Source organism: Lygodium microphyllum, chromosome 9, assembly GCF_053477565.2.
Source record: "Lygodium microphyllum isolate KBCC chromosome 9, Lygodium_microphyllum_v1.1.10, whole genome shotgun sequence".
In the NCBI taxonomy this organism is placed as follows: Eukaryota; Viridiplantae; Streptophyta; class Polypodiopsida; order Schizaeales; family Lygodiaceae; genus Lygodium; species Lygodium microphyllum.
In genome coordinates, this window is record NC_141143.1 from 2,857,493 (window position 1) to 3,001,671 (window position 144,179).

The 144,179-nt window shown below is 42.2% G+C and overlaps 1 protein-coding gene and 1 non-coding gene across 4 annotated transcripts; both read left to right on the forward strand.

The window, feature by feature from the left end:
* The first annotated feature begins 49,393 nt into the window (after positions 1–49,393).
* LOC148030757 (ultraviolet-B receptor UVR8-like) lies at positions 49,394–109,216 on the forward strand. Of its 3 annotated transcripts, XM_087684265.1 has the most exons (14): positions 49,394–49,814; positions 50,247–50,391; positions 50,478–50,555; positions 50,654–50,686; positions 50,770–50,830; positions 50,937–51,052; positions 51,325–51,410; positions 51,505–51,706; positions 51,983–52,036; positions 107,118–107,228; positions 107,435–107,545; positions 107,631–107,687; positions 107,770–107,835; positions 108,663–109,216. In XM_087684265.1, exons 1-14 carry the CDS (start codon positions 49,789–49,791, stop codon positions 108,669–108,671), a joined length of 1,155 nt encoding a protein of 384 aa, XP_087540391.1. In that variant the 5' UTR covers positions 49,394–49,788; the 3' UTR covers positions 108,672–109,216. The 3 variants fall into 3 exon arrangements, with proteins under 3 accessions (XP_087540391.1, XP_087540389.1, XP_087540390.1); XM_087684263.1 differs by lacking the exon at positions 108,663–109,216 and having other exon boundaries at positions 49,398–49,814; positions 107,770–108,193; XM_087684264.1 differs by lacking the exons at positions 107,118–107,228; positions 108,663–109,216 and having other exon boundaries at positions 49,403–49,814; positions 107,770–108,193.
* A 370-nt stretch (positions 109,217–109,586) lies between these two features.
* Positions 109,587–109,821, forward strand: LOC148030758 (small nucleolar RNA U3). The gene has a single exon (XR_015692055.1). It is a non-coding gene; the product is annotated as a small nucleolar RNA U3 (small nucleolar RNA).
* The last annotated feature ends 34,358 nt before the right edge of the window (positions 109,822–144,179 follow it).

Below are 144,179 nucleotides of genomic sequence, written 5' to 3' on the forward strand. Positions count from 1 at the left end.
AAAAGATCAAGAGCAAGTTGCAAACCAACTGGTCCACTAGCCAAATGAACTATCAAAGAAGTCATCCAAAGTGGTGGTCTGTGACGGGCCAACCTAACCTAAGACAACTAGACTAGGAACTCCTACTAGGTGAGGACTCCTATAGCATGGTCCACTTAAATTCATATATTTTTTCATGTTTTTGTACTTGTTATTATTTAGTACTTAATACCCAGATGTGTAAAAAGGAAGGAGCTAAGCATATTGTGACCTAAGGAGAACAGGGCATCGGCATCAGGTTTAGTCTTGATACCCAAGAACCTACCAAGATCTCATGAGGCGATACTAAATCCTTTTTTCCTGCTCACTTTAATTATTGCTCCAACCATCCTTATTTTATTTTGGCAAGAGGTTACTCCCCTAGGAAGGGCAAGGCATTGGCCCTAGGTCCCCTAGGTCAGCAGACCCGTCCCCAAGAACCTACCAGGGCCTCTGCAAGGCGATGAATATCTATTTTGTTAGAATGAGAGTTTCCATTAACTTTTTGGCTTATATACATGCCATTTTTCCCTTGGGCGATCATCCCCTTTTAACATGGCCGCCTAGGCCCTTTTTCCCTTTGCCCTAACTTCCTAGCTTAGTCCTACCACCCATTCATGGTTACAAATTGTGCAGGAGGGAGCCTGGCACTCATTTACAAATATTTTGGCTACATCTTTATATTTAAAGGTGCACCTTCTTGCTTTTGGCTTTTTTGCAGCTTCCATGGTTGTGCCTTGGACTCTTGGTGGTTGTTCTGCTGCTTTTAGATTTTTTTCCGCCTGCTCTCTTGTGAGATGCATTTTTCTTTTTTTCGCCTTGCGCTTTTCCTTTTAATGTCTCTTTCTCTACTTCCTCCACTCTGCATTAAACATTATCCCCCTCCTAGCCAAGTGCCAGCCCCATGGAACTACTGGGTGGTGAGTTGGATGGTGGTGATGGGGTAGCCTGGTGGATTTTTGAGTTTGTATACAAGCCATGGTTGAGGATGTGTTGGAGGGATTTATGCTTGGAGTTAAAGATAGTATTAGAGTGAGTCCCTCTATTAAAGGAGTTGGTTGTGGGGGAGGTCTACCTTTAAAATTGAAAATGGTGTTGGGCGGATCCTCCTTGGAGAAGCCGAAGATGGTGAACCTATCCTCGAGGTTGAGGATACTATTGGACAAGTTTCCTTCGTTGTACCCTCTCCTTGATACGACACGATCTTAACCTATAGGACAAAGTTGTGCACTTCTTAAGGGGTGTGTCTGCCTTACCGTGTAGCGTATGTGGTGCACGTGCTTGTGGAACTGGAAGATGGATCTAAGCCCTCGATGGTGTCCCACACTTGAGGACCCAGTTTGTGCGTCATTGTATGTGCAGTATATCACTCAGGGAGACATGTCTAGGAGAATGTCCTACCCTTGATGTTCTCTAAGCATGTGCAGTGGTGGATGGGGCTAGGTATAAAACCCTGTGCAGTGATTGTGGCACTCAAGATGTTTTTGGAGGATCCAATGTTTCCATTTTTTCTTTCTTTGTCTTTGTCTTTTTCCTTTTTCTTTTTTTCTTCTCTCTCTCTTTTTCTTGGGATTATATGGTTACAGCCGGCATTCTAACACAGGGGTGTGCTTAGGCTGTGCCCTGATTTGGACGATTTGCGAGGTGGTCTTAGGGACTTAGTCAAAAAGGCGCGGCTCTATAGGTATTCCTTGATACTAGCCTTTGCATTAAGAGGTGTGGTTGACAAGAAAGGATGATTGTACCTCGTAAAGTGACTATCGCTCATGTCCTCAAGGATCTTTATACAAAAAGAGGGAAGCAGGGTTGCCCTCATATGAGCCTAGCCATAGCGCATCTATCTATTTCTAAGTTAATGTAAAAAAAGAGTGGGGGAAGGTGGGCTTTCTCACGTGTTGGCTTTTGCTTAAGCAAAAACCTAATGGTCATAAGGTAATTACAAGTAGTTATGAAGGCTAGGTTTGAGCAAGAAGAGAAATCCTCGATGGATAGGTGCAAGTCCCCTTCTTTAAAGGTCATGCATTCCTCGAGAGTTTCTCCATTGACGTTGTAGATCTTTGGGAAGTCGTATTTGCCATGCACTCCCCACTCCATGTCTGCGAGGGTAGGGCATGTAGATATGATCATTTCCTTCTTCCAATAGAGTATCGAAGAAGGCCATCCATGCATCAAAATTGGTTTCCCAAATCCTCCTCTGCCACTTTGGTTGCATCTCATAATCTTAGACGGGTTTTGGGAACCTAATAGACCTTATCCTGCTAGTAGTCCATGGGTTCCTGCCTCCATTGTGTGATTACGATGCTTCGCTCTTCGACCCACCAATTCGCCACAGTATTGCCCAAATGAATGATCCTTTCCACTACCTCCAGGGGTAAGACTCAGTCCAAGGGTCATGGGTAGAGGAAGGAGAACTCGAAGGGTCGAGATTGGAGCTTTTGCTATTGCCAGATAGTCAGCTCCTTCAGCCAGTTGATGGGATGGTGATCCTCGCAGAGTGGCATGGCCTTGTTAGGAAGCTGTTATGGCCATACTTGTGCTCTTTTTTGGGCTTGCTCCATGAGTTCTCATCTTCTTCTTCTTGTAGCAATAATGCACTCAGGAACCTGGGAACCCTTTGGCTCTTTTGGGGGTAGATCAAACAAGGGCATACCGGGCTCTCTTGTTTGTGGTTCTCCTCCGAATTCCTGCTCGAAGTCCGGCCCTTCCTCGATGTCTTATTCTATCATGGGTTAAATTGGGGGTGGATGGGGCTGCTCTTGTTCTTTGAATCCAAGTTCCCTAAGCTCAGGCTGGCTTGTCGTAAGTAGCTGTGTTGCTACTCCTAGGTTATGCCTATGCCGGTGCGGAGTGTGTGTTCTTGTAGGCCATACATTAAGGCTCTAGTCATCAACTCCAGCTTCCTTTTCATTCTCTCCACTGAATTCTTGCCTTCAATTTGTGTGAGATGAAGTAGTGTGCTAAAAAAGGCTTGCCTCTGCAAATCGGAGCACGCTTCAACGGCCTCAGCTCTGGATTCTACGAGCACCCTCTCACACTCCACCACTGTCAGGCACTCTGTCAATCCTCACACTCTTTCAAAATTGCGCCTCTCCCACTGCTGTGCCTTCTCTTCCATATCTTCCTTACCCCTTTCCATCTCCTGAGACAACATCATTACCACCTGTTGCTCTCATTCCACACTTCTAACATTTGGGTCTTCTCTTTATCCCGGCGGTTCTATTCTTCTACCTTGATCAGACACCAAGAACTGTTGGTGGGCTTCTACAAGCCTTTCTGATAGATATTCATTGACTTGCGCTTGGCTTTGCAGTTCTGCTCGGTGTAGCATTCTTTTGGTCATGGCCATGGCCATCAGTCCCTCCACTTCCTTTTGGGCATTTTGCAGGTTGTCCTACAGGCTCCTGGTGGCTTCTTCTATGGCCTCTTCCTTCTCCTTCGACATGACTTCTATCTCTCTCTCTAGTCTTCCTTGCTCCTCCATTGATAACCATATCCTGAATACCATGGCATCCTCTTGTTCTTGGCATTGTTCTTCTGATGCCTGGTCCCCTTCCTATTGGCTCTCCCGTAATTCTGCATTCATCTCTTCCACCCATGCCATTCATTGCTAAAGCTCAGCGTATTGTTGGATGAGCAACTTGTGGCCCCGCTGCTCCACCACTAGGTCTTGGGCTTCATCCTCTAGCCTTTTCCTTAGGCAATCTTCATTCTTGTGTGCCTCCTTTTCTTTGGCACTGAGCAGTTCTTTCAGGTTTTGAATTTCTTTCGGATGTTCCGAGGCTTGCCATGTTATCTCTAGCCTTAGTGTTGTAGAAACTTCTCTTTCGGCATATAGTTTTGTAGCCATGGCCTTCTTCTCTTCCTTAGCCTTCTCTAGCTGGGCTAGGAGTTCAACTACATAGGCATCATAGTCCGCAACTGAGGGCATTGTTGGCCTTGCTGTGGTGGTGGATGCTTCCAACCTTTGCCACTTCGGGTCTTGCCTTGACTCGGCATCTGCTGCAATTGGCATTTTGGCTCTTGCCCCTAGCGCTATCTTTTGTGCTTTCATGACCAGTAATCATGGACATGAGCTGAGTGGTGTCCATGGCAAGAGCTAGCTCATGTGTTGTGGCGGTGGTGGTGGTGGTTTGAGGCATGAAAGCCAAAGGGAGGGGATGTAGTAGGGCCTTGCCCTTTCCTGCAACAACACGGGCCACTCCTGCGCTACCGCTGAGCTCACCTTCCTATCATGGGCTCAGGGAGTTCATCTCTTCAGCACCATGGGTCTCTTTGATAGGACATGTGCATGGCCTCCGCCATGTCTTCATCCTCCTTTCTCCTTAGCTCCTCGGCCTCTTCTTCTGCTCTTCTTCTTCTCTCCTCCTCGATTCTCCGTGACTCTTCTCTCACTTTCTTTATTTCTTCCTCCTCTTTTCTCCTTTGTCCTGCTTCCACCCTTTTGGATCTTTTTGGGCTCTTTTCAGCTCCACACATTCTTCCTTCATCATCTCCTCTCTCCTTTGTTGCTAAGGCTTTATGGCCTTCTTCTTCTCTTGTGTCATGGCCTCCTTCTGGGTAGTTTGCACTTCCTGCTCTCCTCGGTCGCTAATGGTTCTCTCATTAGATTGCTCCATGTTAGGGCGCGACGACTGCTGGGGTGTCTCTCCTACCTCCTCTTCAAATCCTTCCTCCTTTATGGCCTCTTGGATGATGGCCATTAATACTCCACCAAATCTAATCATAGATGCCTTAGAAGTGGGATTCTTTCATGTTGATCTGGCCGTTGAGGATGGGGATTCCCCTCCTACTGGTGCTGCACTTGTGGCTAGGACGGCAATCGAGTTCTTGATGGTTTTGAGGACAAACCCGTTCTAGTCCACTTCTTCAGGGGACCTTGCAGCTATGCTCTCTAGCAGCGGTACAACAATTCTATTCATCAATGTGTTGCACCTCTGTCCTGAGAAGAGGGCATGGGCCATCTTCCCTTGCATCCTTACTTTTGGATTGGGGATGTCTGTTAGACTTATCTCGTCCACCATGTACACATCATGCTTATTCACTCCTAGCATGACATATACATCTCTCCGAGGGTGTCTTTTTGTCTTGACAGCCAAGCCTAGGGCCTTCTCGATCATTACTCAGTGGTACCTCCACTTGAAGTTCTTCTTCTCTTGTCTTGACTGTTACTATGCCGTAGTTCCTTACTATTGAGAAACACATATCTAGAGCTATGCTAGCTATGGCAGACGAATGTTATAAACATAAAACATGATTGAGATAAAGAATTGTAACTCAAGTGAATTAGGTTCCAAGATAGATTAACGTGGACTCATAAACACAATCTTGAGTGGCACAGAATGATAGTACTATATATTCAAATGAGTGTCAAGTACATGCCTTTATAGCATTTTTGGATAGTACCACTGTAACTCACTATGCATATGGGATTTTGAGCATCTCTTCCTAGAGCATACATCATTTGTCTCTCTTCTAGCCTCTTCAGGGCATATATCTAGCCTCTATGGGCAAGCATCTTTTGCTATTCTCAACACCCCCCTCAAATGATGAGTCTCTACCCTTGCTAGCTTTTGCCCCCCCTACATGATGACATGGCCCGGAAAACTAGCTCTCAAGCAGCCTAGTCAAGTTAAGGCTTGAAACTTTACATTTTTGGTAGGGTTTGTTACATCCACTGTGGGAAGTAGATCCATTAAGGGAATACAAGATCCACTATGGGATAGATCCACATGATCCATGATGGGAAAATTTTCAAGACATTTTGTTTGTTGTAGCATCGGAGTATTTTATCTTCTTCATTTCCTTCATGCTTCTTTGGCATTCTTTGATCTTCTTGATCTTCTGGGTGTTACATTTTTGGTAGGGTTTGTTACATCCACTATGGGAAGTAAATCCATTAAGGGAATACAAGATCCACTATGGGATAGATCCACATGATCCATGATAGGAAAATTTTCAAGACATTTTGTTTGTTGTAGCATCGGAGTATTTTATCTTCTTCATTTCCTTCATGCTTCTTTGGCATTCCTTGATCTTCTCGATCTTCTGGGTGTCTTTGATCTTCTTTCTCAGTGAGTTTGAGATGGATACAAATAGGTACATTAATGTAGCTTGACATGACATAAACTTTGCGATACATAGATTTTTGGAATTTCATGTGATTTTGGCTCATGGCTTGACATTATATTTTGCATTGGACTTTGATCAAGGGAATGCTTATGAGGATCTGCACAATGAACTCAGCTTTGGAAATTAAACCAATTTGAGTGAAATAGGTGTGTGGAAGGGTTCATAAGATAGAGAAGCAATGTGAGAGGGGATATTTTAGTAGAGGCTTACTAAAACCTTAGTAACAAGGTTTATTAGTTAACTAATTGTGAATTCCCTGTTAAAATTTGGGAAGGCATGGAGATGCATGCAATCCTGCTAGTCCTAGCTTTGGGGGATGTCACAAGAAAGGGAATCGTAGACACGAGGACAGGAGTGAGTGTGCTAAGCCATGCAGTACTCCAAACTTGGGATAAACCCCTGGTCGAGACTACTAGGTTCAATGTCACATTGGCTAACGGAATGAAGGTGAAACCATTCGAAGTATTGAAAAATTGGCTAGTGAAGATTGTAGGAATCCAATTCTTTGTTGACTTTATAGTCATGAAGGGAGTGGACTACGACATCCTACTAGGCCAACCCTAGATCTGCAATGCGAGAGTCGTAGAAGAATGAGGCAATGGTCTCATCTTCTTAGGAAATCAAATGGAGGCTGTAAGAGTAGAGATGGACAATTGAAAAACTATGCATGCTGACCTAGATGCCATCTCCACCATGTTGAAGGGTGACAATCAAATTAGGAGATCCTATGGGGCTCTTACGAAGTATATCCCATGCCCTGAGGACGAATGAGACTAGATGCATGTTCTTGCTACCATCGACCTCCCGTTCTCGAACACAAAGGAGTATGAACAAGCCATCAATGCAACTAGCAAGCCCAAGGACACACCCTCAGTGCCAGTCTACATGATGACTCAAAGCCTACATGGAAGACCCAACCCTGTTACATTCCGAGTCCTGAACAATAGATGAGAGCTCCTGGAGATTCTAGGGCACTTGACCAGCAAGTTGGCTAGCAATCCAACAACGAATCTTAAGCCACTCCAAGATCTCTTAGACAAGCCTAAATGGTGATGGTCCAAGGTACATGATTTAAACTTGAGGTACGATTGGGCTTTAATCCTAGACCAGCAAGAAGAGATATATCAAAACTTGGAGAATGATGCGCAATTGGATAGAGATAGCTTTGACGACAAATATGAGGACTACTATTCCTTCAGTGATGAGAGTGAAAGGGAAATCAATACTATAGAATACGACACTAGGAGACGTATGATCAAACAAATATGAGTGGACCCCAGACCATGCTAGCAATGCAACCTTAGAGTAGAGAAAGGAGTTATGCACAAGGACTGTGATCAAACTTGGTTGGAGCACACAGGCGCAATCGACTATGAGAAAGGAGTTATGCACAAGGACTGCGATCAAACTTGGTTGGAGCACACAGGTGCAATCGACTATGAGAAAGGAGTTATGCACAAGGACCCCAGACCATGCTAGCAATGCAACCTTAGAGTAGAGAAAGGAGTTATGCACAAGGACTGCGATCAAACTTGGTTGGAGCACACAGGCGCAATCGACTATGAGAAAGGAGTTATGCACAAGGACTATGATCAAACTTGGTTGGAGCACACAGGCGCAATCGACTATGAGCAAGTAGGGCTAACCCAATTGAGTGATGCACCATTGCTACAAATGAACTCACCATTGCTGCAAATGAGCAAGTAGGGCTAACCCAATTTGGGCTAAACAGCAACAGTTGAAATGATACATTGTTGCTACTAAAAATATATGGAAATTTTCACCTCTTCTGGGTGCTTTTAGAATTGGTGCTTTTTCTAGTTCTTGATTCACATCTTCAAAGGATACTTAACAAGCTTTGCTCCAAATAAATAGACAGTTAAAAGATAAAAAGTTCATCAATGGCAACATTCTTTCTGCCAATGTGTTGATAATCTCCAATAATGCCCCATTGTAACCTTTATCTTTTCTGGGTTAGTCGTAATACGAGCTGAGCTAACCACATGGCCTAATAACAACCTATAGGGCACCCCAAAGACACACTTTCATGGATTGAGAACAATGCATGAATATCTCCAATGCTCAAAATGTTTCCTTAAAATGATCAATTGTCTTTTCCTTGTGGTGGCTACCCCTAGATCATCAATGAAAACTTTTAACTCTTCTACGAAGATGTCACCAAAAGTCTTATCAGTTGTGCATTGCCAAGAACCAAGTGCATTGCATAACCCAAAGGCCATCACATGATATGCAAAGGTATCGAAGTCAGTGGATAAACATCGTTTTCAGCTTATCTTCCTCCGCAATAGCCATTTTTTTGTGTCCAAAAAAGCAATCCATAAATGAATAGATTTTTGTTCCCACTAATTTATCTAAAATGTAATCAATAAATAATAATGGATAGTAATCCTTAATTATCTACATATTAAGATTTTTGAAATCTACACAATTCTTCTTCTTCTTCTTGATAACGATTGGTGAATACCACTCTGTGTATTGTACTGAAAATATCACGGTAGCTTTTTGTAGTTTTGTCAATTCTTCGAATAGCCCATCCCTTAGTTAGGCATAAGCCTTACTTTTTGTCACACAGGGCAGTTACCTTCCTTTAGGGGAATGGTATGAACAACCAGATGCTGGGAGGAATACCTCTCAACTCATCATAACTCTAAGAAAATATATCACGGAATTCTTGAATCATGGACACATAATCCTTCCTTTCTTCCAAACTGAGCATGGATCCTAATTTAATTGGCCATGAATCATTCAACTACCAAGGTCCAACTCAATTATGTCTACATATCTTATTCTATCTTGAGCCTCTATCGGCTCATTCAAAGTTAGTTGATAGATATCCTCTGTAGTGGACCCCTCATTGGATTCATCACTTGATGATATCACACTACTAGCTGCACCCTTCAATGTATCTATCTTTGTAGAGGATAAAGGAACTCTCTCACTTCAAGGAGATTCGGGGTTGTAGGCAAAGCTATGGTCACTCCATGAACCTGATCACCCTAAAGTCCAAAATGCATTCCACATTGGCAATAGTCACATGGACTTTAGTAATGCACCCTTTGCATTGTCTTAAACTATCATCAGCCATTTGAAGAATAATGGAGGCATATTTTTTTATTTCTAACCCTAGCCTCTCCATCAATTCTAAAATCATAATGTTAATGGAGAATCCTATATCTACAATAGCATGATCCACTAATATTCCATCAATATATACTACTACCCTTGGACAATGCTTTTCAGCATGCTCAAACCAATCATCTCCTACCCATGCTATGCACAAGGGCTCCATGATATACCCGTGCATAGAATCTCCTTAAACTCTTTACACACTCCTAGAGATAGCTTAATTAATTGCAAGAGGTTTACGTCCGACTTAACTTCGCAAAGAGAACTCGCTAAATCAAATTCATGATAGATCTCTCTTTTTCTACCAAATCATTCTCTCCTTTGGTCTTTGCATAGGCTTTGGTGCCTCTTTCTTAGCTTTTGCCTTCTTCTTTTGGTAATTCCTTATGCTTCTTTGGCATCATCTTTACTATCAATGGCTTTTAGAGGTCCACCTTCCATGTCAGGATTAAGGACTTGCCTCCCCTTATCATCTTACTTAAGATTTTCTCAACAGGTTTTACCTTGTCTTTGTCACCTTCTCTACCCTTTTGACCTCTTGTAATGACCCATAAATTAGAAGCTTCAGTGCCTTTGACACAAACACCTTCAATAAGGCTAACTCCACTACCACCAGGCAAGTCCTCTATAATAGCTCTCCCTCTTTGCATTATTTATTTCAGTACCTCATCTTGCTGGAGATTATTTCCTTGTGCTCAAACAATGATTAACTGGACTTGGTTGTTTACTTCCTTGTTGGAGAGAACTAATCTTGCTCTAACAGGTACTAGCTAAGTGGTTGGACTTCCCACATATGTCATATTTAACATTTGGATAATTCCTAGGGAAATGTTGGCCACACACCACTTACAACTGAATCTTAAGAGGGCACTCTCTTCAAGGCATAGGCTCCCTATCAAATTCTATTGCTTCTTAAGGAAATTGACATCAACATCTATTTGCCTATATTGTTCGGTGATCATGTCAGTATAGTGCTTCATCATATCCTTAACTTTGCCAAGGATATTGGAGGCACTTGACTCATAGCAGCAATCCACATCTACATGTCATTTCATTGGTCTAACCACTTAATTAGGAATTGGCTGTTGATTCCCTGGAACAACATTAGGATTTACTGTTTGGTCTCCAACACTTGGTGGAGCCATCTAATGAGCCATGGGCATGGTCACAGTGGGAGGAGCTGGTAGCATAGGCACATTCAAAATCATGCTTTCTCTCCCATTAGAAGTACTTATGGGCATCCCTTGACCTCCATTTGTCAGTGCGAAAGTATTTCCAATACCTAAACTTGGATTCCAGTTTGCCCTCGAGGTATAGGCCGCTTGTAATCGTGACTCTACCTCCTTTGCTCGTATAATAGTTGTATCAATGTCGACAAGAACAACACTATTCGACTGCACCTAAATATTAAAGTCCATCCCATGCAAAAAGTATTGCAATTGAGCAACAACTAGAATGGGAAAATAGGTCTGCAACTTATGAAATACTTTCTTTAATTTCTTGGCGTAGCCTTGAACATTCTTGTGAGGTCCTTACTACTTGCTACATCTAGAACACGTAGCCAGTATTGACCCTTTTAGGGGTAAACTCTCTTCAAAAGGCCGCAAAGAATAAATCAACCATAGTTATGGTTCCAGCCTCTAGGTTGTGATACCATACTGTAGCTTGTCGTTTCAGAGTCATGTTAAAGAACATCATCAAGTGTCCTTCATCTTGGATTCAACAGTTAAACATTATTTTTTGGAAGTCATTAATATGAAGTTTTGCATCTTCCTCTCTTAACCCATTAAAAATGGGTAGAGAAAATCTTAAGGCTGTCAAGTTTGGCATTCTTACTAGAATTGCAATGGGTTGCACCATGGTGACAACTGGATTTGCTAAAGGAGTTTGAACTATGGGAACTATAACCCCACTCAAAGTGGGCTGACTAACTGGGAGAGGGGAAGTACTAGAACTTCTTCCTCCTCATAATAACGGACTATGTGTAGTGCTAGGGTTACTAAGACCCCTCTCGTGTAGGGATATCAGACCACTCCTTTGCCGAGAATATCTCCTAATAATTTCATCCCGTCATCTAGCCCGTTTAGCTCTTTCTTGCTTAACTTGGTGGTCTTTTGGATCTATTTCATTGCCTTTTAACATACACTAATAAACTCGTCCCTATCAATTGAGATTTGAAGGTTGCCACTTATTAGCGACTCCTGGAAAACACACCACCTATATCAAGGCCTAATGGGCCCAACATTGGCTCTATGGTACTAGCCACGCCTCTACCACACACCCAAACCACCCCACAACTTTGTGGTCAGGAGTGTCTGCTAAGGGGTATACTACCCTAACCTCTAATGTAGAACATTACATTTTTATAGATTGTAATCCAATGGATAACCCTTCCCACACTCCTTAGAGAGAGTCCCTACACATATCGGTGTAAGACACCACATAAGCACAGACAAAGGGAGGAATCCTCGATTGATTGCCACAGCCCCACTATGGCTCTCCTACACCTCGGGGATTGGCCCCAAGATGCATCGCTCATACATAGAACACATTCAATACATAATCCACTCTTTTAATTAGTCATTCCAGGAGATGCAATATATTCCTAACGAAATACTCCCCAAAGGAAACAAACCACTAACCCTACAACTTAGGGTATCTCACCTTCTCAACGTAAATCATTGTTCATGAAAACAATTGTTGCACATCTAGGATAATACCATGTGTTGCATGCAATGCAATTGTGTATGATTTATAGTGCTCAAACAATTCTTCCATCGACAACCAGTATTGTGAAGGTAAAAAACATTTCTTTTCATGCCTTTATGAGAAGCCCAAGGATGCAGTGAAATCTGTCAGAGAACCAAGCCTCGAAGTGGCATCTACAATGCCCGGTCCATGAAAATTTTCCAAAGAGAGTGCTCTCAACCATCACATAAGAACACAAGCTCACAGAAAATCTCGCAATGATCTACATCTTCACTCTCATCCTCATCACAATCCATGAAAAAACTGAAGCACAGGAGGAGGTGAGAGGTCACGTTTGAGCCAAGAGAGAGAGTGAGAAAGAGAGAACGCATGCAAAGATAAAGGTGAGAGGTAGTTACACCCTCAACCACCTTCCTTCACACGGCTCTTCTAACTTCTCTTTTGTTTATTTATTTATTAAAACAATTTACATTATTAGCTAGACCTTTGAACTAGGTCTTTTAGCTCAAATGAAAAGAAGTAGAACTTCGCACACTCATCTCATGTGGAAGGTTTTTTTTTTACCATGGTTTTATAATTGCGGATTGGCTAATAACCATGGCATGATACATTATTTTGGATTTGACTTGAAGAGCAAAATATGTTTGTAAGACAAAATGTTACATTGAAGCTCAAAAATTATGTCAAAAATAACACATCTTGGGGGGTTAACATTTCTCCTCCGCTTGAATTGCGAACGTCCTCACAAGCATGTGGAAGAGAGATTTGCCTTCAAATTAGCACTTCAAACATGTTGAAAAATCCACATCACGAACACTTCACTTTACTTTGCCTTGGGACCACCTCCATCAGTACCCTTCCCAAATTTACTTCAACTGAACTCTTCAAAGCTTTACTTCTTCCTTAACTTTCCTTTGCTTTTGGATTTCAAAAGAGCAAAGCAAACTTCCTCCCATATGAACACAAGAAAGGTCACAATCTTCCATAAGGATTTATGAGAACACCCACCATTGAAGCACTAAAAACTCCATGGATTGGACCCCAATCACAAGATTAAACATTGCAAATTACCCTCGCAATAGATATGACATTCAAGTGCTCCTCCCGCTTGATTCCACAAAGGCATGAGTGTGGATGTTTTACATTGATAATTAATTAGACCTATCTAATTGCAAGTGTGAGGTGTCAAGAGTTTGGAAGAGTGGGGTCGCTTCACATTGAATATTAATCCTTAGGGTTTTTTTTTTTAAGAAGGCTTTCTTGTCTATCTTTGTCAAATGTGTTAGTATGTGGAGCATGAAGAGGAAGATGAAGGTCGATATGTAGAGATCGTCGTGTGTTTGCAGGGGCTAAGGAGGGTATTGCCATGAGTGGATTGTCTGGTGGAGGACGACAGCAAGACAACATCGCAATGTTCTTCTTCTTCTTCTTCTTCTTCTTCCTTTTCGCCCTTTGCTTCATTTTCAAGCCTCTCATCATCGAGCTTTCTCCGTTTCAACTCCATTGCTAGAACCAAGATGAAGACACCTTGTACAGAAGCTCTCTCCTCGTCCTCCTCCACATCTGGCTCTTCTTCTTCTGCTTCTTCCTCTGCTTCAAATTCTTCCTCTTCTTCTTCTTCTTCCGTGCGTGTAGATGGATCCTGAAGAGTTTCGGGGCACACCTGTTGTATATAACCGTCGTGGAAAGTCTCAAATATCTCTAAGAGGTTGACGGGTTTGGCACCACACGGCCTCCCTTAGAAACTACCCATTGCTTAAGATGTTCAGTAGCTTCTAATTGAAAGCAAGCTCGAAAAACATCCACAAGGATTTGTGGCTTCACACCCACACGTCCACTGCCAAGTCATTTCTTTGCATTCTTTCTAATCATCTTAGATCAGAGCAAGTAAGGGCGTCATGCGGACCTTGGATTCTTTTTTTTTTTTCCTTCATATGGGGATTATTGGTCTCACAGAGAAGAAGAATTTACAATATTTTTTTCTATTAAACCTTTCACAGATACATGAAACATATCCCAAACTTACAAAATTCAATTAGAGCACTTCCCCTGAAATCTTCAGAACTACTTCGAGCAAGCCCCCTGGCAAGATCGCCAAAAAATGAGAAGCCCAAGGATGCACTGAAATCTATCAGAGAACCAAGCCTCGAAGCAGCATCTACAATGCCCGGTCCATGAAAATTTTCCAAAGAGAGTGCTCTCAACCATCACACAAGAACATAAGCTCACAGAAAATCTCGCAATGATCTACATCTTCACTGTCATCCTCATCACAATCCATGAAAAAACTGAAGTACAGGAGGAGGTGAGAGGTCACGTTTGAGCCAAGAGAGAGAGTGAGAGAGAGAATGCATGCAAAGATAAAGGTGAGAGGTAGTTACACCCTCAACCACCTTCCTTCACACGGCTCTTCTAACTTCTCTTTTGTTTATTTATTTATTAAAACAATTTACATTATTAGCTAGACCTTTGAACTAGGTCTTTTAGCTCAAATGAAAAGAAGTAGAACTTCGCACACTCATCTCATGTGGAAGGTTTTTTTTTTTACCATGGTTTTATAATTGCGGATTGGCTAATAACCATGGCATGATACATTATTTTGGATTTGACTTGAAGAGAAAAATATGTAAGTAAGACAAAATGTTACATTGAAGCTCAAAAATTATGTCAAAAATAGCACATCTTGGGGGATTAACACATTTGTAAAAGAATAGGTGGGTATAGGGTTAGGGCATGAAGCAAGAAGAGGGAATTAGAAAAAGGGACCTTGCCACAATGGCCGGTCATGTAAAAAGGGATGGGTGCCCATGGGATTTTAGGGCTTTTCTATAAAGTTCAAAAAGTAAATGGAAGCTCATTCTTTGGTGTGTGGCTAACAAGAGTCCTCTCTTCTTCTTTTCACATTTCTTGTGTGTGTGCTCTTGAGAGAGGGAGTGTGAGAGTGTGAGGGAGTGTGTGAGTGTGTGGGAGTGAGGGATCAAGAGGATGAAGCTCTTCACCATCTCCTCTTCTCTCTTCTTCTCTCTTCTTCTCTCTTCTCTTCTCTTCTCTTCTCTTCTCTTTTCTCACACGTGCGGCTATGGTGGATGGAGCTTGGAGATGGAGGAGGCTTGAGGATGCTTGAGCTAGCATCTAGGATCGTGGAGCTACCAACATGTGCGAGAGAGGAGGCAACTCATTTCAGCATTAAGGTAAGCTCATTACACCCCCAGAGGATCGACGGCACATCGGCTAGGTGAGAGATAGCCATGAGAGCTCGCTTGAAACGCTTGAAACAATAAGCGGTCTGTGGGTTTGGCAGTTGAGCGTGAGCTCCCACTACAGGTGGTAACTGCTCTTCCTCTATAGTAGGCTTTTATTTTAGTAATATTCACAAGAGACGGAGATAATTACAAGTGGTGATGAAGGCACGATTTGGCCAATAAGAGAATTCCCTGAGGAAGCTTGCTATGTATGGGCGAAGGTCCCTCTTTATGAAGGTTAAGCATTCCTCTGAAGATGCAGCATTCACATTGTAGATCTTAGAAAAATCATACCTACCATGCACCTCCTGGTTGAAATGAACTCCAATTCTTTGAGAGTAGGACATGTAAGTAGGATCATTCATTTTGTATGGTAGTGTGCTACAGAATGCCATCCAGGCATCTAAGTTAGAGTCCCAAATATTTATGTGCAAGTTAGATTATGCTTCATACCCCTCGACTTTCTTGGGTACCTCCACCACTTGGTCCTCCCAATAATCTACAGGCTCCTATTGCCACATTGTGGGATATCTAATTCTCTCCTCCAACCTTGTCGAGAGCTCTATCACTTCCTCCATCACCCTTGGAGATAACACTCTATCCAATGTTTGAGGGAAGGTAAATATGAATTCAAATGGTCAGTTTGAGATCCTCCCACTGCTCCCATATAGCCAATTCCTAGTTCCAATTCAGAAGATCACACTCCTCTCCTTGAGGAATGGCTACATGAGAAAGTTGTTGCGACTTGTCTTGGAGTCTTCTTCGTGCTAGCTCTATTTGCTTCTCTACTTATGTCTCATTTCCACCATTCTCTTGGGGGGTATGGCTTCCTCACCTTGCTCTTCTGTTTGTGCTTGTGTTTGCAGTGGGAGGCTTGGTTCATGTAGTTGCTCTTTCTCAACATGGTCATGCTCAAAGTCTAGCCCCTCTTCATGTATTGGCTCTCTTAGCTCTTGAGGGGGAGACTATGTAGTGCTTGTTGCTCTAGCTCCCCAAACCCTACCAAGTCAAGTTCTTGCATGGTTAATCTAGTTGTGATCAAATGGACTCTTTGTTCCTCCACTCCTAAGCTAGTGCTAGGTTTGGGAACCTCGGCATGAAATCCATGTTTAAGTGCTCTCCACCTCTAATTTTCTTTTGAGTTTCTCAATTGTCTCTTCCTCTCTTAGCTGAGTAACATTCAGTACTATGTTTTGTAAGGCTTTTTGCTGCTTCAGCATCCCTGTCTCCACTATTGCAGCTTTGCTTTCTTCCATAAATGTGTTCAATCTCTGAATGGGCCAGGTGGTCTTTAATCCTATCCTCATTCTTAGCTGCCCATTCTTTTGCCTTCCCTTTCATTGGCTCCAGTCCTTGGTTTTGGTATTGGGATAGGGTAGTGATTACCTGCGCTTCCTTTTGCCATAATATATTCATTTGTTCCTTTTCTTGGTTTCAGCACTCTACATGTTCCCTTATGATGGCATGCTCATGGAGTGCTACTTGAAGTTGTTTATGCGGTTCTACAATCTTTCTTCTTGCTTCTTGCTCACTTTGTGCCTTTGCCTCTTGTAGCTCCTCGGATAGTCATTCTCTTTACTGCTTTAAGCTATTGACTTCTTCCTCAAGGCATTGCCTTAATCAAGATATGAGAGCGCATTGTGGCCCTAAGGTAATGCGACTCTCCCATTCTTCATCATACAAGTATTTTAGACTCTCTTCACCCTGCCTCACCTTAAAGGCCTCTTTTAATACCATCACCTCCCTGGTTACTATGGTCATCTACCTCATTTTTTCTAGGCAGTAGGTTGCGAAGGCATTCCTTTCTTCGTCCAACTCAACACAAGTGTGGCCTTTCTTTCTTCATTCATCTTGTTATGTTGGCTCTAAAGCTCTTTCACTAGCTTGTCGTACTCTTCTATGTTGCACTTGCCGAGGGCACCAAAGTAGTAGATACTTCATGGCCACCTTTGGCTCTTTTTGCATCAATTGGTTGCTATCTTGCTGGTCTTTTGGTTCCTACGAGTGGAGCTCCTTCACTTGGTGCAAGTGCAACCTCTTGCACTTTGCTTATAAGATATTGCACCCAATCCATGAATCCATGGTTCCTTGCATTGAAATGGTCGTTAAGGCCATGACTAGTGGGATTGCATGCAAGGGAGCCTTTCCCTTGCCTTCCACCATGAGTCTTTGTCCCACCTTTTCTACGGCAGTACTTGTGCTTGGCACATCCTCCCGTGTGGGACTCGTCATGGCTAACTCCTAAGATCAAGAGGTTGCTCCACTTATCTTCTAATGGCAAGAGCTATCTGCTCCTCCTTCTCTTGTCTCTTTTTGCACTCCTCTTCAAGTTTCTTAGATTCTTCTTCAACCCTTTGCAATTCTCTGTTTTCTTATGTGGTGGACTTGGTTCTCCTAATAGGAATTTTGAGCAAGATTCTTTGTCTTTACCCCTGGCTTGATGGCTCTGAGATCTGTTGTTCTTGTTGACCATGGTGGAAGGCAAGGGAGCCTTTCCCTTGCCTTCCACCATGAGTCTTTGTCCCACCTTTTCTACGGTAGTACTTGTGCTTGGCACATCCTCCCGTGTGGGGCTCATCATGGCTAACTCCTAAGATCAAGAGGTTGCTCCACTTATCTTCTAATGGCAAGAGATATCTGCTCCTCCTTCTCTTGTCTCTTTTTGCACTCCTCTTCAAGTTTCTTAGATTCTTCTTCAACCCTTTGCAATTCTCTGTTTTCTTATGTGGTGGACTTGGTTCTCCTAATAGGAATTTTGAGCAAGATTCTTTGTCTTTACCCCGGGCTTGATGGCTCTGAGATCTGTTGTTCTTGTTGACCATCCTTTCACTAGAGGTTTCTTACTACTAGTAAGTAGGGTGGTTGGCTTCTTTCTCCTTAGTGGCTTGTTCTACCTCCTCTTATTGTTGAACTCTATTGAATTCTTCCTCCCCCACATTCCCTATTGACAATGAAGCGAGAGGGCTCATTGGAGTGGGAAACGATGTTGTTCTTGGGTTGGTGATCATTCAAGGGTCTTCTCCACTACTTCTTCTCTTTCCCTCTTTACATCTCTCCCAAAACTTCTTGTATTATGGCCGTCAACACCCCTCCAAACCCTACAATTGACACCTTGGACATTGGTTTTTTCCTCTTTGACTATGTTCTTGTAGTCGGAGACTCTTCTTCTACTTCCCTTGGAGTTATTGCTAGCACCTTTGCTAACGCTTGGATTGTTCTTTGAACATAAGCATTTTAGTTTATCTCATCCAAGGCATTTGCTGCAAGGCTTTTGAGCAAGGATACTCCTATTTTGTTCATAAGGGCTTCCTCTATCCCGAACTCACCTTTATTACCACATGTAATTATCTTAAGGTACTTAGGATTTTGCTCAAACAAAAGCCCACAATGGAAGAGGCCCACCGACTCGCACCACTCTTTTTTTTATCTAAACATAGGTATGGATAGCTATGTAATGGCCTGTCTAATGATAAGGGCCACGCTCCTGCCTTCTTTTTGCATGGTCATCATGGAAGATATGTATGATAGCTGCTTCACGAGGTGTGACCACCTGTTCCTATCAACGACACTTCTAAATGTATGTGTTAACATAAAAGGCTATCATTCATTACCAAGTCCTTTAGGCCGCCTCATAGAGTAGCCCCTTTAAGAGCATAGGGATGATGCCCAGTGTACTTTCTCACCATGCATTAAGTGTCAAAAAGAAAGAAAGAAAGAAAGAAAATGAGCGAAAAGAAAAGAAAAGAAAGGAGAAAAGGACAAGAGAAGACAGAGAAGAAGCTTAAGAAAAATACAAAATGGAATTCTCATGTAATATTAGAGTGCCACAACCATTGCACCTAGGGGTTCTCAAGCTAGGTATATTTGGTGGCCTTGGTCAGTTGGCTCCGTGCCTAACCCCCTAGCCCCTCCCTGTCCTCCCACTTCACACTTAGGGCACATCAAGGGAAGGACACACCTAGGGATTTTGTGCTCGGGACAGACCTGTCTCCCTAAGTCAAACCCACAGCATCTCCCCTCATATACAAGCTGGATCCTCAAGTGTGGGACAACATCACAGGCTCCCCTATGGTTTTGACCCAACTCCTAGTCTCACTAACATGAACACCATATGCATTATATGGTGTGAAAGGTGAGAAGGATCAAAGCTTGCACACGAGAGCTATGGCGGGAGAGCAAGAACAAGAAAGAGAGAGACAAGAAATGGGAACTCCAACAGTCACAATGTGTGACCGGGTCTTCCTTTATTCAAACTGTCACTAAAAGAATAAAGAATAAAGTGACAGTGACGAGCGCCCACCACCTGTAGTGTGCAGCGGCGGTGACTGTCAGTGTAGTAATACACGGGTGGCTAGGCGGAGGCGCCTTTGCCCCCAACAACCTCCCACTTAAAGGCGAATCTGCCCTAGTGAGGAGTGAAAAGAAAAAAGAAAAAAAGACAATACATCATGTACACATGTACAACATGATAAGAAAAGACATTATCTTATCCCACGCCCATCAACCTCCTGAGAAAAGCAAAGTGCTCTATAGAGAGGCTTTTCGTGAGCAGATCTACAGGATTCTGGTAAATCGAGATCTTGACAAGGTCAACAGACTTGTCCTCAATGACCCCACGTATGAAGTGATACCTCACCTCGATGTGTTTCGTCTTCGCATGGAAGACCGGATTCTTGGGATTCTTGGCTAACTGAATAGCACTCATAGAATCCAAATGCAGTGTAGGGATGGCATCAATTCCAAGGTCAGCAACCAAACGACCCAACCAAATGGCCTCCTTGCAAGCCTCAGTGGCTGCAACATACTCGGCCTCTATAGTAGAAAGGGTCGTGCATTTCTGCACCCTAGACATCCAAGAAACAGCACCTCCAGCATAGGTGAATACATAGTCGGAAGTGGACTTCCTGTTATCTGCATGTCCTACATAATCAGAGTCGGTGTATCCCACAACTCCTGTATCCTGGCTGCCATAGCATATGCACATATCTGTAGTGCCCTTCAGGTACCTCATGATACCCTTCACGGTATCCCAATGCTTTTTGCAAGGTGTAGCCATATAGCCTGCCACAACACCAACTTCAAAGGAAATATTTGGACGAGTGGCTATAATGTCATACATAAGACTGCCCACTGCGGATGCATAGGGAATCTTGGCCATCTCGGCCCTCTGCTCATCTATCTGTGGGCAATCAACCTGTGATACCTTCATATAAGAAGGAAATGGATAGCCAATAGGCTTTATGTCCTGCATGCGGAAGCGCTCAAGGACTTTATGAATGTACTCTCTTTGTGACAAGTAGAGGAGTCCCTAATGCCTATCACATCTAATGCGCATACCAAGTATGTGAGAGGCCTGTCCCAGGTCTTTCATCTCAAAGCTCTTCTTGAGTTGAGCCTTAAGAGCATCTAGCTCATCATGAGCTTTCCCTGCTATCAGCATATCATCCACATAGAGTACCAAATTCAATAAAGAACCATCACGAGCTTTCTTCGTGTAAAGACACGGATCCATAGCACTCCTACTGTAGCCCTGTGACTGCATAAAGGCATCAAACTTATGATACCACTCCCTAGGTGCCTGCTTCAAACCATAAAGACTTTTCTTCAATTTGCACACTAGGTGCTCCCTGCTAGGTTCTGCAAAGCCCTTAGGATGCTCCATATAAATCTCATCATGCAAGTCGCCATGTAAGAAAGCCGTCTTGACATCCATCTGGTATAAATTCAAGTCAAGCTGAGCAACCAAAGCCAAGACTAAGTGTAGGGTGGTCATCTTAACCACAGGAGAAAAAACCTCATCAAAGTCCACACCATGTTCCTGTTTAAAACCCTTTGCTACCAATCTAGCCTTGTATGCCGGCTTGGGGTGTCCAGGGGTACTTTTCAGCTTATACATCCACTTGCATGGCAAAGCCTTCTTGCTCTTAGGCAAGGAAACCGAATCCCAAGTCTCATTCTTATGCAAGGAGTCTATCTCAGACTACATAGCCCTCTCCCATGAGTGATTGTCACCCCTGTGCATAGCCTCATCATAAGTGAAAGGCTCTCTTGCATCTGTAACCAAGACATAATGCATCGAGGGCTGAAATCTATCAGGCGGACGTTTATCTCTAGCAGACCGCCGTCTCACGGCAAGCTTTGTTGCCTACCCAGCTGCATGTCCAACACCCTGACCATGAGCATCTGCTGCAGCTGTAGGCTGTCCAACTGGCTGTGTGGGAGCTCTTGGCTCCTCCTAAAATATGACCATGCGGATCTCAACAACTCTCTCAGGTTGCCTATGCATCTTGTCTTCATGGAAGACTACATCATGACTGTGGATGACTTTCCGCACCTGCAAATCCTAGAGACGGTAACCCATCTTGCCTGCATCCCCATAACCAAGGATTATGCTTTTGACACTTTTAGGATCCAACTTACTTCTCTTGTTCCTAGGCACATGGCAAAATGCCTCACATCCAAAGACATGGAGATGCGCATAAGAGGGAGGTTTTCCAATCCATACCTCCTCTGTAACCTAGAAATCCAAACCACTAGAAGGTGATCTGTTTATGATATGCATAGCTATACTAACTGCCTTAGCTCAAAAGCTCTATGGTAGGCCTGCATGGCTAAGCATACTGTGTACATGCTCCTGGATGGTTCTATTCATCCGCTCAGCCAAACCATTCTGGGGAGGGGTGTAGGGGGCAGTCAACTGATGCTTAATACCCCTCTCATCACATAACTGCTCAAAAGCATGTGAGACATACTCACCCCCATTATCTGTCCTTAGGCATTTTAGCCTATACCCAGACTGGTTCTCAACCAATGCAAGCCACCTCTGAAACACAACCAAGACATCGAATTTTAGCTTAATGGGATAAGCCCAAACTTTCCGTGAAAAATCATCTATGAAAGTAACAAAATACTTTGCACCACCCATAGACTGACAAGGCATGGGCCCACAGACATCCAAATGTACCAATGCCAAGGGCTCGCTCATGCGTGGCCTACCAGACTTCTTATGCGTAGACCTAGTCTGCCTGCCATAAAGACAATGCTCACATGAATCAAAACATACATAAGGGGCGGTAAGTATTGCAAACCAGAAAGCATTTTCATTCCCTTCATAGACATATGGCCCAAATGAGCATGCCAAAGAGATACATGTGGGATAGAACCCACAGACAAAACATGATCAAGGGAAGAAGTAGATAAAATCAAGGGATAGAGGCTGCCAGCCTTGGCACCTCTCGCAATCACAAGTCTGCTACGAGTGATCTTCCATGAAGAGTCTCCAAAAGATACATGATAACCTGCGTTATCAAGCTATCTAGCTGACATGAGACTGCGTGTCAAAGCAGGTACATGACGTACATCCTGCATAACAAAACTACTGCCAGAAGGAAACTATAGCCTAAATCACCAATACCCACAATATCAAGAGAGTTGTCATCACCCAAGCGCACAGAACCTGAAACAGTATAGTATGAATGAAACCACTCTCGGCAAGGTGTCACATGAAAGGACACACTTGAGTCCAAGAGCCAACACTGTGCATACATAGAGTGTATCTCTGTCATCTGCGAAGCACTAGAAGAAGCTGCAAGGATATAATCATCATCAACATCCTCAGGCTGCATAACATTGATCTCTTCAATTTTAACACTAGACTTTGCAGGCACTATGCTGTGATCAAAAGACTTATCTTGCACTTTGTCTTTCCCATGATCTTTGTGCCTTTCATTGCACAGTTCATGGCATTGTGGCCTAATATGGTCCTTTTTCCCACAATGGTGACAAGTAACATCTACATTCCTACCACGGGATTTACTACGTGACTTCCCACGAGACTTGGATCGAGATTTCTGAGAATCCCGTCCACGGCCACTGCCACTACCATGCTTTCCATATCCATCATTCCTGCCTCTAACTGTCATAGTATGCGACACATGAGAGGCATCCAAATTCTTACGGTTAACCTCTTCCTGTAGAAGAGCACTCTCAACATCAGATAATTTCAAGTTAGCAATATAGGCACATAATGCAGTGCAGAATACATCCCATGACTCATTAAGAGTACCAAGTAAGAAAAGAGGAGTGACATCCTCTGCAAAAGTGATGTCCTGTGAAGTCAAGTTCTTGAGTATAGCATGGAACTGGCTCAAGTGAGCAGACATAGTCACATTCTCCTTCATGCGCAGATCCATAAGCTGCTTCAGCCAATACATCTGACTCACTGGACTTTTCTTGTCATAGAGATTCTTGATCTTTTCCCACAACTGCCATGCACTCTGTTCTTCCTCAAAGACATTATAGTGAACATGTTCTGCGAGAGACAATACAATAGTGGACTTGCATAACTCATCAAGCTCAAGCCATTCCTCATCTGGCATAGCAGGCAGATGCCCGCTTAACCTCAAAGATTTGATCTGCGATTTCTACACCAACACCTACCAAATCTGGCTCTTCCAATAATAGTAATTTGTACCACCAAGCTTAATGATGTTGAAAATAGCATGATCAGTGGATGAACTCGCCATAATGCAGGCTGGAAAACTGCATACAGTTCAAAACTGCTATTATTTACTGCAGAAAATGATCAAAAAATCACCAAAATGGAGAGAAAATGGAGAGAAAAGTGTAATCAACGCTACTGCCCACCAAGTACTAGTGAAAGTACATCATTTCAAAAGATTTAAGCATGAAAGATCCATGTCAGTCTGGAGTTATATGCTTGCTGTAATAAAGGACATAGGGTATTATGGGAGTCAATTGCTGACCAAATCATTGCACCAAGTCAATAAATGATAGCCAAGACATGACTAGTCATAAACGGGCATAAATCAGCACCAAACAGTCATCAAGACCTTGAGCAAACACCGAAACATGTCACCAAAGCATCCGTAGTGGGTAGGCATACCCCTTGGACAGTAGGGCAAAGTATACATAACACTGGCAAGACCTAACACCAGTATGTGTATGCTCACAAAAGTGCAAAGCCCAAGCTCAGGACAAAAGCAACTCCAAGATATCAGTGCATGAACCATGCAATATTTAAGTGTAAGAGATCCCAAAGTCTCAAACATCTGCAAAATGCTCAAATAGCATAAACCTCATGCTCAATGTCAGTCAAGCATACAAGATGCTCCCACTTGCACAAAAGGCGGATAAACAAGCTCAACAGCTCAATCAAACCAAGTCAAAGTACCAAAGACAAGTAACCAAGACAATGTCTCAAATAGCATCCCAAGAGCATGATGGCTACAAAGCAATTGTAGGTAGCATCCATGAGCAAGACATACATCCCAATAAAGATCTCTGACAACCAAAAAATGACATTTGATACAAAATTATGGAATAGCAAATGAGAATCCAAGCCAAGTCTTCAGAGAGCACTAAAGCACAATAAGTACATGGTAGACTGTGCCACAACAAATGCATCAAGCGATAGGCGTCGAGTAAGCATGTACCCAAAGAGCATATAACAGTCAAAGCACTGACCACTGTCAAGCATAGACCGATGTCAATAAGTGCGAGCTAAAATAAGCTCAAGCTTCCAAAAGCATCCAGATCCAATGACAAGCTCGAAGTCATCCCTCGATGATCAATACATCATAGCATAACCCAAGACATCCACCCGGAACCAATAGGCATATGTCAAAGCATGAAAGATAGCTTCAGCTCAAGAGTATTCAGCAAGCATTTACTATTATAAACTATGTATTTCCAGCCCCACAATCAGGCCAAAATCATAGCATGACATGTAGCTTCAATCTCCCAATCAATTAGGATGCAATAGACATAAAACTAGTTATGTAGTCATGCCCAAACAAGCATAAGCATAAACTATGAATGTAGCACTAGCATCAAATGTATGTAGACTCTTTATAACAGTCGTGAAATACTGTTTTCAGCCACCAAACCAATACCAAATCTCAAAGGATCAATGCCAAGTATCAATACATGTGCAAAGCCTGAAATGGAGCCAAAACAAGTGCTTAATGCCAAGTTGGAGCTGGAGCTGAAGTGGCTAAATGAAATTTGTCCAGAATCAGGCGCAGATTTGTGTGATGATGCTGTTGCTCCTATTGGTCCACGTGGCAGGTTTGGAGAGGTTGGAGGGCTCAAACATGAGCCAAAGAGGCCTTGGAACAAGTCTCTAGCAACCCACAACCAGTGGCAAAGAGATATGAAGATTGGAAACTTCAATGGTGGCTGCCTTGTTTACCTAGACCTGTGGACTGAAGTAAATCTCTGAAATAATGAAGCAATACCTCAATGTCAATGCCTTGATGGTGCCTCAATCGGCCGAGAAGAAGCTCGGGAAGCCGGGGAGTGACGGAAGCTCAAGAGAATGAGCTATGGCGGCCAGGAAGGAGACCCAATGCGAGTGGGGAGTCGATGGGAACTTGAGAATGCCACGAGCCAAGCTTAAGAGTTGGGAAGCCGAGCTCTGATACTAGTTGAAAGGTGAGAAGGATCGAAGCTTACATGTGAGAGCTATGGCAGGAGAGCAAGAGCAAGAAAGAGAGAGACAAGAAATGGGAACTCCAACAGTCACAATGTGTGACCGGGCCTTCCTTTATTCAAACTGTCACTAAAAGAATAAAGAATAAAGTGACGGTGATGGGCATCCGCCACCTATAGTGTGCAGTGGCAATGACTATTAGTGTAGTAATACACGGGTGGCTAGGCGGAGGCGCCTTTATCCCCAACACGGTGAGATAGACATACCCCTAAGTAGTGCACATCCTTCTTCTTTTTTTTCAAATACACTCAACAACTGTGATCAACCACCGATATCAAATACCTTCATTACCCACTTAAATCAATCCTTGACCTCTGCAATTTCTCATCCAATTTTGTGATGCTTTTTCTCCCCGTCCAATCTCCACAATGCCCCATCATCGACCCGTAGGGCGACCTTGGACCCACCCAAGCCCTCATCAACAAGTGCTCGAAAGTGCCATGGGAGTGGCACTCAGCTATAGGAGGGGGGCAATGTTAATCCTACTGATCTTAGTGCAAAGAAAGCAAAAAATAAAAATAAAAAATGCAAGGCAAAGCGGAAAAATTCGGCCAAGAAATAGAATGAAAAAAGGCCAAAAGCACAAGGACAACCTTCAAAGTTTAGGGCAAGCATACAAGAGGAAATGCATATTTTAAATGCAAAAGTGCACCCTAAATTTGGTAAGAGAGCGCCAAGCTCCCTCCTGTGCAATTTGTAAATATAGGTGGGCACAGGTGAAGGCACAATGCAAATAGGAAAGCGGAAAAAAGGACCTAGACTAAAATGATCGGGCATGTAAAAAATGGATGGGTGCCCAAAGGGGATTAGGGCTTTGTATAAAAAGCAAAAAGTGAATGAAGAAGCTCATTTTTGTGTGTGTCCAAAACTAATTCTCTTCTTCTCTTCTTCTTCTTCTTGTTCTTGCTGCTTAAGCTTGTGCTTGAGTGAGGGACTGTGGTGGAGAAGCTCTCCATATTCTCCACTTTTCTTCCTCTCTTCTATTCTCTTCTCTTTTCTTTGGTGCGGCAATGGATCATGGAGCTTGGAGCTTGAGGATCGAGCTTGCTTAAGCTTGCACCTTGGATCGCAAAGCTACCAGAGTGCTTGTGGGAGGAGACAACTCAATCGAGCATGGAGGCAAGCTCACTACACTCGTAGGAGTGAGAGGTAGCCATTGCCCTTGGCTTGAAATGCTTGAAACAATAAGTAATGCATGGCTCTTGGCAGTCGAGCAAGAAGCTCCTAAAGGCTCATATCCATTGTGATGATTGTAGGCTTTACTTTTGAGTAATCAGTCTTTCTCAATGTCAGTGTTAACTTCAACGGTCTTTTCAATTTATTTGTAGCTTTGGTGTGCTTTTGATCCCACTAGAACTTTTGTCCTTTCATCGATATAACTCATAAACATCATTAGCCACATACACAAAATGAGGGATCCACATAAGGTAAAAGACACATAGTCCCAAAAAACTTCTAACCTCTGAAACACTGGCACAAATATTGTGCATCCTCTCAATACCATCTATCTTTGATGGTAAAGGCTTCCTACCATAGAATCCACACATATGGCCCACAATCAAGACCTCCTCAACTTCATCCACAGTCTTGTCACCTGAAAGAGTCAATTGCATTTCTTTCAAGTGACCAAATATATTTTCACAATTGGCTATATATTTTGCAACAAACTCTCTACACCCATGAGAAAGAATGTTGAGCCCACCTTTTTTGAGTATATTGTTGATCATGCTCATTGGGATGTAATAATAGATAAGGAGATGGTTGCATTAGAGACCAATAAGACTTGGGATCTAGTACCATTACTTTAAGGGCAAGAAAGCTCTTGGCTGTAAGTGGATCTACAAAATTAAGCATAAGGTAAATGGTTCTATTAGTAGGTATAAGGCTAGGCTATTTACTAAAGGCTATGTTCAAACATATGGCATAGATTATGAAGAGATATTTAGTCTAGTTGCTAGAATGGCAACTATAGAATACGTTATTACTTTGGCAGCAGCTAAAGGTTGGAGTTTGTAGCAACTATTAAATACGTGATTACTTTGGAGCAGCTAGAGGTTGGAGTTTGCAGCAAATGGATGTAAAGAATGCCTTCTTACATGGTGAATTTCAAGAAGAGGTATGTATGGAACATCAAGTAAGTTATGAGGATTTAGAGCATCCCACATGTGTGTATAGCTTAAAGAAGGCACTCTATGGGCTGAAGTAAGCACCTAGAGCTTGGTCTGACAAGATCGAAGAGTATCTTGTCAACATTGGGTTCCATGTTTCTAATGCTTATTACTTACTTACTTTACGTGAGCAAGAAAGATGTAGCTTTGATCAGCATAGTCGTCTATGTGGATGACTTGATTATTATATGTGATACTGACATGAGCTAAGTGTAATATTTCCATGCAATTAAAAGTTAGTTGGTCAATTAATAAGTTAGTAAGATTACTAACTAAAAACTAACTAAAGTAAAAACTAACTAGCATTAATAATTAACGATTTTTATTTAATTAAAAATATATGTTTGAAAAAATCGAGAGTCATAATCCGATATTTTTCTCAGATTGACAAGGACCGTAGCCACCCTTCACGGAAGTACAAAGTGAATGACAGTTATGAGCCATATTAATCACTAGTGTTAATGTGTATAGTATGGATGGTTCAAAAAAATATTAGATTTTTGGGCAAAAACTAGTATATTTTAGATATTTTAAATATTATCCTAAAAAGATATGGAGATTTCTAGCACTGGATGTCATATTTAAAGAAAAAGGCAAGTGATGTTTTGGCTAGCTTTGGAGATTTTTTTTTATAAAAAAAAAGAAAAAAAGAGATTGGAAAAAGCGCACGCACCGCTATCGCAATTTACAGGCAATAGACAACACTTTGAACACTGAGAAAAAGGAGTGATCTGAAAGATTTCTAATCAAGTGTGCCTTGGGATTTTACCCCCCTTTCAGAGCCAATGGAACCATCAGATTTATAATTTGAGCATCAAATCACTGATTTTTCTAAGATCCCCTCCACAAAGAGCTCTTCCTCTCAACCACAACCCTTCTTCTCTTGTTTAGCTATAAATATGAGGCATGGGAGGCACAAGAAGGCACAAGGAGACCCCGAGAAGCTGTGAGAGAGAGGTAGAAGGATACCCCTCCAAGTTACCCTGAGAGGCTGCAAGGGAGAGAGTTAGCTCAATTCTCCCTATCTCGGTCTTTGACTAAGCCACTGTCTCTTACGCTCTTCCATCTCAAAATCCATTCCTTCTTCTTATCTCTCAAATCTATTTGCAGATATTGGCCCCAAGTAAAGAATGTTGCATGCAGATGACAATCCTACAACCAGCAACAAAGCTTCATGCGAAGGTATTACTGTCAATCCAACTGCAGTACCAATTATAAGTAATGTATTTCCAAATTGATAGATGCTTCCTGTGATTCTTGTATGAGATACATTAGGCCCCATACTATGATGCACGAGTATAGGTCATCAAAAATGATAAATTTATCTCACATATTCAAAAGATGGAGCTTGTAAAGTACACGTATCAAGGGAAGTTAATTGCACCTAGTTGCATATGACTTATTCGTTGATAGAGAAATTACAAGGAAGAATTGGTCAGGGGTTATGAATGGCATAATAGTAAAAAGAATGACATTAAAAACTATGTATACAAGTGTTAAGTAAATTTTGCATAGAATCGCTCTTTGACCCCAAGGGGGAGAGCGAATATGCGATGGAATTGTTATGGCGTCTATTCTTGTATTGTTTGGAAAAAATACAATTGGTTTTTGTTGGTTGATCGAACAACTCCCTAAATGCTTTTATAATCAACTGATTGTTGGATTGTGGTTTAGATGATTATTCCAAGTACTTGTGTTTGATGGAAAATGCATGGTAGGGGTCAGTAATGACAAGTTGCCATGGGGAATAAATGAATGTTTTCTTGGAAGATGATATTAGGCTGATTGCCTTGATTGTGCTTGATTCTTAATTGGATTAATTAAGGAATGATATTTTGTGTGGGTGGATCATCTCCAAGGTCATGCCATGCTTCAACCCGAGAGGGCACTACTCAATTCACGGGCCAAAGGTGGAGTGGTGAAAAGGCCAACTAGGGAAGTTGTGTCTCACTCCTAGGTCACTTGTGGAGCTCTGGACACCCCTTGCCTAGTTCGGAATGAAGTTGTAGACTGCCGTGAGCCAAACATCTGAGGCGTTGGAAGATCCTGTTCTAAATACTGGATAGAAATTATGGTGCCATGTGATTTGGACCAGGTATTTCTATTGGATAGAAGGGATACATAATTTCTCCTATATGGGTAGGAGACAAAGATTATCTTGAAGATAAGTTAAGAAACTTGTTTGTCAAAAAGGACTACTTGCTCTGTTTTCGTATTATTGCTTAAGTTACGCAAACAAACCTTGTTCCCTAAAAGGCCTAGTTAAGGAAGTTGATTTTAAATGTCACACATAAATGTGATAGGACCTAATTACATAACTAAAGAACACCTATTTAGGAAAGCGGGTGGATGGAACCCCAACAGGTTCATCCTACGGTAGGGTGGTCCCAGAGAATTGGGAGGCTTCTCACAAGGCTTTACTGTCATCCACCTTTAGGTAGTGCTAGGTTAGAACCCTGATTCATGCCATTTTAAGGGATCAGAATGGGACTATGCTCTACAGGCGGAGAGGTTGATCAACGTATCCCTCTCATTTTCCATTCTCTTTGAACCAAGTGTGGCATGGATTTGCTTCAACTTGGGTATCTCTGCGTAAAGTAGGATGTCTAAGACTTGACGCTAGAATGCTGTCAGGAAACCTTAACCATTAGGAACCCAGATTTCAGGTCGATCCTAGTGGGTTCGGCCACGAACGTTCGTTGCGAGGCGGACTCAAGAAACCCTAGGTGACAAACCTTGTGACATTCCATGGGAGTGTTGGGTGGTGTCGCTTAGACTCGTCTCTCAATGGACCGCTAAAAACGTGCTTGGACCGCCGATAGGCAGGCACATTACACTAAGGTACTTTCTTGCTATTGAGATGATGAAATGTGATGATAGTATATGGCTATTCCAAAGGCAATATTGCTTGGATATATTATCAAAGCATGCTATGACAGTGTGTAAGCCTCTTTCACTACCATTGGAGCAGAATGTGAGGTAGTGGTGATGTTGAGGACGAGATAGAAGACCCTGCTATGTTTAGGAGGATAGTAGGGAGGCTGATTTACATGATTATTCCAAGGCTAGACTTGAGTTATGCTAACATGTAAGAAGTTGGAAAGAGTAAGGATTTGAGGTGTAAATAATAGTGATGCCATGTCCCACTATTAGGCTTGTCAAGTATTTACGTCTTAAATCCTGCTTCTTCCCAACCTCTTACAAATTAGGCTTGTAAATCAGATTATGTAGATGCCTAGAAAGTCTCATTTGAATGCAGTTAGACACATATTGAGATATGTAAAGTTCACTTTGCATCATAGACTTTTTTTTGAGGCAACTAAGGCCATATAGGTATTTGGATACATAGATGTAGATTAGGATGGTAGCATGCTTGACAAAAGATTTACTAGTAGATTCATGTTTTCCCATGGTAGTGCAACATCTATATGGAGTAGCAAAAACAACCTACACTTGCTTTATTGAGACGGAGGTGCTGCTATAATAGTATGTGAGGTGATATGGCCACAAAAGTTATTGGGTGATTTGGATGTGTAAGGAGATGGTCCAGTTGTCATTCAGTGTGATAATATGAGCAACATATAGTTAGCTAGGAACCTAATATTCCGTACTAGGACAAAACACATTGAGGTACATTACCACTTTGTGAGAGAGAAGGTACTTGCATGAGAGATTGACTTGGTATATGTCAATACATAGGATTAGATAACTGACATTTTCACAAAGGCATTGGGTGCAGAGAAGCTTCAAAAAATTCGATGCTTACTTAGAGTTGCTGAGATATAATTGAGCTTGAGAGGGAGTGTTGAGATGGCAAGCTCAACACGTGTAGACATTGATGATGGATCACCTAGTTAGATGGGTCCGCATGTCTACACTTAACACATGGGTGGCATTATAGACTTAGGGTGGACTCTTATTGGTGCGCAGATCGGACGCTGTATGCTCGCGTAGTAAATGCCGGAAGGTCCCCAAGAACAATGAACTCTACTTTTTGCACAAGTTACAAGGTAAAAAGCATGAACAACAAGAGCAAGAGACCAATTGGGTGCAATCTCCCCCCATGCCTTGTGTGAGCGCTTCACAAAGCATGTATTTTTTGTATATTTCATCTTCATGCTCAATAATAGCCCAATTTACAAAAATATAACAAGCTTTTAGCTTTTGAGTTTGCTTGTACACAAAAATAGGAATAAAGCTAATGGATGGTGCCCAAAGAGTCTGGCACGCCCAATACAATGTCCAAATAGAAATAACATAATTGTGCGCCCATGCGCATACAAAATAATAATAAATAATCAATGCCTTAATAGGTGTGGCGCCTATCAAAATATAATCCATAGATCGAATACTCGCTATCCTCCAATGCTTTCCTCCGCCACTACTGCTATCTCTACACATCAACTGAAGCATTCACAATTGTTAGTAAAATAATACAATTAAACCGACAAAAGTGAATACCTAGCAGTCTTCAGCTACATAAATAAATCAACTGGTTAGAAATAAATCCTAACCTTAATTTATTACGAGTGCGCACTCAAAACTCATAAACGTTTATTAATTTAATATGCATTTTGCAGAATCACCCGCTATGGAATCACCCATGTACACACTAAATTAATGAAACGCCCGAAAAGAACAGGCATCCCCATCAACTTCTCGCATAAAGAATCCACTTTGTGTATGAGCCCTGGTCATCAAAGTTTACGGAATCCACCGTAAAACCTCACGGAATCCACCGTGAAATATGCCTCTTGGCATCATACCCCCGGGGTGGGATGGCAATTGACCTCAATTGCTATTAGCTCAATGTGGAGCTAATAGAGTGGGGAAAGCATTTAAGTCTCTAGCGTGCATCCATTGTGCTTCCTCTACAGGATGGTTCTTAAATTTAACTAGATATCTAGAATACCTGCGGCCAGTTCTAGTAGTCATAAAGTCAGTATCTATAATAGCTTCTGGTTCAAGTATTTCAGTCTCTTCCTCTAATAAAGGTGGGTTTTCATAAACAGGGTGTACAGGTAATTGGCCTCTAAATGGTCTCAATAAACTAATGTGAAATGTGTTGTGAATTTTCCAATGAGGTGGTAATTCTAACTTGAATGCATTGTCATTAATTTTATGAATGATCCTAAATGGTCCATAGAATCTAGGGGCTAATTTCACAACTGGATGTCTATCTACACTTTGCAGTCTACGTTTTTCTATTCTCAGCCAAACATAATCATCAACTTTGAAATTCATTGCTTGTCTTTTCTTGTTGGCCTGTTTGGTATATGATTGCTGGACTTTAGCAATCATATCTTTAACCTCATCAAAAATACTATTATGCATACTAGCAATATCATCAGCACTTTGAATTCTATTTGACAAAGATGCAACAGGTGTAGATAATCTATATCCATAAATCACTTCAAACGGTGCTTTCTTTGTAGATGTGTGTGGTGTATTGTTATATGCAAACTGTAATAAATGCAAATGTGTATCCCATGTCTGCGGTTTAGAGATAGTATATGCACGTAAAAGATCTAGAATTGTACTGTTAGTGGCTTCTGTTTGTCCATTAGTTTCTGGATGAAATGCAGATGAGAAATCAATCTTTGTGCCTAAGTTAGCAAACCGAGTAATCCAAAAGTTGTTACAAAATCTAGAATCACGATCTGAAATAATAACTTTTGGCAATCCATGGTTAGTAAAAACTGTTTTCAAAAACAATTGTGCTGCTTGTGATGCTGTTAAAGTTTTCTTACATGGAATGAGATATGCTTGTTTACTAAATCTATCTACAACTGTCCAAATCATCTCATGGTTAGATTTAGTATTAGGTAAACCAGTAATGAAATCCATAGAAATTTGTTCCCAAGGTTTAGATGGAATAGACAAAGGCATAAGTAATCCATACTGTTTACCATGATGTCTCTTAACTCTTTGACAAATCAAACATTCAGAAACAAAGTTAGATACATCAGCATCCATATGCGGCCAATAAAAATCTTCAGTTAATGTACGTAAGGTAGATATGATACCTCTATGACCTTGGTATGGGGGACAATGAATTTCATTCAAAACAAAAGATCGGAATGGAATTGTAACACACAATCTCTTTTCATAAAACATAAATCCATCATTATATGACAATGAATCAATAGGAATAAAATTATTTTGAACTAATTTATTCCAATCAGCATGAAAAGTAATATCCTGATGATATGTATATTTCATAGCAATCAAAGAATCAAAAGATATGACAGAAATATTATGAATGGCAGGTCTTCTACTCAATGCATCAGCCACTACATTTTCTTTTCCAGGTTGGTATTGAATGATAGGATGAAAACTTTGAATAAAGGAGGCCCATTTGATATGACGGTCAGAGATTTGAGGTTGGCTAAGTAAATGTCTAATACTTTGCTGATCGGTCTTAATCATAAATTCTGAACCCATTAAGTAGTGTTTCCACTGCCTTAATGCTTGTACAACGGCTAATAGTTATTTGTCAGATGTGGAATATTTCAACTCAGAAGGTTTCAGCTTAGAACTAGAATAGGCTATAGGATGATTGTCTTGCATAAGTATAGCTCCTATTCCTGATCCACTAGCATCAGTCACTACTAGAAAGAATGGCCTATTAAAATCAGGCAACTGTAGAACAGGGGCTTGGGTTAATGCATGTTTCAGTAAGTCAAAGGATTTCTGTTGATTTTCGGACCAATGATAAACAATTCCTTTCTTCAGAAGTTTGGTTAATGGTAAAGCAAGTAATGAAAAATTACGTACAAACTTCCTATAGAAACTAGCAAGACCAAGGAATGAGCGTAACTCATGCACGTTTTTAGGTACAGGCCAATTCAATATTGCATCAATTTTCTTAGGATCAACTTTAATTCCATCAGATGATACAATATGACCTAAATTGTGTATGTGGAATAATCTATATCTAGGTTATGCTGGTGACGCCAAGGCATACCTAAAATAATGTCACTCGACTGTAATGGAACAACTAGGAAATTTTTTCTTTCAGTGTATTGACCAATTTGAATCTCTAAGTCTTGCACTTCCTGTGTACCATTATACCTAGTGCCTAAGAATGCAGCTTTTATGCGATAATGCGTAGGTACAGTCTGTAACTTCAATTCTTTTACTAATTTTGCTGAAATAGAATCATGAGTACTACCGTCATCATGCAAAATAGTCTTTTCCTTTCCATGCACCAAACATTTCATAGTCAATAATGAATGTGGAGTAGGCATACCTGGTAAAGTATCGAAAGTAGTAGTAGTGTCGTCCTCATCTTCAGTGAAATCAGACATATCTTCATGTTCGTCTTCGTCCATTGCTCCAAGGTAGTTGATATGAGCAGGTGGCTTCTTTGAATGACAATTTGCTGCTAGATGTCTAGGCTGGTGGCATTTATAGCATACTATTGGCTTGGCTTTGGTTACATTGTTTGCAATGGCAGGAAGTCTATGTATATTAGGATTTGGCTGTGGAATAGGCTTAGGGTTTTGATTGAGATTGGATGGTAATGCAAGTGGTTTTTGCCCAATTTTTGCGGAAAGATGATGAAGAGAAACGACCTGGATTAAATCTTCTAAAATTGGAATTGAATTGTTTAGATCCATAGTTACCATTGGCTTGGAATTGATGTGGTCATCTGTCTCTACCTTGTAGCTTATCTTCAGTGTCGTAAGCTAGTGAAATGGCATCTTCAAGGGTAGCAGGCTTGAACATGTTAACTTTAGCGTAGTAATGCCCAAGGAGTCCAGACATATACTTACGCTTGTGTGTCGCTTCTGGTACATCTTCAAGCATGCGTAGCTGAAGTAGTGCATTCCAAAAACGCTCTGTATACTGAGGAACAGGCTCACGATCCCGTTGCTGGAGAAGATCCCATTGCTTAATAGCTTTCTCATGAAATTGTAGTGGAAAGAAATTCTGCATGAACTTCTTCTTGAAATCTTCCCAAGTAGCAGGACAATCTATGCTCTTGCGTACTACAGTCCACCAAATAGATGCTCTGTCTACTAAATGATTAGTGGCACACTTGATTTTATCTTTTTCTGCATAGGTTTCCTCATGGAAATAGTCATCAAACTGACTAATGAATGCTAGAACAATTTTTCCTTCTCGTATGCCATTGAAAGTACGGAATTTGAAACTTCTTTTACTTATCTTTGATTCCTTGCGGATGGTTTGAGCTTCAAGAGTTGCGTCGATGGTACGTCGAATAAGATCTTCAGCTTGAGATTCTTATTTGTCGGCAGACGCTCTTTGTAAATTTGCCAGTTAAGCTTGCAATGTTTGCCTAGCCCTTCGTTCTTCTTCCAATTGCATCATGATTAAGTCCACCTTTTGCTCCATCGTAGGCTCAGGTAGGTCGCCTTCAGTCATAAGATCATCCATAAGTGGTTCCGTCATCCTGCAAAACTAAAAAGACCTTTCTCACTCAAAATCAAATTAGCAGGATGAGCGTAGCTCAAGTTCGGGAATACAAGGCTTATGTGTTTTTGGGTATAGCTTTCTCAATCTTCGAAAAATCTGCGTATTATCCTTCTTCGTATGCTGAAAATGCTTCAGCAAACCTGCGTATGGGTAGAGTACCTTCCAATGAACAACTTTGCAGTTCGGAGTTTCTGCGCAGGAACAGCCCTTCTAGGAGTTTTGAGCACAAGTCAATTCTGACTCCAGTTGACTTGTCTGACTTGCAGAGTTGCACACTTATGTGACTTGCAGAGTTGCAGACTTGCAGAACTTATTCGATTTATCGAACTTGTAGAACTTGACCTGCTTTACGGGACTTGCAGAACTTCAGTTTAATGGATTCGCTGAACTTGATTGATTGATTAGCTTTAGGTGACTTAGGAGATTAAGAAGCTTTAGGCTTCTTGATCCGCCGTCGATTTTGAGGACATGAATATGTCCTCGGCGGAATTTTCGCCGCCGTGAAGATACTCACGCCGTTTTTCCAACGATTCGATTTTTTTTAAAAGCTAAAGTCAATTAACTTTGAGGTTTAAGCTTTTTAGCTATGGAAAAGATGAAGCTTATCTCTGGTTGTCCACGACTTGATGAAGGAGATTTGGAAGTGGTCCTCCACCTTTGTATCTCGGTCCTTCGTGATCTAATGACAGAAACAGGGGTTCTTGATCGCCAGAAGTCTGCCTGTATCGACGGTTCGCGACGAGATTGACCGTAGAGCCCGATCATTCCAGGAGCTCCGCCTTCGCACGAGATGGGTAGCGATTGGAAGCTCTTGATCTCAGCTCTGCTCTGATACCACTGGTGCACAGATCGGATGCTGTATGCTCGCGTAGTGATCCCAAAAACAATGAACTCTACTTTTTGCACAAGTTACAAGGTAAAAAGCATGAACGACAGGAGCAAGAGACCAATTGGGTGCAATCTTCCCCCATGCCTTGTGTGAGCGCTTCACAAAGCATGTATTTTTTGTATATTTCATCTTCATGCTCAATAATAGCCCAATTTACAAAAATATAACAAGCTTTTAGCTTTTGAGTTTGCTTTTACACAAAAATAGGAATAAAGCTAATGGACGGTGTCCAAAGAGTCTGGCACGCCCAATACAATGTCCAAATAGAAATAACATAACCGTGCGCCCATGCGCATACAAAATAATAATAAATAATCAATGCCTTAATAAATAGGCATGACAAAATATAGGTGTGGCGCCTATCAAAATATAATCCATAGATCGAATACTCGCTATCCTCCAATGCTTTCCTCTGCGGCATGACAAAATATAGGTGTGGCGCCTATCAAAATATAATCCATAGATCGAATACTCGCTATTCTCCAATGCTTTCCTCCGCCACTACTGCTATCTCTACACATCAACTGAAGCATTCACAATTGTTAGTAAAATAATACAATTAAACAGACAAAGGTGAATACCTAGCAGTCTTCAGCTACATAAATAAATCAACTGGTTAGAAATAAATCCTAACCTTAATTTATTACGAGTGCGCACTCAAAACTCATAAACGTTTATTAATTTAATATGCATTTTGCGGAATCACCCGCTATGGAATCACCCATGTACACACTAAATTAATGAAACGCCCGAAAAGGACAGGTGTCCCCATCAACTTCTCGCACAAAGAATCCACTTTGTGTATGAGCCCCAGTCATCAAAGTTTACGGAATCCACCGTAAAACCTCATGGAATCCACCGTGGCACGGAATCCATCGTGAAATATGCCTCCTGGCATCACTTATTGTTTCAAGAAATTTGGCCTACTACTATCGTATGGCAACCTCCCACATGACTATATCAAGCATTGTACTCAACACACTGATCTGTGATTTGCCATTCTGATACATTAAACAATAGAAGCAACTAATGCACAAGTTGTAAGAACAAGTACTTACCTTTGTTACCTTCATTGTAGTCACATAACAAGATAGCCACTTGTTCCACAATCCACACATGGCTCCTCAAATCATCCATATCCTTGCCTCTAACTTTGACATGTTCTGGAGAGGAGCCAATGAAGAAGAATATGAGAAGAAGAGAGCTTTGTGTTCCACATTTCTTGTTCTCACTCTCTCAATCTCACACACTCGCCTTTGACCTCACCTCTCACCAAGAAGGGATGGAAGCGGAGAAGATTGGTGAATGCTTCAGATTCCATGTCCCTCACTCTCACACTCACATAAAGTAGCAAAGAGAAGGAACAAAGTAGTAGACTTGAGTCAGCATATGCACGAATAGCTTGTTCCATTAGTTTTCATAAATTATATACATAAGATTTAGGGTTTTTCACCCTCTAGGGAATCCTATTCTTTTCCTAATTCTATAACCGGTTTCTCTCTTTGCATGGTTCAATAGGGCTTGAACTATATCCCTAGAATGTGACTTGTTACTATGCCTTGTCTTGTTACAATTTGCATGAGATAGAGCTTGGCTCTCATTAATAACATTTCAATAATGTTGTCATTTGAAAAATTTACAAGTGTCCATAAAATAATTCATGTTTCTTTGGTGGCTTTAGACACTTTCATGTTCTTTGTGATTGGATGATCTTTTGAAATTGTGGGATTTACAACCGATGAGTTAAGGGTTGTGTAAGACTACATTACCGTGATGAGTTAGATGTTTAGATTTTCCATGATTTCATCAAGTATGCTAGTAAGTGGAGAAGGTGAGATGAGAATTAAAGAAATTTAAATTTAGTTAAGGAAATCTATGTATCTTGCATAGTTGCATGGAGCACAATAGCATAAGATTGGCTAGGTATTCTCTGTCAATGGACTCACTCCTTATATGTTTCACATCTTGTCATATTAGTACAATATGTGGGTTGTGGTGATGTTGTTTTTGGGCGCATAAAGGATGTTTGTACGTGCCCCTGTTGAGATATCGAGCTCCACTCATGATATGCCAGGGTGACCGTTGTGCATTTATGTCACCGACATGCTAGTTGCAGATGCGGTTGGTACACCGCCCATGAATAATAGCTACATGATAGCTATCCTTATCTACTCTAGTTCGTGGCTCAGTTAGTATGCCACCTTAGTTAGTTGAGTTTGGTTTGAGACCCATATATAGGGTTCTTCTATTTCTTTGTAAGAGAGTTCTTTTTTGGCTTACACAACTAAGAAGAGGAAAACTGTTTTTAGCCTTCACCTTTGTGTGTATTCCCCCATTGTGCAAGCAAGAAAGCTACAAGTGAGACTCCTTCCTTCTCTCCCACAATCTTGACATGGTATCAGAGCCTTGTTCGTGGTAAGGAGCTCAAGAAAGCAAGCCAAGCTCGCGGTGTTCTGGTAAGAGGAGCAGTGTTGCTTTCATTTTCTGTTTTGGGAGCAGATCTCTGCAGGTAGCACAGCCGAAAATTGCAAGAGTGCATTGTCTCAGGTTGAGACGCCCTTCGCGGTGAAGCAAGAGGGCAGTATATGCTGTGGGATAGGGCTTTAGCCCTTGGCGACCCTGTTTTTTTTATTTGAGGCCATTTCGGGGCCTGTTTTGGAGGCGGAAGTTTTCTGCACGCACTCAGGAAAAGACCCTATTTTATGTTGTGCGACCACTGTTCTACAGGTCGGTGAAAAGTTACTGTAGAAATTGCATCGTATGCTTGTGTGCAGAGACATTGGGAGTTTCAGAATCATCCTTGGTTCATGTTTATGCAAAATCGTCACTAGGAAGTGACTGTGTGGTCAAATACCACTTTCGCCAGTTTTGCAGATTTACCCTTGTGAGGGTGAAGCTGTGTTTTTTGCAATGACAGAATTTTTTGAAGTGTTCTGTAATGGCGTCTGATTCTCTTTCACAGATTGTAACTGAAAAGCTTGACAAGAATAACTTCCAGGCATGGAAGTTTAGAATGACGAATTTCCTTATGGGAAAAGGATATTGGGAATTTGTTGCAGGAAATGAAGAAGAACCAGTTCTTCCTGATGTTCCCAATCAACAGCAAATGCAGGCATTTAAAGCATGGCATGAGAGAGCCAGGAAAGTTATGTACTGGCTATCTATCAGTATTTCAGACTCTGTGATTGTGCATATTCAGGATGCTAGTACGCCAAAGGAGGCATGGGATACTTTGTCAAAAATGTATAGCACAAATACGCAAGCCAGGAAAATGCAGCTCAAGCAAGAGTTGCATAATGTGCAAAGAGAAAATATGAGCATCAATGACTACCACATGAAGGTGAAGAAGATTGCAGATGCACTTGCTTCCATTGGGTCGCCAGTGGAAGATGATGATTTAGTTTCTGTGACCTTGAATGGTCTAGGAAAGGATTATGCACAGTTTCGGACATCCATTTCAGTTCGTGAAAGATTTCCTGATTTTGAGGAGTTGATTGCTCTTCTAATTTCTGAGGAGCAGAGAAATGGTGGTGCATCTTCTTCAGGAGGAACTTCAAAAGAAACTGTCTTCTACTCAAATGCTGGAAGAGGTAGAGGCAGAGGTAGAGGAGGCCGATTTGGAGGTCGTGGTGGTAGAAATCAGAATATGCAGCAAACTCAAGAAAACCAGTCCTATGGAGGAGGACGTGGTAACTCTAGAGGCAGGGGGAGCCAAAGAGGTCGTGGTGGATGGCAAAGAGGCCAAAATGCAAACAGTAATGTTGAATACTACTACTGTGGTAAAATCGGTCATATGGCTAAAGACTGCTATAAAAAGCAGAATGACATCGTGAATGGAAAATTGCAACAAGAGAATTATGCATCTTCTAGTAGACAGGGTGATGACAGAAATGAGCATTTGTTTATGGTGCAGCACATGAACAATTCTATGACAAGTGCAGAAGAAAGCAACGATGTATGGTATGTTGACTCAAGTGCATCAAACCACATGACAGGTCATGCAGAATGGATGGAGGATGCAAGGAAAATGGAAAAACCAGGATTCGTGGAGACTGGTGATGATACTGCACATCCTATTGTGCAGATTGGAAAAATTCCTTTGTCTATACAGGATGGGAAAAAGAAATACCTATCCAATGTATTTCATGTCCCGAATATCACCAAGAATCTAGTTTCTGTTGGTCAAATGGTTGAACAGGGCTTGCAGGTCAAATTTAATCCTCATGGATGCTTTGTTGAGGATATGAAAAATAAAGGTCGCTTGATAGCAAAAGGAAAGAAGAAGGGCATAATGTTTACATTGGATGCAGACATGTCTGAATTGAGTGCAGTAATGTTTGCACATGGGACCGGTGTAGTTGCAGATATTGATTATATGTGGCATAAACACATTGGTCATGTTAATGTACAGCGACTTAAATCAATGCAGGCCCAAAATATTGTTGCAGGATTGCCTAAATTCAAGGTTGCAGAAATGCATAAGGTATGTGAAGCCTGCCAATTTGGAAAACAGGCAAGGAAACCATTTCCTAGACATGTTCAAGAGAGTAAAAAGCCGTTGGAATTAATCCACTCTGACGTGTGGACTACTAAAGCTGCATCTCTTGGAGGCTATCATTATTTTGTCACTTTTATTGATGACTATAGCAAAAAAGTTTGGGTGTATTTCATGAAAAAGAAAAGTGAAGTTTTTGGGCATTTCAAAACTCTTAAAGCTATGGTTGAAAAAGAAACAGGTCTGTAAATAAAATGCCTAAGGTCAGATGGAGGGGGAGAGTACCTCTCAAATGAGTTTGCAAGGTTCCTGCAGGAGCATGGCATAAAGCAACAATATTCATGCAGTCATACCCCACAACAAAATGGAATTGCAGAAAGGAAAAACAGGCATATTGGAGAGGTATCTCGTGCCATGCTCAATGAAAAAGACTTGCCAGATTTTTATTGGGCTGAAGCAGTTGCTACAGCAGTCTATATAATGAACAGGACTCCCACTGCAGCAATACATGGGATGACTCCAGAGGAGAGGTATACTGGTACGAAACCAGATATTTCTCATTTGAAAATTTTTGGTTGCATTGCCTATGTACATGTGCCAGATGAGTTGAGATCCAAGTTGGATCCAAAAGCTGAGAAGTGCATCTTTATTGGTTACTCTCTGCAGCAAAAAGGGTATAGATGCTATAACCCTTCTACTCGTAAGTTTACAGTGAGCAGAGATGTTGTTTTTGATGAGATGAGTAGCTGGTATAAACCAGTAAATGTGATTGATGATGTAGATGCACAGAATGGTAATGCTGCACAGAATTCACAGCAGCAGTCACAAAATATTAGTGGCCTTGGAGCGTCCTCTAGCAGTGATTCACATTCTTCGCCATGGACATGCAGATTAAGATCAGGAGAATCTTCTCAAAGCAATGCAGATAGTGGTATGCAGGTATCATGAAAAGGAAAAGAGAAGGTTGATCAGCCCATGTTTGATGTGAATGCAGGTCACTCTTATGTGGATGGTGAATCCAGTGGCTCAGAAGAGAGCATTGATGATGAGTTGGGTATTCCTTCTATTGTTACACCTGGAGTAAGGAAGACCAGGGATGTTTTGAGAGCACCTGGGAGTGAACCTATTTTGCGCAGGTCTACGAGAGCTAGATATCCTGTGGATAGGCTGAAATATGATGGATTTACAGCCATTCACTATGCATATATGATCAAAGTGATACAGGAACCAGAACCCACTTCTTTTGAGCAAGCCATGGGAAAAGAAAAATGGGAGAAAGCCATGGATGAAGAAATGGATGCCTTGGAAGCAAATGCTACATGGGAATTGGTACCTTTGCCTAAAGGTAAGAATGCAATTAGTTGTAAGTGGGTTTATAAGGTGAAGCACAATGCAGATGGTTCTGTGAACAGATACAAGGCAAGACTAGTAGTCAAGGGGTATGCACAAACATATGGCATTGACTATGAAGAAACATTTAGTCCGGTTGCAAGGATGGCGACCGTAAGAGCAGTCATTGCTATGGCTGCATCAAAGGAATGGTCTTTACATCAGATGGATGTAAAGAATGCCTTCTTGCATGGTGATTTGCAAGAAGAGGTATATATGGAGCAGCCACCAGGTTATGTCCATGTTGTTCATCCTGAGTTTGTTTGCAGGTTGAAGAAAGCATTGTATGGCTTGAAGCAAGCACCTAGAGCATGGTCTGACAAGATAGGACAGTATCTTGTGACTATTGGCTTTCAGATTTCCAAGGTAGATTTCTCACTTTATGTGAGAAAAACAGAGAAAGGTATTATGCTACTTGTCATTTATGTTGATGATTTGATTATGACAGGTGACAGTGATGAAGATATCCTTCATGTGAAAATGCTATTGAAGCAGAAGTTTGAGATGAAGGATTTGGGAGAGCTGCGTTATTTCTTGGGCATTGAGGTGATTAGATCACCAAGTGGGATACAGCTCTTGCAGAGGCAGTATGGATTGGACATGCTGTCCAAATATGGGATGACAGGCTGTAAGCCTATTTCAGTTCCTTTGGAGCAGAATGTAAAGCTGAGCGCATATGCAGGTGAGCTTCTGGAAGACCCTACTATGTACAGACGCATAGTAGGAAGTTTGATTTATATGACTATTACCAGGCCAGATTTGAGCTATGTTGTTGGATTGGTAAGTCAGTTTATGCAGGCTCTAAGGAAACCGCATTTGGATGCGGCTAGACGCATACTCAGGTATGTGAAGTCCACATTGCAGTATGGACTACTTTATGAGACTGGGGTTCAGATACAGTTGCATGGATACACTGATGCTGATTGGGCTGGTAGTATTTCTGATAGACGATCTACCAGTGGATATGTGTTCTCTTTTGGGAGTGCTGCAGTCACTTGGAGCAGCAAGAAACAGCCTACAGTTGCCTTGTCAAGCACAGAGGCTGAGTACAGGGGCGCAGCAATGGTTGCATGTGAGGTAGCTTGGTTGCATAAGCTACTTTATGATATGCATCAGCCTACAGATGGGCCAGTTGTCATTTATTGTGACAACATGAGCAGTATACACTTAGCAAATAACCCAGTCTATTATGCTAGAATAAAGCACATTGAGGTGCATTATCACTATGTGCGAGAGAGGGTTTTACTAGGTCTTATTGATCTAGTTTATGTCAGCACAGAGGATCAGGTAGCTGACATATTCACGAAGGCATTGGGCGCAGAGAAGTTGCGCAAGTTCAGAGACCTGCTTGGTGTGCAAGAATTGGGATTGAGCTCGAGGGGGAGTGTTGAGATATCGAGCTCCACTCGTGATATGCCAGGGTGACCGTTGTGCATTTATGTCACCGACGTGTTAGTTGCAGATGCGGTTGGTACACCGCCCATGAATAATAGCTACATGATAGCTATCCTTATCTACTCTAGTTCGTGAGTAGTTGAGTTTGGTTTGAGACCCATAGATAGGGTTCTTCTATTTCTTTGTAAGAGAGTTCTTTTTTGGCTTACACAACTAAGAAGAGGAAAACTGTTTTCAGCCTCCACCTTTGTGTGTATTCCCCCATTGTGCAAGCAAGAAAGCTACAAGTGAGACTCCTTCCTTCTCTCCCACAATCTTGACAGCCCCTACCCATATCGCTTTTGTATGTCACTTATGCAATTTCATAAGAGACATAAACCACAATGATCAAAGGCATATCACTCTTATGTATGACATATAGGATGCTCTCAACTAGACTATTTTGAAAACTATGTGCAACCAAGTATGCATGTATCTTCTCACACCAAGCCCATCGTGCTTGCTTTAGTGCTACAATGTCTCTTTTGCTATGCACACTTTGTCTTCCTGCCCCTTCTTAACAAATCCACAAGGCTAAAAGAAATATACCTCCTCATGCAAATCACCATTCACAAATGTTATAGAGCCCTTTTGCGACCAATACATGACATGCCACACATCATGTAAGCTCACAATGGATAGTTTGTTCCATCAAACTTGTCCTCAATAGCCAACATATACAATATGTCATTGTTTTGAGCCATAGCCATTGATTGCACTTGATGGAGTCAATGGCCATATAGCATAATACAAATTAGACTAGAAGAGCCCTTACTTGTAGAAATGACCATATCCAATTTTTGTACAAAAGGACAAAATAACCTACATGTACCAATAATAAATGGAGCCTAATATGAACCCGAATAAAAACCCATTAAGAGGAAATCGAGCAAAGGATATTCACAACTTTGCCCAAGAGATTGAAGCTTGCTCTAATACCAATTGATTGATTTTAAGGTTGCAAGAATGCACATATATAAAGTGATAAGAAGAAACTTGAGAGCACACATCATAAACTATATTGAATTGTATAATCGAAGCAAATTTACAAGACTAAGGATGCCTTGGGGTAAAACATGCATATACTCAGGGTCAAGGGAAAAAAACCTTCTAGATAGGGAAAAAAGTGCCCCAATGGTCCTAGGTATATTTGCACACTTCATTACCAAAATGTGGTAGCAACCAATTACATTGTGCCTTCACATTTATTAGAGTTATGTGACATTGACTTGTTTCCTTAGTTGAAAAAGTGATGGACATGCATATCCAAAAGCTACAAATAGATTCAAAAATCTCCAAACTTTTTTATAGATCTTGACTCAGTGCCACTATAGATGTTAAATTGATGGATCTTGAAAAAGTTTTATGTTCTCATCACATAAAAACACATATACATGCATACGTGTATGCACACACACACACACACACACACACACACACACACACACACTCTCTCTCTCTCTCTCTCTCTCTCTCTCTCTCTCTCTCTCTCTCTCTCTAAAATTCTACAATATCATAATACCACCTTCAAGCCTCCCCTATATTGATAACTTTGGATCTTTACCAAAATACACATGTGCACACATGCACACATGCTCTCTCTCTCTCTCTCTCTCTCTCTCTCTCTCTCTTATTGAGAGGATTTGGATTATGTTTAGAAATAGCAGGAACATGCTTTCATTTGAAAAGATCATTGAATTGTACACATCACACATGCGTGCACACTCACACACTCTCTTTCAAATGACACCAATTTTGAAAACAAAATTAACAGTGGCATTTTCTTGGAGTGAATTGTCTATATGTGTTGTCTATATATACCAACACCTAAAATATCAATATATACTATTGCAAGCATGCAAACCTGCTTCTTGTACACATGGCAAAACCCATAGTTTTGCACAAGTAAACAAGTTTAGAATCAAAGACAACCACATCTTTCCACATGGGATTGAAGATAACTATGGTTGACATATTGATTGACTTATATAGTATATTTGATAATTTGACAGAACATTGCAGTTCTTGCATGTCTTCAAGTCCATGTCCACTCTAATCACAACAAAAAATTGTCAAGATGTACCTTATCAAATCTACATATGTCACTTTTTAATGCAAAAGTATATTGTATTAAGAAGGTAAATGTATGGATGCACACTTATTGAATAGGTTGATTGGTTTTGAAAATATACATTGCCATTATGTCACTGCTTGTTTTGCCACGTGTATTATTTTGTTCTCGATAACTAATGATTAAGAAGGTGGAGGAGGAGGCGTGGGGGGGTTTATGTGGTAGGAACAATCCCAAGATGACTTTAAGGTGTATCCCACATGGGAAGGGGGGTGCACACACATGTGCATACATGCACACACGCGCGTGTATGTGCACGTGCAGAGAGAGAGAGAGAGAGAGAGAGAGAGAGAGAGAGAGAGAGAGAGAGAGAGAGAGAGAGAGAGCAGTGCTCATAAACTTTATTCCCAGCTTGCAAACTAAAGGAGATGGATGGTTTTCTTTGGTTTTTTATTAGATTTATAACTAAATTGGGGAGTTTTCAATGATTTACATCTAGGCAAGTGTGACATTTTGTTGGATTTTGAAAGTTCTAGCAATGAAAAATACCACAAAGAATGATATTCTATGGCACTCTCTCTTCAAGCATGATGGTTGGCACAACATTATTATTCTTCCCTTATATCGAAGGGGAACACATTTTACTAAAGTTTATAAATTATACAACTAAACCAATTTTATAGGACATAACAGTGTCATATAAGATTAACTTGCACATGCTAAAACTCTTTTGATTTCAAATATCACACAATTTCCATTTTAGAGAGATAAGCATGCCCATACACCATTGGATGATGGCTTTGTCTAGGGATCAACCTCCTCACATTTGTTTCCTACTATTGAGATATGCTAAGGTGAGTAGCAAAAAGAGACATCATAATAACTTGTAATGATAAAGCAAATGCATTACATTGGACCAATAATTGGTGATAAAGTGTTCTTGAAACTTACCTTCATAAAATTATACTTTAATGGCATGCCCATTATTCATAGAAAACATTTTCAAAGCCGATACAAAAGCTTGCAACACTGATAATTTGCAATTTTTTTGTTATGTTATAACTAAAATGACCCTACATTTCAAATTTTAATAACCTTCTCTTCAACTTTCCAGGTTTCTCTTTTTCAAATTTAACACTTAACTTGACAGTACACCTTAGTTTTCTTGTGAACATTGGACATATCTATCAAAATCACACGAATAGAATGGTGTCCATGGCATGAAGGATCGAATTGAAAGTGATGCCTTCTTTATTGTACATCGTGCACAAAGCATTGGTTGACATAAAAACATCCATGTCAATATTAGTACCAAGTACCCAAGTAGTGTTGTCTCTATTTGTGCTAAGGATGGCTATGCTTCTTTATTGGGAGGTATTTTTACTAGCAATTATTGTACAAAATTTCAACTGCCAACATGCTACAAAAGAAAACTACATGGGGATAAAACAAGATTTAAGGCAACAAAGCACCACTCTAGGCTCGTGCTTCTATTTGTTTTCTAAAATCAAAATTTCAATACCTACACATTATCACAGTCTGAGAGAGGGATGGCTTTTGAATCACAACTTGAAGGCATGACTATAGGAATACAAAAACACTCCTTTCTTTGCAAGATACATGTTGTTTTGTTTTTCTTAGGAATAACTCACAAACAATTACTTTGTGCGACTCTTAAAGCTAGGATATAAAAAATTTATGTGTGTTGGCTTGTTTCATTGTAGTGGAGGGAGCACATTCTTTTATGTCAAGTAAATGCTTTTGTGTGTGCACGAATAACTTTTTATGGTCTGAGCAAAGTTCATAAAGGATGAGAGAAAATTGATCGTGACACGTAAGAATGAAGCCCATCGATACTTACAAGCACATCACATTGATTGAGACACGTGAGAATGAAACCCATCGATACTTACAAGCACATCACATTGATTGAGACACGTGAGAATGAAGCCCATCAATACTTACAAGCACATCACATTAATATAAATGCTCTCATTGCAATATTATGATTAGAAACACTTGCAAGTTTAATACATCAACTCCTCCTAAGGCATAAAATTTGGCAATCTTTCAACAATTATCAATTAAGGATAGCCTATCATAATTAACATCTTTCACTACTATCAATAAAAGACAACCCTAGCTTGGGAGGTGTAGGTGTATACTATCACAGTTAAAAGCCCTAATGCACCTAAAACATTATAATCCCTGAAATAAAAGTTGTGCAGCCAGTGACAACTTTGAACCACAACAAAAAGGCAATCTGTGCATGGGGTTGTAGGTTTGAGCATGTGGGTATGTACAAGCGTACACGATTTGAACCTTGGATATATCCTTGTGGCATCTTTCAAGGTTCAAGTCTTCTTTGGGATTTAAAAAAAGGAGGAGGAAGATGGCCACAACATAAGGCACTTCTCGAACGGTGCTACTCCTAGCTGGTTCCTCCTTTTCCACGCGTATGCAACTCATGATCGAACCACCACAATGCTCCTCCCTGTTTGCCACATGGGCACCAAGAAAATCTCAAGGAACTAACATGATAGTAAAGATTAATAATTAACATAACATAATTCTGAAAATAAGAATAACAATGAGAGAGATGGATGAAGGAGAAGGGCACTTTTGGGGAGGTGGTGGGCACCATGCAGGGCTCCATTGGGATAGTGTGAGATTTGGGGATATGCGCTTGATATTATGGTGGCCTATATTTTATTCTTAATATCATTGGTTAATTAATGCCAGTTATGAGTTACGATATTTTGTGCAGGAGTGTGTGTGTGCTATGGAGTATGTAGGTCTGCAATAATAAAAAGATGCACTGGAAACTGCGGGTACGCTAGAGAGTCGAGACGGTCTAGATTCCCATGTGCTTTATGCCGCTTGCCACCTCTCACCCCTCACATTCTCTCTCCCTCTCCCTCTCTCTCTCTCTCTCTGTGCCTGCAAATTCTAGGTGGAAGTCAGATAGGCACAGGATCATACCATTCTTCTCATCCCTTTCCTGCAGCGGTTTTGGATAGGGCCTCCCCTTTCCTCAAGGTATTAAAGTCCTTTTTGGCATCTTTTCTTCTCAAATGCTGTGGTGGCCATCAGCAGTAGCAGCTTCAGCAGCTTCAGCCATCGCACTCCTCGGAAAAAAATCATGCAGAGAGACGTCGTCTTAGCGTGGTAAGTGCTCAGAGCGTCTTCCCTCCATGTGGCAGCCTTCTTCTGTCTTATCTTTGTACAGATAGATGACTTTATCAGGCAGTCATATGCGTTTCATTCATGTATTCGTTACTTTATCAGATGACGAGTTCGTTTCTTATTCTTGTATGGATCATCTTATGAGCCCCTTCATTGTGTTTTCTTGTCGTATGGATCATTCCTATGTTCTGATGATAGTCACAAAGGGGCTCTCCTGTTTTGTCAATACTTTTTAAGTAAAGGGATCTTTAACGTGGAGAGTATTAAGCCTGTTGTTCTCAAAAGGAGAGCACGGGATAGGGTCTCTGTTCATCAGCAAGTTTGTTTTCTAGATGTCCATTGCTGATATTGGCATGATTAACTTGAGAGAGATTTACATCAAGGGAATCCTGTCATTGTGAATGCTTTACATAGGGGAGCAGGAGAGGATGGACAGCTCGGCCTTGGAGATCTCGAGGACAAGGCCTGGGTTTGCGAAGTTGAAGCCTTGCAAGATGAAAAAGTAACATCTGTGGTTGCTGGCAGCAGAAACTCCTTAGCCATCTGCGAGGATGGCCGGGTACAGCAATCTACCATGCTTATTTGCATCAGTTTTATTAGTTATTGCCTAGAGTGCATATTTGTTGATACAAGGAATCCAAACAGCTGTTTACTTGGGGCTGGAATCAACGGGGTACTCTCGGTCATCCGCAAGAAAGCAAAACTGAATGCTCACCGAGCCAGGTGTGGGAGTGATTGATGAACTATGTTAATGAACGAGCATAAATTTTCTATTTTTTCCTTGTTCTTTGTGTGACAAGTTACAATTACAACTTCAACAGGTGGAAGCTTTGGCACATGTTAAAATAGTTCAGGTATGCTATGATTTACATGCAAGAAGACCTTGAATTGAATTTTGCATGTTTTAAACCATGACAAGTGCTACGATGTGTTTTAGGCAGCTATTGGTGGTTGGCATTGCCTTGCTGTTGACACAGATGGCCGTGCCTATGCTTGGGGTAGGTGCATGTATGCACATTGTCCTATAGGACTATTGAATGGTCAAATCAAGGCATGATCTGATGTATTTACACCCTGCAATTGCAAGGGTGTTTGGTTGAACAGGTGGGAATGAATACGGTCAGTGTGCAGAAGAACCTGAACAAAAAGGAGATTGCAAAGTTTTAAGGCGAGACATAGTCATTCCTCAGCGTTGTGCTCCACATTTGCGTGTCCACCAGGTCTGAATGTCACCCTCATAATGCCAATTGATAAATCTCATTTGCTTTAGGAATAATAGAGAATTAGAATGTGTGGTAGTGTCGTTTTATACGAAGGTTGTGAATGTGAAATTTGAAAACTTTTTACAATGGGGAGGGTAGCAAATTAAAGTGTTTTGCAAGTGGCTTTTCTATTTGTGCACTTTGTTTATGTCCTTGTAGTTATGCTTTAGGACTTTGTCGTAGGGTTGCTTGTTGAAGTAGCATGCAAAACAATAATGTCCTTGTTACAGGTGGCAGCAGGTGGTACACACTCGGTCGTGCTTACAGATGATGGACATGTTTGGACTTGGGGGCAGCCTTGGCCTCCTGGTGATATGTGAGTACATTTTACATATGTTGATATGTAGTTTAGTACTAGTAGCCATTGTTTGAAGGAAGCTGATGAGAAGTGTGTGCTATGACATTTTCAGCAAGCAAATCTCTACTCCTGTGCGGGTCCAGGGGCTTGAAAGTGTGAAGTTGATTGCAGTTGGTGCATTTCACAATTTGGCACTTTTGAGTCTAGGTGAGGTTTGGGCATGGGGAAACAACGAATATGGACAATTAGGGACAGGAGATACCCAACCACGAGCTTTGCCAGTTCCAGTCAAGGGGTTGGATGGCCTTGTCATGGTGCTTATCTTTTTTCTTATAGATATTTGCACTATGATTTTCTTGCGTAGGAACATGTCATAGATTTTAGATTTTTCTAGCTTTTTGACGTTTCTCTTGTTTTTACTAGTATTTATTTTCTTTTGTGTGTGTTTTTGCAAAATGTGGATCTTTCTATTTTGAATTTTCTTTACTGAATGTTGTGTATAGTAGTATGCGTATGGACATTTTTTAAAACCACGAATGGTCTATTTTTACTCACATCTTCTTTACTTAAATATTGTATATATAGTGCAGGTTGACATTGCAGCTGGTGGATGGCATTCGATGGCTTTGACACCTAATGGGGAGGTGAGGGAGATTCTCTCTTACATTCACATCATACTATTCATGAGTTTATACTTTATCTTGAATTAAAATGCTTAGGACTTCACTCATGCATTGTATTGCTTGTGTTTGTAGGCTTCATTGTTTGTTTACACATAGAATCTATACATCATCTTATGCATTAACCCTTAGCAATTATTGTAAAGACAAATTGCATGTGCGAAGTACATGTTTTACATGGACCAAATGTCTATCATACCAAGTTGTTAAAACTTGTTTAATAGTTGTGCTTATTTTAATTGTTGATCAATGACTAGAATTGTTTTTTGCAAACTCAAAGCTAGGGAGATTATTGCTTTCGGAACTAGTTGAATATGCTTTAGTAGTGAATTTATTTAATCTTATATGCTTTAATGAGTACTTATGCTTCAGATTGGATACTTTCATATGTGTAATTAAATAATTTAAAATTGTTTAATATGTACACTTATCAAAGTTGAAACATGTTGCAACTATCTTGTTTGATTACTTTATATAAGAGAAATTGGAGCCCTAGCTACACAGACAATATTGATTATTTTTAACCAAAAGCAAGTTACATATATTTAGCACGGCAATGCAAACCTTGGGACAAAGACCAAAGGTAATAATACGAAGTCTAGGTGTGTTCTGTGTGCTATCTTTTTTATTTTTAATTATTTTTACTTTTTTCTTTTAGCACGGTTGTCGCCCATTAGATGAGTGTAGACAGTTAATCTTTTGCATAGGTAGTGGCTAGATCTTATTGACAAAAATAGTATAGGAAACAATCAGGTGACAAAGTGTTGGGGTGAAAATTAAAGAGAAGGTTGGGTGGATTTTCTTAGTTCAGTATGAGCTCTTCAACCTATCCCAAGTTTGTATTGCTATCATTGCATGTCGTCACGTTGTCTTTTTTCCTTTGAGAAGCTTGTTGAATCACATCCATGTTTAAATGACCATATCGATATTGAGCATGCCAAAGTAGCTGAAGCTTGTGGAAAGACCTTGTGGCTAAGGCTATGAGTGTATAAAGCCCAACCTCTTGTGTACTTGTCCAAAGAGCTACACCTATGGACTCATCTTTCGCTATAATTGCATCCTTGGTGAAGACTATACGTGTACCTACGCGGGTAAGACCATAGATGGACAAAAGGTTAAAGCCCAACACAATTACAGAAAGAATATTGGCAGAGGAAGACTGCGTCTCTGGTAATAGGGAAATGGTTTTCACTCCACGAATTGGAACCGTAGAGTTGTCACTAGTGATGAGGGTGTCTCCTTCGGGACTGAAGTCTTAAAAGCCAATCTTGTCGAAAGGTCATGTGAGAAGAAGCTCCACTATCCATGAGCCATGACTTCTCTTGAGTGGAAGAAGCAAGGGTTATATCTTGGTCTGTAAAGATATGCACAAAGACAGACTTTGTTTTGGCAGGTGGGGCCTTGGAATCCTTCTCCTTTGGCTTCAAATGGAGGTACCTTTGCGGGGTAAGCGTCGTTCCCACAATGTGGGCACTTAAGCTTCTTCTATTTCTTTTTCTTGTCCTTGGCTTTTTTTTTTTCCCCTCGCTACTAGTATTTGGTAGTAAAAGCCTTGGAGGAGCTAGAACCATTGGCTCCTACCTCTTTAAGTCGCTCGTTATGCTCCAAGACAAGTGGTGAATGTTCCTCTTGTAAGAGTTTTTTGCAAGTCCTTGATGTGATGGGACTAGTATAGAAAATATCAAGCCTAGGAGATGGCAATTGCGTCAATAGGATCATGGCCATATCCTTATAGGATATCTTTCATTTGAGAGAGGCAAGCTTGCCTCTTATGTCCGCCATCTTCGTGATGTGCTCCTTCATAGGAGAGTCATCAAGATTGAGCATTCGTAACTTTTCTCAAGGGAAATCTTGTGGGCAAAGGTCTCGTGTTGATACAAAGACAAAATCTTGCGCCACATCTCTATTGCGATTTTTAGCTTGAGAACACGAATTAGAACAGTCTTGAACACTTATAAATAGAAAGCATTTGGCTCGAGAGTTGAGCTGATCCCACAAGGTAGCGTAGTTTGATAAGGTGCTATCAGTTGGATACTCTTGAGGGTGGGGAATAGACTTGGAAACAAGCTTTCAAAAATCAAAGGTGGCAAGGATGCACTCTAGCTTGCAAGACCACGATGAGTAGTTGGTATTGTTGAGTTTCTCTCTCTGGGTAAGAAAGGAGGGACAAGCACTTATATAGAGGGGATCAAGGAATAAATCTTCACAGTAAGAGCCTTGGCTTTAGATAGGGCCTATTGTGAAAGATGAGCAGAAGGGGAATGCGTTTTAGGAGACTTTTCTCGTCGAAACTCTTGATAATCACATCTTTGCTCAGAAGAGTGGTGAGACAAAAACTTCTCCTTTGAGTCATTAAAGCTTGAAAATTGATAAGACATCTTCCAAATTTGCAATTATCTAACAAATTGTATTGATGGAAGTTGTATGAATGTCAAAAGGCAATTAGTTATAGAAGGTGTAGATTTGTCGCTTGAACAAGAAAATATTGTCGCATGTAGCCACAGAAGATGCCAGTGTCTCGACATGATGACAGCTGATTGAAAAAGGCTATATGTAGTAGGAGCTCATACTCCACCGCTAAGACCCACGGATTGCTTATTCCTTCAAGTGTTTTAAGTTGAGCACTAATGGCTACCTCTCACATAGTCAACGCGTGCTCTCTGTCTCTACGAGTGTAGTGAGCTTACCTTCTGTAAAGAAATACCCTAGTACAGAAATATAAACAAAAATCGTACGACAAAGCACAGATTGATAAAAAAACACAGTTAGGGTTAGGGTAACTTAGAGACAACGAACACAATGAATGAATGAAGTGATATGACTACTAAATATATGATGCTCATGCAGTAAACACACTATGCAGTGAATGAATACTGTACATTGAACTTCTATATCTCAAGGATTAAGGCAAGGGTAATGAGTTGGAGAGTGTGTTGTACTTTGAACGGATTCTGAATTGCAGCAAGACAGTCTTCAGATGTCGAACACTAGCAATCGCAACAATGAGAAGCTAGATGTGATACAGATAGCAGTGAAGAGAGAGAAAGACTAAAAACGCAAGCATTAGGTGAGAAAGACTAAAAATGCAGGTAGGATAGTTTCAGGAGAGAGAGAGAGAGAGACTAAAAACGCAAACTACAGGATTGTGATGACGCGGTAGATTGTACGGTAGCAGGTCTGTACAAGAACAACAGTTGTTTGGTTGAAATTAGCTTCAAATTGCGTGAAGAGGGCTAGAAGTTGGACATCAAACTGATGGAGATAACAATGGACAACTTCAGTTGAGATGTCCTCCGTGAACGGGGTGTGGGTAGCAAGTTGAAACACATGAAATTTGCAAAAACGCGATTAAGGTTGAATGGAGGGTAGCTGACGTATTTATAGAAAGTTTAGGTCCTCCCAAGTGGGTTGGTACTTATGGGACACAGAAACTCTCTAGGATCGCATTTTTTAAATAAACAAGGTTTATTCATTAATTAAGCATGTTTTGGGGCTATTTTAGTAAAGCTAATGCATTTTTAGCTCGATATTCTCTCTCAGGCCCAACAATAGTGCCACGAGAATAGAGGTTAGCCAAGCCCTTTCTTGGTTTATCTTTTACTCAAGGTGTCCCATCCCAAAGTAGCTAGAGCATCGGACAAAGGGCGCGCATCGATTGCCTAGAGGCCTATTAAGACTACAAAGACAATGATTATCTTACCAAGGGAGCCCAAGTGATTATCCCAAAGAGGACAAGGTATCGGACAAAGGGTGCACATCGGCTGCCAAGTGGCCTACCAAGCCCTATAAAGGCGGATGGAATCAGTTATGGACTTTTTTTGGTTTTTTTTGGTTGAGGGCTTTTTAGGTTTGATAGATTAAGAATTAAGTGAGGGTTTTAAATCAGTTTCGTTCTATTGAGTTTTTGTGTCCCAAATGAGAGTGATAAGGGATGGTCAGACCCAAGACCTTTACAAAACAAGTATACTATCCCTATCATTACTGGATGTTGATGACGAAGAAAATGGCTAAGATGTGTGTATAGCAAATATGTCAATCAAGCAAGATAAGCAAAGCAAGTAAGCAAGTTGGAAAAGATTGCCTTGGAGTTTGCCATGTGCAATGCCACGAATATGGTGGATCCTAGAGTCGACTACTCTAAATGATCGAAAAGGGATAAATGTGTATATATGCATGTTTACATGAATAGAATGCCGATGTATGGAATAATGCAAATGGAGATGCAAGATATCATGCTCATGCAATATGCTATGTAATAGTGCCACTGGGATAGTGTCCTCGTAGGGAAATTGTTCACTTGTTCAAGTCTCCTTTTACAATCATGTCATCTTGACATTGCGGATGAAGTTACAAATGTTCATAATACAATACAAAAGAATAAATGAATGTAATGTCTAAAAAAAACTGTAAGCCTGGGGATTGGCCCCTCGATGCGTCGCTCAACATATAAACATGTCGCACGAAATCCACTCAAGGTATCATTTAATCGTGTATAGGAATGTACCATTGTCCATACTTTTCCTTTTCCTAGACCCCATGACTAGCCTATGGCTTAGGGTGTCCTGTCTCTCACTCGATGTGGGTCAAGACCCTAATGAAAGCAATTGCTGTGCATCTAGGATTTCTGATACCTTTAAATATTTTCATGATTTATGCAGAGTGTGGATACCAAGTGTTCAAACAATTTTAAAATCAATATTGTGCACATGTGCAAAACATCATTTTCAATGATTTTCAACTACCGTTCTTATGCGGCGTTGCACAAACCTAGCACCGAGGAAACCCTCGTGCTACTAGGCCCTTATTTTATAGTTATTCACTGACCTATATGGCATGCAAACAAGGCAGCAATCTTTTCATCATTTGACTCCACATTTAGACACATTTTAACCACTCTATCCTTTCATCGATCAAATGTTGCATTGTTGTATAGATTTATAGGGTATTTTGCCATCATTTTATGTGTAAAAAGCAGAAAAAACACACTAAAACAAGAAGGCGGGGTTGAACTGAGGCAAATCCTCATGCTTCAGTCCCCACAAACATTCACAAACATTGTTCTTAATTTTCAATAATTTTTCGCACCCAAAATGCATTTTTTTCCTATTTTTTATGGTTTTTCTCTATTTTCGTTGTATTTTTTTTTGCATTATTTAATTACTGAAAATTCAAAATAGGTTATGGGCTGTGGCCCTTAGTTCCTTCTTGCAGCAAAATTAAAAATTTAGTTGGTGTTCCTATTCATTTTTCCATTTTTATGCCCATAAACATCATTTTTCCTTGATTTTTCATATTTTACGTGTTTTAGTGTATTATTTTGAACCACAAGATGTATATTTTTTTGCTTTTTTGATTATGATCAGCAAGTACTCATGGAAAACAGCAACATAAACAATTATTAGCCCACATGAACAACATTTTATCAATCAAAAGCCATGAAATCTCAAATTTCCTTTGAAAAAATTGAATTACCACTTATTTGCGTGTTTCGGGTTTCATGTCCATGGCTGCAAATCTGAAAATCAGCAGCACTTCATGTTCAGCACGATCACAAATCACCATTTCCAGCCCGTGGAGCAATCCGATCCATGCCGGACAAGCCTCCATCATTCTTTCTTCTTTCTTTCTCTTTTCACATGAATTTCCCCTTAGAAGAGAGAGAGAGAGGAGAGAGAAAGACTGATTTTCTCTCTCCCTCTACAGGCTGCCAATGGAGGAGCGAAGACAAGTGATAGAGTCCGCAGGGAAGGAGAAGATCAACCTCATTGTCGGTTGGATAGGTTGTTTGTAGCCTGGAAATCACCATCAAGAGGATGGAGCGAAAATTGCGCCCTGCTCACGTCGCCATATCTCACGCCCTCATTCCACGTTTTTTGTCAAAAATTTCATGTTACATCTTCAAATTGGGCTCCCAAGGGTCATGCCTACTTTGGCCACTCCAATGTCCACCTCTTCAAATCTTGCCCAACTTCTTGGCCATTTCCCCGTCCGGATTTGGAATTGAGCTTTGAAAAATCCTGGGCGTCCGGCTTGGTATCCCGCATTGGCCAGTAGCTTGTGTCAACCCGCACGACTGTTTGAAAAATTATGAAAAATGTCACTATCAAGAGTAGAAGCCGTCCCCTCTCAAACTAGAAGGGAAAGCATTCTCTTCTCGTCAAGGTAAAGAAGTAGGGGAGGGTGTATCCAAGCCGATCCTGGGTAGCAGGTCCTGAAGAACCAGCCGGTTGACTGCTTTGGTCAAGATATCTGCAAAATTATCTGATAATGGCACAAACTCTAGGCGAATAGTGTCTAGCTCAACTTACTCTTTGGAAAAGTGAAAGTGGACTTTCACATGTCGTGTCCATGGTGTGATGATCGGATTGCTCGCAAGAGCATTGACACTCTGGTTTTTGCAGTAGACAACTGTGGAAGAGTCACATAGAAAGTGAAGCGTCGCCAGTAATCTTCTCAGATAGATGGTCTCAGTGGTGCCATCGAAGAGATCTTGATACTCAGCCTTGGTCGTGGAAGCCACCATCGTCCCTTGCTTACGACTGGACCAAGAAATAGAAGTCGTGCCCAAGGTAAAGAGGTAGCCGCCATGGGAATATCGGGTGTCAAAATCTATCCAATCAGAATCAACGTATCCTTGCATACATAAACCAGAACCATATGTCAAGCCATAAGAATAAATACACCCCACATAACACAACACATGAAGACATGCAATCCAACGTGACATTTTAGGTGCTATGAAATACTGATTGAGTATGCTAACTGAGTAAGCTAAATCTGGCCGAGTGTGAATTAACCAAAGAAGTTTTTTACAATAGAACGATAGGTATGTTCATCGAAGGGTTGTCTTAGGGTATCCTTTGACAGGTGAACAGTAGGATCTAGAGGCGTGGCCATTGGCTCTATCTGATCCGGAGTGTATTGTTTCACGAGTTGAAATGCGTACTTTTGTTGTGACACAAAAATACAGTCCCTAGAATGAACTACGTCCATCCCCAAGAAATAAGACAACAAACCAAGGTTTATCATCTCAAATGTAGCTTTAAGCTTAGCCTTGATTTTCACTATGGTAGTAGAATTTGAGCCTGTGATGAGTAAGTCATTAAGATATAGCAGGATATAGCTAACCCCCTTTGTCGCAGATCGAACATATAAGTTCTGGTCATAAGGGGTAGAATGGTATCCGTGAGTCTGCAAGAACTCATGTATCCTATGGAACCAAGACCGCGGCACTTGCTTCAGTCCATAATGAGCTATATGCAAGCGGAATATCTTATCCCTAGGGTTCTTTGAAGGAAAGCCCGATGGCTGCTCCACATAGACTTTCTCATCCAAGAAACTGTTTAGAAAGGCACTCTTGATATCCATTTGATGTATCAGTCAACCATGGTGAGCGGCTAGCGCGAGTAGCAACTGAAAGGAAGTCAATTGTGCAATAGGGGTGAAGGTCTCTTTATAATCAATGCCATGCTTCTGTTAAAACCCTTGCACGACAGGGCGAGCCTTGTACTTGTCTAAAGTTTTATAAGCTTTTAGCTTGGTCCTAAAAATCCACTTTGTCTCGATGACTTTCTTGTGGATCGGACGATCCACCAATTTCCAAGTCTCATTTTGGTCAATCCTCTCTAGCTCCTTCTCCATGGTCTCTCGCCATTGAGGGTGGTGAAGAGCCTCCCGCCATGTATCCGGCTTAGAATGTGCTATATAATGAGGTCTAAGCGACGACGCAAATGATGCTTGAGAAGCAAGCCGGGCAGATCTTCTAGGTCTCTCTGGAGTGGGTAGTATCCTCGAATCTTGCAAGGTCTGCTGGTATCAACGAGGTAATGGGTCTCGAGAAGGAGGCTTGGGAGCAAAAGAATCTACGAAAATGTCAGGAGCGGGAAGTAGACTAGGCTCAGTAGGCACGATCTCTAATGATGTGGAAGAAGGAATCAGATTGGAACTAGGTGCAGAGAACTGTACGATATCCCTCTTGTCAAATACATTCCACTTGATAATCACCTTGTTTGTCCGAGGATCAAACAAATGAGACTTTTTCTTTAGAGGAATATTTCACCAAAATAAAGAGATCAGCTCGAGGAGTGAGCTTGCCTATCTTGTCATCAGATGTGTATGTGTACGCACGATACTTGAAGACTCTGAAGTGGGAAATGATAGGCGAAGAGCCAAAAAATGCCTCATACGAGCTCTTTTAAGGAAGAGCCATAGTCGGGCACTGGTTGAGGATGTACACCAAAGTGTTAATAGTCTCCACCCAAAGGCGCTCAGGGAGGTTTGCTTCGAACAGCATAGAGCGTGCTATTTTCATGACTGTTCGGTTCCTACGCACACTGACTCTATTCTGAGAAGGAGAGTTGGTAGGAGATGCCATGCTTCTGTAGAAACTCGGAAAACTCATGGGAGATGAACTCACCACCGCTATCACTCCTTATGCAACCGACACGACAAGGAGTCTGGTTATGAACCATGAGTACCCAAGCAAAAAAATATGTGAAAACATTTGACTTATGCTTGAGAAAATACACCAAAATGTATCTAGAATGATCATCCACTATAAAAAAGTATAGTGCGCCGTTCAAGGCAATAGTGGATGTCAGCTCACAAAGATCAATATGAATCAATCTAAGAGGCGACTCAGCACGATGTGAGGTTTGTTGAGAGAAGGGGTGCGGTGCTACTTTTCGAGTTGACATGCTTTACAGACGTCTCGAGCTAGCTTCAGGTGTGGAAGGCTCTCAACCAGCTAATGGCGTGATAACTCTTAAAGAGAGTCATAACCAAGATGCTCTAAGCGAAAATGCCAAAGGCGCTCATTGTTCATAAGCTCTCGAGATGTGGCTAGGGCCTGGAAGCTATGGAACATGAAGCTTGCAATTGTCGTGCGAATAATTTGAGTTTAGCATCCAACTCGATCAAGCACTGTGTGACACTTCTATGTTCGATGAAGGTTTGCTCGGTTACTATCTCATGCAAGGTTCTAGGAGTTTCCCTAGGCTTTAGCATAGTTGGGGGCTTAGGCCTAGATGAGTAAGATTGATCAATGCTAGGATTGCTCATGTCGAGGTTTTCATGTTTCTCCTGAGGCTTTACTGCTATTGTATCATGTCTTTCCTCGGATGTGATTGGTATAGTTTCGTCAACGTGTTGTGACAGTGTTGTATCCACTCTTAATTGGTCAATGTAAGTCCTGCGCTGTCGGTTGATTAAGCGTTGCAAGCAACCGTTGATGGTAATGATTGCTTTGATTTATCAGAACACACAGATGTGTTCGAGGTTTCACCGCGGTTAGGAGAGATGGCAATGAGTTCATTGGTAGATGGACTCGATGCTTTATTCCTAAGCTCTTCAGCACTCTTGGTCTCAATCTTCTTGGCGTCTACAGCCACTTGCAATTGCCGTTATTTTTGTTGTTTTGTCCTCTTTTTCTTGGGCAATCGAGGTGTATCTTTTAAAGATTCAGGACCTTGAACTAGGTTAGCCGTTGATGTGCTTGGTTGGGCCTCAACATTCTCTTTCGCTGGTGTGTTTTCATGGGACATAGCCATGGCTTGCTAAACAGCCACACTAGGTTGTGAGGATACAATTGTCTCTCTTTTTGGAGAGCCTAGCTCTTCAGCTAATCTCCCTCCGTTTAGCCCCTCATCCAATTGCATTGGTAGTTGTCTCTGTCCTTACCCATTGGAACATGCTTCCATTGCTTCTTATTAGAGGAGATATTGTGTTTAGAGCTGTTTTTCTCTTGCTCTGGAGGTCCGGGTGACTCGAGTGTAGAACCAAGAGACAATTTAGGGTTCCTACCATGTAGCCTCGGACAAAACTAGCTGAAGAAGTCATGTAGCGTACAAGGGATGTTTTTGGACAGTGGCAGAAAGATGGACCTATTAGAGCGTTGCCAATACTCTTAATGAGGTCGGGGCAACGTATGTGGGATCATGTATTGATATCCAAAGGGCTTTTCTTTGCTTAGTGAGTGTTATTAGTCGATGGCCAATTTTGGCAGTGCCAAACTTTGGTTGGAGTATCATTTTTGCACAAAATTTCCTTTTCATTTGATTGCTTCAAGCTTTTCTTATTTGTCTCACATTGAGCAGCATAGAGTGAGGGTATGAAGCGCAATTCTCTAGCTACGGCTTTTGGGATGTCCTTTATGACTTCTTCAACGATAGCTACATAGCAGGAGTAAACATGTTGCTCGTCCCAAGTTAGGGGTTCGGCCATGAGCTCTGTGAGCTACCAGAGTGCTTGGGAGAGAAAGCAACTCGATCGGATATGGAGGTGTTGAGCTGAAAAATGCATTAGCTTTACTTAAACAGCCCCAAAACATGCTTAATTAATGAAGAAACCTTGTTTATTTAAAAGAAACGCGATCCTAGAGAGTTTCTGTCCCATAAACACAAACCCACTTGGGAGGGCGCAAACTTTCTATAAATACGTATGCTACCTTCCATTCAGCCTTAATCTCGTTTTTGCAGATTTTAGGTGTTTCAGCTTGCTGCCCACACCTCGTTCACGGAGGATATCTCAACCAAAGTTGTCCATTGCTATCTCCATCAATTGGCCCCTAATTTCCAGCCCTCTTCATGCAGTATAGAGCTGATTCCAACCTGGGTACTGTTGTTCATGTGCAAACCTGCTGTCGCACAGCCTACCACGTCATCGCAATTCTGTAGTCTACGTTTTTAGTCTTTCTCTCTCCTACAAACTGTCCTACCTGCGTTTTTAGTCTTTCTCCCTCTTGCAAGCTGTCCTGCCTACGTTTTTAGTCTTTCTCTCTCCTCACTGCTATTTGCGTCAAATCCAGCTTCTCACTGTGCTTTGGTGTTGGCCTTCTGGCATCCACATGGATGTATGCACATGTGATGGCTGTCAGCTTGTGATCAAGCTTTATCATGCACTTCATCTTTGTTTCATTGGTTAGATGCGCTATCTCTTTGGCCAAATCTTCTGGAGATTTCTTCTTAAGCCTAGGCTTTAGGTGCTTTCGGAAGTGTAGGAGACGTCAAGGATGTTGGTTGCGACATCTCTTCCGCAAGTGCATTGCAAAGGATATGTTCTGCAAGGGGTGTTGTCATGGCCAAAGGTTGTGATGATTGTTGTGATTCTTGATTGGAAGTAGTAGCGGCTAGTTTAGTGGACTGGCTATTGTTGGTAGACTGTGGTGTCAAGTCCTTAGGCAGATCAGAAGTGTGTCAGAAGTGGAGCAGCGGTGGAAGCATAAACATGTGCTGAAATAAACTGCTGAAACACGAGACAAAAAGAAAAGAAAGAAAGAACACGATATAGATGAGAACTCAGATGTATGCATGGGAAATGGAATCCATATATCTGAACACGAGACAGTCGCATACAACAGTGAGTCACTGGCTGCGTGGGCACTGGCACTGGCTCCTCTCTCCACAGAGTCTGCAGATGGTGAAGTGACCAATTGAGGAGGAGCCACTGAGTATAAATAGGCTGAAAAGTGGGGAGTAATAAATGCTGGTTGGCCAGCATTAATGCTTGCCGACTAGTGCATAAAATGCTCCACTGGCATAAAATGCCACACTAGAAAAATACCTAAAATACCTAGTAAAAATGCCCAGCCCAGATGAAGCTCAGACTCACACATGAGCTGACAAATACTCTGCTAACACCCTCTCTCAGATCATGGGTGATCTGATACAATACAATAGCACAAGGAAAAGGGATCAGAAACTATACAACATGAACCATCAGCAATAAAACACATCAGAAACATAAATCCTAAAAACTGATACCATGTCAGAAGTGGAGCAGCTGTGGAAGCATAAACATGTGCTGAAATAAACTGTTGAAACACGAGACAAAAAGAAAAGAAAGAAAGAACACGATACAGATGAGAACTCGGATGTATGCACGGGAAATGGAATCCATATATTTGAACACGAGACAGTCGCATACAACAATGAGTCACTGGCTGCGTGGGCACTGGCACTGGCTCCTCTCTCCACAGAGTCTGCAGATGGTGAAGTGACCGACTGAGGAGGAGCCACTGAGTATAAATAGGCTGAAAGTGGGGAGTAATAAATGCTGGTTGGCCAGCATTAATGCTGGCCGACTAGTGCATAAAATGCTCCATTGGCATAAAATGCCACACTAGAAAAATACCTAAAATACCTAGTAAAAATGCCCAGCCCAGATCAAGCTCAGACTCACACATGAGCTGACAAATACTCTACTAACAAAGTGGTCATGTCTTTTGTTGCCCTTTGCGCATTCACTTGTGTAGATCGAACATCAGTTGAGCTAGTCACGGTGGATTGCACGGGCATATCCTTAGGCTGAGAATTAGGGGTGGTGTCATGTTCCGCATCTTGGACATTTGGAAGCTCAGGTGGAGATAGAGATTAGGATTGAGCATTGTATTTATGGTAAACATGCTCAAATGTCAGACAAAAAATCTCTTTCTCTAAAGTGTTCATCCTTAGAGTTGGTACATTCAGATGTATGTCAAATGCTAGGTTTATCTTTGGGGGGGGGGAAGAAGTATTTCATTACCTTTGTTGATGATGCCACACACAAAGTATGGGTTTATCCAATTCGTAGGAAAGACGTTGCCTTGGATAAATTTAAAAAATTCTTGGCACTTGCTGAAAATCATATCAACAAGACATTAAAATGCCTTCGCTTTGACAATGGTGGGAATATGTGTCCAAAGCCTTTTAGGACTTTTGTGATAGCAAAGGTATTAAAAGGGAGCTTATTGCCCCTCATAATGTGCCTCAAAATGGTGTTGCAGGTCGTATGAATATGATCATTCAAGACAAGGTTCGTACAATGTTGTCCCATGTTGCTTTATCCCATGGATTTTGGGCAGAGGTTGTTATGACAGCCGTACGCTTGATTAATTGGTTACCCAACAGGTCTTTGGGGGGAGGGGAGTTCCTCAAAAAGAGTGGTTGGGCGAGTCACCTTTGTATGCTCACTTGAGAGTGTTTGGCTGCTAGAAATTTGTGCACATTCGCAAGAAAGAATGCATTAAACTTGAGCCAAGATCCTGTAAATGTATTTTCCTAGGATATGGTGATGAAGGTGAGATGGGGTATCGATTATGGGATCTCGAGAAAAGAAAAATAGTATGCAGCAATGATGGTATCTTCTGGTAAGATCGCATGCACAAACAATGCGAAAGAACACAGGAGGTCAAAAGGGTTGCATTCTGGGAGGATGTATCAATAGGACAACAAAGAATGTGTCACTTGGTGGTGATACTTTTTGTAGTTGCTTTCCTTATTTACTTATATAGATATTTTATTTTTCTTTTCTTTAGTTGCTGTTGCTTTTTACCCCCCAGAGTTCTCTTGGATTAAGTCGGGATCTGTATGGCCAGAAGAGGCAGCCATTGGTCCAAATTGGACTAATGGTTTGTCTGAGCCTTGGGACTGATTCCATATTGAATGGGCATTGAAGAATAGAATGCTAGTGGTTTGGGATTGTGGCTCAGCCATTGGAGATGGTGTAGCATAATGAGTGTAGCCAAGACAAAAGAAGATGCACATGTGAGAATGCTCACGGAATGAAAGTCATCGTAACTGAGCCACATTACACTTTTTGATGTGGTTGCAATGATAAAAGTTGCTCAGAACAACTTGAGCAATGCAGGGGTCACCGTCTCTAAAATTTAGGGAGTTAATATTTTTGGGCCTCAGAATTTGTTCGCGCCATTATCTTCGATTTTGCACAAGGATTAATTCTTTGGTTTGTGCCGAGGTCAAACTTTAAACTAAACACAGAGAATTTTAGAGCGAAAGGTTTAAATATGAAATTTTTTACATGTATGCCATGTGTCACAATTTGGGCACAAATTCCCAAAAGAGAGCATTAAAAAAAAACGTAATAAGCAAGAGGGGCGGATCTGAGGGTAAAGTTTTCAAGGGCTGAGGGCAGATTGCTGCAAGTACTTCAGCTAGGGAGAGTACTTCTTTATCTTTGACTCATGTACGAAGGTAGAGCTTGCTCCCTCTGGTCAAATCTCTCTCTATTCTCAGAGGAAATGCTCTGCATGATGGGCTGATTCCATCGAATGTACAGTCCGTGTTTTCTTTGCACTTCTGCTAAGGCAAGAGCCTCACTATCTAGGTTCTGGAGCAGCTGATTGCTTCTCCAATGCAAGAACTAAAGGAAATGATGACCACGCCACACAAGAACAGTGTTTTCAGCTCTGATTTAGTGTTGTTTGTGGGACTGTTTTATTGCTGGAATGATGCTAGGGTCAAAGGATTTGTAGTCCAAGTGGTATGGAACAGATTAGGAATGAAATAAGGCTGAGAACAGGTCAAGAAACAATAAAAACAATAAATACAAAGTTCTGCAGATTGCAATTCTGCACTTCAATTATTGAGTTATGGTCATAGAAAGTGTTTTCCTACTTGGGATGTTGTTTTGGATATGCTGGACAGTAAAAACAGTACATACAAAGTTTTGTAGATTTCAATTCTGCACTTGAATTATTGAGTTATGGTCACACAAAGTGTTTTCCTTCTTGGGATGTTGTTCTGGACATGCTCTATTGTCCTTATGCAGCTGAAATTTACTCAGAAAAGATGAAAGCCAATTGTTCACAGGTTTTGTACCTTGGAACATTTCATTTTTGTAATTTTCCATCTTTTAAATGAAAAAGAAATACCGAAAGGGGCGGCGAACTTCGGGGCCAATCTGGTGTTGAGCGAGGGAGCGAGGTTTCTATTTGTGTGTATATGAAAAGACAAGGTATTAATTGAAGGGACTACCGCTTTATGCGAGTCATAGACCGGTTTCAGAATGCCCGTTAGACAGCAGCAAATACTGTAAATGTCCTTGAAAATGCAAGGAATGATATTGGAAATGATCAGCAGGATCTTGCCCATGATTTCCCACAAATTCAGCAAGAACATGTGCCTTTGGAACAACCAGAACCAGCTGTACAGCATGCTGAACCTGCAGAACAGCAAGCTGTTAATGCAGATTTGCAGGTTGAACAGCCAGCAAATCTTGACCATTGGGTTCGTAGGTCTCGACCAGAGTGTAAAAACAGCCAGATAGATTCGTTTGTGGTGTAAACTATGTGGCTGATTATGTCATGTTAACGGATTATGGTGAACCGTCATGCTTCTAGGAAGCAATGGACAGATTGGATAGTAAGAAATAGCACAAAGCAATGCTATTAGAGATGGAATCCCTCGTGAAGAATGGCACTTGGGATTTGGTGCATTTGTCAAAAGGACAAAAATTGCTATTCTGTAAATGGGTTTATGAAATGAAAGTCACTTTTGGTTCTTTGTCAAAGTACAAGGTACACTTGGTTGTTAAAGGGTACAAGCAAGAACATGGATTTGATTTTGATGAAATCTTTTCTCCTGTAGTCAAAATGACTACTTTGCGGACCATCTTGGGCTTGGTTGCATCTAAAGACATGGAACTCATACAAATGGATGTAAAAACCGCAGTCTTGCATGTCTATATGCAACAATCTGAAGTTTTTGTTGCAGAGAGAAAAGAGTACATGGTGTGTAAACTCAACAAGAGTTTGTATGGGCTAAAGCAAGAATAATGAGAATGGTATCACAAATTTGATATATTCATGCAATCTTAGTGATTTCATCGTTTTGGAGTTGATCATTGCTTATACACGAAGAAGGTAGTAGATGGTAGCTTTATTCTCTTGGTTTTGTAAGTGGATATGCTGATTGTAGGCAAGGATGTTCATGCCTTGGACTCCTTGAAGCAAAATTTACACAATAGCTTTGATATGAAGGATCTTGGTGAGGCCAATCACATTCTGGCATGTGTATACTCAAAGATAGATCACATGGTCTTCTTTGTTTGTCACAGTTAGAGCATGTACAACATTTCAATATGGAGGGGGGGAAAGCCATTAGTGTACCATTGTCTCCATATGTGAAACTTAGTGCAGATGATAACCCTACATTAGATGATGCAAAGGTTGAAATGGCCAAGATATCCTATACTTTAATTGTTGGTAGCTTGATGTATGCTATGGTTGCTACACGTCTTGACATTGTGTTTGCGGTGGGAGTGGTCAGCAGATAGATGGTATATCCTGGCAAAAAGCATTGGGAAGCAGTGAAGGGTATCTTGAGATACCTCAAGGGTACAAAGGATTTGTGTATCTGCTTTGGTAAGCAAAAGTCATCTGTTGTTGGGTTCACGGATACAGACTATGCTGGCCATCCTGATTGTAGTAAGTCTACTTTAGGATATGTGTTCATGTTCACAAGTGGAGTAATCTCTTGGATATCTAGATTGCGAAAGTGTGTTGCATTGTCTACTACAGAGGGAAAATATATGGTTGCCATTGAGGCATGCAATTATGGCTTTCACGTCTTGCGAGAGATCTTGGTATTATAGAGGTTCCTATCCTCCACTGTGACAATTAGAGTGATATCATGCTAGCACGGAATACTATCTTTCACGCAAAGACAAAGCACATACATGTGAAGTATCACTTTATCAAGGATGTACTTGACAACAAAGGCATTGAGCTTGTCAAGGTACATATGGATGATAACCTTGTAGATCTTCTTATGAAGGGTCTTCGAGCCGAACGGTTTTGCTCATTGCCGAAAGATGATAGAGGTTGGATAGTATATATGTCTTTCAACTTTGTACATACATAGACTTAGTTGATTCTTTCGTCTACCTTTAGGCATGTTGCCTTTAGGCGAGAGGTTGTTGGGAATAAAGGCTCACTATGCCTCTTACAATGCTCGGGTGTGAACACACCCTTACACTCTTGTACTTTATATATATTATCAAAACCTAAAAAGTGGTACACTTGTCTTTGTACCAAACATCAAGTGTGCCGTGCTCACTCTTTTCACTACCGCTCTCTACTCTCTATGTGATATCCGATGCGTTCATCCTTACCTCACTCCGTTCAGATCCGTCAGGTTCCATCCTTGAGGAGACTTTTGCTCCTACATTCCACGTGAGTACAATTAGATGTGTTACTGCTATGGGTGCCCATCATGGATGGAAAATACCTAGGTGAACTTTAAGACAACATTTCTGAATGGTGACCTTTGTGAGAATGTGAAGATAGATGCTTATTTGAACAGCAAAAGATCCAAGAACAGTCCAATTGCTCTTACTCTATACATTAAGAATGAAAAAGAAGGAAAGGGAGAGGGTTTTGGTAGTAGTTGGCCATCATTTTTAATGCAGATTTGTTGCTTATTGGATCTAAATATGACAAAATTATAGATTTCAAAAACTGAATTGAAGAATACATTTGCTATGTCAGAAATGAGTCTTTTATATTACTACTTAGGGATTCAGTTCACTCAAAACTAGCATGGTATCATCATGTCATAATCACAGTATGTGGAAAAGCTTTTAGATACTTGGCAGTCTACAAATGGATATTGTTTCTTTTTGGGCTCTTCATGGCTTAGCAAGAAACAACCTACAGTGGCTACCTCGTCTTGCGACGTTGAGTAGAGGGCAATCTTCACATCAATAATAGAATGTGTACGGTTTCACAAATTGTTAGTTGATCTATAGATTTTACCTACGTGGGATGTTTGAGGCTTTTTGCAAGTCCTTGAACTTACTATCCTTGGTGATTGATGATCCTTGTACTTTATCACATTGGCATTGAAAGGGGTGTTAGAATTCTCCACTTTTGGGCAGTGCTTGATGTAATTTGTGTGGTGTGTGGACACTTATTTCAGTGTTAAAAGTATGGTGTGGACACCTTGTGCCTTAGGATTTTAATACGGTGACATTAGGCCCTAGAGTTAATTCAACTCTAGTTAGTGTGTGGAAGGTTAGTTGGGTTAACCATAGACCTTAGTTATATTTCTATTTAGTACATTTAGTCTATTATTTTCACTTGAGCTTATATACTCTCTTCATCTTACATTGCCACTATCTATTGTCTCTTGTTTCTCTCTTCTCCATAGTTGGTTCTTTCATCAAGAACTATTTAAATAGGATATCTATTGAGGGTATGTTTAAGTGTCGCTATGGCCTTTGTGTAGGGTTGCCCATCTCAATGTGTGTGTGTGTGTGAGAGAGAGAGAGAGAGAGAGAGAGAGAGAGAGAGAGAGAGAGAGAGAGAGAGAGAGAGCTCTTCCATGTACACCGACATGAATGATTAATGTGATAGTTTGATGATGATATGAAAGTACTATCATAGGGTTTTATTATATAGCCTTGGGATTTTCCCAAACCCTAACCCTAGACTCGCACACAGAGAGATGTGAACAGTTGTAAATATATTATGTTCACACATGGAGGTAGTAAATATAACAAACAAATTTCATGTGGAGTCATGGGCGATCCATTACGTGAAACATGAGAAAAAAAAACACTAATTTAAAGGTCTAATCTCAAAAAGAGGCAATGTTTGATCTTTTATAATAGATTCTGGCAAAATACGATACATAAGTGAGAGTGATACAACATAGGCTAGATCATGATATGGCCTATCGATAAGTCAAGGACTTGGAATGATTGATGGGATATGGAAGTACAATCATAGGGGTTTGTTATATAGCCTTGGGGTTTTTCCAAAGCCTAACCCTAGGTTCACACACAGAGATAGATGTGAACAAATGCCAACATATTGTGTTCACACATGGATGCAATAAGTATAACCAACAAACCTCGCTTTCAGTCATGGGTGATTGAATCCATGACATGAAATATGAGAAAAATAAAAACACTAATGGAAAGTTGAAACCTTAAATAGAGGCAATTTCTAATCCCGTACGATTGATTTTTGCAAAACAAGATATATAAAGGAGAGCAATGCAACATAGGTTGGATCATGACGTGGTCCATTGACAAGCTCAGGGACTCAAAGTAGAGTATGGTGTAGAGGTGCATATGCGTGGCTCAAAGATTGATTAGAAGCTAGCATGGCTCAAAGATAATGGATGTGAATAGCGATCCAATAGTCAAGTGAAGCTCTCAAGCTCAACTCAAAGGTCATAGTGAAAGTAATTACGATGCCTCTTGAACCATAATCCAAAATAAAAAATATATATTTTTTTGTATAAAATGCATACAGTATATGCATTGAAAAAGTCTTAATGTATATAAGAATATGATGCCTAATTTCAAACATATTTATTATTATTATTTAAGTAATTAAAAAATCTGTATTTACAAAGTCTTTATCTATCATTGTCGAAAGACAATGATTGAATTGAAATGGTTAGGGCCTTGTTGAATATAATCGAGAGATCCAATAGTCAAGTGAAGCTCTCAAGCTCAACTCAAAGGTCATAGTGAAAGTAATTACGATGCCTCTTGAACCATAATCCAAAATAAAAAATATATATTTTTTTGTATAAAATGCATACAGTATATGCATTGAAAAAGTCTTAATGTATATAAGAATATGATGCCTAATTTCAAACATATTTATTATTATTATTTAAGTAATTAAAAAATCTGTATTTACAAAGTCTTTATCTATCATTGTCGAAAGACAATGATTGAATTGAAATGGTTAGGGCCTTGTTGAATATAATCGAGAGCTCATCTAGAAATCACCATTACTCTTTGAGATGAAGTGAGGACCCACATGATTTATATGCAAATCTTGCTATTGCTTGCATTTTTAAAAATAGTATCGGTCAACATTGTGACCAATATGTTTGTAATATGTGCACTTCAACGGTTGGCTCTTGGTGTAAAAGTGTTAGATATGCTGAATGCTCCACCCTCGTAAGTTGCCACCAATGATCTACCAATGATTCATGGTGCTCAAAGTTGTAAGGCCTCCATTATGAGGAGAAGCCATGTGTGAGTTTAGACATTGGTTAGGTCTTGGCTTGTATGTTAGATAAGGTCTATGTGATTGGATGGCAAAAAGTTGACCTTTGGGATTTGGCCTTTGGTTTAGACAGAGTAGTTATGGTTGTAGCAATTGTAAAAAAATGCTCTAAATGCAAAAAACACAAAACCAATCATATGACAAAGCATAGATTGATAAACTCAGAACATAGTTAGGGTTAGGTTTAGGGTAATTCAGAGATAGTGGACACAAAGAATAATAAAGTGAATGAATAATGAATAATGAATTTATAGTGCTTATGCAGCAAACACACTGTGCAATGAGTATTGAATCTCAAACTTTCGTATCTCTAGGATCAAGGTAGAGGTTTTGAGTTATAGAGTGTGTTGTACTTTGAACGGATCTCGAATATCAACGAAGGTAGCCTTTGAGTTTCAAACACTAGCAAATACAACCAAGGAAGGTTGGATTTGATGCAAATGGTAGTGTAGGAGAGAAAAAGACTAAAAACGCAGGTACTTGAGGAGAGAGAAAAATTAGACCATAGCTGTTAGGTCCAAACGTAGTAGACGGAGGTGAGAGAATGTTAAGGCGGTAGCTAGAAATTGCAAACGTAGCATTTAGAGAAGAGAGAAGATTATGGTGACAATTGTCAGCTGATGGCGACAACAAACTGTTGGCGATAGTATCTAATTATAAGGTGTCAGCACCTGAAACCTGACGGTAGTTGGAAACTAGTATGGAAGGTTGGAATCAAGTGCCAAATGGTGATATCAAGTGGTTGGTGAAAGCTCTCACTACGATGTTCTTTGTGAATGGGGTGTGAGCAATAGAGATGCGGCTCCTGAAATGTGCGAAAACGAGATTAAGGGAGAGTGGTGCATTGCATGTCTATTTATAGAAAGTTTAGGGCACACAAATTAGGGTTTTGCATATGGGACACAATAATTGTGTAGGATTTTGTTTTCTTTTAAAACAAGAAGTTTTTTTCATTAATTAAGCGTGTTTTAAAGCTGTTTCAGTTAAGCTAATGCATTTTTAGCTTAACATCTCCTCTCAAGCCCAAAATTGAGCCATCAGAATTATGACCTTGATATATATTTTCTTTTATCCTAAGGCATTTCACCGCAAAGCAGTGAGGGCATTGGGCAAAGGGTACACGTGGTTGCCTAGTGACCTACCAAGACTACAAAGGCGATGTTTATCTTACCAAGGGAGCTTAAGACAACACCCCAGCTATGTGATTGTTGGTTGCACAAGAGCCTACTAAGTCTTACAAAGGTGGATGAAATTAACAATGGACTTGTCGATTTTTTTTTTGGTTGTTTTTTATAGGGCTTTTGGTGTGATGTGCTCAAAAGATTTAGCATTCAGTGATGGTTTTAAATTAGTTTTTGTCCCATTGAGTCATTGTGTCTTGAAGTACAAGAAAATAATGATGGATAGCTCTACTACTTTCATATAACAAGCAAAACAATCCCATACACTAGTAAGATAAGTGCTTAGGGATTTTCAAGTGTGTGTATGTGCCAATCATATGGAGAATATGTGGAGAGAGAGGCAAGATGGATAAGCAAGCAAGAAAAGCAAAGCTAGCATACAAGCATAGGGAAAAAAATTGCCTTTGGAGATTGCCATGTATAAGGCAACAAGTATGGTGGATCCAGAGTTGATCACTCTAAGGGTGATCGAAAAATGATAAATACGCATAGATGCATGTTTACATGAATAGAATATCAATGCATGGGATAATGCAAAGGAAGACGTAAATATTTATGCGTATGCAAAATGCATGCAACGGTGCTACTCGGACAATCCCCTCACAAGGAAATTGTTCACTTGCCTAAGCGTCCTTTTACAATTATGTCATCTTGACAATGCGGATGAAGTTACAAATGTCTAGAATATGCAATACATAATAAATAAATGTTCGAAAGTAAAAAGTTGTAAACATTATCATTGTTACTATCAAAAGCATTTTTAGCTTAACATCTCCTCTCAAGCCCAAAATTGAGCTATCAGAATTATGACCTTGATATATATTTTCTTTTATCCTAAGGCATTTCACCCCAAAGCAGTGAGGGCATCGGGCAAAGGGTACACGTGGTTGCCTAGTGACCTACCAAGACTACAAAGATGATGTTTTTCTTACCAAGGGAGCCTAAGACAACACCCTAGCTATGTGATTGTCGGTTGCACAAGAGCCTACTAAGTCTTACAAAGGTGGATGAAATTAACAATGGACTTGTTGATTTTTTTTTTTTTGATTGTTTTTTATAGGGCTTTTGGTGTGATGTGCTCAAAAGATTTAGCATTCAGTGATGGTTTCAAATTAGTTTTTGTCCCATTGAGTCATTGTGTCTTGAAGTATAAGAAAATAATGATGGATAGCCCTACTACTTTCATATAACAAGCAAAACAATCCCATACACTAGTAAGATAAGTACTTAGGGATTTTCAAGTGTGTGTGTATGTGCCAATCATATGGAGAATATGTGGAGAGAGAGGCAAGATGGATAAGCAAGCAAAAAAAGCAAAGCTAGCATACAAGTATAGGGGAAAAAATTGCCTTTGGAGATTGCCATGTATAACACAACAAGTATGGTGGATCCAGAGTTGATCACTCTAAGGGTGATCGAAAAATGATAAATACGCATAGATGCATGTTTACATGAATAGAATATCAATGCATGGGATAATGCAAAGGAAGAGACGTAAATATTTATGCTCATGCAAAATGCAATGCAACGGTGCTATTGGACAATCCCCTCGCAAGGAAATTGTTCACTTGCCTACGCGTCCTTTTACAATCATGTCATCTTGACAATGCGGATGAAGTTACAAATGTCTAGAATATGTAATACATAATAAATAAATGTTCGAAAGTAAAGAGTTGTAAACATTATTATTGTTACTATCAAGAGAAAAAATCGCTCTCTGAAACTGCAAGGAAAAGTAAGAGAAAAACACACTCTCCCTGTCAATCGGAAGAAGTAGAGGAGGGTGTATCCAAGCTGATTTGCGTGGTAGAAGATGTTGCAGAACTAGCTTGTTGATCGCCTTGGTCAAAATATTTGAAAAATTGTTGCTTGACGGTATGAACTCTAGGTGAATGGTACATAGCTTAACTTGCTCTTTGGTGAAGTGGTAATGAATGGCGACGTGTCCGAGGGGTAATGATAGGTTTGCTCGCAAGGGCAATGACACTTTGGTTGTCATAGTAGAGAAATGTAGATGATTCACATGGAAATTGTAATGCGGCCAGCAAGTTCCTCAGATTGATGGCCTTCGTAGTGCCACTGAAGAGAGCTGATACTCGGTCTCGATCGTGGTAGCTATCATCGTCTCTTGCTTACGATTGGCCCAAGAAATAAGTGTCGTGCCCAAGGTATAGAGGTAGTTGCCATGAGAACGCCAGGTGTTAGGATGTCTTGCCTAGTGTATCTTTGCAAGCATAAACTGTGACCATAAGTTTGTTCAAAATTATAAGTATACCTTCAAAATTTTATTACACGAAGACAAGCAATCCAATGAGACATTCTAGGTATATTAAAATGCTGACTAAGCAAACTTATTAAGAATGTAAGATCTAGGTTAGTATAAATCAACCAACGTAATTTTTCTACAATAGAACGATAGACATGAGTATAAAAAGGTTGATTCGAGGTATCCTTGTGCAAATAGACAATTGGATCTGGAGAATAGCCCACAAAAATCAAGAGATCAGCTCGAGGGGTAAGCTTTTTTTATCTTGTTATTAGGAGTGTGCATGTAAGCATGACTATTGAAAACTTTAAAGTGAGAAATAACAAGCCCAGAGCCAAAAAACGTCTTTTACAAAGTCTTTTTAGGGACGGCCATAGTCGAGTATCGGTTGAGGATGTACATAATAAGAAGCCGAGAGCGAAAAAACGTCTTTTACCAAGTCTTTTTAGAAATTGTCGTAGTCGGGCATTGGTTGAGGATGTATATCAAAGTGTTAATAGTCTCAATCCAAATGCGCTTAGAAAGCTTTGTTGTTGCAAATAACATAGTGTCATGAGGACATGTATTTTTGAAACCTCACTTCACATGTGGATTGATTTTTAATCACATGTTTAAGTAAATGTTGCACATGTGAGGTATAACTTTAGTTAGAGTAAATTTACGAGCGTGGGACACGAGGAAATCACGAGATGTCAAAGGCAAAAGTTGCTATAAGCTATGCCACAGGTACATGGTGGTATTTGGTGCCAATTGTTAGCCTAGGTTATTCATTTGGCCATAAGTGTCAGTTGGTGACACTTATGGCCTAATGGTACCTAACGTCAATCTGGTGGTCAAAGATGATGTAGAGACACTCAGGAATGAAAGTTGCCTAGCTAATTTAATTATTGACAGTCATTATTTTTTGGGGCATTGAAATAATTATTAGATTATTTTTCAGTATTTGAAGACTGAAAATTAATATTTAATTATAGATAATACTAGAAAAACAATTTGGGAAGGTTGCTACTTGTGAGAAATGTCCATGTAAGACTGAAAAACGTCTTTAGAGGTCGGAGAGAGACATTCGAGTGGATTCAGCTTGCAAAAGAGAGAGAGGAGATATTGTTAATCTGATTTGCAGCCATTGGAGGACCTTTTGAGACAACTAGGAGCAGGAGAAGATCAATCAACAGCAAGTGACAGCATCTACAGGGCCTTGAGACAAGGCGGAAGTAGTAAATGATTGACTTTGTTTTGTTCTTTGCATGTATATGCTGTTGAGACAATGGAGCAGCAGTAACTTACAGATTTTTTTCCATTTTTCGCAGTAAATTACAGATTTTTTCCCATTTTTCGCTAAGAAAGTTTGAATTTTCTCTCTCAGCACTCTCTCTCATCTCCCAACCTTTTTATAGCCTTGTTCCAAAGATTATAGCATTGAGATCCCCAGAGGTTGAGAAATTTTAGATTTCTCTATTGTAAATCCTAATTTGTAGTAGAAAACAAGGTTTAGCAACAACCTCGGGAAGCGTGCCAGAAATTGGAGGCTCCAAGCCTTGGATTCAAAAGGGTTGAAGCTGTTTTTAGTCAAATTCAAGAGGAGGGGCCATCAAATCAATGAATTTGGGGCATTTTCCATCTCCATCAAAGCGGATGAAGACTAATTCATTGCTCGAATCAAGGGGTAAATTAGATTGAAGACTTGCTTGTCATTTTGGACAGCAAGGAAAGTTAGAATACCGAAAAGGATGGGGAGAATCCTATTGTATATTAACTTCTTCTTTAATTAAGTTAAATAAATACGGAAAGAGGCGCCAATTTTAGGGCCAATAAGGTGTCCAATGTCCAATATTATATAGTAAAGTGTGCATTTTAGTTTTGTGAATTTGTTAATTACTGTAAGTAGTGCTTAATTAGGTTACTTCCACCCTATCTAAGGATGAAGGTTGGATACCCATAGAGCATGGCATATTCAAGACAGTTCGGTTCTTACGCTCTATGATCCCATTCTGTGTAGGGGAGTTGGTAGAGGTGAGTTGGCGTGCAATGCATTGCTTTTATAGAAACTCAGAAAAGTTATAGGAGCTAAATGCGCCACCGAAATCACTTCTCATAATATTCGCATGACGACTAGTTTGGTTATGATCCAACAGTCCCAAGCATTGAAATAAGTGAAATGATTAGACTTGTGCTTGAGGAGTTACATCCACATGTATCTAGAGAAATCACCCACATATATCTAGATCACAAATATCTATATGAATGAGCCTAAGGGGTTGAACAATAAGATTTATAGTCTGCTGAGGAAAGAGTGTACGATGTTATTTATCTAGTTGATATGCTTTATAGACCTCTTGAGATAGTTTTAGGCGTGGAAGGCCCTTAGCCAACACTTGACGTGAGAGCTCAAAAGAGAGTCGTAGTCAAGATGGCTTAAGTGAAAACACCAAAGATACTTAGAGTTCGTGGTCTCTCGTGTAGTGGCCAAAGCTTGGAAGCGATGGAACTCCGAATCATCGGCAATCGGCTCGGTAAGAAAGTGAGTCATGTGGTAAAGGCCATTAGGCTGTGCCTTGACACGAGTAATTACTAAACCAATCTGAGAGTTTAGGACCTCGAGGATGGTTGCTATGAATAAAACTGCTCACCCCAACTGGAAAAGGTGCTAAACGGATAACAAGTTTATTCCAAGTTGGGGGATATGATAGACATCATCCAATGAAGGGAGATCTGGATCCAAGTTAGTGGGAAAATTGACGTGACATTGGGCTTGAATCTTGAACAAGGAGTTGTTTCCTACACGGACACTCCTTGATGCACAGGCTAACAAGCCTTGCATAAGCTTGAGAATGGCGAAGACGTTAATGAGCCTTCCATGAGCGGACAACCTTGTATAGAATAAGAGCGGGATCAAGTTGGGGTTCCAATCCTTGCACTAAATCTCATAAGTTTTGAGAGTCCAAGACATGTCTCATCAAGTTTGACCAAGTGGTGTGGTTTGATTTGTTGAAACAAGTTTCGTCATTAAATGCATGTTTCGCGGATGAGGACTCGAACCATGAGGTGTCTGTGAAGATGGATAGATGGGATAAGATGGTGGTGGATAAGGAGGAGGAAGGGGTAAAGGTGAAAAGGTTGTAATAGGTTGTTGATGTCCAATGGGTGTCGATTATTGTGAAGGTACCGAAACAAACATAGCTTCGTATGGTATCGTAGGTGTAGATAGAGGCACTAGGACATGATAGCCTTGTCTTAATGCTGGTTGGGACACTACAAAATGATTGGATGGTCCACTAGGTAATGCCATAGAGGCAAGTTGCAATGCCAAAAGATCCCCACTCCAATGTGTTTGGGTTGTCTTCTTGGAGGGATAGCTCGAAAGTATGTGTGGGGAAATCGAGCCTTCATTATAGGTACACCACTCGAAAACAAGTATGTAGAGGTCTTAAAGCTTGTGCTTAAAAGTGCAGAACTGCTTGGTGTGGTGTATGATGAATAATGTGGTGCAAATAATGGAAGTGGAAAGGAAGGTGCAACGAAAATAAAATCATTTGAAGCAAAAGGAAGGGTTGGAATACCTATAAGTTCTTCTTTTAGCTTTTTACCTAGTTTTGAGTTCATGTAAAAATACCTATCTTCTTTGTTACTCACAAACCAAAGCTTGTTTTGAAGAGTCCCTTCTAGATATTTACCTTCAACCTTGTGTTAAGCCTTATGCATAAGGATGGGACCATACTGAACGGTAGAATTTTGATATGGCATGTGGAGTCCATGGTAGTGCCATGGTTCTCTAGCCATGTCAAATTAAGCAGTAGCAAGTTGGAAGACACACTCTTGATTGTTTTTGTCCATGCTTGGTTGTGGAGATCGGAGTAATGTTGTGAATGTGTTCGAAGTTATATAACAATTTTGTTGTTTTAATTTTGTGAAGGAGCTTTTCAATCAAAGGCCAAGATTTCTCAAAGCGCACCTAGCTTTGATACCATGTGAAGAATGTTAGATATGCTCAATGCGCTACCCTCATAGGGTGCCACTAATGATCCATGGTGCTCAATGTTGTAAGGTTCCCATTATGAGGAGAAGCCATATGTAAGTCCAGATATTGGTTGAGTGCTAACTTGTATGTCAAATGAGATCTATGTGACCGGGTGGCAAAAAAGATGACCGTTGTGGGTCTATTCTTTGGGTTAGAGTAGTCGTTAAGTTGGTAGCAACTTGAGGCACATTGCATCAAGTGGCGGGGTAAGGGAGTTATTAGGGGCCCTAGCCAATGGTAAAGGGAATATTCCTTGGAATATTTCCTAGCCAACCAGTGAAGGTGCACATGGGAAGTCAACAGACACAGGTGCATATGGAATGTCGTCCATCATGATCCCCTTTACAAGCTATAAAAGGTAGATCCCTTTACAGTTTTCTTGATCTATCTTTCACCTAGTTGGAGTTGTTCCAGCTAGGCTTAGCTCTTTACCTATTGTTTGTTTTGATCGCTATCTAAGCTTCACAGTGGAAGCGTACGGGTGGACAGAGCCATCTTTGTATCAGTTGTTTGGAGCTAAAGAAAAATTTTATTCTCCTCTTACTTGTTGTGTACCCTTTCTCTCTTTCTCAGATTCTGTTCGTTGCGTCGTGTAATTTTTTACATGGTATCAGAGCCTAGGGGGCTCTAAGGATCGAAGAGTGCGCAAGAGACAAAGGCTTCAACAGCAAAGAGAAACGATGTCGTCTTCGGGAAGCGGTTTTGACACATTTGGAAGCGGTGTAAGAGGTGGTGCTGTTGTATCGGCTATTCAAACACTGAGGATCCATTCACCAACCTTCAGCGAAGGCAAGTTAGATGGTATAAACTACACCTTGTGGAAGTTCAAAATTACAACTATCCTTGATTTTTATGAGCTTTTGGAGACTTTGCTGGGGACTGACGCAGAACTATAGCCTACCCTCGACCCATCAAATTCTAGTGTGATGATTTCTCCGAATGCAGATCTTCTACGAGCTTGGAAACGAAGGAATGCAGATGCATTGTGTGCCTTAGTTATAAGCTGTTCTGACTTTGATTCAACATACAACCAAAGCATCAGAGGCTTGGAATGTATTGAGGAGTCAGTATGAAACGCAAAACGAAACAAGGATTCATAACTTGAAGAATTAACTAGCAGCAGAGAAGCTTGCTGAAGGAGAGTCAACTGGAGCATTCATCACTCGGATTAAGAATCTACGAGACCAGATGGTTGGCGTTGGGATACAAAAGACTAGCAAGGAGCTAGCTCGAAGGTGTCTTTGGATATGTCCACAAAAGTTTGATGGACTATTAACTGCCCTTAATACTCAGGTTAGACCTCAAGCTTTGACTTATGAGGAGTTTTGTGCATTATTGTTGGAGGAGGAGTTGAGGTTGAAAGCTCAAGAAGGAAGCAACAATGGAGATGTTGCATTCTTTGCCAATGCAAAAGGCAAAGGTGGTTTCTCCACGAAAAATGATGGTGACAAAAAGAAGAAGGGCGGCAAGAAGAAGTTTCAAGGAAAGTGCTTCTACTGCAAGAAGAAAGAACATGCAATTGCAGATTGTCGTGTCAAGAAGGCAGATGAAAAGAATGGTATCCTTAAAAGTAAAGGGAAAGAGACAGCCAATATTGCTGAAGCAGAGTTGGAGTTATTCATGGCGACCATTGAAGAGGTGTGCTCCTTGGGGCAAGAAGAATCTACCATTGACTCATGAGTGTTGGATAGTAGGGCCTCCCGTCACATGACCAACAAGAAAGGTCTATACAGTTCTATGCAGCCTCTACAAGAATCCATCACTGTGACAGTTGGAAACGATGCAAAATGCCTTGCTGCGGGCAAAAGTACTATTTCATTTGTTGCTGCAAATGGTGATATCTAAAAGCTTTCAAGTGTGTTGTATGTTCTCGAAATTAGGAGAAATCTGTTATTAGTTTCTGCCATAACTAATCCTAGTGATGAAGTGAGGTTCAAGAATGCAGGTGTAGAAATTCTTGACAGTGATGGCAAAGTTGTTGGCAAAGGAGAAAGAAGGAACAACCTATATGAGCTAAGTGCTCTTACAACCACCGTTGGAGTGGGCACAAGTAAGCTTTGGCATGAAAGGTTTGGACACATTGGATTTGCAGTGTTGAAGGAGATGCAGAAGCAAGGTATGGTTGCTCGCCTACTTGTAATGATTGAATTGAAGGAATCATGTGAGGCTTGTATGATGGGCAAGCAACAAAGAAAGGCATTTCCACAAGCAAGCAAGAATAGAGCACAGGCTTCTCTAGAGTTAGTGCATGCTGACTTGTGCGGAAAGATGCCTACACGGGCCTTGGGGGGATCTTATTTTATGTTGATTGCTGATGACTATAGTAGGAAGATGTGGGCGTACTTCCTTCGTGATAAGGCTCAAGCTTTTTGTAAGTTTAAAGAATGGCTAAAACTTGTTGAGAATGAAATAGGGAAAAGTGTGAAGAAATTTAGAACAGATGGTGGTGGCGAGTTCAACTCAAAGGAGTTTTAAGACTTTTGCAAGAGCAAAGGGATGAAGCATCAATTGATGAAACCTCACATACCTCAACAGAACGGTGTTGTGGAATGTAGGAATCGCACCATTGTGGAGATGGTAAGATGCATGCTAAAGGGCAAGGGATTGTTGAGCTAAAATATGCATTACTTGTTGATTAGCCTCTTAAATAGTCCCAAAACAAACTAAAAATGTTCTTTTAGAGTAAAAACCCTAAAACGGGGAGCAGTTCCAGAGAGTTTAGTGGAAACCCTAATTTTTCGGGCGTCCTCATATCTATAAATAGACAGGTTGCCTCCATTCAGCCTTATTCCATTTGTGCAAGTTTCTCACTCCACGTGAAGATTTCAGCCATCAGCCTCCTCCCACGTGGCTGTCCAGCCATCGAGAGTGCTGCCACTCCATTCGTGTTTGCTCATGCGCTGGCGCCTTGATCCATGTTGACATCAGCTGTTGGCGATATCATCATTTGCTGTGATGTGATCATCTAGTCATTGCCAACCACATCAGCATGCTGTTTACAATAGACTGTGCACAGTTTTCAGCCTCTGATTGGTGGTGCACTACTGCATTTACTAGTTTCCAGCCTCTTGACTGTTGAGTTTTCGTGACCAGTTTGTTGCCATTCACTATTCAATACTCCCACACTCCGATTGGTGGTCACAGACTTGGGATCCGTCTTCGACGAAGGTCACACTCCGACATTGCTTTGCCCTTGAGCACACTGTACACTCTTACATTCATTTACAGCACTCGTTCACTTCAGAGTTGTGTTCGCTTTCTCTCTCTCTCTCTCTCTTCTTCTGTTTGTGTTTGAGTTTCCTTGTTCGAGTTTTTGAGTTTTGCGTTTAGGGTTTGAGTTTTGCTCTTTGTGTCTATGTCCGTGTCTGTCTCTTTGTGTTTCTGCCATGGTCGTACACCGTGTGTTCTCAGTGCAAACCCTAGCAGTTTTCTTCACATGGTATCAGAGCTGGTGCTCTTGTAAAGAGTATCTTGCTGATATTATGAAGAGCTAGTCTTTGAGTGAGGCACACAATATGACTCGTAACCGAATCATAATGTCACAAACATCTTCTTCTCCAGTTCGTATGATGTCTTATCAGACTTCTCCATCATTGGAAGCCCTGAGACGGCGTTATGGACTTGGTGAGGAGGACAACACTTCACTTTCATCTTCACCTTCTTCTACTTCTATTCCAGATTTCACTAACATAATAGAGGACAACTTTGAGGAGTACTATCGCAACAAGTACGGTGATCTTTACACCCCTTCTACCAGTTTTGCTACCACATCCGAACCGGTTTGTGAGGTTGGCCATCTCTCCGACCGTGGAGGACATACGGCATTTGGAACGTCTGGCTATCCATCTTCATCATCTCAGCCAGATCCAATGTTAGGTTTGTATTTTTCTTTTGTGTTGCATGAATCGAAACTCTTGCCTGTTTCTTCTTTTTGAGATACAGGATTCGGATGGCTTTGTGTATGTGAACTTCAGCGTACTCCGCTCCCCTATCCTACCCCCACTACACTTTTTCACAATATCCATCTTCGAGCATTACCACTCTTGTTGCAGCGGCCAAGAATGCCTTCACAGATAAGAAACGTTTTAACATGTCAAATTGCACCACTTGGTCTAATTTCATGCAACAAGTGCTTGAGTCTTAGGGTCTTTGGGACCTCATCATTGGTCTAGAGCCTATGCCAGACCCTCGACTAGCGCACCCTGATTACATTTGTAATGGAGAGCTCACAATGCCATATCCAATGTTGAGCTGATGCAGGGACTGCTTCTTGAGTTTGACTCTCAGTTGCAGTACTTTCCCCTCGCTTCAGAGTGTTGGAGTCACCTTCTCGACCCCTGTGCGCTCGTGATTGTACTCAATGCATCAATCTCGACCTTGAGCTTCAAGAGTTCTCCATTAGGGAAGGGGATGATCTGAAAGTCAAGCTAGCTGAATATTGGTGGTTACTTGCCGAGTTCGCCACTACTGGCTCTCCAAAGTCTGATGACGATCAGGTTACATTCTTCTTGAACGAGTTGCTCGAAAAGTATTTCAATTTCATTCAACACATCCTCTCCCAACCTCGATTGCCAATCTTCTACGAGTTTGAGTGCTAGTTCTTGCGTTACGCAAGGCTGCATGATCAAGTCCACAAGAGATCCTCATCACAGCCTTATTTAGAGCAGAGGGGGTTGGTTGCCTCTTCTTCGGAAGGCAAAACCACCAATGGCAAGAACTCGCATCATGCGAAGGCAAGCCAATCCTAGGGTTACTGCTCTTGCTCAGATGGAATCAAAGAATCTAGACCTGTTTGATAACTCCTCTCTAAGAAAAACCAGTTTTGCACACACTGCCAGAGAGTAGGCCATGTGGATGAGGAGTGTCGGTCGAAGGCCCAATGTCTACCACCCTAAAGTCTCTGTAGACCGCTGCGATTGCACAGTCCAATGGGGCTATGGCTATGCCTTCCGTTCCTGCTTCATTTGCTTGTTCAGCACTTGCCATTGCTGCTGGACGTGTGGCTTGTGTACAGCCTGAACAGCCCATCTCTTTCACTACCCCTGAGGGACTGGCTGATTGGTCTGCAGGTTTTGATCACGTTGCACTTCATGCATCCATCTCACCTTCCTCTCCACTTCGTCAGGCGTTCCCTTGGCAGAGCCATGTGAGAGTGCGCTGCGGAAGAGGAAATACGAACACGGAGGGAGAGAGAGAGAGAAAGCAGAAAATAAGGAAGAGAAATCTGCACTGACTGAAATGAATGCTGAATACACTGAAATGGACTGATCAGTCCCTGCACGCAGCCCACAGCGTCAATGAGGGCACCAGATCAGGCTGATGATGATGGCAGCACCACCACGGGGGAGAAGGAGTGTCAGAATCTGCAAGAAGACAAGTGACCAAGTGGGGAGGGGGGTTGCCAATAAATAGGCAACGGACAAACCCTAACCCTAACCCTAAAATGGGCGCAAACCCTAAAATGGGCGCAAACCCTAAAAGTGCCCTAAAATGGGCGCCCCACCACAGTGACCAAAAAGTGGCCGGGCAGCCAGTGGCTGCCCACCAAAAGAGGCCAAAAAGAAATACACAACCTAAGACAGCCAGTCGAGAGTGACTAGCCTCCCCCATCATAACACATGACAGACATGTCAGAGCTCCTAATGTCCTCGTCTGACTCAGACTGTCGTCTGACTCAGACTGAGGCTCACAGGCAGGAGATGACAAGGCATGACAAACATGACTGCTAACACCCCCTCTCAGATCCTGGATGTGGCTGAAGGCCAAGGGAGAAACGGATCCTGGGGTGGCAAGAGGAATGCCAAGGTCGATGAAGTCCGTCGGTGTAGACTGCCGCTGAAGGAGCTCCTCATGATCCTGGGAATCCCCCTCTAAAACACTAGGGGCTAGGGAATCCACAGCCGCATCACCGAGATCGTCCCCCTCTGAAAGGGATGGGAGGTACGAGGGAACCACCGGAGGAGAAGGTGGGGGATGGGAAGGAACCTATGGAATAGAAGGTGCACAAGCGGGAACGGGTGTAGCAATAGACTGCCGCGGAGGATCCTACATCAAAGAAGGGGAATGGAGCCTATAGAGCCCGCTCTCCTGCCAACCTGTAGATAAGACAGCTCCTGTAGAAGAATCCTCAATAACAACGGCATGCTTGGTGAAGATCACTCGTGTGCCAAGCCTTGTAAGGCCTTAAACTGAGAGGAGAGGAAGGCCCAAATCCGGAACATGTAGGGCTTGTGAAAAGGAGCTCAAAGGTCGGTCGGTAAACAAAGGCAATGTGCCAACACCACTAACAGGCACCGATAAAAGGTCACCAACAGTGACTGAACCCTCTGATGGACGGAGATCCTGTAACAAATGACCTCGGGGAGTGATATGACTCGAAGCACCACTGTCCACGAACCAAGGCTGCGCAGAAGGCACTGCAGCCACGGAAGAAGGATCCTCCTCCAAAGCATGGATATGAACACTGACTCATGGGTAACAGCTGGTGTAGAGGTAGAAGAAGGCTCCGATGTAGATCCACCCTTCGCTCCCGGACGAAGGTGAGGGTACTTCTTCCAGCATTTCTCCTCGGGATGTGTCCCTTTCCCACAGTGTGGGCACTTCGGTCTCTCTGAATCTGAGTCAGAGCCTGAAGAACTGTCCTTCTTCTTAGCCTTTGACTTCGTCTTCTTCTGCTTCTGTCCTCCCGAACCTGCAACAAAGGCTCTAGTGGAGTCGGATCCACTAGCACTGACCTCTCTGAGTCGCTCGTCATGCTCCAAGACAAGCGGGGATAGCTCCTCCCATAGAAGCTTCTCACGGGTCCTCCATGTAAGAAGGCTGGTGTAGAAGACATCAAACCGAGGCGATGGCAGCTGAGTCAAAAGAATCATAGCCATGTCTTCAGAAGATATCGTCCGACCGAGGGATGCAAGCTCATCCCTCATATCCTGTAATCTGTTGATGTGGTCCTTCATGGAGGGACTATCATCAATAGCGAGCATCCGCAACTTCTTTTCAAGAGATATCCGGTGGGCAAACGTCTTCTGCTGATAGAGAGACGCTAGCTTTCTCCACACATCTGCTGCAGTCTTCAACCTGTGAACATGAACAAGGACATAATTCTGCAAACTCAGAAAGAGGAAAGATCGGGCTCTAGAATTAAGCCGATCCCATAAGGCTGCACGATCCATAGATGTCCCATCTGCTGGATCCACCTTAGGTCGGGGAATAGGAACAGAAACAAGCTCCCAAAGATCGAAGGAGTCCAAGATACACTCCACCTTGCAGGACCAGAGAGAAAAGTTGGAGCCATCCAACCGGTACTCTTTGGGCAGCTGAGGAAGTACGGGTACCTGTACAGGGGGTACCAAAGGCTGCATCGTCGGCCCACTGGAAGGGGATCGTCGAGATACATGAATAGAAGGGGGACGGGAACGAGGAATAGACTCCGTAGGACGATCCTCGCGATAGAAATCACGCCTCCGTTCAGATGAGTGTTGAGACAAAAGCTCGTCATCTGAATCATCAAAACCTGTAGACTGATGATAAGACATCTTCCAATCTGCAAAATACCAAACACCAAAGAAAACTGTGCCGATGCCGAAGAATGACCACCAGATGGGTCACCAACCACTAGAAGAACCACCAAACTCCAGGAAATCAGGTCGCCTATCACCAGGAGGTGAAAACGCAGCTGTGTAGGGCACAAAATCCGGAGGGAAAGTTGCCAGGCAGCAAAACGCAGCCAAGAAGAGAAGCGCCAGCTGGAGATGAGCCGCCAGGAGGGAATACGACCACCTTGGATGCAAAACGCAGCCTCTAGGGGAGTCGCCCAGCTGAAGAGAAGGCCGCCCAGCTGAAAACGCAAGGAAACAGGGGCTGGTTGATGATGTGGCAGCCTCTGGAAGGGGCTGATGCAGCAAATGCAAATATTCAGACCACCTGGAGGGGCCGCCTGGCTGTTGGAGAGAAGGGGGGCAGCAACAGATGAGAGGTGTGGTCTCTCTCTAGTCGATGAAGACCTCCGTGCTCTCAGTTTGGCTCTGATACCATGTGAGAGTGCGCTGCGGAAGAGGAAATATGAACACGGAGGGAGGGAGAGAGAGAAAGCAGAAAATAAGGAAGAGAAATCTGCACTGACTGAAATGAATGCTGAATACACTGAAATGGACTGATCAGTCCTTGCACGCAGCCCACAGCGTCAGTGAGGGCACCAGATCAGGCTGATGATGATGGCAGCACCACCACGGGGGAGGAGTGTCGGAATCTGCAAGAAGACAAGTGACCAAGTGGGGAGGGGGGCTGCCAATAAATAGGCAACGGACAAACCCTAACCCTAACCCTAAAATGGGCGCAAACCCTAAAAGTGCCCTAAAATGGGCGCCCCACCACATTGACCAAAAAGTGGCCGGGCAGCCAGTGGCTGCCCACTAAAAGAGGCCAAAAAGAAATACACAACCTAAGACAGCTAGTCGAGAGTGACTAGCCTCCCCCATCATAACACATGACAGACATGTCAGAGCTCCTAATGTCCTCGTCTGACTCAGACTGAGGCTCACAGGCAGGAGATGACAAGGCCTGACAAACATGACTGCTAACAAGCCATGCTACTGGATGTACGCGATGGTGGCCATCTTCTTAGACTAGCATGTCTCTAGGTCTTTCGGATACCCTAGGGCAGTAGAGCATTCATTTTTCGCACTCTTAGGGTTGGGCCCATGTTAAAATATGCAGGATCTAGAGCATGGCTATGGCGGCTTGTAAGCATAGACTAAACTCATGATGACATTGATTGAAGACCACAACTGTTACACAAGTGAATTAGCTTCCAAGATGGAAGCTTGGACTCATAAACACAATCTTGTGTAGGACTGACAAGTACAAGACTGACACTAACTGATAAAGAAAAGCATCATCATGTATTCATTCATCTATTAAAAGTGGTAGTTAGGTACAATGCTTTATAGTTGTTGGATGGGTACAGTTTTTCCTTTCTGTGCATATGGAATTCTTGCAGCCTGCATGTCTTCATCTCAAACTGCCTCATACAAAGAGGTTACGTTAGTTGTGATTGCTAATATCTCAACACCCCTCCTCAATCACAACCAGAAAGTACAAAGTGTGTAGAGGCTTTAGTGAAAGTAACACCTGCAAAGTTTGGGCACACAAAAAATGTGGCAAAACACCAGAGGATTTCGCAAAAAAGACTAAGTGTGGGTACCACAAACATGATGGTCTTCCAGAGGCTGTAATAGGGGCCTTACAGAGGTTGTAGTACAAGGCTACATGAGGAGTTTACAAGCTTATGATAAAGACATTTGGGCTAGATATTAAAAGGCTAAAAAAGTCAGTATAAACTAGGATCAAGGATCGTGAGACCCTTGCGGTTTTTAGCATTTCTTTTGACATAGATCTTCGATTCATTGCAGTTCTTCTTGTCTAGCTTCTTGTACTTGTACTTCACTTTATTTGCCACTTTAAAGTCTTCATGATTTTTTTGCTGCTTCTTCTTATTCTTGTTCTTTTGGTCCTCTTGATCTACTTTTTCATTGACTTTGCTTGCAATAGTTGCATCAGTCTTTATGTCCATTTTTCCCTCAAGCAAAGGTATCATTGTTTTTTAGGCAGCGGAAATGACTTCAAAATCTTCAAATAAATTCATCGATTGTTCTTCAAAACAAGTAAATCCATCCATCCTTGCAAGTGGAATAAACAAGTCTTCCATGCATTTGAATTGAGCAACAAAAGTAATGTTGCTCTTCATGAGAAGCATTTTCATAAAAGACTTGATTTTGGTCATTCCCATGATGGAAATCAGCTTCAAATGACTGAGAATAACCAGCAATGAGTTGATCTTTGTATGTGTCAAAAGACACAAGCAATGGCAGTGAAGTATCAAAAGATACTAGTTTGAAATTTGATGTTTGTTGCTTGAGTTTGACTTGATGATCTTCAAAAACTCTTCATAGCTTCCTCTCCTTGTTGATTTGATGGTTGAATACTTGCTGAAAATTTTAGATTAGAGTGGCCTTGGCTTGGTTTAAGTAGCAGGAGAGAGAAAATGAAGGAAAAATGAGCTTGAAGGTAAGTGGCTATGGCTGTCCTGTCAAAACAGGGACCAGGGACTGATAAATGAGCTCCCACGAGCTCCACAGGTCGAATCTGCTCAAACCCTTTAAGATGGAGGACCCCCACTAATGGGTCTAACTCCCCCTAAGAGGGTTTGTATTCGTTTTGCCCGAGTTGAGAGATCTAAGCCTTCAAAGTGGTCGCTGTCAAAACTATGCCCAGATTTGGGAAAATGCAAATACCGGGCATGGTGTATATCAATCTCCTTGATTTTTATGCCAAGAAGTTGTGCCTTGACCTGAAGAACAATTCTTGAGAAGAAAGCTTGAAGAGATATGGCTGCTTCAATACAGGTAGGTAGGTGCTGTCCACAGACACAGTTATGGCAGCGACTCTGAAAAGAGGCAATGCAGAAGCTATAGTTGCCCAATCTCGATGATTGAGGTGCGAAGGAGGAGCTCTGGAAGTAGAGAAACACTTCTCCGGAAGAAAGCTTAGAGAGATTTGGCCTGCGGAGAGAGCTATGAAAGCTTTAAGCTGACAGGGTGGTGCTGGGTATGGCTGCCATTGAAGCTTTATTGAAGGTAGGAATGCAAATGAAGCTGGAGATAGGGTCTAGTACTCAAACTGAGCTGAGCTGAGCAGAGATGGGAAGAAGCTGAGAGGAGGGAAAGGAGAGTTGGGCCATGCTCAGTTGAGCTCTGATACCATGTTAGAATACGCAAGATCTAAAGCATGGCTATGGCGGCTTGTAAGCTTAGACTAAACTGATGATGACATTGATTGAAGACCACAATTGTTACACAAGTGAATCAGGTTTCAAGATGGAAGCTTGGACTCATAAATACAATTTTGTGTAGTACTGACAAGTACAAGATTGACACTAACTGATAAAGAAAAGCATCATGTATTCATTCATCTATTAAAAGTGGTAGTCAAGTACAATGCTTTATAGTTGTTTGATGGGTACAGTTTTCCCTTTCTGTGCATATGGGATTCCTACAGCCTGGATGTCTTCATCCCAAACTGCCTCATACAAAGAGACTACATTAGGTGTGATTGCTAATATCTCAACAGTCCATAGGATTCATTGTTCTCAGCTTTTCTATTCTTTTGACTTCTGTTGCATTTACTCCCACACATACACATTCATTGCATTTATTTTGAGTTAGATTTTCTTTTTGCTTTGGAATATCTCACCACTAACCTTTGTGTTTGCAGATTTTCATCTCTTTTGCAGGGTTTTGTCTTTAAGTGTAGGGCTAATTGGTCGATTGCTTTGGTCCTACCTAGGCTAGAGATGTGGGGATACGCACTGTTCCTTTCATGGTTTCATCATCCTAGGAGTGCTTGCTTTTCTTTTAGCATGGCGGTTTTCCCTCCCAAGGCGGATCGTGCAACATCTCTCTGGATGCTATCATGGCGGTGACTTCTACCTTGCTCTTCTAGCGGGGTGCTTCATCCACTTTATCCACTTCATATTCTTTCATTCCTTATGCTTATCGGCACCATATAAAGACCGACATCAAGCTCCTCTTTCTTCTTCGGTATCTACATCTAGGTTGAGAGGGGGTTCCTACCCTTCTTGATATTCTACATGCTTCAACACTTTGTCTTCGGCATCGACTTCTTTCCCCTGTTGTGTCTTACCTCTTGCATTGCATGATTTTATTATCTTTGTATTAGGGCATGTGGGCAAGTGAACAATTTTTTCATGAGGAACACTACCCAAGTGGCACTTGTTGTACGAGCATTGTTCAGCATGTAGCATACTTTGCATCTCATTGTGCAAAGCACCACTTGAGCGAATGTTAAGCTGTTTCCATTGGCAACTCTTGTTACTCCACCATCATCCTCCTTCATCATGTGGATACCTTATCACCTGTTTTTCCTCGTCATCAACACTTTGAGTGGATGGGTTAGCTTGTACTGTTTTGTGATGTGTTGGATGTACCCTCTCTACTTCCGTCTTCTGGGTCACTATTACTCAATCAACCGCATTCCATAAAATTTCCCTCACTAATTAAAAAAAAAGTTCAATGTGGTTTCATCCGCCTTTGTAGGGCTTTGGAGGCGACTGGGCAGCCGATGTGTACCCTTTGTTCGATGCCCTGTCCTCTCTGGGGTGACTACTTGGATTCCCTTGGTAGGATAACCATCGCCTCTATAGTCTTGGTAGGCCACTGGGCAGCCGACGTGCACCCTTCGTCCAATGCCTTGGCTGCTTTGGGGTGGGACGCCTTGGGGTAAATAAACGTCACAGTGGTTGGCCCATTGGTCACGAACTGCAGCCGATTGCTTGATGGACACGAACACTAGCTGTTTGTACACTTGACGATCTTGTACCGTAAGCTCTGATACCAGTTGTTGGAGTTATAATTGGAGTGAGCAACAGACTATGGCTTTGTGTAAACATAGAGCTCTATCTAGTAACAATGAGCTCCAAATGGTACAATCTCATGTGGGTATGAAGGGCCTAACTCTAGCGCGAGCAATAATCCCCTGTATCCGCCTAGGAAGGTGTCGTCGATGTTTGTGTCGAGGCCTAGGACATCTGGATCGGCTAAGCTGAATGGCTCGATGAATTAATACTCCTCGTCTTTGTGTGGATTGTGGTGGTGGGAGAGGCTCTCGTGTGGACTTTGGCTGTAATTGTATTGAAGTCTTTTGAGTCTCCTTTGCAAAGAACTCTGTGAGCTGCCTCTGCGAAGGGCCTCAGTGTCCTGGAAGAGCTGTACTTCTGAGGCGCATGCCATGAAGTCGTCGTATCTCAAGAAGAAAGAGACCAAGGCATCGCTGATCGGTAGAATCCATGACTCTGGATAGTGGTCCAAATCCGTCTCTAAATAGATAGTGGAAACGACCACAGACCTCATAATACGCTGGGCAGCGGCATATATAATGCTCCTCTGTCTTTGGCTCTAATTGGCATATCTGGCATATGCGCCTCTCTGGTGGAATGGATCTATAACTGCCGGTCTCAATCTCTAGCTGATGTGAGGAGGTACGCAACTGGCCAATAGTACATCTGATCCCATGGGAAAGGTTGGTGTCCATGTATCTTGGGCGAACAATGAATCCATCGTTAGTAGTGTGAAGGAAATGCTCGTGGTAGAAAGCCAACTTTGTCCTTAGCTCTTGCCTTGGCATCAGCCATGTTCGCCTGATATCGTGCTGGGTAAGATACATCCTGATGATCATGCGAATCTCTAACTTGCTTAGATCAAGAGATGGTGCATCAAGGGAGTACTGCAAGGGGGGTAACTTGTCCATGCTAAAGCCATGCAGCTCAAACCAGGCCAACATCTGTCATACCAACATGAAGTATCACCTTCTCTAGCAAGTTGCTTGGAGGACTCAAGGGCCAACCGTGCATATCTGTGTCTGGGTAAGTCCCATAGGCTATGTGTGTATGTGACCCATCGGGTGAGGGTTTCTACTACAATCGGTGTAGCTGCTAGCCCGGCTTTGATGATCTCATGCGACACTGAGGCCTTACATCCGATCATCCTAGATATCATGGACACTAGGGGTTTCTCCATCGACCTCCATCCATCATAAGTGCGCCTTGATCTGCTACGGTGGTCAAGATTGGGTCTCCATATCTGTACTCCATAAAGTAGTGTGGATGTGACTAGTGTATCGAAGAGCCATAGCTTGGTGCGGGGTTCTTGGAATTGCACCTGTGAGCACATCCTCTCCAAACCACCTAGTGTTGTGTATTTGCGAGTCAGTCTAGTGTCTACAGCCTCTCGCATGGAAAAGGCGGGCCTTGTGAATAAGACTCGCAGGTATGTACAAGAATCCACATACTCCAGTTCCTCAGATCCATATGTGAATTTAGGCGCTGATCTCTTGACCCACTGTGGTGTAGTATTAAATGCCATCACCTTGGTTTTACCAAGGTTCACTAAAAGTGCACTGTCCCAAGTATAGGAGTGTAATGCGTCCAAGTGTCTCTGTAGACCCTTTGGAGAGTCAGCTATCAATACAATGTCATCTGCATACAATAAGAGAGGTATCCAAGTGCCAGCTAGTGGAGCTTCTCTATCTTCTTCTTGTAAAATGTAATCAGCAATCCCATCAATGTATAGGCCAAATAATGTTGGAGAGAGGGGGCATCCCTGCTTCACCCCAATGGTGGAGTAAATAGATGCCGAAAGGCCCTCAGGTGTCCGGAGGCCCTTAGGTGTCTGGACTCTGTCCACAACTCTCTCATACAGTGCCGAAATACTCCAATTGAGCTCTTTCTGTACTCCCATGACATACAGTCAGTATCAGCCTGTCTCTCGGTACTGTGTCAAAGGCTTTGCGGAAGTCCACAAAGCAGCAGTAGGTCCGTTGGGCATGGGCCCTTCCCTTCTCAATGATCGCTTTGAGTGAGAGGATGTGATCCAATGTGGAGAAGCCTCTCCTAAAGCCAGCCTGTCCCTGTGCTCTAAGACCCCACATCTCTGTCCACTTGCTTAACTCATGCTCAAGGATTGAAGCATATAACTTAGCCAATGTATGCCCAACCATGATAGTTCGATAGTTACTGGATAGAGTAGGGTCCCGTGACTTGATGGACACAATAGTGTTCGTGCTCACGCTTTCTGGTAGGCCTTCACACATGGCTTTATTAAAGATGTAAGCTAGGAAACTTGCCACGAAATCTCTAGCATGGATCAAGTGCTCGGCTACTAATCCATCATGATCTTGTGCCTTTCCTCTGCTACATTTGTCAATGGCCTCTCAGACCCTACTTTCTGTAAAGAAAGTGGTGGTCTCTGGGCAAGGCTCAAGTGGATCAGGAAGAGGTGGCTGACCCTCCAGAGTATAAAGACTAGCTGCATACTCCTCCCATACAGCGGTGGAGGTAATAGGTGTGGTCGGGCAATGCTCTCTGAAAAGCTTACAAGCCTCTTGAGAGTCTTGGCTCAAGAATAAGTGATATAGGTCTCGCTCCAGCTGGGCCAAGAATGTTCTCTTCTTCCACCGTGTGAGGTGTCTAAAGAGTATCTGTGTTTATCTGTTGGTAGTGAACCCCAGTGCTATCTCTCTCTGTAGCCATGCTCTGGTCTCACGGCACTCATCATCATACCAGTTCTTCCGGGGTGTCACCTCGGTGGAGGCTCTCTGTGTGGGTCGTGAGTGTGGGAAGGCTACACCTGCAGCGATGTGTAGGGCCTCACTGAACTGCTGAGTCAGCTCCTGTAATGGAATGTCGGGGTCTGCATCATGTAACAATCTAAGGATCTTTGCCTCATAGGGATCCTCTGTCTCTCTGGAAAAGAGGCATCTCAGGTGTCGGTGAGCTGCATGATGGGTCTGCGTATCAGTGAATTGGAGGTCGATGGTGAATGATAGGTAGGCATGATCCATTGCAACTCCGAGAAGGCGTGGGGATATTGAGAGGTCTTGGATGTGTGAGAGAGAGAGAGTACGATTTGATTTGGGTGTACCAACAATGTGTTGGTACACAAATAATAAAATGTATTTATACTTAGGGCACGTAATGGTGCATTCACATGAACAACTAAATAATACACGTGTACTATACACGAAGGTGAATAAAGGGCATTTATCCCAACATTGCAGACACAATTTGAGCTGGTCGCTTGTTACGCTCGCTATTAAATGCGCCTTCAGCTGCAATTGGTGCCTTGTAAGCTGCTCACGACAATTGTCGCCTACAGAAACTGTCTCACTGCTTGTCACGACTGCATGATTGCTAGTAATGATTGCTTGCACCGATTCTCATGCTGTGATACCAATTTGAAGAGTGCGAGGGGAAGCAATCAGTATATGTACGTTGATCGAGGTGTTGCAGCGTGAATGAGAGAGTGAGTCGACGGATTAGTGTGTATCAGTGTGGTACACACATAGACTAAAAGAATGTATTAACACTTCGGGTACAGTACACTTACACCCGCAAGGATATGTTGAAATGTGTAAAGTAATATACACATAAGAGTAGCGCAAGGGCCTTCACACCTAATAGTCCCTCCACCATCTTCCTCCGCGCAGCCCGTTGAATCTCGTCCATGTTGAGATGCCCATAACGAGTATACTAAAGCAGTTCAATCTCGTGGGAAGTCCTCGTGGCTAAACATGTTAGCGTACAAAGTCCACCCTCTATACCTGTCCGAAGAGCCGCTCTTGTAGACTCATCCTTCACAATCACTGCATCTCGAGTGAAAACCAAACAGGTATCCAGCTTTGTAAGACCATAGACAAACAGCAGGTTAGAACCCAAATATGGTACATAAAGAACTTTGGTGGATGACGATCGTCTATTGAGCAATAGAAGAATAGTCCCCATGCCACAAATGAGAATTGTAGAATTGTCACCAGTGGTGATGGTGACCCCTCAAGAACTCACATCCGAAACTCATCCCTCATATCCTCCAACCAATTGATATAATCCTTTGTGAAAAGAGAATCATCAACAACGAGCATGTGTAATTTCTTCTTGAGATTAATCTAGTGTACAAATGTCTATTGATGGTGCTAAGAAGAAAGCTTTGTCCACACTTCGGTTGCTTTCTGCAACCTATGCACATGCACTAGGAGAGAATCCTATAAGCACAAAGAGGAAAGATTGTGCTCTAGAGTTGAGCCGATCCCATAAAGCCGTGTGATTCATCAATGATTCAACAATCGGATTCTCTATTGGATAGGGAATAGGGTGGGTAACAAACTCCCAAAGATCGAAGGTATGAAGGATACACTCCAACTTACACGACCAAACCAACTAGTTTGAACCATCGAGCCGGTCTTCTTTGGGCAAAGAAGGGAGTATGGGCTCTTGTATAGAGGGTGCCATGGATGGTATATGGATGCCAGTAGAACGTGCCTTCTAGGAAACATGGAGAGAACGGGGAGGAGAGTAGTCACATACAAACAAGCTAGGTGACCTCCATTCTTCACGATGTGCATGATAGTCTTTGCGATAATCCCGCCGCCTTTCGGAGGAGTGATGAGAATGCTCCTCATCTATATCATCAAAGTCATGAAATTGATTGTAAGATATCTTTGATATCTTGTGGGACACCTACAAGAAATATGTGTTCTGGCTAGAGAGGGCCACAAAGCAGGAGAAAACAGCTATGAGATCACAAGAAAGTCAATGGAGAGGGTCTGCATTTGCTAAGGAGAGGTCGCCTAGCCAAGAAGCATGTGTGTTTGCTGCAAAGGACTATCACCTGACTAAGGAAGCTTGTTGCCTCTAGCAAGAGAGGAACTTAGCAACAAAATAGGTACCTAGCAGAAGAAAAGTTGTTGCCTCCAAGAAAAAGGCTACATTTAAGTAGAATGCTATGCAACAAGGCCACTTGGCAACTTGGAGTGGTCTCCTCCATGAGAAATTTGCTCTTTCTTTGTTAGGCGATGATACTGTGTGAGTGTGTAACAGAAAGGAAACATGAACACAGAGAGAAAGGAACAGAGAGAGATTGCAAGAAAAGAAAAAAGAAATTTGCACTAAAGAAGGGAAAAATGCATGAAATCCATAGCATCGATGAGGACACCAGATCATGATGATGAAGGTAGCACTTGAGATGGAGGAAGATGGCAGAGTCAAAGTGTACACTTGCCATAGGGAAGATTGAAGAATATCAAGGACCAGCCAACTAAGGGCTATATATAGCCAAACCCCTTAAAAATTGGCTAACCTGCGTATAGGGCTTGAAATATGACCAACTAGCATTAAATGTTGGCAAAAATATCAATCGCCAAAGAAAAATCCCAACAAATGTGGACAGTGTTTTGCAGGTGAAGGTAGATTAATGTATGCAAAAACCACTCAAGAAGTGCACACAAAATCCCAATTGGAGTAGAAAATGCACTAAAAGGCAATAAAATGGCTACTCTAGAATGATCTACCTCCTTCATCAAAACAAGTAATAGATAGGTCAAAGCTCCTAAAGTCCTCCTTTAACTCAATCTGATGCTTACATACACGAGAAGACAATGCATGACAAACATGATTGCTAACAGAAATCCCTCTCTAAAAAGGCAATGGAAGTGCACTCTAATCTCGTAATACATTGGACATTTGCATAAGTAGTGCTTCTTTGTCTCTGGCTCGATCTGACAAAGCTAGAAAATCATCTCCTCTCGACAAAGGCAGTTTGCATTGTATCTACTTGTTTGGATCTATAGCTAGTGTGAGGATGTATAGAGCTGTCCAATGCCACATCATACCCCATGAGACAAGTGTGCATCCATGTATCTTGGGTGGATAACAAAGCCATCGGGGGATATGTGCATAAAAGGCCTTTGGTAGAAAGCCATCTTTGTCCCTAGATCCTTCATAGATGTCACCCATGTCCTAGGTGTGTGTATCTAAATGATATCCATCTTGATGATGCAGCTCAACTTCTCTTGGTCGAGCTCCAAGTGAGAGCAATCCAAGCTCTATTGCAATGGTGGAAGGTGATCCACGTGTATAAAGTTATGGCTCTAGTGTGAGCCGCGACTCTCTTTCTCAGCAAGGTCCAAAGCCTATGCAAGAAAGTCATTGTCTCGGGCTCGAGAGTTGAGCTGATCCCCCCAGGTAGCTTGATCAGGGGATGTCCCATCATGAAGAGACTCTCAAGGACGAGGAACGCGAATTGAGATAAGGTCCTAGTAGTTGAAAGGATCAAGAATGCACTCCACCTTGCGTGACTAGAGGGGATAGTTTGAGCCATCCAGTTGGTCTTCTTTGGGGGCAGAGGGCAAGATTGGCACCTAATAAGGAGGAACAAGAGTTTGAGGACGCATTGAAGGGGCCCTTTGAGATAGGTGCACAAACAGAACAAGGAGGAGATTGGGGGGCAGAACAAGGGGGCGACTTCGAGTGATGATAGTTGCGCCTTTGCTCAAACGAGTGATGAGATTGGATCTCCTCATTTGAGTTATTAAAGAGGTTGAATAGGTTCGGATAAGACATTCTGCACACACGTAAGAAATCTGCATTTGATGTGACAACAACCTTGCGTTTGTAAATGGGAGTGATTGGATTGTTGTCGATTGGTCCACAGAAGATGATGACTAGTGGAGACGAGCAAACGCGAGGTAGGACAGACAGTCGTCAATGATGTAGATGCCAATGAAGCCCAAATGGTAATGATTGCTACTAGATGAAGTTGCCAAGGTGTGGATGATGCTACCCGACCTCCAAGAAGGGCCGCTTTGCACAAGAAGGGTGCTGATGCAAAAAATTCAGGTGCTGTTGGCTGCGTTTTGGGCAGCCTGGGTGGTCTCCACTGAAGATCTCAAGTCTATGTTCTTCACTTAGGCAATGATACCATGTGAGTGCAATGGAAGAGGAACACAAACACAGAGAGAGAAAAGAAAGAAAGAAAGTTATATTAACGTCTTCTAAAGACCAAAACTGGCCTATGAGACAAACTGTGATACAACTGATGAGGTCCAGCTATCCAAAATAAAAGTGCTGAATGAAAAGCTAAAAACTGGAAACTGAAAATACGGTGCTGTGAGTGTGATAAGTGTCGTATATGTGTGTGCGTATGTAGCTCTGGTACTCCAGATAATGGCTACAAAAGGGGAACAAATGTCGGCTGTGATAGGGGAACAACTGTCGGCTGTGATAAAGTGGTGCGATGTGTATATGTAACAGATGCAGGGAGATATACTATCCTGGGATGTAGTAGCAGTCGTCGAAGTCGCTAATAGCAGGTGATCCCTCCTGGATGCAGAATGTGGTACATCGGCGGTGGAGAAAGAGCAAACTGGAGATCTGAGATCCAATGTGTCGAGTGTCGTCGGATCTCAGTCTGCTGTCGATGTAGATCAAGAATCCTCCGGATCTCCTGTCGGTGTGGCTGTGGGGTTCGAAACCCCCGGATCCTCGTGCGGCGTCGGGTACGCTGGTCCTCAGCCTGCTGTAGTGTGAGCCCGGAGGTTTGACTGGAGGCTGGTATAGTAGCTCTCACTCTGTCTGTTTGAAAGAACTGTGTAATAGTCGTCTGGGTGGGCCCCTCTCTGACTGGGACCCGCTGTGTGCTCTGCTCTCTGATGTGCCATGCCTCTCCCAAAAAACGGCCAAATGATCTCTGGTCCATATCAGTCATACATCCCTGAAGTGAGCTGCTCAATGTGTATCTAGATCTCAACACTAAGTATACCGGGCATCTGAGAACAAAATGCTCCTCACTCTCCATCTCTGATCTGCAAAGGGGGCATATCCTCTCCTCCCGTGGGATGCCACTGGCTCTGCCACTCTCAATCATTAGTTGATGTGATGATACCCTAAGCTGCCAATAAGAACTCTCAATCGATGTGGCATATAGATCTGCATATATCTCGGAATCTCTATGAATCCCTGCTCTGATATGCTCAAGAATTGTGTATAATAATGTGCCATCTTCGATGGCAGTGGCTGTGCAGGGCTGACCCATGTCCTGTGTATATAAATATGCCATATCTCCTGTCTGATGACTCTGTTCCTCTCAGAGAGAGAGAGGGTGTAAGTGGGAGCCTGAGTATCTTATAGAAGAGGTGGGAGTCTATCAATGTTCAGCCCATGTCTGTCAAACCAAGCTCTAGTCTGTGCATACCATGATGTGGTATCCCCCGCTCGAGCCATCTCCTGAGATGCCATATATGCTCTATATGCAATGCGATCTCTGTCCATATCCTGAAATCTGTGTAGGAAGCATACTGTCTGAAATAATGCCTCGACTAGCATGGGCGGTGTGGCAAGCTCTGCTCGCACAATGTCATGTGGGACTGAGGCCTTGCTGCGAATCAATCTAGATATCATGATCACTTGAGGTCTCTCCATCAATGTCCATACATAATCGGCAAGGCCTGGCCCCCATATAACTGCTCCATACATCAGTGCTGGAGTGACTAGAGTATCAAAGAGCCACCCCTTGGTGCGGGGCTCCTGGAAATGTGCCTGATAACACTGTCGCTCCATAAGAGCCAATGCTGAGTATCCTCTAGTGAGGCGGTCACGAGCTGTCTGTGTCATCGAGAAAGTCCCTGAAGCTGCTGTAAAGGTGACTCCCAAATATACATATGATCCAGTGACCTCAATACTCCCTCCTGCTGCCATGAAAATACTCTGTCTGCGTATCTGAGCTGATGTATGGAATATAAGAACCTTGGTTTTACCAAGGTTCACTGTCATGCCTCTCTGTATGCAAAAATCATCCAATGCTAATAAATGCTGCTGTAATCCTTGAGCTGAGTCTGAGACCAACACAATGTCATCTGCATATAGTAAGATATGAACTGTGGCTCCACTGAGATCTATACCTCCACCGGCTCGCTGTTGAATAAACTCTGCTATCTCATCAATGTATAGCCCAAATAGAGTCGGTGAGAGTGGGCATCCTTGTTTCACACCAATGGTGCACAGAGAGAGAGAGAGAGAGAGAGAGAGAGAGAGAGAGAGAGAGAGTAGGAGATGAAGGGAGAAATACTCCACTGAGTGAATAGATAAGCTGAATACAAAGAAGAGGATTGATCAGCTCTTGCACGCAGCCCAGAGCATCAGTGAGGGCATCAGATCAGGCTGATGAAGATTGCAGCACCAAGTTAGAGAGTGCAAAGTTTGCAAGATAGAATATATGAGAGTGGGGAATGGCTGCGATATATATATATATATATATATATATATATATATATATATATATATATATAGATAGATAGATAGCCTTCCATCTCGAAAATCGGCTGATCGGCCAAGGGCTCCGCCCAAACTGACCGATAGGCATCAGGCACCCCCAAACATGGGCTGACCAGAAAATAAATGCGCACACTAAATAATACCAAAGCTCCTAAGCCTCTGTCACAGACTTTGATAGGAGCTCACAATCAGGAGATGATAGAATGACACGACTAAATCAAGCAAGCTGTCATGACCACATGTATTTTTGAAACCTCACTTAAGATATGGATTAATTTTTAATCACATGGTTAGTAAATGATGCACATGTGAGGTGTAATTGGGGTTAGAGTAAATTTACGAGCCCGAGACTTGAAGAAATTATGGGATGTCGAAGGCAAAAGTTGCTATAAGTTATGCCGTAGAGGTACTTGCTGGTATCTGGTGCTAGTTGTTGACCTAGGTCATTCATTTGGCCATAAGTGTTAGTTGGTGACACTAGAGAAGTGGCATTTAATGGTATCTAATGCCAATTTGATGGTCAAAGATGGCGTAGAGAACACTTGGGAATGGAAGTTGCCTAGCCAATTTAATTATTGGCCAGTTAGATTATTTTTCAAGGCACCGAAATGAATTTTCAGTATTTAAAGACTGAAAATTAATATTTAATTATGGATAATGTTGGAAAAACCATTTGGGAAGGCTGCCACTTGTCAAAAATGCGCATGCAAGACTGAAAAACGTCTTTAGAGGTTGGAGAGAGGCATTTTTAGTGTATTCAGTCTACAAGAGAGAGGGAGGAAATGTTGCTAGTCTGATTTGTAGCCATTGGAGGACCTTCTGAGGCAGCCAGGGGTTGGAGAAGACTAATCAACAACAAATGATAGCATCTATAGGCTGTTGAGATAGGGCAGCAACAGTAAATGACTAATTTTCTTCAGTTCTTTGCATCTACATGCTGTTGTGGTAGGGCAACAGTTGCATTTGACTGATTTTCAGTCATTTTTCGTGACAGAACTCTGAAATTTCTCTCTCTACAGCTTCCTCTCTCATCTCCCAACCATTTTACAGGCTTGCTCCGAAGATCTCAGCATTTGGACCTTGGAGGTTGAGAAATTGCAAATTTCTTTGCTATAAATCTTAATTTACAGCAGGAGTTAGGGTTTAGCAATAGCCTTAGGAAGTGAGCTAGAAATTGGAAGCTCTAGGACTTGGATTCAACAAGGCTGAAGGTGAATTTCACCTAAATTCAGGTGGAGGACTAGCCAACCATTGAATTTGGGGCATTTCCATCATCCATGAAGTGGGTGAAGGCCAATTGATTGCCAGAGTCAAGGGACAAAATAGATTGAAGACTTACTTGTCACTTTGGACAGCAAGGGGAGTTGGGATTGCAAAGGGGATCGGGAGAATCCTATTGTAAATCAACTTTTTATTCAATAAAGCCAAAGAAATACCGAAAGGGGCCCCAATTTTGGGGCCAATCAGGTGTGCATTGTCCAAGATCAGCAGGTAAATATGTATTTTCAGATTTGCATTACTTGTTTTCTGTTGTAATGAAGTTGTAATCAGGGATTTACCGCCCATCCACAGAAGGCAGGCTGTTTGCACAGGCTAACAGAAATGAGACAAGCCAACATTGATTGGCCCCAAGACCTTGGCACCCCTTGCTGTATTTTTTGATAAACTGCAGAAGGTGCTTAGATACAACAGAGAAAGGCCAACACTCTGAAAATGTAGGAGACTAGCTTGAAAATTGGAAATTCATTTAAGTTCCCTCAACTGAAATCCTTCTTTTCCAACAAACCAAGTCTCAAATCCTTGACAAATTTGGATAGAATTGCTGTTCTCGCCAAGTGGCAACCCTAATCCTCAATTTGCTTCTTGATTTGAATGCTTGGGGAGCCAAATTGAGTTCTCTCCCTTGTCTGCAATTCAGCTCTTCTATAGACCACCGGATATCCCTAATCTGCTGTCAATTGGCTGAATTATAGTAGCAAACTTTCATGCATAATTAAGACATGCATCCACACATGGTCTGATTCTTGCTGGTTACAGACTGGGATCAGCAAAATCCCAGCAGGAACCTTTCAAGTCCAAAGACCCGGCAGGCATTTTAGAATACTAGATTGGTCATGCATCAGGTGTGGAAGCACTAGGGGGGGAGATTGTTTGCCCAAAAATAGTCCAGCAGCAGTCGCCTGCCCCAAATTATGCATTAAGCAGCTGTTGTGCCCCTCTTGTCTCCAACAGCTGTCACCAGCCCTTGTTGGGTCTCTAGTTAAGTCGCCTGCTGCAGATCAGTGCTCAGCTGCTGTCAGTTGGAACTTGGCCAAAATGGTGGCTTAAATCAGGCGAACCTTGCTTGTGCTGATTGTGGTCCCACCCGCGGAACTGCCCTTCCTAGCCCTTTTCTGGCCTTGCATGGCTCTGATCATGGCTGAATGCCATGTGGCAAACCTGCCCATGCAAACTCAGCCTCTACAACTGAATTTCCAGCCATTTTTAATTTGACAAATTGAAAAATACTTGGCCTTGCCCAAGTTTTGGCCACTGCCCAGCCTCACTTTTAAATCTCTAAGCACTATGAACTTGAAAGTGTTGAAACATTTTACAAACCTTAGTTGAAATCATTGCGTGATTGAATTCCCCAACCCCCATGATGCCAAAAGTCATTCCCAAGGGGCTTTTCAATCTCTTTGACCAAGATCTACACAAGCCACTTGGGATCAATCACTATATCTTGGTAAGTCTTGTTGCAATAATACTCGTCACATGAGTATTGGTATGCCACAATTTGAAGCATTATATGAATACAAGATTCAAGTGCCCTCAACCCTCTTTCATGATGACATGAAAACCCAAGCTACAGAAGAGCTCAAGAAGATGGAGGCACTTATCAAGCAATGTAAAGATAACTTTTGTAAGGCGCAAGAAATTATATTGACGAGAAAAGATAACATTTAGACTTTGAAGAAGAGGATTGGGTTTTTTTGAAGGTTCCCAAATCTAGCTATATACAAAGAGGCCACAGTAAGTGTGGGTACACCATAAACATGGCAAAACACCAGAGCCTGTCGTAGAAAAGGCTAAGTGTGGGTACCGCAAACATGATGGTCATCCGGAGACTGTAACAGGGGCCTCACAAAGTATATAGAGGTTGTAGTACAAGGCTACATGAGGAGTTTACAAGCTTATGATAAGGACATTTGGGCTAGGCATTACAAGGCTAAAAAGTCTAGTAAAAAATTGGGTCAAGGATTGTCAGGACCTTGGAGTTTTCAGCATTTCTTTTCGCATAGATCTTCAATTTATTGTAAGTCTTCTTGTCGGTGTAGTCGAGCGTGCTCTTTTTTGATCTTATACTTGTTTTTCACTTTGCTCTTTTGGTCCTTTTCTTCATGGTCTTCTTTGCTTGCCCTAGTCTTCATGTCCATGTCCCCCTCAAGCAAAGATATCATTATCTTTGAGGCAGCGAAAATGTCTACTTTCTCCAAGGTAGTAGCCATGTTTTCAAGTTTTTCAAATGAATACATTGATGGCACTTGAATTCTCACAACTCCATTTTTCCATACAAGTAGATAAAGTACATCTTCTATGTGGTACAAGTGAGTAAAAATGATTGCACTTCTCTTTATGAATGACATCTTCATGAAAAACTTCATGTTTGTCATTGAAAATCAGCTTCAAATCTGAGATAAATTAGTAGTGAATTGATTCTTGAATGTGCTAAGAAGCACAAGTGATGGGGTAGTGTCAATCCTACTATGTAGTATTAAAAGATATTATGGTTTTGAAGATGATGATTCTTGTTGCTTGGTGTTTGATGTTACCCCTTCGGCTTGAAACCCCTCCTTGATGGTAAATCAATTAAATATTTGTGGGAAGACTGAGTGTTGTAGCAGATCTTGAATGGTAGCAACTGTACTTGATTGAAAAGAGTGAGAAATTGAAGAGCTTGAGACTTGTAGTAGCACTGATGTTGTCTCGTTGAGCTTTGATTTCTCCAAATCTTCCAAAGCTTGATGAAATATTTGCTAAACATTGAGTGATTACTCAATTCAGAGTGGTAGGAGCTTGAGTGTGCCAAGAGGAGTGAGAAAATGAAGAAAATTGAAGCTTTAGCAAGTTTGGCTATGGCTTCTTGGATTAGGGCTTTGACCCAGGCCTGGTTTTTCACTAATTGTAGGAGCTATGGTGGATCATTTTGAATTTTTTTAAAAAATGGAAATGAAGGTCTCTTTATGCTCTATAAAAGCCCTATGCTAATCGTCTAGGTCACTGTTGATTCGTGACGCACAGATCTGGAGAACGTGAACGGGTGCAGTTTTGACAGCGATCGCGAATTTTCGTAATGTCGGGCCGGTTGAGCAGTAATGCCGCCTTTAAGGCTACAAGAGGGAGCGCCTTGAGGTTAGAAAGATATCCTTAGGAGTCTTGTAAAGATATTGCCTTTGGAGAGAGATCCAAGTACTCCATGAAGGGTATGCCCTGCAGACCACAAACTGAGGTTATGGCAGCAACTGATAGAAGTGACAATGTTGAGCTCCAGATAGCCAAATATTATGGATTGATGTGATGTAGGGAAGCCTTGGAGCCTTGGGAGTCAAGGAATAAATCTTCAAAAGGAAGCTTGGAGAGGTATGCCCTGTAGAGAAAGTTATAGAAGCTTAAGGAAGATAGGTTGAGTTGACTTGAGGTTAAGAGGTACTGAGAGAGCAAAGAAGGGAGTCATGCCTTGCCTAATTGGGATCTAATACCATGTCAAAAGATGCGGGATCTAGAGCATGGCAGATGCTATGGCGGATGGAAGATGAAGACCAAACTCATGATGACATAGACAAGTAGAGACAAATTGTTACACAAGTGAATTAGGTTCCAAGATGGCAGCTTGGACTCATAAACACAATCTTGTGTAGGGCTGACAAAGGCAAGACACTTAACTGAAAGTACAAAGCATCATGACATTGTATTCATTCCATATATCAAAAAGTGGTAGTCAAGTACAACGCTTTATAGTTGTTGGATAAGTAGCAGTTTCCCTTTCTGTGCATATGGGATTTAGTCTGCCTGCATGTCCTAAGCCTAGAACTGCCTCATACAAAGAGGCCACAATAGGTGTGATTGCAAATATCTTAACAATTGGCACTTGTCCTCCACATCTTCTGCCATTGTGTCCCATTGCCCAAGCTAGGATTGTTGGTCATCGTGACCCACATTCAACTTAATCTGACTAATGCATAACATGTGCACAACTTAATTATCCCAGCATTAAGTTAAAATTCATGAGCTCATGACAGTTACACTTCTCTCTTGGCCATGAGCTATTGGAGAGAGAGAGGGATTTTCCTTTCTCAATAGCAATATGGTCACAAGTTACTGATAGTTCTTGAATAACAGCTTGTGAGTTGGTCTCATCCCTATGGATCCCACTTGGGAGGTATAAACTTTTGGAGATTCAGAGGTTGTGGATGCTTCTAGTTATTGGATGATGGGTTCATCGATTTGGCTTCTTGAAAATGGCTGCCGTTTCTTTTGTGAGATTTGTGGAAACCTCTCGCCATTAGTTCCTTTGTTGTCCAGTGGTGAGGAAAGTTTGGTCGTTGCTGTCAGCCATTTAGTCTTGATTGGTAGGCCTATTGATGCTTTCAAAGGACTGGGTCTTTGGACATCCAAGTTTGTGGATCTTGTGCAGCTTGATGTGAAAGTGCACTTTCACCTTTTATGCTTCTGGGATTGTTGGCACATATGGACAATGAGAAATGCATTCATTTTCGATTCTTCTTCTGGAGTGCAGAGTTATATAGTCCGCTTGAGAGGCCACCTTCATTGGCAGCTTGACATGATTTAGCTGCTGGGTATTCTCCCTTGATAGGATTTGCTTTCTTGGGACACTGCAGTTCTTTGACTCCCCTGCAGACCATCTAGTCCCTTTGTATTTGTACTCTTGGTCATGCTGTACTTTTTAGATATATTTTGGTAAATAATACAATTACCCTTGACGAGAGAGAGAGAGAGAGAGAGAGAGAGAGAGAGAGAGAGAGAGAGGGTTATCGGGAACTCCAAATCCAATTCTTTCTGTGCTCAGTTTCTGATGCTGTTTTTACCTCAATCACAGGCACACAGCCTAGTAGGGAGCTTGACAGACTTGGAGTGCTCTCCTGCCCCCATCTCCCTCTATGTCTACGAGCCTGTTTGTGTGTGCACGCCTGTGTGCACGTGTGTATGGGTGCGCTGCAATCCCTCTTTGCTTTTTTGGGCTTCAAAAAGTGGAAATTACTGTTCGTGCATGTAATTGAAGTTTTCCTTTACACTCCCATCTTCTTATAAGCCCCTGGCAAGTTGATATAGACTGCAGACTGGAAAGGTACTTGGAAATAGTCCCCTGTGGGTTTAAGCTGTGGGAAACTGAAATTAGACGGGTCAGTTTTGCAGGTATATGCATGGGGCAGAGGTGAGCATGGCAGATTAGGCTTCGGTGATGATAAGAGCAGTAAGATGGTTCCTCAGAAAGTTCAGTTTTTCGACGATGAAACGATTGTCCAGGTTTGAGACATTAACTAATTCAAGCCTCTCAAGTGATGTAGCTGCTTTGTGCTTGAAACTGACTCTTTATTCTGGATACATCAAGGTCTCTTGTGGTGGGACACACACTGTGGCTTTGTCATCCACGGGCCGGATGTTCTCTGTAAGAAGAACACCTATGTAAAATGTGTCCCAATGTACTGCATTATTGAATTTTCTCACACTACTTTTTTCATGATCATCAGTTTGGAAGAGCGGATCATGGACGGTTGGGGTATGATCGAGCTGTGACCACTGGACACCCTGTTAAGGTACCTGTAATGCTGCATCATGGGAGGAAAAAGGCAAGTTCCATGAATGGCAGAGCACACCTTTATTATGATGGAATAAGTGAGATTAGTCAGGACACCTCTGGTTCTTGGTTTGTCAAATACATTGCATGTGGGGGCCGACATACATTAGCCCTTACTTCTTGGGACCCTGAAGAGCAGAGCTAGAAAGGCTCGAAGCAGTTGCTTTGTTTTTACTCAAAGTGGAGCTTCACTAATGATCTTATCACTGATAGCTTGAAGCTGAACTACACTAGCTTACTCAGATTAGCCATTAACAGGGAGTAAAATTTTTGTGACCTATTTTGATATATAACAAGAGTATACTGTTGTATGATTATTTTGTGTTGTTGTGGCTATATGAATTGTCACCTGCTGTTGGAAAATTAATTGTGGTAGTGAAATTCTGGGATTAAAGGATGTAATGATTCTGAAAGGATCCCACCCTGTTGAAGTTTTGTGAAGAAATTTTGCAGTTTGATCTCAGCAGTGTCCTGAAATAGTCAGTCTGCAGACAGGTTTTTCCCTTTTCTGTGTTTCTAATCTCCACAGTTTAATGTCTAATGCGAGGTCGATGAAGGTGAGCTGAGCTGAACAAAATATGTTCTGCGTTTGCATGAAAGACTTCATTTCTTTATGCATAAATAGTATTTGCATTTGAAAGTCTATTTCTCTATGAAAGTTTCACGATGGTGAGCTGAATAAAATAACACGACACCTAAAGAGTAAATAACTTGTTTGGCAGTGTATATATGCATGTAAGGGATGTTGATAAAAGCATGATGGATGACCTGAACTGGCCTTTGCAGATGCAGTGAGGCAGTTAAATGAGACATGGCTGAGTAAGAAATGCAGCACTAAGGTGCTCAATGTGAAGGAGTCAGTTTAGGGAGTAAAGCTATTGGAATACAAAGGCTCCTAATGTCAAGCAGTCGATTAAAGAACCAGAGACAGAATAAGAGGCTTGGTAAACTTGCTGTCAAGCAATCAATCAATGAATAAAGCTATTGGAATATAAAGGCTTGGAAAGTACAAAAGGGTCCAACGTTACATAACCTATTGGAATATAAAGGCTGTGAAAGTTTGTTACATATGCTCAGATGTTGGACACTACACTGTTTTGAAGGCTTCTGCAAATCATTCAAGAATAGTTGTGTATTTTAGCCTTTGAGAATTTAGTTGGTTGCTTCAAGAAGAGTTATCCTTATGAGAACTAGAACGAGGACAAAACACTTGCTATCTAAGAGGGGGTGTTTCCATAGTGATAATAATGATATTTTGAGCATAAAGGTGGTGTGTGAGATGAATTAATTTCATAGAGATTATTATGGGAGCTTTTAATGGAGACAAAGCAAAGCAAGTCTACTGTCTTTAGCTATGCCTTCACAAATGAGGAATAGACTAGTTACATTTAGAAAAGTGTGCTTTTTTGATGTCCTTGACATCGTATTAAGAAACGACTCACCATTGACCCCTTGGGAAGTGTGAAAGATTGTTGTTTGACCATTAGCTTGAACACATTTCAAAGTTTAATGGCATGTTTGTAGGCTCATGTATGTTGCCCATGCAATTGCTCCAATTATGAATTAGGTCACATGAATGTGGCATGTTTAGACACACTCAATTGCCCCCAAGCCATTCGATGGCTCACAATGATACTTACGATTGCTCATGTCACAATTGCACCAAATTGTTCTAAACCATATGTTTTTGTGGGCGCCTTTTCCTTGTCAATGTTCTCACTGTTCTTGAATAGGATTTGTTCTATAGTTTGTACCTCTTGCATGGACATTCCAGTTCAGACAAGTCTGCACAGCTCGGAAGATGAGGCAAGGCTCCGCTGCTAGAGTGCGAATAATTTGTCGCGCGGGGACGAGAAGGGTTCGCCCTTCCCTCTCGGGTGCCTTGATGAACGTCCCACTGCGCTCATTCCGTCGGTGGTGAGGGTTGTCGGGCGATCTGACGGGTTCGGGTGCATGGTGGTCTGCCTTGTCGCGGCCACCCGGCTTACGGGCTTCACAAGCCCAAACTAAGGGATCACCATATGCGAGACATTCTGTTAGGAAGCAAGCGGGTTGGAATGACAATGCGATTCCTTATGGGCTTCAGAAGTCCAAACTAAGGGATCACCATAGCCGAGACATTCCATTAGGAAGCAAGCGGGTTGGAATGACAATGCGACTCCATCCAATCACTTTTGAGGCGAGCGAGGAAGCAGGTGGTGTCGTGTAGCCAAGGTCTCACACCCTAATGCTAGTCGCGCAAGAGTTCTCTCTTGCCGCACGAAAGTGAACGGTGAGCCATGAGATTCGATTTCCTTCAAGTTTGGTCTCAACTCGTGATAACACGAGGTGGATTCAAGATACAACTATGCCATGTTGCACCCCTTCAAGAAATTGAGTAGCGCGTGTGGTGACATGTCTAATGCCCACACCTGCTCAATTGCAAGGAGTATACGGTGATGTGTCTTGTACTCGTATACACTTGCCGCAGAGGAGTGTAGTATGTGTTGTGTGCGCGATTTACCCTCTTAAGTGGCATGGTGCTGGCAAGACCGCCAAGGGGAATTACCCGAGACACTCCTGTAGGACGCAAGGAATAAGCTTGAAGAATCGATGGAGACTCCATTCGGTCACTTTTGAGGTGAGCGAGGAAGCTAGTGGTGACGTGCAGCCAAGGTCTCATGCCCTAATGCGAATCGTGCAAAGGGAATCCTTTGTTGCACGAAAGAGTCCGGTGAGCCATGAACTCGTGCCTTCTTTTGAACTTGGTCTCAACTTGTGCTTTGAATGAGGTGGGTTCAAAAGTACGACGAGTACCATAATGCATCTTTTCAAGAAGTAAGATAGTGTTTGTGGTGACATGTTTGATGCCCACTCCTACCTTATTGCAAGATGTATGCATCGGGCTTTGTATACTCTTGCTGTAGAGAGGTGGATTATGAATACTTGGGCGTATTTTACCCAAAAAAATTGGAAAAGCAGCAGGGTTTTTTCCTTCACCAAGGGAAACTTAGGCTAACTCCAAGTACCCCGATAAGTTGAATAGACCATTGGGATTTTAAGGAAGTTGAGGCCGGAGACTCGCCGCGGGGCTTGCGCATCTATGCCAAAGCACTTCAAAGATAGGCCATAATGACTTGGGATGCCCCTACGGGGACATCTCGTCATGAAAGCCACGTAACCGAGAAGTGATGAGTTACGTCAAGTGAAGGAGTTGTGAAACCAACTTGGTAACCCAAGAGTATGCAGGACCCTCCCTCTCAATGATACCAAACAGGAGAGCTGGCTTGTGGGAGCGGGCAGAATGGATCTCAACATGCCAACGACTTCTTGGTGAAAGATAGTGTGCAGCTTGTCACGAATACGGAAGGAACGTAAAATGTGAAGTGAGGCCTCAAGGCCAAAGGGTTAGAAAACCCACGACGGGAGGGGAGGACCCGTAAAAATGTCCCGTGGCAAGACATCGATACGCAACGGAGTGGTAACTCGCCGCATTGACACTCCACTCCTGTTGAGGCTCCTTGGGGGAGAAGATGATACCCAGTAAGTGGAACGATGCCAGTGCGCTGTGTGAGGAAAAAGACAAGCTTGGTTGCCCGAAGTGAAGTGCCCTACAACCACGAGTAGTGGCGAGACAAGAATTCGGGTGGATGAAGCATGAAATGCTCCCCCGGGACTCAGCATGAAAAGGGTGAGGGGCAACACGAAACCTCATGATCCGTTTAAGAGCTCAAGGGGATGGCAACCCCGAGACGTCAGGAAACCAAGTCCGACCTTCGAAAAGGGTGAGGACCTAGTCCTAGAAAAATTGCCACAGATGACAAATAGGCAGGATCTCGGAGAAACCAAGGCTAACCCTCAAGAACAGGGTTGATGCCACGAGATCCCAACGTGCGTCATAGCACTCGACCTAGGCGACCGGATTGAGACAGGGGGCGATCCAACTGCCTAATGCACAGGTCCGTTTCGGGGGTGATTGATGATTTTTAAGGAAATGGACTCGAGCACACATGGTCCCGTGGAGCTACGAAGATCAAGTGAGGGCGAGAACTTGACTTCATTCCCTCCACATGCTTCATAGGGATGCTGGTCGCTTGCCACCTCGACTCGAACTTTGCTTATGTGCCTGCATAGATTTGGGCACTTAAGCGGGTGGGTGTTGGTTCTTGTAATGAGTTCAAGGTCTCGGGCGTGGCTTTGTTGAAACATGAGACAAATTGGCATGATTTGGGGACTGGTCATAGGGGAGTAGACATTCAATGCGTTGGGGAACACGAGGCCCCGCGAGGGGGTGTTGGCCCGTGAGAGGTGACGATGCTCCGGGGTGGCGGACTGGATATCGCCTACTCACCAGTCCCTAAACTAAAAAGTGAAAACCTGGAGCCAGGCGAGGTAAATGGCCTAGGGGTGGGTTTGCCTAACAAAGTGCTCCCCCCGAACGAGAAGTGTTCCTAAAGCATAAGAGATAGTTGTGCCAGCTGGGACTTTAAACCGGGGCAACGGAGAGGGTGGAAACCCTAATTCCCAGGCGTACCAGGATCGGAATGGAAGTCCTAGGTACCCAACCAGCGTCGTTACCCTAGCGATCTCTCGGGATTGAGGAGATGCGATCCCAATGGGGGCCGTGTTTATACCATTACCAAACGTGACAAGTGAGACAGGTGCATTAGCCCACGATCAAGGGTTCTATCGCGGGAGAAGACAGAGCACGACGACGTATGCTTCGGTCGTCGCACGGCAAAATTCCCAGGTGACTAGACACAATGGGAGTGAGAGGAACAGGGATGGACCGTGTAATAGCACGGTCGGTGACGCCTCAATCGAGCACAGCTCAACCAGTGTCGGTGATGGCGGCACGATTGCCTTTGCCATAGTGGGATTCTCGACGCCTCGTAGTGAGACCCACACTGTCCTCGCGGGGAGGGACAGACATGGCCATAGCGTTAAGGTCCATGAGTTTGCGTACGTACCCGAGAATTGTGATATGGGGGGCTGGAAGCCTCACAGAGCGGTCTATGTGGGGTGCTTTAAGATGGATACTCCGGTCGGATTTATATAGGAAGGTTAATAAGTGCGATAGAATTAGGTGCTTATGAAACCGATCTGTGCGGTTTGACGTAATGGTCGAGTCTCGTGAAGTATCCTTGAGCATTTTGACTCGTATTAAAGAGGAACGTGCGTTTTGTTGGTGGCACGCTGTCGTCGCGTTAAGGGTTGAAGGTCTACCACCGAGGCTTTAGTGCAGAAGAGGAGTTTAGGATTTAAGGTTCAGGAAGGGGAAATAGATTGGGGTTTAATAAGATCCGGGATTTAGAAATGATTTAGGTACGGAAGAAGAGTTCAAGCTTTTTCACTATGTACTTCATACATGAACGGACGAAATAAGTCTATCTTGATTACATCAAATGCTTTTGGATACATGCATCATATCATAAAGGATATTTTCAAATTCTCAATTCAATTTTGGAATATCAAATGCAAGATCTAATGGCATTTATTTCAAGTACATAGATGTGTTTCAACCCTTTGGAACAAGTATTTTATTGATAGATTCAAATGCATTCAAGATTTGGGCCAAAAATACATGAAATGAATTGAGGAAGCATATTTTTAGCTTCAGCCTTGTTTTAAAACAGAAAATTCCAGCCCATAAACAAGTTTAAAATGAGTGCATAAACTCAAGAAGAAGCACTTCTGATCAATGTCCTGATGAAAAGAGGTATCCATTTCAAGTAGCATTTTAGGCCATTCCCTCAACTTCCCTTTGCATGATTTTGCTAAAGCTTTAAGAATTGGTTGATAACCTCTTTCACTCTTACCATTGTCTTCAGGGTTGTAGGCTGAAGTAAGAGATAGCTTAATTCCCAATTGAGCAAAGAAATGGCAAGCCTCATCAGCATCCAATTCCCCTCTATCTACAGTTACTTTAGCAACACATCCATACCTGCAAAATACTTCTTCAAGTAAAAATCTACAAACAGCATGAGTGGACTTTGTTGTTAAGGCCTTTTCTTCCACTTGATTTGTGAGATCTTCTCTAGCAAGTACTAGATATCTCATGCTCCAAATTCCTGTAGGCATGGTTACTAAATCAATAACCCATTTATAGTGAATGGATAAAGGATAGGTAGGCTGAAGCCCATCTCTATGCTTTACCATAGAATACATTTGACAAACATGACAAGACTCAACAAAATGCTCAATGTCTTTATACATGTTTTGCCACCAAAATTTCTCTTTTATTTTGGCAAAAGTGCCCCATATGCCTCTATGACCAGCCAATAGGCTTTCATGGAATTCTTGCATGACCTGTCTTTGTGTCTTTTCGTCTCCTAAGACACGAACATGCGCCCTTCCTTTCTTTTTCGCATGCCTCCAAAGATAACCATCTTTAAGAAAAAAACCATAAGCTTTTCTCTTGATTCTCTTGAATTCTTCATTAGTCCAATCTTTCTTCTTTGTCATAGTGCTCAAAAATTGGCCAATTTTTAGCCAATCATCTGCATAATATTCTTCTTTAAAGTGTGAACAAACCATAACAAAACATTGAATATGCTGTTTACTAGTTGTCCATTGTCCTTCTTTGGTTGTTTTATCCTTCCTTGCTGATGTAACATTTGTTTTAGCCGCTGAACCTGTTGTTATTGCTGTAATTTTTGTTGTACCAGTATTTTTGACCGCTGAATCAATATTAGATTCAGCTAAACTTGCTGTTTTCAGATTTGTATCTACATTAACCACATCATTGATAAACTCAGATTCTTCTTTATCCATCATTTATTCTTTATCCATGCTCTGCCTAGTATTGGAGGCCAAACAATAAGTCCTAATGTTGTTCCAGGGAATCAATAGCCAATTCCTAATCAAGTGGCCAGGACAATGGAACGATAGGTAGACGATTACGGCTATGAGTCAAGTACCTCGAATGTCCTTAGCAAAGTTAAGGATATGATGAAGCACTCCATTGACATGATCACCAAACAATACGGGCAAATAGATGTTGATGTCAATTTTCTTAAGAAGTAGAAAAATTTGATAGGGAGTTGATGCCCTAAAGATGGTGCCCCTTGAAGATTTAATTGTTGTAAGTGGTGTGGTAGCTAACATTTCCCTAGGAATTTTCCAAACATTAAATGTGACATATGTGAAAAGTCGGCCACTCAATTAGTACATGTTGGAGTTTGGCACGTGAAAGCATGTCAGCAACTGGATTATCTTTACCTGCAATATGTTTCAATTCAGGATTTAAGGATTTAATATAGGCTATCCATCTTAGCATGGCTATGTCGGGAGTGGAACAATTGGCGATCATGCCTAAGAGTGGAAGACAATTTGTCTCAACTATAACATGTGCTCCCATGAAGTACTCCCTGTCACATTTTAATGCAGTTACGACTCCCCAAAGTTCTCTTTTAATTTGAGCATACCTTCTTTGTTGTTCATTAAGAACCTTTGCTCCAAAGCGGATTACATATATGTTGCCTTCAAGGTCGTCTTGACCAACTGCCCATCCTATTCCAATAGGACGTGTGTCCACTGTGAGTATAATGGGTTGTCCATTGGAGTAGTTAGCCCTCTTTAAAGTGGGGGCTGAACTCAACATTTTCTTGAGTTTTCGAATAGCCTGAGTGTGTTCTTTTCCCCATAGAAACCTTTGGCCCTTTCTTACAAGCTGATAAAGACTTTCAGCAACATGGGCGAAATTGTTAGAAATGCGGGATCTAGAGCATGACATAACCGGAAGCTATGGAGGATGGAAGGAGAAGTGTAGACTCATGATGGAATGGACACTGTTTGTTACACAAGTGAATTAGGTTCCAAGATTGAGACTTGGACTCATAAACACAATCTTGTGTATGTGGACAATGACATTGACACTTTACTGAAATGAAAAGAGTACTATCATTGCCTTAAGAAAGGAAGCAAGTACAATGCTTTATAGGAAAGTAGGAAACTGCAGTAGGCACTATTGTGCATATGGGATAAGTTAGCCTGCATATCCTTGACCCTGAGATTCCATACAAAGAGGCTGTTTGAGTGTGATTGCTGATTCTCAACACCCCTCCTCAATCACAACTAGGAAAGGCACAAAGTGTGTAGAGGCTGTAATGAGAACCACCTGCAAAGTGTGGGCATACCACAGACATGGCAGAACACCAGAGGCTGTTGCAGAAAAAGCTAAGTGTGGGTACCATAAACATGGTGGACATCCAGAGGCTGTAACAGGGGCCTCACAAAGTGTACAGGGACTGTAATGCCAAGTTACATAAGGAGTTTACAAAGCTTATGGTAGGAAACATTAGGGCAAGGAAAATACAAGGCTATTAAAACAGTCTATCAGAATTATGAGAGTACAAGGACTGATGAGTCTTGTCCTTCCGATCCTGGTGGTCTTCATCTTCATCTTCCTTTGCTTCATTTTCTTCTTCTTCTTTGACTGCGACTAGATAGGCCTTTTGGGATCTCTTTCTTGCGTGGCAGAACTTCTCGGTGTGTCCGGTCCTTTTGCAGAAGTCACAAAAGAGCTGATCTTTCTTGCCTTTGTACCTGTTGCCAACATATAATGCATGCTCATCTCTAGAGGTACTTGGTTCTTCTTTAGTTTTTAGCTTCTTTTCTTCTTCTAACAGTGATGCCTGGATATCAACAAGCTCAGGATTTGGCATGTTGATTAAAGTTGTTGATACGTTATTATATTCAGGAGGCAAGCTCTTAAGTAGAACACCGATGCAAACATCTTCATCCATTTTAATGTTGATTCCTGCAAGTTGGGTTAGGAGTCCTTCCATGTAATTAAGATGTGTGGCAAGTGATGTGCTGGACTTCATTTCAAGCCTGAAGAATTCAATTAGGAGACCATACTTTGATGATTTAGATTGTGCACCGAACAGGGTGTCAAGTCTTTTCCATGTATCCTGTGAGGTCTCACAGTTATCCACGTGATGGATATAACTATCATCTAGCTCCAATTTGATAATGGCCTGGGCTCTGTCATCATTCTTTTGCCAAGTAGTTGCAAGGTCCGCGTCCCGAGGTTTCTTCTCTTTGCCATTTGTGATGGCCCAGAGACCCTTCTTCATCAGGATGAGCTTGATGCGGGTTTGCCAAGTGTGGAATCCGACTCCTTTGAATCGAGCATTTGGCGAGTCTTTGCCCATGTTAGATTTACGGGAACAGTAGCAAATCAACTTCAGACTTTATTAGATTTGAGCAACAGAAGAATTGATTGAGAGACACAAGTGCTAAAAAGCACTAACTGAGTGTCAATGAATACCAAATCTGCAAAAGTCTTTTACTCCAAGTGATCTTCCCCTTCTTGATTTGATGCTGATGTCGTCAGATCTGAGTGACAGTACTTTAACGAACTTCAGAGAGTATTGCTCAGTGATTAAAATCACTGTTGATAACTCCAGTGAGAGAAACAGTGAAAAATGTCAAGATTTTGAAGCTTTTGGCTATGGTGGATTTAGGGTTTCTGAGACAGGGGCCTGGTTTTTTGCTTATTGCAGGAGCTACAGTGCATCATTTTTAAAACTTTTTACATATCTAGGAAGCTTATGTCATGGGCTACCAAAGCCCCATGAAGATTGTGCAGATCGTGGTCAGTATAAGGCGCGCAGGTGCCGCGATCAGATTCGGCGCAGATCTGGACAGCGTGGTCGAATTTCTGCAATGCTGGAGCCAGGGAGCATCAATGTCATTGATTGTTGTGCCAAGATGAAACGCCTTGAGCAGAGGAACAACTCTCCAGAAGAAATCGTGGGCTGAAATGGCCTGGTTGAAGAGTTATGGAAGCTCCAAGCAAGGTAGGTCCTGTCTGGCTATGGCAGACACAGAACAGAGATTTGGGATTTTCACAATGCTGAGCTCCAGATGGTCCAATGTCCTGGATTGATGTGATACAGAGAAGCTTTATGAGTTGGGGAATACTTTTCCAGAAGGAAGCTGTAAGAGATTTGACCTGTGGAGTGAGATATAAGCAGTTCAATCAGATAGGGTGCTGCTGGCTATGGCTGCCATGGAAGCTTCAGTGAGAGTAGAGTTGGGAGATGAAGTCATGAGCTGACATTGAGCTGGATGGAGGTTCAGAAGAATCAAGAGAGGCTAGAGAAGCAATGCCATGCCCAACTGGGCTCTGATACCATGTTAGAAATGCGGGATCTAGAGCATGACATAACCGGAAGCTATGGAGGATGGAAGGAGAAGTGTAGACTCATGATGGAATGGACACTGTTTGTTACACAAGTGAATTAGGTTCCAAGATTGAGACTTGGACTCATAAACACAATCTTGTGTATGTGGACAATGACATTGACACTTTACTGAAATGAAAAGAGTACTATCATTGCCTTAAGAAAGGAAGCAAGTACAATGCTTTATAGGAAAGTAGGAAACTGCAGTAGGCACTATTGTGCATATGGGATAAGTTAGCCTGCATATCCTTGACCCTGAGATTCCATACAAAGAGGCTATTTGAGTGTGATTGCTGATTCTCAACAGAAATGTGGTATCCAAATAAGGTAGAAGACACATGCATCAAGAAATCTTCTCACCTTTGAAACATTTGTACATTCTTCCTGCATTTTGCCGATAGCATCTATTTTGGATGGAGAAGGCTTTTGGCCATATGGACCACACATACCGCAAGGACTTCTTCGACTCCAAAAACAGATTTAGCTCCTGAAAGAGTAAGATGGACTTCTTCTAATTTAGACAAGATTTGAGCACAATCATTAATATGATCAGAAACAAACTTTCGACATCCAAGTTCATTGAGTTCTTCATTTTTCTCATGAACTTCACATCCTTTGATTGGAACATCATCAAGAAAAGGAAGAGTCAATTGAGGAATATAATCCCTCAATACTTTATGCATAGCATTCATCATGTGAGCTACTGAATTCGTAGCCCCTTGAGGTAGAGTACACATGCGGACTAGGCCAAGAGGTGTCTTCATTGTGGTAATGTCGCGGCTTTCCAAAGCAAGCTGAAATTGGTCGTAGCTTGAATATAAGTCTCCCATGGAATAGATTGCCCTTCCTGCAAAAGCTTCAGCAAACTCATCCACAATTGGTCCTGATCCAACATTTCTAATAGTGACTTTATTGACGGGTTGTAAATCTTGAATGAATCGTAAAGATCCATTCTTCTTAGGTACGGTAAACCATCGGTTGGAATATGGAGCTGAAGATAGCTCCAATATTCACATTTTTATCTTTTCATTTAGAAGCTCCAATAACTTAGGCAAATGAGCTCTTGGAACCGGAATTGGTTTAAGATTCCAAGGAACATGTGGGAACGTAAAAATTACCATTGGTGCCACAATGCTTGGATCCACACAGCCAATTTCATGTGGCTGAAATGAAAAGGCTTTACCATGGTTCTTTAACATCTGCATGAAGATTTGCTTTTCAGCTGGCAAGAGAAAATAGTCTTTACCAATTTTCAACTTTTGTAGACTTTCTGCTGTAAATTGGTGTCCAATATCTTTAGGATCACGAAGGCTTGGTTGTTTGGATACCCTTTCTGCCAGTCCTTCGCTTTCAGGCAGTAGAGGAGTAGCTACCGGCTTGACCTTCTTATCAACTGTTTTATACTTTGTTTCTACTCTTGCTTCATCCTTGTTTGGTTGTCCAAAAGCTTTAAAGTCTGCAAATTCTTGAATTATGTCATACATATTCAATGTACATACATGTATGGACTGATTTTCAGCTTGATTTTCAGCATGAATGGCTGTATAAATTTCAGCCATTGTATCATTATAATTTAGCCCATAAAATAGTCCTAAAATTTCTTCATCTTTAGGTAGAATATCAATTTGCTTCAGCTCTTGCTCCATATGACTCAAATACTTTCTTTCAGTCCTGTTCATGGGCTAAAAACTGTTTATAATAGCCCACACCATTGGCTGAAAAAACTTGCAAATCAGCTTTTGGCCTTGTCTCCTTCATATGTGGAGGCAATTTTTTGTGACATGATGCACTGCCATAGCCTCCACTTATAGCTGTGCTACCCGAAAACCCTTAAATTCTCGGGCATTAGGGAGAACAGGATGATCTCTCAATCGGTCCCTATTCTGGTGGTGATTAACATAGACAGTTAGAAATTGAACAGCTTTATCATTATCCTTGCTTCTTATCCGAGCATATGACGAACCATCATCAAGAGCCTTTGTCTCTAAACGAGACTCGAAAATAAATGGTTGTCTAAGAATGATAGGATAACTGCACGAATCTTGAATAAAGAAATGAAATTCATCTTTTACATTACCAATAGTAACGTGTACATAAGGACATGCTACATAAAGATCGCCAGAAGAGGTATTGGCTGCCTTTATGCGCCATCCTGGGTCCACATCAATGGGCCATCCACCATTCTCATAGGGACTTCTTGACATAACATTAATTTTCGAACCATGGTCTATAAGGGCAATGCATGGAGTTTCTTTTTCACCGATTTTAACAACAGTTTCAGTAGTCGCCCTTGCCCAATGGGTACGGGAATAGAGACTACTAGGAATAAAGTGAGCTTCACTTTCTTCTTGCATATTGTGAAGAAGAGTCTCTTTCTTACACATGGGTTGCACTTTAGATTGTGAAGTCCCCACCATTATGGCTTCTTCAGCTTCTGCTTCATAAATGTCTTCATCTTTGGCTTCTATGGCTGCAAACAATTCTTTGATTGCCTCCAATCGAATCCCTTGAGTTTTCAGCTTCTCTTCATCCTGCAAATACACATGAACTACTTGCAAAAAAGCATGTACAGATTCTTCAGTTTCCTCACCAACATATTGTCTTTTTCGTTTAATTACATCAATTATTACATCATGAAATCCTCGTTTTGCAATACTGAGAATTTTACCTAATGTAAATTCAATTCTACTTCCAAGAATCCTTTCTTCTAGGATCCGTTTAAGATCTGTTGCGGTCTCTATGTCAGACTGCAACTTGTAACTAGGATGTTTGCTTTTTCTTTTTTCTTCTGTCTTCTTTGCTTGAGGGGCATCTCCCATGTCAAATTCTGGTGGCGGTGGATTTTCAATAGCCTTCTGTTGGTCTAGTTTACTTCTTGTTATGCGTTTAGTTGGTCCTGAAGAAGAAGGATTGGCAACATCTTCTTCTCTTCTTCTCTTTCCTTCTATCATGGCTTCTTGATTATTAATTTCAGCTAACCGAGCAAAAGCTGAAAATGAATCAACAGGCTCAGACCAAACGGTTCTCCCTCGAATACATTGATTGGCAGTGGTTAAATCATCTTTAGTTGCCTTGCCTTGCTCCATGCATTCCAAGGCCTGCGTCCACACTTTAGATTTTGCATTAGTTGTACATGCTTTAACAATTTTATTAGTTGGCTCAATTTGCAGCCCATAAGTTGCAGCATCAACAGCTGCATAGGCCGTTCTTGTTGCCAAATCCTCCAATCTTTTCTTCATGCCACCGTTGCCGAAGTTTGGCTCAAGAGGAAGCCCGGTTTCGATTGCATGAATTTTACCATCCTTCCAAAAGACTATTTTTTGTGCTTCAGCTTTACGGAATGCACCGCACTTGTCATGCTGAAGGCTATCACACCAAATGCAGCGTCTTTTGAAGCCTTCTCATGCAGGCCTTTGGACAGTTAACCGACCCCTTTCTTCTACTTTTACATCAAGCCTTTCTACTTTAGAATTAATTTCTGTTAAATTAAGATGGAGATCCCACATGCTTTTAATTAGCTCGTCCATGACATCCTTCTTTGGAGAAGGAATAGCAGAATTTCTTGATTGCTCGGCCATAGAGACAGGAGGTCGAGAAACTGGAACAGGCTCCTTCATAGATTCAGTTGTTGCAGGGGTTCATCCCCATCTTAGGCGCAATCGCTCTCTTCGAGCAATCGTATTAATCTTCAGTGATATCACTCCAAGCAGTCTTCAATCTCGACTCAGAGTCAGGATCTTCAAGTCGATCAGTCAATTTCTCCTGAAGGGAAGAATCTGCAGCCTTTAAAAATAATTCAATCTTTTGACTTTCCATACCTTGTTGGTCATCAGGATCTAGTTGGGCAAATTTGCTTTCAAATTCTCGATGAAGAGCAGTAGCAGGACCCTTATTGGGCCTTTCGACCCATTCGGTAAAGACTTTCTTTGTCATAAGGCCAGAATCTTCAAGGAAAATTTCTTCTAGAAGAGCCTTCTTGAACACAGTTCATCCTGCATCTTTTTGGAAAAGACCATGAATTCGGTCCTGGAGACCATGCACAGCCAGGTGGGCAAAGTAACGGCTCCAGGCATGTTGAGGAACTCCAAAGAAGACCATCTTGTCAGTGTAGAGGCGGATAAAAGAGCACGCATTTTGCCCACTAAATTGCTTGAGCTCTTGTCCAACTGCTTCTAAGGCTTTAATGGCAGCAGCATCAATCCGCTCTTCTTCTTGTCTTCGTCGTTGTAATTGCAACTGCCATTGAAATTGCAACTGTTGTTGTTGGCTCTCTTGCATAAGACGAACCAGCTGATGCAAAGCATCTCCTCCTGAACTTGATGATTCTCCCATTGGACTTCTTCTTCCGCAGCGGACTTTCACGTCGGGTTCACCACTGTCGTCGCGTTAAGGGTTGAAGGTCTACCACCGGGGCTTTAGTGCAGAAGAGGAGTTTAGGATTTAAGGTTTAGGAAGGGGAAATAGATTGGGGTTTAATAAGATCCGGGATTTAGAAATGATTTAAGTACGGAAGAAGAGTTCAAGCTTTTTCACTATGTACTTAGCATACATGAACGGAATAAATAAGTCTATCTTGATTACATCAAATGCTTCTGGATATATGCATGATATCATAAATGATATTTTCAAATTCTCAATTCAATTTTGAAATATCAAATGCAAGATCTAATGGCATTTATTTCAAGTACATAGATGGATTTCAACCCTTTGGAACAAGTATTTTGTTGATAGATTCAAATGCATTCAAGATTTGGGCCAAAAATACACGAAATGAATTGAGGAAGCACATTTTTAGGTTTAAACTTGTTTTAAAACAGAAAATTTCAGCCCATAAATAAGTTCAAAATGAGTGCATAAACTCAAGAAGAAGCACTTCTGATCATTGATGAACAATGTCCTGATGAAAACAGGTCATTTCCATCAATTTCAACCACATAAATCCCATGTTTGCTCATAAAAATGGACCATAACAGTGGGCTGCCTTGTTTATGACTGGTTATTTCAGCCCATAACAGCCCGTATGCCTTCAATATCCTCACCCTTTGCTTGCCCCAAAGTCACTCAAGTACGTGGGTACAAGTCGGGCTTCATTGGACCAAGAATATGGTTGACAAAATGAGAGAAGTCGTGCCTAAGAGCAGGCTGAATACTTTTCTCTCAGATTTTCCTCTTTTATAGACTGTTTCAGCATGCATTTTTGTCAGACCAAAGAGGCAGAGAAGTGGAGCTCTCACCAAGTTTACATCTTTAGTAGTTGGGCCTGTTGATCTTCAGTTTGCATGCTCCAAATCATGCACCATAGCTCCAGCTCTCTCCAGTTTGCTTCAGACTGTATAGCCCGCATTTTGCGCCGAAAAATGCGGGCTGCTCCTTGCTCAGTCCCTGGTCACTTTTTGACCTACCCAGGTCACTTGCTGGTCACTTAAGTCTTTTACTCCAGGTCCCATGTGGACCTGGTGGACTTTTGGCAACTTTTGGCATTCTTCTTGGGTTCTTACCATATTTTTGCACCTGAATCAATGTGATTTATCCTGCAGACTGTCAATTACTTCCAGTTGACCAAGTTGAAGATTCCCATAGACTTATTTTTCATAAATATACATGGTATAACTGAAAATTATATGCTAAATACAAAAGAACTTGTGTAACTAAGGTGGTTATTGGATAACAATGTCTGAATTTTGTATGCAAATTCCTCATAGAACTTCCAGTGAAGCTTTTCTGTGTTCATAAGAATCCCATGATTTATATTATGAACAATAAACTCTTTGACAACGCTCGCCTGTCGATTCTCTCTGGTGAACGCAAGACTGTAGCCCCGTCGTGGCCAAGCCAAGGCCTTGATAAGAGACCTATCTTGGTGAGTCTTAATATCAACTCTCTCCGTTCCAAACGGGGTGAGCTTGATATGCTGGCTCAAAAGGAACATTGGCGCGTGATTGGGCTGTAGGAGACACGGATTTTTCAAGGGGGATGGCCCCTGCGATTATTTGGTTTACGACTCATTCTAACGCATGGCCTCGAACATTCCTAGTGACGAGAGAGGATTGGTCACCATAATATCTCGGGAATATAGAGCATTTGAGCTTTGCCAATTGACTCCCAATTGCCTACTAGTGCAGTTTTTTCCTTGTGGCGCAGGAAAGCAAGGGTCATGGATCCATGGGAATGTGTATATCCCTCAAAAACAATTGTGCGCAACAAGAAGAGAAATGCTGAAGGGTGTGTGCCAGAAATTGAGGACCTTGAATCGGAAAGGAATTCCAATCGTAGTCGGGGGCGATTGGAACTGCAAGCAAAGGATTTTAAGTCGGTATTTGGAAGCACATTTCCACGAATTCTCTGTGTTGCGCACTGCTTGTTCCGAGCTTACATACCATTCCAAGATGGGCCATGGAAAGTCGGATCTCGACTTCTTTGTTGGGAATGACACCGTGATCTCGAGACTCTCAGCATCGCAGGTCTTTAGAGCGACCGACATCTCCGACCACTGGCCTATCACTTGTAAGATGCAAAGAGTGGACGATGTGGAAACAAGTCCAAACCCTCCTGCTCCACGTGTGCCCTGTATCAATGCAAGCAGGGTAGACGCGGCGGCAAGTGCTTTCCTGTCTAGCAATAGCTGGGCAGCACTGGTCGGCCTCAATGAGGAGGCGGAGGGGGAGGACCCACTCCCAAATCACTTGGCGAGAGCCTTTACAGAAATGGTGAAGGCTATTGCACTGGAAAACGGAGTCATGACAGTAGGCCACCACCACCACCCAGGATTTGTTTTAGGCTCAACCCAAAGGCACGTTGAGCTATCAACCTGAAAAGGAAGGCTTGGAAGCGACTCGGGTCTCACCCTGAGACTTTCGAAGAGTACGCTGAGATTCGGAAACGAGCCAAACAAGCCTATCGTAATAGTGAGAACCAGAGCTTCTCTCACATAATTGCCAAGGGGAAGGGTCTGCAGCGAGCCAGGTTGGCTTATAAGTGGTGGAAGCTCTAGAAAGGCATCGCAAAAGTTAGGAATCGGGGTGGGCAAAAGGCTCAACTACTTAAGGATGCTACCGGAACTTTACAGACGGAACCCCCTGAACTCATGAAGATATGGGAGAGCCACTACTCTAAGGTGTATGATGACCCTTTAGGAACAAGTAACAACACCGACCATTGGAAGCAACTGGATACAGGCTTTTGCCTAAAGCCCCATATTAAGGACTTAGACGTTCCTATTGTGTGGTACGAAGTCCGACATGTGCTTAGGAAACTAAAGAGACATAAAGCCACAGGCATAGACAGCATCCCCCCAAGGGTCTTCAAGATCGCATACAAGGACAATGGATGCCGTGGACAGAGGGAAATCTCGAAGTCCCCCTATGGGATAGCAATGTTGAAGGTACTGAACACGATTTTTGAGGCTGGCAAGATTCCAGAGGCGTTGGAGTCATCCATTGTGGTGTCCATCCGAAAGAAGGGTGATCTTACCGATCCTGACAATTACCGTGGCATATCTTTGATATCGTTGCTGCTCAAGGTGCTAACCTCAATTGTGGTATCTAGGTTCTTCCTCAAAGCACAAGCCGGATTTCAGGAGCATGAGGAGTGTATCGGACAAGTTGCATGCCTCGAAGAGATTGTAAAGAGGCGTCGTGTGGAGGGCAAACCCACCTACATCGCGTTCATCGATTTCAAGAAGGCATACGACACGGTGCCGCACCAAGCCATGTTTTGCAAGCTGCGAGCTTGTGGAGTGGAAGGACGTTGCATACGGTTCATAGAGGGGCTGTACCAAGCTTCAAAGTTAAGGGTGAGGGTAGGGGACCTGTTCGAAGCAATTTCAGTGAAGCGAGGAGTACGCCAAGGATGTCGCGGGTCCCCCACTCTCTTTAACATATTTATTAATGATATCATAAACGAGGGTGGCAGATTCAGAGTTAGCGTTCCTGGTCTTCATGAGAAAATTCAGGGGCTACTTTTTGCAGATGATTTGATTCTCCTTGCAGAGTCCGCCGAGGAGCTGCAAGAAGCATTGAACCGGTTGAGCGAGTGGGCTACCAAGTGGGGAATGAGTTTTGGCCTATCAAAGTGTAATGCCATGGTCTTCTTTGGAGACTTGCAAGCTCTGAGGGATCGACCACTCCACCTGGGGGCAGAACAGATTGAAGTCTGTTAGAGATACACCTATTTGGGCATCGTACTAGATAGCGAGTTCTCGATTGAAACTATAATTCAGGAGAGGATTGAGAAGGGCCATAAGACTCTTGATGCTTATCAGGCATTCCTCTCTTCCCGCTCGACCCCCATGTGGACAAGACTCAATGTTTTCAAGGCGTGCGTGTTATCGGTCTTGACGTACGGTGCCGAAATTATGGGAGGGCATCGTCAGGCACTCCTTTAGCTGTTGGAGACAATGGTTGTCACGGGGATGAAGAGGATCTTGGGTAAAGGATAAGGAATTCAATATCCCCCCCATTCCAGCATCTTGCGGCGGGCAATGTGCATATGCCTTCAAAAAGTACCCAGGGGTTAGGACGTGGATTCCAGAGCTCTCAAAAACCTCCGTCATGTACTAAAAGAGTCCACAAATGGACATGGGCTTCAAGGACCATGCATTGGCTAGAGAAGTACGTCCCTGAAGCACCTCTACTCGTTGTAAGATATCATGTCTGGAAGAAATGGGAACGGCAACACGAGTGTGTGAGACTCGCCTCCTATAATGAGAACAAGTTCGAATGCTCAAGGAATTACCTCTTTCGCACTAACCTATCGGAGAACGTCAAGGCTTCTGAGGAAAGGTTTCTGTGCTTAGCATGGGTTGGAGGGGTGAAGATGGGAGATAGTTATCGACATTCTCGTCAGCAAACCTGTCCTCTATGCAGCTCTTGCGAAGCAGGAACCTCTTATGCACACATCCTGCTTTCCTGTCCTACGTTGACTGATGAACATGACAAGCACATTTCGGGTATTATAAGTGAAACTCGCGACCTTTTGTCCCGAGGGTGTACCTTAGAGGATGAAGCTACGCTACTCCTTGGTGGGGAGATCGGCGGGGTGTGTTTGCCCAACTGGGTGAGCACTCGTCCGCACTCGAGGTATGTGGTCTTGGGGCATCGCCTCATGGCAGCATTCCTCGGCGAGGCGATGTGGAGGTACTTGGGAGCATTATATTCGTTATCTCTACCCTTCGCGGGAAGGGAGATGACGAGATCCTCCCTTTGCAATCTTGTGTGTAAGCTCATACTCGTACCAATGATGGCACTGCCTTGCTCAAGCAAGTGAATGTTGTTGGGAGGCAGTGTTTGCTTGAGTACGACGGGACACCACCTTTGAGTGGACGCCTAGCCTTGGGGTATGGCATCCCTTTGAGGGAACCCGCCGGGATCGGCGATTTTAGTTGGTGAGAGTCCAGCACTACCTGGACCCCTGCATCGGGGTGTTAAGTGCTTACCCACGCTCCACTCATTGGGAGGAGTCTTCCAAGGATCTTGGTTCTGAAGGAAGTAGCGAAATCATAAGCTAGTAGCACAGGGTTCCGCCTTTGAGTCTGTTTAGGCACCCGGCTCAAAAAAAAAAAAAAAACAAGAGCTATAGGCAAATACTTTCTATGTAAAATTACAACTAGGGTTCCTTTGAAAAGTAACCAAAAAAGGGACACATTTTGAGTCCTAATGCTCACGTGTGATTAGAAATTTTATTGTCATTTTGATTACTCTCCTTGAAAAGGATAAAAATGAGTCTAGAATAGGGCTGTAATCTTTGGTGGATGAAGTAAATCTATACAACCATTGAAGCTTTTAGAAGACTTAGGTAATACACACATTTAGTGCTTGCTTCGCCTTGAGGAAACCGGTGTTTGACACAACAAAATGTACATATTAGAGAACATAGAGGACTAGTGTAGAAGCTTGAAACAATTTAAACATAGAGATTGTGTGTGCATACTATAGTTCCTCCTCTGATCTTGAGAGAGTGATGTACCAAATTGGTCACTTAGTATATAGAATGGTGGACCAAAGCCTTAGTGTATAGCTATTTTGAATAGCAAAAATTAGAGAGAAATTTGTAAGGGCCAATAGAAGATTAAATTGGTGCATAGCCAACAAGCAAAGATTTGGCCACAAGCATGCAAGATGCTATAGAGTAGTCCACCCTCAATGTGTATGCATGTGCGCGTGCGCACTCACACATGCACACACTCACTCAGTCACACACTTTGTGAGTCTTGCTCTCACTCTCTCACTCTCACTCTCTCTCTCTCTCTCTCTCTCTCTCTCTCTCTCTCTCGGAGAGTAATATAAGTTTTAGGGTTTGGGATCCATCCCTAAGAGACCCTAAGCGCATGAGATACCATGGTGTAGAGAGGCATTTTCTTATTTTGCATTGATTTAGCAACAAAGATTCTTTACTAGTTAAAGTGTCATCTATGGGATAAAAGTGCATGAAGGGATGTTTTCACTGTGAAATTGTTGGCCTTTTGGGACAAACCATTGAATTTCACTTTGCTTCCATAAAAGGGTGGTTTACATCTAACAAGAAACCATGAGGTGAAACTAGCTTTGTGTGTGCCGCAATTGCTATTTTTGCAACCATAGTTCATGAAAAGTTAACTCATAGCCTTTAATATTATTAGAGTACATCATGTGCAATGATCATGAGGGTATCTAATTATGATAATAGCAATAATAGTAAGTATAGAAACTAATAGTACATCATGTGCAATGATCATGAGGGAAGGAATCGATTGTGAGTGTCATAAACTTAGTATTCAATAGAAAACTTGAATAGAAAAAATTGATTACCTTGGAAGTTTGTCCTTATTTGAATGTTTGAGGAATTGTATTGAGATTCACCACATATATTCCTTTTTAATATAGTAACCTTAAGAGACCATCCTTGAGAATGGTCTTAAAATGATCCTTTTACATGTGTCAACGTTTGAAAGGCATTTGCAAGGGGTATTGTCGCACGACTAATAACAATCTCTCAAAGGAGTACACTAAGGCCAATATCTTCTTAAAATGATCATTTTACATGTCTCAACTTTTGAAAGGCATTTGCAAGGGGTAGTGTCGCATGACTAATGTGACAATCTCTCAAAGGAGTACAATAAGGCCAATGTCTTCTTTGAATCATCCTTGGATAGATATCTCCAAATCTACCGTCTCACAGTCTACATGAAGAGTACCAACAATGCTCATTCACATCATCCTTAAGGTTAGGTAACTCTCTATCTACCATATCATCACCATTTTACTAGAAGTACTAATAATTACAAACATGGTATTCTAATTCATAGGAATACAAAAGTAAAAATAAAGATAAGTGTTGATGGCAAAAAAGATTGAATCTCATGTGATAGTGCCAAGATCTACCAGAAAAGAAATGATAAAATTTACCTTTGTTATTGTTTATGACAAAAATGGAAATGCTTTGGAAGTAGCTTTTTTGTAAGCTATATATGGGATTCCACCCAACATGGTTAATAATTGTTAACAAAGTGTATCTCATGTGTGTATTAGGCCTTTTATTGGCTTGTACTTGAGGATCTATTTGGCCATATTTGTTGGGCTTTTTGCTCAAGTTGGGACTTTGGATGAACTCTAATTGTTTGAAAAGCTTCAAATGTGTTGGCTATGATATCTCTTACCTAGCTTCCTTAGATTGTTTCTCAATCTAACAATTCAATGTACTCTCTCTCTAAGAAAGGAAAATGCAAGACTAGACTTGAGGTGTAGTGAGGTTACCTACTTAGCTATCATGTTGTAGTTGATGTACCATGGGCTTGCAAATGGCTCCATGATCCAAGTCTTGCTTCTTAATCCGCTCTTGCTACTCCATTGCAATCGATCTATCCACAAGTGCTTCATCATTGAGAGGAAATGTGGAGAAAAAGAATGTCTACTAACCTCAACCTCACACTCTATATCTCACCCTCCAAGCTATGGAAGAAGAAGGGAAAGAAGAGAGAAGAACTTCAAGCTCCAAGTTCCTCAGTTGCACTTTCTTTGATCCTTTTTTAATACAATAACCTTAAGAGATTGTCCTTGACAATGATCTTAAAATGATTATTTTACATGTGCTAGCTCTTAAAAGACACTTGCAAAGGGTATTGTTGCATGACTAGAAACAATCTCTCAAATGAGCACACTAAGACCAATATCTTTTTAAGATCATCCTTGGATAGAAATATTTGAATCTATCATCTCACAATCTTCATGGAGAGTACTAAAAAAAGTTTGTTCACATCATCCTTCGGGCTAGGCAACTCTCCATCTACCGTATCATCACCATCATCACTAGAAGTACTAATAATGACAAACATGGTACCTTGATCCATAAGAATATGAAAGTAAAGACATATTAGTATTAGTGGAAAAAAGTGATTGAATCTGTATGTGTTGTAGTGCAAAGATCTACTAGAAAAGAAATTATGAAATCTATCTTTAAACTTGTTCATTACAAAAAGGGAAATGGTTTGAAGTAGCTTCTTCATAAGTATAGGATTCCATCCAACATGGTTGAGAACTATTAGCAAAGTGTATATAATGTGTGTATTAGGCCTTTTATTGGCTTTCCTTGGGACCAGGTTTGTTGGGCTTTTTGCTCAATGGTGCAACTTTGGAGAAACCTCTTATTGTTTCAAAAGCTTCAACTGTGTGAGATATGATATCTCTCATCTACCTTTCTTATACTCCTCAATCTAATTGTGCACCCTTCTATCCCTCTAAGAAAGAAAAATACAAGACTAGACTTGAGGTGTGACAAGATTGCTAAAGATTATTGACGATTAATTTTCAAAGGTGGATTATCACTTAAGGACATGAGGATTGGATTGAAGGCTATAAAAGAAGGAAGAGTTATTATTGAAGAAGAGATTATGGTGCCAAGGTCTTCATAATGTTTTGTATCTATAATCAAAATCTCTCATGCATTTTCTTCCTAAGGGGAAGTGCTAGTCTTTAGTTTCATGCACATGATATGTTTTATTGGTTTGGAGATGGGTCACACATTGCAAGCAAGCTTGGATTATTGTCCCACACTTGAGGATCCAAATATGCACAAGTTTTTGTGTTAATATTATATGAGTCCGCATGTAGACTTACGTATTACTTAGTTAGAAAACGGCTTTGCTAGTTCTTCACATAGTCAATAAGGCAAGGAAACTGAATATATGCAGACTTAGGTATTACTTAGTTAGAAAAATGGCATAGCTAGTTCTTCATAGTTACATGGTAAAAAATGCAAGAAGGCAACTTGGGGAATTGAAGATGGAAGGAATTGTTGGTATCAAGGAAAAGGGTGTTTGAAAGAATGTTATGGGGAGATGCCATTAGTAGGTTGTTGGACAAGGCATTGTATCCAACTTGAGTAATTTTGAAGGATAGGGTCTCTAGTATCGCAATTGCTTGTGGTTGTTGGAGAAATTGGTTTGTGCTCAAGTGTCCTTCTACCTTGCTTTCACTGTAGCTGTGATGGCACTGAGGTGAATGAGAGAGAGAGAGAGAGAGAGAGAGAGAGAGAGAGAGAGAGAGAGAGAGAGAGAGAGAGAGAGAGAGTGTGTGTGTGTGTGTGTGTGTGTGTGCAGGTGACTCAAGGGAGATAGGTCTAACCATAGATGATTGAAGCTCCCTAGGTATGTCCTTAACTTGATGTTCCTTGAGAAAGTGTGGGGCAATTGAAAGAAGTGTTAAGGGGTTAGCGATGGAGTCTGACGTGATAAAGGCCATGGGATGTACTTCACTTGAGGACCCTAGGGGTAGTGTTGTGATCACATACACACATAAGTGCACATGCACACATGCACGCGCACGCGCACGCCCACGCACACGCACACGCACATGCACATGCACACGCACATCTTTTGGAATAATTATATACAATGAGGCTTTTAGCCTTACAAAATCAACTCACAAATATTAAGGATTGGAAGGATGATCATGATAGAGATCCGACTTTTTCATCAATTATAAATTGGATGAATATTGGATAGAAATGGCTAATGCACAAGCCTTGATGTTGGAATAATTGTTGTTGATGAAGAACCGTAATTAATGATGAAGATTGAAATTTTGGAGGAGCCATTGCACATCCTTTCAGGGAAGTAGAGGATTTGAGGTCATGGTCAAGGTCGATCCTACTTGACAAAGATAGTTGTTTGATGTTGATTGAGTTCTGGCATACCCTTGAGGTTAGCTAAGGCTTCTACAGATCCTTGTATCTTTAGCATTTTCATGTTCTTGAGCTCTTTGTAGATATCGTTTACTTTGTTGCTTCATTGATATCTTCTTTCAGCTTGATCTTATCGCTTGTCAGTTGTTTTGACCTACATTCACTTGATAGAACATGAGAGTGTATGCAATTAAGTTCAAAACATTGAATTGATAATGTGCTTTTAGATTTTCATCATTGACTATCTAGTGCCATGGTTGTAACTCCTTGTTGCTTTCCCCATCCACAAGTTACTTATGATATAACAATTGCAATGACTTTATTATTTATATTAGTTAATGAGCTATGGCACATTGTTACTCCATTTAAGGACAAGCCATTTGTAGAAATTGGGATCATATTGGAATGCAACGTAGGAATAAAGGAATTGTGGGGCTTTTTTGAAGAACAATATTCAAGAAATGATGTCGAGTACTACATTCCCTTGGGCTAATTCGCTAGCAATGTGCAATTCATCCTTTATGAGGATCTTATTCACAACAAAGGGTGATCTTGACTGGTTTAGGTAGGTTAACATTCCATACACAAGTATTGATAGGAAAGTGGGAGCTACGTACATTGGATCATTCTTGGAATTCCATACATATTGTCTTTTCGCAATGATCATTGGTTGAGCTCCTAGTCTTATGACCAAGGCCCGCATGGTGTACCAATTATTATCAAAATTTCTCGAACCTCTTGCTTTTAATTCCAACGCTTTCATTTCCTCCATGTTGTTTGCACCATTCTCAATGTGGAAGGGGGGAATCAAGCAATGTCCCATAGCCTTAGCTTTTGCCATATGCTACATGAGTACATGCATCATTTTGGGGGGATGTTTAAAACCATGTTCTTGCTCATTCCACATCAATGCGGCCATTTTAGAAACTACTGCTATTTCTCAAGCAAATAGCCAAGAGTTTGACATAAAATCTATGAAGGACTCATGGGTAGTGTCAATAATAGGCCATTGCTAACGGGGATTCCGAGATGCAGAGAGTGCAAGTTTCAAGAACCGGGTCGGATGGATCAAAAACCGCGAATTCTTTATCATAATCTCTTATCGTAATATATGTAATTGACCATAAATCTAATTGTTTTCAAGTGAGTGTAAAGAAGAGAGAAACTACTGAGCTAGAGTACGGTAGGGGCAGAGGGAATTTTCGGTGGAGCAGTAAAATGCGCAGTATGAATACATATGTCAAAAATTTATTTGGTTATCAATTTCATTATAGCACTCCATTATTAGTCTATTCTTATTCCTTGCGTTCTCTTTTTCCACTTCCATAAGAGATCTATCCACTCCTTAGGATTTAAGTGCACTCGAGGCTATGGCCAAGAAGAGCATTTCTTAACAGGAGCTAGGTTGATGATAATTTCAAAATCAATGATCGTATTCTACTTTGTTGAAGTACTATGGGTTTTAGGGCAAAGTTGATCCACACTTAGAGCCATACTCGGTCGTAGACAAGGGTTGCCATACTTGTATGATTGTTTTGTTTTGTTTGCGCACCCCATAGTAAAACACAAGTGCATGAAAAGAACGAAAAGCCTGATTTTGCACCGTGCCTACGAAGCACCAGCACTGAGTGTACATAAGTTGAGGATTTTTCTCAGTAACAAGGAACACACTCAGACTTAATAACTCGAAGGAACCCACCAACAGGAGAAGACCCTAAGACATAGATGGGTGCCTGAGAGCCCCATTGATACGACCATCGGAGGCAGCGGCAGGACCGATAGGACATCAAGATTGAGGGCAAAGTGTACTAGAGCTGCTCGGACTGATCGATAATCTCATGGAGTGGGAAGTAGGAATGATGTCAAGAGTAAATGCAGACCAAGGAAATGACTAGCTGGACTTGGGTGAATTCCCAATCGTAGTCCAAGACATGGTCAACAAGTACGACCTGCTAACTAGGACGATAATCCATGGTAGGCCAGTAGAGGAGGTAGTGGCAAGCCTAGAGAAAGAGAGAAAAGTGGTTAGGAAAGCGTTGCAGGGTACGACTGCCTACAACCGCGAGCAGAGAGCTAGGAAGCTGCAGGAGGACATAGATGTGCATGAAGCTCGACACGTGCTAGCGTTAGCTAACAAAAGCAAGGCAAGACCAAACGCGAAGAGAGATAGCGCTAAAGGCAGGCCTCACGCTGAGTGAGCTTGTGACCAAGCGACTCATGGACAACACGACTATTGAACAGAGTGCGACAGCACTAGTGACCTCACTACTCTCATGCTTAGGAATAACTCAAGGGACGAAGAGCCAATCAAAAATCCCTGTAGTGGCTAAGAAGCTAGACAAGTACCAGCCTAGTAGCAACCCGTACATCTTCGTAAAGCAGTTTGAGCAAGTTTGCAAAGCTAACGGTCTCATAGACCTTGCACAACGCACCCAAGCATTTGGGCTCTGCTTAGGCGATAAAGGTAGGACGTGGTACACTAGCTTAGATGTGGTGGAGTGAGCAAACTTTTCCTGACTAAAAGATCCCTTCATTAAGAGATTCTCAGAAGCAAGATACTCTAACAACCTCATGGTCCGACTGATGAATGCCAATCAAAAGGACAAGGAGGAAATAAGAGCCTACGTCACTCATGTGCATAACCTCTTCAAGAGAATCCCCGTGAACAAGTGACCCAATGAGAGAGTTGTCACCACCGTATTCATAAATGGAATCCAACGAGGAGTTGAACAAGGCTTTAGTAAGAAATTCTAGCTCGCAGCGATATGTGTTAGCTAGGGTCTTTGATGAAGCAATTAGGGTGGATGACCAGCTGAGAGAGAGAAGTTCTCAAAGTTCAAACTGCAACAAGTCTTGTTAGAGGACCTTAGAGAGGACCACAACCTCTAGCAAGGGATCAACCCTGGCATGTAGGACAAGGGGAAGAGTGTAGATCAAGGCCAAGAGCTGAGAATGAAGCTAGCACGATTGCAGGAATTGGTGAGGAAGCCAACATGATCGTACATCCAATGTGTGCATTGTGGTAGCAACAACCTCTGCTAGTCTAGTGCCAGGATGCTAGATCTTGGCCTTGCGCAAATTCTGGTAGGTTTAGCCATGATGCCATGCACTGTAGGTTGTCTAAGAGATTCCCCTATAACCAACAGTACAATTCGCCGTACTTAGGGAACATGTGGCCAAATTTCTTTGGAAGAGGAGCCTAGTTGGCTCTCCCAGCACCAAACGACGTGAAACCAGCCATTCCTAGGGATGGATATCAACCCGAGAAGTATACCCAGGCCACTAGGACCCTATGTAGCCCATCCACCAAGTGATGCTCCAGTCCATTACATAGAGGAACCTAACAAAGACAAAGCCTATGTGAACCCTTACGTCTCGTATGACAAAGAGGGCAATCCAAACCTGATGGATTATCAACCCATACCAGTGATGCCATTAGGTAGAGGTAGGGGCAAAGGATTTGTAGGAATGACCCACAATCCAATCTCATATTGGACTTACAGTCACCCATGCCATATCTCATCACACTGTCCAGAGAGAGAACAAGCAAATATGAAAAAAACCATAGATGTGTTGAGTGCAACATCACTCATCTCTTCGCCGATTGCCCTAGAAGGAAGCCATCGTCTAGCTTGACAATCATGTCATCAGTGCCTTTGGGGATGTTCGGAGTTGAGACATTCGACAATGAGGACACACCCATCCCATTGCATGTCATGAGCAGAGCACAGACGAAGCAGGAAAGTATATCACTGCCAGAGTCTAGCAACTTGGACACAGTCTCAATAGGAAAGAAGAGCCAAAGGAGGAGGAAAAAGACTAAGGCAAAGGTCACACTTAAGATTGAGGAAGTGAAAACGCTAGTGACTGGCAAGAAGGCCACGGATATAGAGGCACATACCACCATTCCAAATATGGTAGAGAAAGGGAGTGCCAAGGTAGGAGAGTATACTCACTTTAGGTGCCAACTCGAGGCAATAGCCAAAGTCAAGGAGTGGGTGAAGGAAGCCCAGGAGCACCTCAAGGACGTTGAGTCTATCTTAGAGGATGAGATTGAGGATCTCTTTAGCATAAGCATGCTAGTCTCACCTGCACAACCAAGGTAGAGAGGCGCACCCATGCCACATGCGATGTCACCTAGGCCAAGTGTAGATATTATGGGCTAGCTAGTCAATCAAGTCCAATGGCCAAGAATCACAAACCTAGGAGAGAGGCAAGCAACCAGCATCCTCCTCGTGACGTTAGTGACCACCCCAATGACTCTAAGGTTAGGAGACCTACTCAGGCAGCACCCCACACTATGATGAGAGTTGAAACATTGGGTGGAAGAACCAATGGAGTATGCTATCGCTAACTTGCAGGATCACGATGCAATCATGTAGATACCTAGCTTGGCACTGCACTTAGTGCCAAACTCACTACACATCAATGCCTTTTGGAAAGGAACCGAGACGCATGCACTCTTGCCTATCCTAGCCCTAGGAGATGTAACATGCAAGAGAATTGTAAATACTGGGGTAGGAGTGAGTGTATTGAGCCATATTGTGCTCCAGGCTTGGGGAAACCTGCCTGTCGAAACCGCTAGGTTCAATGTCACTCTAGCTAACATAATGAAAGCAAGGCCATTTGGAGTCTTAAAGAATTGGTCAGTGAATATCGCGGGTGTCCAGGTCTTTGTGAACTTCATTGTCATGAAGAGAGTGGACTATGCCATTGTGCTAGGCCGCCGACCCTGGATGAGGAACGCTTGAGTCATTGAAGACCGGGAAATGGCCTAATTTTCCTAGGAAACTAAATGGAAGTAGTAAAGATCGAGATAGACACTTGGAAGACAACCCCCATCAACCTAGATGCCATCTCTGCCATGCTTAGGGGCAATGTGCCAGTAAGGAAGGTGTACGGGCCATTAACCAAGTACATCCCTTGCCTTGAGGATGAGTGGACGCATGTCCTAGCGACCATCAATCTCCCATTCTCAGACAATGAGGAGACCTACAAACAAGCTGCAAAAACTGCGAGTGTATCGAAGGAGCCCACAAATAGTGCCACTCTGCATGATGGCCAAGAGCCCAAGTAGTCAATCAAGGCACATGGGAGCAATAGATTGCAAACAAGTAGGGATAGCCCAACCACCCACAACACCCTTGCTTAGGACAGGTGCACCCATTGAGATATGACTACCAAGGGAAACTCTTTCCTCTAGCAAGGATTGTGAGTTTAATTCCTAATCGGAGGTCAATATGAAGAGTGACCCAGAGACACCCAACCTTCTAGGACCTAACACACCAAGAGGGACTTGCCAGTCCACCTAAGGCACATAGGATTGGAGGAAGAAAGGAGAGGACAAATGAAGAAGTTGGAGACAGAATAGTAGAAGAAATCGCAGGACCTATCGAAATGCCTTACGAAGTTTAAGAAAGGTGACAGGGTAGCGGTCCTGCTGGGGTCGAAAAGATAAGGACAAACAAGTGAGCCGATTGAGGGACCCGCCAAGGTCAAAGAAGTCAACTTGGGCAGGGGAAGGCGAGAAGCTTGGACCTGTGTTTGTAGGTGATGACTTGACCAAGGAGGAAGAGACTAGTCTCATTGCACTCTTGCAAGAGTACCTGGACATGTTTGCGTGGTCCTTAGATGAGCTCAAAGGTGTGGATCCTAGAGTGGTAATGAATAACATACCAATGGCTCCTGATGTGGTGCCTGTAAAACGACCGTACCCTATCAAGCCAAAACATGCCCAATCTGTGAAGGAGAAAATCGATAAGCTAATGAGGGCAGGATTCATCTACAAAATAGAACACATGGACTGGGTATCACCGACCGTGATAGTCATGAAGAAGAATGGGAAGATCCGAGTGTGCATGAACTATAAGAAGGTTAACACTATGAGAAAAAGGGATAATTACCCATTACCATACACGGAGCACATGCTGGAAAGGATAGCAAGTAATGAGGCCTACAACTTTCTGAATGGCTTCTCAGGGTTCATCAATCAAGTGCAAGTACATCCCGATGATAGGCACAAGACCACGTTTGCCACTTAATGGGGTGTCTTTGCTTATATCGTAATGCCCTTTGGATTAATGAACACACCTGTAACCTTTCAGCATCTAATGTGCACCATCTTCAAAGATATGCTTAGATGAGAGTAGAGGTGTTTGTAGACAACCTATGCGTGTACTTTAGCTAGGCAAAACACTTGGAAAACATACAAGCAATCTTTGAACGATGCCAACCTGTCATTGAATCCCTTAAGGTGCCAATTCTGGGTCAAGCACAAATGTATTCTAGGGCACTTGGTGTCCAAGAATGGCATAGCCACTGACATTTCGACTCGACTTATCGCCACCCATGGAGTATAAGGGAGTTCAGTGCTTCTTAGGTCACACTGGATATTATTGATGCTTTGTGTTGAATTACACTACTTTGATTGCAAGACCATTGTATAAGCTGTTGATCATGTTCGAGTAGACTGATGAGTGCCAATGAGCATATGAGGAGCTAAAGAAGGCTCTTACAACTGCACCAATCTTACGAGCCCTAGACTGGAACATTACCATCCACATGCATATAGACGCGTCTAAAATTGCTATTGGAGTTGTCTTGTGCTAGCCTGGTGAACATAATCTGGACTACCCCATGAGTTTTACCAGTAGGCAACTCACTGACACACGAAGGTAAACTACTCCACCATACAAAAGGGAGGGGTTGACCATGGTATTCGGTGTAAAGAAGTTTTGACACTACCTCCTGGCCATGCCTTTCACCTTTTTTGTAGACCATCAAACCTTGCTGTATCTTGTGAATAAACCATGCGCTACAGGATGCATTACTAGATGGTTTCTTCTTCTTCTAGAATTTGATTTCTCTATAGTGGTACGCAATGGCAAGCAGCACTACATGACTGATCACATGCCCCGAATACCCACAGAAGTTGCTAGACAAGGCATAGCTAACGATTTGCGAGATGGTCATCTTTTCAGCTTGTCTAGTGAGAAAGATTTGTTCAAAGCCGATCTAACGTTGTACTGGGTGGATGATATAGCCCTAGCGGTCTGCCTAAGAGACCTATCGAGAAGGTCAAGCTTAGGAGACTTATTCTGAAAATCCAACCTTACCAGTTGATAGCCGGTCAACTTTATAGGTTAGGGCAAGACGGGTTGCTACAACGATGCGTGTGTGAGTAATAGATGCACGACGTCTCGAGTGAAGCGCATGGTGGGATTTTTGGAGGGCACTTCAATGGAAATATGACAGCCTACAAGGTGCTGCAATCTCAATTATGGTGGCCCACCATATTCCACGATGCTACTAAGTTCGTAAAGCATTGCGATGAGTGTCAAAGGACTAAAGTTCCTACACAAAAGGATAAGATGGAGTTGACCCTTGCCATTGCATGACAACCCTTTGAGAAATGGGGAATCGACTTCATTGGACCCATCAGTCCCGGAGCACAATACTCACAGGCTAGATACATCATCGTAGTAAGTAACTACCTTACGAAATGGGCCAAGGCATGAGCCACCAAGAAGAACGACACTAGGACCACAGTGAAGTTCTTATGGGAGCAGATCATCTCACGATTTGGTTTCCCTATCGAGTTAGTAAGCAGCCAAGGCACTCACTTCATAATGAGGTGGTTGCCCACTTGCTCTCAACCTTCTTAATCATCCACAAGAAATCCTTACCCTACTACCCTCAAGATAATGGCCAAGAAAAATCCATGAACAAGATCTTAGTCAATGTCCTTACAAAGGTAGTTTCTACCTTGCGAAGTGATTGGGACAACAAACTTATGGCAACAATATGGGCCTATCGAACAGCCTATAAAATAGCTGTGGGACAAACACCCTTTAGGCTGACCTATGGGACTGAGCCTATCTTGCCATTAGAATTCTTCGTCCCTAGCTTGCGGGTAGAAGTACAAGAGAGATGGGAAGGGAAGGAAGCATGGACCGACCGTCTTATGGAATTGGAACGATTCATTGACACCCGGCTCCTAGCCACCCATGCCGTAATTTGTGAGAAAGCATGACGAAAGATGTGGTTTGACAAGCACGTCAAACAACACGACTTTGAGCATGGAGACCTTGTTTTGCTCTACTCGGCAAAGGGCCACAAGCAAAAAATGAAATTTCAAGGATTAGGACCTTTTCGAGTGCACACCATTAATAGGACGGGCAACATAGAACTTGAAACCCTTGAAGGTGAGCGCATAGGCTTCTTTAATGGCAATCTCATGAAGAAGTACTACCCTCCCATACATCCATTGCATGAGCCCCCTATGCTAGAATCCCTTGTCAATGTCCATGTAGCCACCATCATCAAATTACAGGACAAGGATGAGGAGGTAGTAGCACCAGCATTCCTATGCATCACGGCCACCCCCCGATGCACACACACATTTGATGCCTTGATTGACGAGGGAGCTGACTTCAATGTCTTGACTCACACTCATTGGACCCTCATTGGTCAACCACAGTTGTAACCCACTACTGCTAAACTCAACCTATTCAGGGGCAAGTCATATGCACTCCTAGGGAAGTGCAAGATTGTAGTCTCTATCGAGTCGGAGAGCCTACCAATCATCTTTTATGTATTGCCAAATACAAAGGATGCAGGTCAAGAATCATTGTTAGGATACACTTTCAAGAAGCAAGCACATTGGAACGTAGATTACGATCTACAGTATATTCACCTTGCCATTGGCAACGTTCGAATCGTGACATCTTTTAGCAAGGGCAACGAAGCTCCACCCAAGCCTACCATGCCACCAATAGAGCTACCTAGGACCAAGCCTAGGGAGGGGGTTGTGAGTCATCACAACCCACCTCGATTACAAAACCACCGCCAACTAAGGCCATCCACAAAGCCACATAGCCCACACTTAAATGGGTACCAAGGCACCAAAAGTGACCTACTCGTAGCAAGCAAACACAGTCCCACAAGACTAACAACTATCATTCAAAACCTAAGAGACCAACCCAATGCTATCGACGTAGGCACACAATCAAGCCGCGATAGATTCCCAAAGATCTGTTGCAAGCCCAAGGATACTACGAAGGCCACACCTAGATATGGGTACCCAAGAAGGGAAATCCTAGAAGCATAGCCCAACCATGACCATCACTTGCCACCCTATCTGTAGAAATCCCCCTTCCTCCTAAGGCAGTGAACACCCAGGAAACCCAAGCTGCAAACACTATAGAACCCACGACGGTTGCGGTCATCAAAACCCAACCAATATGTTGACCAAAATAGCAACTCGATACCCTGGAATCATCTAAGTCTAGAGAGCTTGGCACCCCAGTGTGGCTGTGCAAGAGGAGGGCAATGCACCAACTATGCCACTAGAGCCACCCTTAGTACCCCAAAGCAGCACTGGGACACATAGATCAGACTGCAAAGCTCCCCTTAGAAACACCACTATCTAGTCTACTTCCCCTAGAACCATCATTGTTTAGTCAAATTCCACCACAACCACCTGTAGGTCTTAGGCCTTCCTACGAACGACACTCATTCCTATCGGTCGCGCCAAGGACCTTGCTGGGAATATGGGAGATGACTTGGTGACTTGCATCAAGATTTTGGACAACACTTTTATTATGTTTGGTAGGAGCTATGAAAGACTTGACCTCGACTTGCTTGATGAACCCCTTGCCTCTAATGTTCGTTCTTTATCATGCACTTGGGAAGAATACGAGTTCATGACTGCAAAATTTTCCAAGGTCACGAAGGAGTTGATTGATAATGGTGAAATCTCAAAAGAGCACGCACTCATCAGATGGATGATAACATCATACTGAAAGCCCCAAAGACCTGCATCACCTGTTGAGCTTGAGAAACTCTCTTGCCTCACTAACTTTGCCTCATCGTTCTTACAAAAATGGTGTAACCTACATCTCCAATGGGAGAAATGGGGTTGCCAAGTAATAACTAATGATGAGAAGTGACATGCGATTAAAACAACCGAGTATGACCCAACTTACATAGCACCAACCTCGTTCAAGGTCTTGGCCATCACTCGAAACAAACACCTAGACAACCAGTCTTGGCCCATCCTTACATTGATCACATCCTTACAGAAGAGGAGCTACATGTGGCTAGCCGCATCAACTCGGGTGATTTCCTAACCAATGTCTTAACTTACATTAGCCCTCGTAACTCGATCATCATTCCCACTTGGAATACAACCTTGATTTCTACGATTGGCTTATGCCAAAGTAGATAGCACCATATGTGCTCAAATGTCTTGCCTCTCCCATGTCCAATCCTAGGAAGGATTCTCATCATTTCCTGAGGTGGGAGGGGGGTAAGGTGATTAAAAAAACATAGACAAGAAGGAAACAAAAAGCCTTAATCAAAGTTAAAAGCACAAAACAATAGAGAAAGAAGGTGATTAAGAAAACATAGGCAAAAAGGAAACAAAAAGCCTTAATCAAAGTTAAAAGCAGGAAAGAATAGAGAAAGAAAAAGGGGTTGGAAAGAAAATGTCAAAAATGTTTTGGAATGAATAGGCTATTGTTCGAAAATTTCATGTCTTTAATTCAGCTTGTTCATTCCCTTCGTGGAAGCAAAATCACTTTCCTACTTACAGAAAGGTCATCTGAGGAATGCTAATGTTGGATTATGATGAATGATAGGTATTCACAATGGCAGGGCAAGATAAAGGTGGCAAGCTCCCTTTCAAGGAAGAAGAGCAGACTAGGTATGGCCTGAGTGTCAAGACAAGGGGCTTTAGTCATTTCACCTTCAAACATACACTGAACTTGGATGAGGCCATTCTGGAGAAGCCGGTTGTAAAGTAACCAGTGGACAAATGTGCCCTCCGAAAGTACGTGGACCTGGACAAGGCCATTCTGGAGGAGTCGATTGTAAAGTAACCAGTGGACAAATGTGTCCTTCGAAAGTACGTGGAGAAAGTAGGGCAAGCCTTTGACTACAGTAAACCTGGATGAGGCCATTCTGGAGGAGCCAGCTGTAAAGTAACCAGTGGACAAATATGCCCTCCAAAAGTACGTGGAGAAATTAGGGCAAGCATTTGACTACAGCATGTGCACAAAGTTCCTGAGAAGTTTTGATGATGCAAGGAATTGCGACACAATAACAATCAGAATAGGAGACGAAGAGCACCAAGTGGAGATACCATTGAGCACTGTAATGATGGAGAAGGCCCTGAGCTTGGCCGTCAAGATAGAAAGATGCCCTCGGAGAGATGTATATGCCATATTGGGAGTGAATAAGCAGGATGTGCACATGGTGGATGGGATAAGTCTAGCAGACATCCCAAACCCAAAAGTATGGATGCAAGTAAAGATGGCCCATGCCCTCTTCTCAGGGCAGAGGTACAATGCATTGATGAACAGGATTGGCATGCCACTGCTAGAGAGCATAGTCGTAGGGTCCCTTCAAGAAGTGGATTGGAATGGGTTTGTCTCAAAAACCATCAAGGCCTTGGTCACCGTCCTAGCCACGAGTGTAGCATCATCAGGCTGGGAATCCCCAGCCTCAACGGCCAGATCAGTGCATAAGAAGCCTACCTCCAAGGGCTCCATAATGAGTTTCGACAGGATCTTAACAGCCATCATCCAAGAGGCCATAAAGGAGGCAAAAGGAGTTGAAGAGGAGGTAGGAGAGGCCATAAAGGTGCCCTGACATAGAGCAATCTAGCAAGAGAACCATCAACAATGGGGGAGAGTAGGAAGTGTAGACTACCCAGAAGGAGGCCAGGGCACAAGAGAAGAAGAAGGCCATGAATCCTTAGCAATGAAGGAGAGAGAAGATGACATGGGCAGAGCTAAAAAGAGCCCAAAAAGAATGCAAAGGGGCGGAAGAAGAACGAAGGAGAAGAGAGGAGGAAGAAATGAAGAAAGTGAGAGAAGAATCAGGGAGGGCCAAGGAGGAGAGAAGGAGGAGAGTGGAAGAAGAGGCTAAGGAGCTAAGGAGAAAGGAGGATGAAGACATGGCAGAGGCCATACAT

Excerpts from the sequence above, each read along its gene's own strand:
- LOC148030757 (XM_087684263.1), top strand. The coding sequence starts at position 49,789 with ATGCAGAGAGACGTCGTCTTAGCGTG. Across the intron at positions 51,707-51,982 it reads GGTTGGATGGCCTTGTCATG|GTTGACATTGCAGCTGGTGG; the intron begins GTGCTTATCTTT and ends TATATAGTGCAG. Across the intron at positions 107,688-107,769 it reads CCACGGGCCGGATGTTCTCT|TTTGGAAGAGCGGATCATGG; the intron begins GTAAGAAGAACA and ends CATGATCATCAG.